The sequence below is a fragment of the Sprattus sprattus genome, assembly GCF_963457725.1.
Source record: "Sprattus sprattus genome assembly, chromosome: 8".
Classification (NCBI taxonomy): Eukaryota; Metazoa; Chordata; class Actinopteri; order Clupeiformes; family Clupeidae; genus Sprattus; species Sprattus sprattus.
The window spans coordinates 19,311,969-19,456,147 of record NC_137927.1 but is presented as its reverse complement, the minus strand read 5'-3'; the positions used below and the strand labels follow the sequence as shown (position 1 = coordinate 19,456,147).

The 144,179-nt window shown below is 42.9% G+C and overlaps 4 protein-coding genes across 4 annotated transcripts in view; 2 read left to right on the top strand and 2 right to left on the bottom strand.

Annotated features, from left to right (window-relative positions):
* Positions 1–56,962: 56,962 nt before the first annotated feature.
* Positions 56,963–58,616, bottom strand: calca (calcitonin/calcitonin-related polypeptide, alpha; the record flags this gene model as incomplete). The annotated part of the gene is made up of 3 exons (XM_080843833.1): positions 56,963–57,152; positions 57,855–57,983; positions 58,531–58,616. 3 exons carry the CDS (start codon positions 58,614–58,616, stop codon positions 56,963–56,965), a joined length of 405 nt encoding a protein of 134 aa, XP_080699959.1.
* Positions 58,617–64,258: 5,642 nt separating this feature from the next.
* Positions 64,259–67,465, top strand: cyp2r1 (cytochrome P450, family 2, subfamily R, polypeptide 1). The gene is made up of 4 exons (XM_080843949.1): positions 64,259–64,364; positions 65,890–66,522; positions 66,621–66,950; positions 67,155–67,465. The coding sequence occupies exons 1-4, from the start codon at positions 64,280–64,282 to the stop codon at positions 67,334–67,336; spliced, it is 1,230 nt and encodes a 409-aa protein (XP_080700075.1). The 5' UTR covers positions 64,259–64,279; the 3' UTR covers positions 67,337–67,465.
* Positions 67,466–69,329: 1,864 nt separating this feature from the next.
* pde3b (phosphodiesterase 3B) lies at positions 69,330–115,848 on the bottom strand. Its single transcript, XM_080843062.1, has 16 exons — positions 114,848–115,848; positions 84,790–84,840; positions 82,372–82,620; positions 81,968–82,110; positions 80,860–80,963; positions 79,859–80,072; positions 78,718–78,803; positions 78,458–78,609; positions 76,776–76,910; positions 75,999–76,110; positions 75,404–75,517; positions 74,226–74,425; positions 73,811–74,014; positions 73,516–73,677; positions 72,862–73,102; positions 69,330–72,565 (listed from the first exon to the last, which is right to left on the bottom strand). Exons 1-16 carry the CDS (start codon positions 115,736–115,738, stop codon positions 72,327–72,329), a joined length of 3,297 nt encoding a protein of 1,098 aa, XP_080699188.1. The 5' UTR covers positions 115,739–115,848; the 3' UTR covers positions 69,330–72,326.
* A 5,784-nt stretch (positions 115,849–121,632) lies between these two features.
* The window catches only part of ap1g1 (adaptor related protein complex 1 subunit gamma 1), a 24,979-nt gene continuing 2,432 nt past the window's right edge, over positions 121,633–144,179 (top strand). Inside the window, exons 1-23 of the mRNA XM_080843701.1 lie at positions 121,633–121,715; positions 131,247–131,450; positions 131,557–131,681; positions 131,979–132,120; positions 132,607–132,703; positions 133,378–133,454; positions 134,700–134,795; positions 135,152–135,232; positions 135,345–135,443; positions 135,556–135,611; positions 135,696–135,809; positions 136,165–136,305; positions 136,784–136,838; positions 137,166–137,288; positions 137,427–137,516; positions 137,673–137,797; positions 138,008–138,112; positions 138,375–138,516; positions 139,169–139,295; positions 139,634–139,735; positions 139,960–140,120; positions 140,595–140,693; positions 141,872–144,179. The exon at positions 141,872–144,179 is cut by the window's right edge and continues 2,432 nt beyond it. Coding sequence (XP_080699827.1) covers positions 131,250–131,450; positions 131,557–131,681; positions 131,979–132,120; positions 132,607–132,703; positions 133,378–133,454; positions 134,700–134,795; positions 135,152–135,232; positions 135,345–135,443; positions 135,556–135,611; positions 135,696–135,809; positions 136,165–136,305; positions 136,784–136,838; positions 137,166–137,288; positions 137,427–137,516; positions 137,673–137,797; positions 138,008–138,112; positions 138,375–138,516; positions 139,169–139,295; positions 139,634–139,735; positions 139,960–140,120; positions 140,595–140,693; positions 141,872–141,973 — 2,460 coding nt within the window. The 5' untranslated portion in view covers positions 121,633–121,715; positions 131,247–131,249 and the 3' untranslated portion in view covers positions 141,974–144,179. The remainder of the gene's footprint in view (positions 121,716–131,246; positions 131,451–131,556; positions 131,682–131,978; positions 132,121–132,606; positions 132,704–133,377; positions 133,455–134,699; positions 134,796–135,151; positions 135,233–135,344; positions 135,444–135,555; positions 135,612–135,695; positions 135,810–136,164; positions 136,306–136,783; positions 136,839–137,165; positions 137,289–137,426; positions 137,517–137,672; positions 137,798–138,007; positions 138,113–138,374; positions 138,517–139,168; positions 139,296–139,633; positions 139,736–139,959; positions 140,121–140,594; positions 140,694–141,871) is intronic.

The following is a 144,179-nucleotide window of genomic DNA, read 5'->3' as shown; positions in this document are numbered from 1 at the left end:
AGGGATATGTTGGCCTGCTCTTGCTTTGTCTCAAGGACACAATTCAGCCCACTCTACCTTACGCTGTAAGCTGAGCCTTTTGCACATTTCACTCTGAACCAATTTCGTTTACAAAAAAAGACATTTACAATCATATTTCCAATGATCTTGTTCTCTACAATAAAAATTACTAGGTCAAGATCAAGGTCAGAATGAAGAAACATACTTGTCCAGAAACATGGGCCTGCTCAACAGGGGAAGGTGTGTATGTTGTCTAGTCGCTGTTTCACTAAAGCCTCCTTCCATTAGTTTCAACCTTTGGTGTTAAGTCATCGAAGAATCCAAATGCTTTTAGCACTGATCAGAAAAGCCCATTGGCAAAAGGCACCTGGACGAGGGCTCTCACAGTCTGTCTTTGTGCCTCTACCACGCAAGGTGGAACATATCTGCCGACACCCTTAAACAAAACGGCTGTGAGAGATAAAGGCTTTTTACCTTCTCTTTAATCAGTGACATGTCAGACTTCAAAGGCTGTTATCTCTTTTATTGTGACGTTTCTTCTATCCCACTTATATCTCCAACAATGAAATAGTGCCATGCACCGGACTCTTCTGAGATTGCACAGCTGGTGTCAGTATTTCAACCAGCTTGCACCATTGCGTTCCTCCCGTACAATTTAGGGTGGCCAGCTGTGGTGATTGCTTTCCTTTCCTTGGCTTTTTTTCCTTTTCTTGTGTATAATTTGAGCTTGGCCTGCAGCGGTGGTGGTACCCAAAGGCATGGGGTGAGACCTGAAATAGACAACTAAAAAGCAACATGTTGACATGCGCATTAAAACGCTCTTGGAGGTCTCTTTTAACAAAGCATATTTTAAGAGAAGCGGTAGGGAGTCTCCCTTTCAGGCCCTCCCTGTGTGTTCGTGTGTGTGTGTTTGAGTGTTTGAGACTGTGTGTATGTGTGCGTGCGTTTTTCTGTGTGTGTGTGTGTGTGTGTATGTGTGTGTGTGTGCGTGCGCACATAACTGCGTGTGAGTTACTGGGAATTGGATCCATACTGTACCTCCAGTACACCACTGACACAAACACATCAGTGAAGAGGCAGCATGTCGTCTTGACAGAAACATGCTGCTAACAGTCAGCTGATTGGCCAGGACCACTGACCTCCAATTTTCCCCATTTTTTCATAGCTTTGTTAAAAGGCACTGAGGGAATGCTGGCTGTCATTGCTTTTTACCCTCCCCTTGGCCTGCTGTCCATCTCGCTGGCTGGAGACTCAGTGAAATTGCTGTACACTATAATGGACTCAGGCATTTGGACCGGCATACAATGAATGTTGTTGTAATTTCCGCTGTCACAGGGCAATGAATGCGCCGTGTTTTTGTGCTTGTTGCCCATGTGCGGAGAGCAATTTACATGGGGACATTAATGTAACTGTCATGTTCCATCCAGGAGCGCTCAGGCAGAACAGCTAAGAGACACTGCTGCTGCAGTATTGATGCTCATGGTGCAGGAGATTGAGCTGCAATACAAAGTTAATGGAATTAAGGCCAGAATTCCCCCTATTTACTGCAGTGGAGAAGGCAGGCAGGGGGGGTGGAGGGGTGGGGGGGGGGGGGGAAGAACATTAAATGAGTGCTGGTTTGGAAATAAATGGCAAAATAAAACATCCTGGAAGACATGCAAAAGTCATTTGTGCTATATATACTGGTGGTGGTGGTGGGATAAGATGGAGATATGTAATGTTGTAATGAAATATCTAAGCTGCAGATTGGCATGACGTCCACATGTGCGCACAGCTATTTAAACCCCAAGACCTCCTTTCACCTCTTTGTGTTTCAGTGCGACTTCAATGTATTCCGTGTCAGCCTCAATTGGAAGAATATGCATCCAAAGTTCATGTGACAGAGTTGTCATCCGTAACACTGAAACCATCCAAAACATTTACCATCAGTTTAAGATTAAGCCTCTAAAACGTTTTATTAATGTCATAACATGCATTTAGTTATGCAACCTCTTACTACCTTACTTAAAAGCAGAATATTGAAACCAGAAAGTTCTCCCTTATTTCAAATATGTTATTATTTCTGTCAGCCTCTGATATCTAATTTTGATTTAATTTTCAACACCCCAAACCCCAGATGTATTGTCGGTGTTATTGTCTGTGCTGCTGTGTGTATCAGACCTAATCAAGCACTTGCTCACACTCTAGATTTGTGGCCACTGATATTTTATGACTCTTCTAGGTTTATCTTCCGGGCATGTAATTTATAACAGGGACATAGTGCTCCCCTGCCATCATTTTGTTTTATGTATGAGACAAAAATTGCTTGATTGATGTTTTCATCAACTATTGTTCCCTCTTGTCACAACAAAATTTACACTGCATTTTGTTCAGCCTTTATATTCAGTCTCAGTGGGAGCGTGTTTCATTTGCCGAAATAGACAATTTCCTCCATTACATGTCCACCTTTCAATACGCTACATAAATATAGAGAAGTATGTGGATACCCTTTGCACTTAGAGCAGATAGCCTACCATTCGGTCCAGTGTTTCATTTGTGTTTTAGCATTTGAAACGTGTGCCTGTGTGGTATGGGTATGATACAGTGCCCTATTTATAGATTGTTAAGAGATGCAGATGTTAGATGTGTTTGTTCAAAGAACATTTAGTGAATGATTCCACAATTTCAAAATCATTTGTCCAGTAATTGCACTCAGTATTGCCACCAGAGGTTTATCACATAGATGTGTTGTGTTATTGCATCCACAGTTGCGCTGTATTGCATACAGAGATATGATGACAATATAAATACAACCTGGATGCTAGAACTTAGGTCCTGAAATTAAGATGGCGAATTTTCATACATGCATGCATGTCCTGATGGCTTTATTTTAACACTAGCACATGTTACATGGTGGCCTGGTGCCACAATGTCAGTTGTGTTCCCTTCCAGCATCTAGCCTTAAGGGTATTGTGTGTCTGTCTGTGCATTAGAGTTGATGTGGGGTAGGGGAATGGGAAGGGGGGGGGGGGGGCGTCGGAAACTATTTTTCTGTCAAGAGATTTGAGAGAAGGGGAAGCAGGACCTTGTATCCTCACATTAAATGTTCAAAGCGTGGCTTGTTTTCAGGAGGGATGTGGAGGGTGGGTGGGGGGGGGTGATGCAGGAGCGGGCGGTAAATGGAACACATGCTGGGGTGGTCTTTTTCATGGTGATTAACTCCGTGGACACACAACCAGGGGACACTGGCTGCCTCACATTAATGCCTTGTAGGAGGAGAGGGTTGGCACCACCGTGTATGAATGTGTGTCCATGGCAGCATGGAGCGAGAGAGAGTGAGAGCGCGAGAGTCGGGGGGGGGGGGGTGGGGGGAGTGGTGGCGGCGGCGGCGGCAGGGAGCGTAGAGTGAAAAAGAAAAAGCGCCTCGTCCATTGAAGAATGCATTTCTGCCCTCCCCGTGTACACTTTAGACGCTCTCCACATTTTTATTTAATAATGGCCTGCCATGTATTCCTTTCTTCATTTCTCAGGGTTGGCGCTCGCTGACGTCTGTCATTATACTCAGCCTTTCTACCCCCCCCCACCCCAAACTCCACTTGCTTGAAGCCTTAAATGGTGTATGTTGCTGAGGCATATGCACAGCTGGTCCACACCATGCTCTCCAGCTAAGAGACTCTTCCACCAAGTCCTGCCACTGCCAAGTCAACAACGGGAGAAAGAAACACACCTCTGTCTCCATCACTTCCTCTCTCCGACGCTCATGGAGGGAAGCACAGTATTTGTCCTTCCATCCCTCTGAGGGGGCTAATTAATCACAAGAGAAAGTGTGACATCTTACTCACACGCGCGTGTGTGCCTTCACACACACACACACACACACCTTCCATCACCCACACACCCCTTCCACCAGCTGTGAAAATAGGAATTATAATAACTTTGTAATGACATGTTCTATTGTGAGTCTAGCCTGACCAAGTATCTCTAAAGTTGGGGTAGCAGTGGAGTAATGTTTAAGTTTTTAGACGTGTCCCCCTGGACAAATGTCCTTACGTAACCTGTTCTCTCTGTTTTGAGTCATCGTGACTTTTGCTGAGTTCTGATGGACTTCCATGTAGGCAGGATGGAACTTCCATGTAGGCAGTTTGCTAATATAATAATTTCCTGATGTATTGAGTTGATACAATATTTCATACGATTATTCCTAGTGAATGTCTATAAGACCCAGTCTGCTCTCTGCAATGTCAGGAAACAAAGTTTATGTTGATTTTTTTTTATGTTTAATTATTTGTTTTATGTTTGTCTTATTCTGTTTGGTGAAATAAGAGATCACGCTATAATGATGTACTGTTTAGGCTCAGCCCTATAAATAATACAACAGACCCATTTTGCTTTGAGCTACCTTGTCTCTGCGATATAGAAGATGTCTTTCACTGTTAGATTCTTACTTCTCTGTTATGTCTGTAATGCTAACTGGTTGATTGGTTTATCTGAAAATGGTAATAAATCTGTTTTTGATATTAACCATTGGATTGGAGATTGTCTGGTAATTTCAACACATCACAGCACCCTCTGCCTGTCTGTGTGTCAGATGTGTTGCCGCTGGTGATGATGGTGTGGAGGAAATCACTTGGTCATGGCTGATCTCATCCTCCGAGCCTCCATCCATCAGCTGGGAGCCTGCCTGCATTGTGTTAAAAAGGCAGGCCCCCGCAATTCATTCATCATTAATGATTCATTAATGCCCCCTTCACTAATTCATAATCGTTTGCAGAGCCTAATCTTAATTGCTTGCTATGATTTCGATTTGGATTGCAGCCAGGCATTAATTAATCTTTTTTTTTTTGTTTATTTTTTTCACCCGCCAACAAGAGCCATTATGATATGACACAGTGTAAACAGTTTGCTCTGAACAAAGATCAGCCGAATAATGAATTGCCTTCTCCCGTTTATAAGGGCCCTCACTCTTGGTTGATGGAGAGCATGTTAGGGGCTTTTCTAGGGAGAGGGATCCTGACAGGGACATTTCCAGTGCGTAATGAACGGCATCAGTCTCAGGAGGAGCAGACAGCACACATGCATCAGGATGACAACACCGAGGCTGTCAAAAGTATACTGAACACTGGTGGAGTTTGACGACAGGGAGAGTTAGATTGATAGATAGAGAAAGAAGGAGTGTATATGTGCGACGGTGTGTATGACTGGCAGCTATTGTATGTTGCAACACATATTAGAGGGCAGAGGTTAACTTGTGTGGGAAAAACATGTCTATATCAATATTGTGCTTTATATCTAAGGCTGTGTGTAGTGTGTGCAGGCATGTGTGTGTGTGTGTGAGAGAGAGAGAGAGATTATGTGTTTGAGGTCAGGGTCATCATGCCCTCCACACTTGTGAATAAGCCCGTAACTGCTTTTGTGTGAGAGCCTTCCGCACTGCCTGTGGGAGCAAAATTTGCGCTTATCTGAAGCAGGGCAACCAAGCGTTACAGTGTTATCAATGTTTAAGGGAGAACCCCATTCTCCATTCATCTCTCTTTTACTCGCCACATTGTCTCTGGTGTTATTGTTAAGACACCACTGAATAAATCATTCAGAGCGTTGCTATTCTCAGTCGGATGAATAAAACAGGAATGCTGAAGATGAAAGCTCAGATAAAAATCCATTGCACTTATTTCACCTCGGTGCCGCCACTGTGCTGGAACAATGTGCTTCCAGAGAGTTCACTGGTGCTGCCTGTGTGACTGAGTTAGCACCGTGAGCAAGGCAAACATGAAAAGGCTGGGGTATTTTTCTCAGATCATACATTGCATATTTTCCACACATAAAAAAAAAACCTCATACAGTGAAGCTTGAAGTCTTAGTGAGCCTGAAGTTATCATCCATGCCCTTTATGTGACCCTCTGTGTCTGTCAGGTGGATGTAATGCTGTTAACCTACACTGCCCCCCCCCCCCCCCAGACACACACACACACTTGTTGTACAATGGGCTTGTTGCCCATGAGTGCAGGGAGTAGGAACACATGTAGTGAGCCCTGGGAGAGATCAGCTGAGGGCTCGGGGCTCGGCCGACATACGCGTTATGGAGAGGGCTCGGCCGACATACACGTTAGGGAGGTGAGCCAGCTTGTGTTGGTGACAGCATCATTGTGCAAGCCCGTTCCATTTACACCAGCCCACTCATGGGTCAAGAAAGCATGTCGGATTCCTGGGGGACTCTCGCACACTTATGTTTAATTAAACCCACATAACCGCTTCAACAAGGCGGATGTTGCAAGTGCGCCTTCTCCTTTTCAGCCTTCTCCAGATCGTTCAAGGATGCGTTTTGATTGCTGATCCTCAGTCACTTCTCTCCCATTAAAGAATTTTTAATTGTCGCCTCTTGTCGTGCAACGCGCTCTCTCTCTCTCCCTCCTTCCATCTACGGCACGGATTCTTCATCTCAATGGTGTAGAGCATCACATTGCCTCTGCAGTCATTTAATAAGTACAAATCTGACTGAAGTTGAGGAACAAATATTAGTAATGATGAAAAGCCCTTCAGGCTCTGGATCCTTACACGAATCTCTTTGCAAAATGTGTGGCTTCAGTTTAGCTGACGAGCGTGTATTAGAATGTATACACCACTAATTACTGATTAGTATCATGGCATGAAACACCCAAGTCATTCAGCGGCCCTATAATTTTTTCTGTGTTTAATAAGCGTCACTGAATCCCATCCGCACAAATCATCCCCCATCGCTCTGATTAATCTGTGCAGTTACCCTGCCCTGTTACCGATAGGACACGCTTAAAAAAGAGAGAGAAGAAAAAAAAAACGTGGAGAAGAAGAAAGGGGGAGAGACACATGCACAACTCTCTTTTAAAGGGAGCGGCTTTGAGCACATCACTTAAATGTAATTTGGTGTTTCATATGAGATTTATTCTGAATTAAGCATAATAAACAAAGCATGCTTTCCCCAGCTAGCACATGTCATATTCCGTCCTTTGACAGCTCCAACTTCAAAAGCACAACCCTGCCGGTGAATAATGAAATGGGTAAGTCGAGAGCATGATTAACCCACCACTACTTACTTCATCTCTTTTTTTTTTGGAGTGAGTGCGTAGTAGGAAGCACCTTGCCACCTAATTAACTCCTTCCCTTCTACACAACAAAGTAGCGCCTGAGCCAAGCCGTTCTGGCACATTGCACTGACACCAGTGTGTGGTGAGCATTTATAATGTAAATTGAATTTGAAGGTGCGATGCAGATTGTTAATAGCTCCCAATTTGAGGGTGTCTGGCTATCTAGCCCTTTTAAGTTTGAAATAAAAGAGGCAGTGGTGATGGGGTGGGTGGGGGCGTGGGCAAGGGAGGTAAACATTGTGTTCCTTTCAGTCTCATTTAACTTTTGTGAAGAGCGCAGGTAATTCAATCAGATTAACTCAATTTTTTAGACCTTATTAGAGTCACTGCAAAGAGCTCCAAGCCTGCTAAACGAGACAAAACAAGGCTTGAAAACAGAGGATTAAAAGAAGAAGTCCAACATAAGAGCAGGAAAAAAAAACATGCTTGTGGGAGCTTTGTTGCCAAGTATTAGGACATTATACTGTCTGGTAGCTGTGGTGAACCCGACAGCAACACGCTGTTTGTTATCAAGTGTTAGCGGCGGAGTCCATGGTCCCCCCTCGAAGGCCATCGATGAGAACAGCCCACATGTCCATCCACTGACCACTCACCTTGTAGTCAAACCAGAGGGGAGTACTGCTAATAAGGGGCGATAGTCTACACACCCTCACATACACACACACACACACACACACAAGCACAGCACACAGGTAGGGATCGTTCTGCTTTGTCTTCAGGCTGTGGTCCAGCAGCAGGTAAAGCTTTGGCAAATTATAGCCTCAGGGCGGACTTTTTTGCCCAGTGTTCAATGCTGTTTGAAGCTGCCTGGGTGGAATTTATGAATTCCCTATATCACAGACGGGGTTTGTTATTGCCATTAACCCATTCACACCACCTGCACTCTGACAGCATTTGCAAGTTAAAGTTGACTCCACCTGACACTTCCCATATGTCAGAGTTTTGGCCTTGCCAAACATTGTTGTAGCACTGCATGCAGACCAGTTAGGCGCCTAAGAATTTTAGAATTCTCCAAACTTTCAAGGCCACCTACTACACTCTTTCGCTTTCTTGGAATAAAATCATCTGACAAACTGAATGTCATGAGTATTTCATGGAGTGTATCAGTGGAGTTCAGTCATTTTTAGATGACACAAGTAGAACATTTATAGAGCAGCTATAACCACCAGTGCCACAGCTTTTTGCTGTAGACTAGCTTTTAATGTGTCTTTGTAACATAAATGATCTTGTCATGTTGCTGTTTTTTTCCACCAGTTGTTCACACATGGCTTGCCATTCCCCTAAAGTCTGTCTTTGCTGAAAACTAAATAAAATGTATAATTCATAAATTTGGCCTAGATTTTATTTTCTTATCAGAACCCCTGACAATTGATGATTAGCGGAAATCCTTGAGTGCACGGTGTTTGTACAAGTGTCAAGGCAGCAGAATTAAGATGACAGGTCATGTAAATCTGATTATTAAAGAATGATTTGCTTAAGTAAATATATATATATATATATAGCATATTACTCAGAATTATCGCAATGTCTTTTTTTCAGTGAAATGAGAGCTGATTTACCACAGGAAAAATAATTCATCTCATCAGGTCGTTGTCAAGAAGCAGACATGCTATACTGTAATGAGGAAATGATTTGGCATCTTGTTTGCATTTGCTGAAGAGCAAAGGGAAAATTTATGTTCCACTGTTTGTGTGAGATCACTGTTTGTTTGTGATTAGTCTGTTTGTGTGTGTTTGGTTGTGTGTGTGTGTGTGTCTTCGGGGGGCTGGGGGGTTGAGGGTTAGGTAGTGGGGCTTGTCTCATGATAACGGGCTGATTTTTGCTCTCTGAGTGCGGGATCTGTTTGACATGCTCAGCATCTCGCCTCTCCCTGCTATAGGCTCTGCTGGCTATAGCTTGTGGCGTTCCCAACGGAGTAGGCTCTTTCCACTAACAAAATGCAAAATACAAAATTAATAAAAACACCCTTTGAAACTGACAAATATGCCTCAGGCAAACTATCGGCCCGCCGCCTGCTTAAAATTTAATCAGTATTATTTATTTATTTATTTATTTTCCACGGCCATGCTGATTTTTTTTAATAACACATTGCAGCCTCTGTCTGTGTACAAAGTTTTCCTCCATCAAGAATTACATGTTTAATAGGTCCTGACAGTTCATGGGCTCCCACTCCCCCGGGGTCTCCCAGCTAATAAAATAAACACAGAGGCTTTATCTCTTAACCTTAGTCCTCGGCCTCCTCACATGTCTGCCAGGTCTGCCCACTGCCTAATGAACTTCCTCTCACCATCCATCTACAAGTCAAACAGAATTAGGCAGGTCAAATACATAGTATTGTCCTGTATTTCAACCATTTTATTTTAGATAAGTGGAGGCTTCTTTGAGTAAGGTGACATGGATATCTTAATATAATATAATTCATGAAAATGATGTGTATTAAATTTCAAGAATCTGTTATGGTGTAGCAGTAATTAATGGCCTTATGCATAATTGAATCACATTAAGGCGGGTTAATTAAATTGAAGTGTGACAGTCAAAATCTTTTAACTGATGTCAATCACCACAATAATATAATACCACAGCCTCAAAGCAGATAAGGTCCAACAGTACACTTAACCTCTCATCCTCTGATCTATCCTTTTGAAAAGCTGCTGTTGCTGGCAAATCCTAGACAGTGTAGTCATGGACTATCTTCAAAGTACAAATTAATGCAGAATACTCTAAAAGGCTATATGGCATAATAGTGTAGCTGCAATAGAACATTAAGATGGCGGTCTCACTACATTGCTTGGGCCTATTTTCGAATGTAATCGCAGCCAGAGAATCATTAGTGCGGGGCCATAGCAAAACTGCTGATGTATTAAAAGAGCCACACAAACATGCAGCACAGCCAGCCTTCAGCGCTGCTGGTGAGGGGCGTCGGCGCTGAGCAGCAGCCTCCTGCCCATCCTCACCACTCACGGCAGCCCACAGCAGCCCACAGCAGCTCGGGCCCTTGTTCTTAACACACAAGTGCATTTCCCCTTGTGATAAATTCCTCATGGCAGAATTCTCTCCTCGATGGCGGAGAGAGAGAAAGAGAGGGAGAGAGATAGGGAAGAAAAAAAGCAGTTTTGTGCTACTTTTTCCCCCCTCTTTCAAGTTTCTCGGTTATTAATTGAGATCATGAGTCAAAGCTTTCAGTGAAAGAGTAGGGCCAAGACAAGAAATACTTGAAGTTCTCCCTCTCATAAATATTCACGCCCAATATATTATGCATATTATTCTTAAAATACCACATAAAATGTGTTTTTTTGTGACTCCGTCTTAATTTTGCATATGCTTTTAAGTAGTGTACATTAAAAAGTAATCGCCATTAAATTGATGGCAGAGGCAGCTTTGGTTTTGTCAATCAAGCCGAAGCAAACCATCTCTGACACTCCTGTCTCCCATCACTTAAGCCCTGCACAGGCATCATTGTTGGCTTGAGCATTTGCAGCGCAGAATCAGCAGAAGCTCACCGTGGCAGCACTTCAGACTGAGTAATGTGCCGTGGGCGAAGGTGAGGAGAACACCGAGGGGAGCAGGGTGTGTGTGTGTGTGTGTGTCTGCATGTGTGTGTGTGTGTGTGTGTGTGTGTGTGTGTGGGGCAGTGCAGTCCTAGTTCATGCTCCCCTGTTACAGTCAAAAGACCAACGATCCTGACGCCCCATCTCCATTTGTTTGACGTGACGATCCTGTTCCGGAGTGTAAAACAAAAAGTAATTGTCATGGTTGTCTTGAAAAGTGGCAGCTGGAAGGAGAGGTAAAGAAAGAGAGAGAGAGAGAAAGAGTCATTTGCCCTGTTTGGGAGCCAGTATTGATTAACGTCTAAGCTCTGATTGTGTGTCTTACTTAGGGCAGACACGGTTAATTTAACAGCATCCTGCTCCTGGGCCTCTCATCCCAGAACAGTGCCATAACACAGCAGCGGCTTGTATACACACACACATAAACACATAAACACACACACACAGATACTTATTGACTTGAACAGGTTTTATAATCAAACAGCATCACAACAAGGCTGGCCCCACGGGCCCGGTGCCTGTACACAATGACAGACACAGAGAATAACATATCATAGCCAGGAGTGTAGGAGCGCTGCTCCAGAGCGCTTCCTGTGTCTCCCTGCATCCTCCGCGCAGCCCGCTCCATGCTCAGAGACCTCCGCGCTAATCTGCGCTAACGTCTCGGAACAGGAGGGGAGCGGGACGCGCGCTCAGCTACGCATTTCCCATGCAGCCCAGGCATGTAAGTCTTTAAGGGGTGGTCGTCTTTGATCTGAGCGATTTACGAGAGCTAATTATACAAACGGGATAATAACAATGGGAAAAAAACAAGGCAACTTGTGTGTGTGAGAGAGCGAGAGTGTCTGTGTGTATACCCTCCCTCTGTTTACAGGCACACAGTCAAGCCCTTAAGCGATTCTGCTCTTCCCTCATTCTCACACACACACACACACACACACACATATATTCATGCCTAATTCTCAGTAGTGCCAAACAGGATTTCCTGCCGAAAAATCCAACAACAACAACAAACAACAATAAAGGCCTTTGGATCGGGGAGGGGAAAATGCATCATTATGCATAGTTATGTGCAAATTCCTTAAAGTTGTTTGATGGAGACGCTGTGTCTCTTTGATTTATTGACTATGCCGATAGTACATCTGTGATTCATGATGGAATTATCATATCTTTTGGCCTGCGGGACACAAAAACTGGTGAATTGAGGATCTTGTAACAATGATGACTGTGATGCGATGTAATACACTATAGGAATTATCTTCTCATTTGCCTCATTTTCTCATTCCTCAAAAGACACATTGCTATCAACTCCCCAAGAAAGTTCTCCCACTTTTAAAAGGTTCACAATTATGAGGCCAGGGATAACTAGCTCCTTTCTTCTCCGTCGGAAGTTCAGAAATCTTGTACAGTTGAAGAATACAAAACCTTAGATGTACGTGGAAAAGTAGGGACAACGGCTGTGAATTTTTCATGTGAAACAAAGCTTTTTTTGTCCAACTGAGACAGAATGGAGATGGAGGGAACCCGCTATTAGGACGGAGTTTCGTCTCATGCATAAGTAGCACATTCATTTTGGAATCACAGTCCTCGTTGAGTTCAAATAATGAGCAGTTAATTATTGACAGCAGATGAATTTTTAACAAAGGCGCTGGGGTTTCACTTGGATGGACACATATGGAGAGGTATTAAAAAAGACATGCTGTGCTCCTGACCTAGAATACCCTCCCTCTCCGATCTCTGCTGCCTTCTGAAATGGACGCCCATGTTCCCCTTGCAGCCACGGAACTACATGTGGCAGGACGCTTGCGTATTCCCCCTGCCATATTGTCCTATTAACAAAACATCTGAGTGAGGCATCACCATTACAACCCACAACACTTCACACAAAATAGTCTCTATTTAATAAATGATGGGTTGATATGCCAGTTTATTTCTTTATTTTTACTGAACTTTTGTGTAGGGGGAAGTCATTGGTCATTTCACAAATGAAAAAGGATGTATCTTTTAGCGTCTCATCACTCCCGATTTTGACGTGATGTCCCAGTTGACTTAAATGTAGTCTATACTTCAGACATCATTATTTGAAATCTGCAGAAGCTCTAACTTGTGGCAGAGTGAGACAAGTGCTGTCTTACCTGATCTGCCTTGATAGGCCAGACAGTCTGACAGCCCTTTGAGAGCATTCATACCATGTACCATTCATAGTCCCTTTTGGTCGTATGAGTGACTACTGCTGCTGGGCATTGTGAAGGCACACTCAGGGGCCAGCTGAAGGCTTGTCTGCAGGACAGCAAGAGAGAATCATCCTGTCATGGCAGGCAGGGGGGCGCAAGCTTCCAGTGTTATCATACCCAAGCACCACCACCCGCAACACCCCACCCGTTGCCCCTCTATCCCCTTGCCATTCCCTTAAGTGCCCCCCGTCTCATGTGTTTCCAAATGCAAAAAGGCCCAGACATTAGGGGCTGACAGCCAGTGAGAAAAGCTGAATCGGGAGAGTGGGCTCTTTTTGTGTGTGTTTGTGTGTGCATGTGTGTGTGTGTGTGTCTTTTGTCATCAGCTGGAATGGAGAGAAGGAGAGGGCAGGGGTCTTTGGTATACTTACTTTTTAAACCAATTTTTGTGTATTGCATGAACTTTTTAGTTAGTCGTTTTTTTTATGAGTTTTAAGAAAAAGTTTTTGTCAGCTTCTGTCCTAGAGTTCTGTTGGTATACAGAAATAGCTGATGCCTCTGTACCAGATGTAAAAGTTTGTGCTCATTTGATAATCTATGCATTTATATTTTGTACACGATCACCCATAAGCCATTCAGAGCTCTTCATAGTTTTCTCCCAGTCATCCTGTGACTATGCACAGTGTTTTTATGGTTTCACCAGCACATGACATGCATCTTCTAACAGTTCAAAAAAGCAGGCAGTGGTTAAAAAGGAGGGGGGAGAAAAAAAGAAAACAATTTCTCTTGTTATTCTCAAAACTTCAAAAGCCTGGATCCTGGAAGTGCCCCAAAGCCAAATGATAATAGCTGTCCCAATCAGCATGATGAGGAGCTTCCTCCAGCTAGGCTGCTCTCACACAAACCTCCTCAGCGCTCGCAAATGGGTTTAAAATGCCAGTGTTTTACAGTGAAGCTCCCCCAGTAAATCAGAGGCCCATGCATTCCTGCACTCCGCTGCCCGTCCCCAGTGCTGCAGCAGGGCCCTTTGTAGTGGCACCGTATATCTTCCACCCGAGATCCTGCACTGTGAGTGACCCACGCCAGCTGACATCTTAATTAAATCTTTAGGATCCCGTTAAACCCTTTTATTGGGCGGGAGAAATATGGGTTTGTTCTGGAGCCAGGAAGGTCACGTCGCCTCCCCGACGGCTTGCCGACGCTAGGCATATTGTATCCATATTTATCGGGGCCCCTGCTTGTTGTCTGTGTGTTTTTGTAATAAACATGCAGCGATTTCAGCATCGACACTCAGAACCCTCGGGGCTCAGGGCTGTGGATGATCGTTTATTCACCCCCAATCCTCACAGGAGACCCCCCGCATGGCCTCTGACAGCAGAGAAATGTCATTACAGAGCATAATGAATAATGAAATCCGCCGCTCTGTGGCCACGTTTTTCAGCCGCGACTTTAATTAACAGCACTGAAGGTCACTTAAGCGGCCCCTAATGAGATATTTTGCAACATTATTTGTGTTTTCCTCGTGTTTGATTGTGAAGCCAACTTCGACCACGTACCTGGTTTCAAAAGGAAACAGGCTTCCCTTGATATGAAAGGGCAACGGCAGCAGAAATCTTTGCCTGTGTTACCATTAAAAGTGTGGTTCCCCCTTGAAGCACAGGCAAAACAAAGACACTGATAAGTCATTGAAATTATAATAATGTTTAGTGAAAAGCCTGCTCGGTCATGCACTGCCATACCTTCACACAATGTACAATCAGGGGCTCATACACTACAATGTGAGACAGAGAGGGAATGTTGCGGATAATTTACTCTTTTCACACACATCCATCTCTGGTTAAAAAAAAATGTGTGAATCAAATCTCGAGAGAAAGATTAAAATGGTTGGCGGGAAAAACAGTCACACAAATGGCTTTCCTTTTTTTCTCGCATTGCGCTGTGATTTTTATTTAAATTGTAAGTGATCACTCTGGCTTTTAGTTACAGCTGTCATCTCTCATTAATGTGCATTACAGAATTGCATCAAAGTGCACGAGGCTGCCTGTGATTAATTTATACAGCACTTCATATACATGGGAGCAAGATTTGCAGGTGCAGCAGTCACTGCATTGCTTAAGCAGAGCCAGTGTTTCAGACGAGGGTACAGCACTCCCCCGCCCTCTCCACTCCTCCTCCATTCTAAGTACACTATCCGTCCCAACAACTTCATTCCCGCACAATCCACAGAAACAAAAGGCACGGGGAATCCGTTGACGTTGCAGTGTTGTTCGTCGACACTTAAGAAATCGGATGTTTCATTTACTGTCAATCACAGTCTGATTAAACCCAAACGACAATTTACTCCATTTTAACCTTGTGTCAACACCAATCAACGTCTGTAACCAAAATAATCAGTGCCCAATAGTCATGCCCATTTTGATTGGATACATCTGCAACTGGTGCCATTTACAGCCTGCTCTTCCCTGTGCTGCAGGCGTAAAAAGGTTTATTATTCAATTGCCTGTGAAGAAGGTAAAAAAGAGTGTAGTCTGTTTTAATATGGCTTGTTTGTAAGTAATGTCACAATTATAGACTGGTATTAAGATAAACAATATCAGGATTATTTCATATGTGAAATATAGTCATAAATGTTTGTATTTCAGTTTTATGACATTTTTTCACCCCTATTACTGAAACATCACAGTCTCAGTGTTTGCAATTGTACTTTACCTGAGCTCTAGGTCACATTATGTAACATCACATAATGCCACATTGTAAACTTGTTGATTAAAGATTCAAACGTTCACATTTTCAAATGTCCGTTTAAGAGGCTAGAATGTCTTTGCTCTGGCTACCTGCCTCAACTGTCCATTGTGTGCATCACTCCTTTCACAGTCATGGCTTGTGAATAGAATTTCAACATTTTCACTTAAGATTCTTTCTCTAGTCATTTTCATTATTCTTTCTCCATTGACCTTTCTGCTCGACTTTTCATTTCAGCACTGGCTTTCAAAAATATATTCAAGTTCAAGTTTTTATGTAACATTTGTTAACATTATATGAAATGGTTTTTTTATGGGTTACCCTTTCTTGTTCTCTTGTTAAACTCTCCTCTCAATATCACTTTACGATGAAAAGTGTTATTCAAGTATTTCACATCTTTCATTTCTTAGCCACCATGTTAACATCAAATGTTGCACCTTTCTCTCTCTCTCTCTCAATTCAATGACCTTTGCTGGCGTGACAATATGTCTTCCAAAATACAGAGTTTAGACATTGATAATATAAATGCAGATAGCATACAGTACAGTATATGCATCTGAGTATTATGTGTCTGTGCAAATGTTTCCATTGACACGTGGATGTTAGTGTGTATGAATATTCCTAAGTGGACATCAGTGGATGTACATGTGTCCTCCATTTGAACTCTCTAGGCACTGTCCTTGACATCATGGCACCCTAGACTGTGTTGTTTAGCTGCTGTTTGTGCCTATACTAAGGAAGCACCTCCAGATGTTTTACATTTTGGGTGGGGAGAGCGTAGCCTTTCGAAATTGGTGTTTTAAAATGTTTGATAATGGCCCCTTGTCCCCTCCCAGAGTAGAGCATTGCTGCCTCTTCTGTGGCTGTTAGCCCTCTCTGTTGAAGGTCAATAAATGTATTTCTTTAAAATGAAAAAAATCCTACAAAAACAACATCAATACATACAAACATGACACAAAGAATCAAGACTTTGTGAAATAATATATTTTCACTTGTTTTAGAAATCATTGTCGTCTGGTAACCTTTTGAATTAGGACAAAAAATGTACATAATGACAACTTACACAGAAGTCCCTTCCAGGTGATGTGTACTGTCCCACACATGCACTGTTGTATTCACTGGACTCTGGACCTTCGTCATAAAGTTTGCATGAGATCACACTCTTGGAAAGTCTTCACACCCTTACACCATGAGGCCCCCCCTCCTGCTTTGGGTGGTCAGCGGATCGGAATAGTTGTTTATTAGGAATTTTTAAGTTAGTTTTAGTAAGTAATTAAGTCATTAACTAATTACGTAGTGCTAAGAGGCCAGACCTGGAAACAGGGGTACCAACACTGTGCAGATTCCCATGTTTACCATGTATGTGAGAAAGCATATAATCCCTACTGCCAATTCACATACAACACCTGCCTTGGTGAAAACCTCAGTGACAGTGGAGGTTCACATGGCCTGAAGCTGCACTGAAGCAGCGCTGAGCCAGACCTGAGTGGGAATCTGTCTTCATGTCTTGAAGTTTGGCATCGCCTGTGATTAAACCCAGGGCCCTAAATCACACCCATTCAAATGGCCTCTGCAAACGGCTTCCAACAAGGCCTTATTCGGCACGTGTGTAATTGGAGTGAACGTGTCAAAACCATCTCTGAACTGAGGCCCAGTTCTGTTGCATTCAGGTACACACACAGGCACACACACACACACACACACACACACACGCACACATACACAAACACACACAGGCTCATGTTCTGGCCAGCCTGGGTCTCTGTCCAAGTCGGTAGAAACAGAGAGGTATTGTGCTTCTCCTTGAAGCCCAGTCTTAGATTCTCTCTGTCGTTCTCTCTTTCTTTCTTTCTCTCTCCCAACCCCCCCTCTCTTCCACTCCCCCTCTTCCCAACCACTGAAATGAAGACCATTCTTGTAACATTAAAGAGGAACCTGTGAATGTGCCTTTTAAGTGCCAAAAGAGTGAGATGTTTTTCAGATAACATCAAGCTGCTAATGATTTTAATAAGAGCTCTTTCTAGATTCATATTTTTTTTTTTTGCACAGAATACATCACACTAAAACAAAATCAATGAGCAAGTTTAATTAGGGGCTTTTTCGACAGCCTCGGCAGCATCTTCCTCTGAGCTCTGCCAGTGCAGGGGATGCTGGGCTGTATTTGAACCAAGTTATTTGACATTTAGATGTAAGGGGGAATAAAAGGCAGGGAAACAGTAACAAACACAGGGACAGTTTGTGACAGTTCTTTGTCACACAGGAGAGAAGAAAGAGGCTGACTGTGAGATGGTACTTTGAAGCCCCGGAAATGTGTAATGAAAAATTTAAGCTACTAGAGAGAGAGAGAGAGATAGATAGATAGATGGAGAGAGAGAGAGAGGAAAAGGGGGGAGAAGTCGAGCTATTCATTTGGCTCTGCATACATTAGCGCTTGTAATTCAAAGGTTTTGCTATGTGTTTTTGTAATTTTGACTCTAATAAATATCTTAGAGAATTGCTTTGATATTCCAAGATTGTCTCTGTGGCTGGCATCCATTAAGAGCGAAGGGGGAAGGGGGAGCATCAGGAGCCGGGCTCTAATGAGAAGGTCATCTCTCTCTAATTATCACGGGCGGCTCAGACTCAGCCCATCAAAGGGCCCCAGGAACGCGCCTGCTGCAGACAATGCTCTTCATTCACACACACACACACACACACACACACATCACCTCTCTCTCATACACACACACAGACATCACCCACCTCTCTTGCGCTCTTTCGCACATACACACAAACACACAAACACACACCTCCCCTTCCCCTGTCTCCCACTCACACACCTCCCTCTTCTGACTCATACACACACTCAATTGCAGTTTTACCTCACAGCGTATTTTCTTACTTTCTTTCATTGCCTTATTACTTACGTGTATCCCTTTCCAAGAACATATAACAAATATTTACTCTTCACAAAAACATCCACATCTAGAAGGGCACTCAGAGAGCGCAGACCTCTGCCAATATCGCAATGTTAACGAAAGTGAAAAATAATTAGTGGATCCACCCTGTGATTCGGATCTGCTCCAAGGTTCTTCCTTGGCCCGTGCTTCACGCCTACAACAAGTTTTATGAAAATCGACCCGATAGTTGTCCCGGAATCCTGCTGACAAACAGACGGCACAGAAAACATAACCTCTTTGGAATCAAAGTAATTGTTTTAAATAGACGATAATGTACAAGTGTATGTTGACATTTTTTCTAACTTATTATGAAATGCTTCCCCCACATTTTGAGGTTAAACTAAGCTCTAACGTGTCTATATGTATTTCCTCTTGACATTAATGGAATTATATAATGTTAATCATTTAGGCCACTTTAGCTGCTTTTGAATGTTGATGAACTGAGTCATAAATAATCTGTAATGTATACTTTGGTGGTCCTTCTAACCAACACACAAAGAACAATTAACATAATTGTGCTTGAAAGAATGTACATTTGTGTACATTTATCCTATGACTAATTAAACATTGATGACATCGTAAATATTTAAACACTAATTAATTATCCAGTAAAGCAACAATCAGCACATTATATAATGCTACACATGGCTGTCACATGAGAGAAACAGAGAAACAGAACGTATTCACACTGATAATGCATAATTATCTTCACACACAAAACAACATGCATCTTTTCATGTGCAGATTTTCTAGCCAGAAAACAGCATTATTATGTATGCATGGACCATGAGGTAGAGCATTCTCTTCAGTATATTCCACATGCTACAAACACACAGACTGCACTGATGAATCCCTCTATTTGTGTGTGTGTTTGTGTCAGTGTGTTCTCTCCGTTAGCATCTTTTCCAGGCCAGAAGTTTGTCATGTTGCTTGAAATAAACATGGCGAGGAAATATGGTTTGGTTGTACATTTTGTATCTGGAAATGTTTCCCATGACAGTGTTTCAATCCTCCGTGTCCTTGCGCTTAGACTGGGCCTTCTGTGTAATCGTCATCGGCATATAGGGGGTTGACTCTGCCGTGGTCACATGTTTGTGTGTACAGCCATTGCTCTGTGTGGTGACAGCTCTATGGTTAGATAGGTGGAGTGTTTGTATTGCAGATGTTTTGGGTGGAAGGTGGTGGGGGGGGGGGGGTTGGGGATGAGTTGGGGGTGGGGTTGGGGAAGTGTGTGGTGGGGTCGAAAATAAACCTCCCTTCGTCACTCCCCTACATTTCTGTGTGAAAGTGAAGAGAGGGAGAGAGAGAGTGAGAGAGGGTGAGAGAGGGAGAGCAAGCCTGATTCTAATTACTGCCTGACAGATTCGTCCCGGGACAGCAGTGCTGTTTACACGTGAGAAAGTGATGTTCCCCCAGATCCGGCGCGCCGTTGAGGGATATACCGTGCAGGAAACTCGAGGGCCCAAATTGTTCCACTTTATCAGCGGGGGTAATTTTACGAATCCGCTGGCGTTAATCCTTCACAGGTCATTGGTTATCTTCACGTTGAAACGCCGGCCCAGTGGCAGAGAGAGCTCATTCTCTGCCTCTCCTCCACCCCGGCAAATGAGAAGAGGAAAGGAGACGACACACTCAATCCATTCATGTTGCATTTATTTCAGAATAATTAAAATTTGTCTGTGTGTGTGTGTATGTGTGAGGAGTCTCAGGTCTTTGTGCAACGATGCCGAGAAACAAATGATAATTTATTTATAAGGAGAAAACAGGATTGGGAAAATAGCGCACACGTTTCATTATTAATGACATTTTTCAGGCAGTCTTAATTTATACAGTCCTGTGATTTTTTTTTTTCTCCAAGTGAGGCAGAGAATGAGGGGAGGGGGTGTCGGGGTGGAAATGTTTGCGTTGCTTTTTTTTTGGCATTGTGTTGATTTGTCAAAAGGATGGAATCCGCAGATCCACCCACACAAAGCCGAAGCGACTCACAATGAGACGCATGGGAAATGAGTCTCATATGGACGGGCTGTCTGCCTCCACGTGGCGTCCCGAGTAAATTACTGCCTCCGAATTAATCTCGTTAAGAAGGGTCAGCCCTGGAATGCCATGGAGGCGCAGTCATTTGAGCAGAGGGGTCGGGGGGAGGGTTGGAGGCGACACCACCCTTGCGGCTGAGGCTGCACATGCAGTTAATGTGCACACGCAGAACACATGTGCGCCGCTGCTCTGGAGACCCTCGGTGAACTCTGAGGCGTGCTGCGGGGAGCCCCACCACTGTCATTGTTGTGCTGGATTCAGTGGTGGATGAGTCAAGGCGATGACGCACGGAACGCTGTGTTGCCTATGCTGGGGAGAGAGAGGAAGAGAGAGAGAGAGAGTAAGAGAGAGCTCGGCGTTGGTTTTGGAAGAAGCCACCATCAAAAGGGAGAAAGGGCCTTGTCTTGGGTTTTTCGTTGAAGTCTTTTTTTAAGCGTGTCCGTGGTTGAAACGGAGATGAAAACATATTTACACACATGTGTGTAAGCAGACACAGACATAGTCTTTAACAGCACACTCTCATCCTCCACAGGGCTTTGACCTCCATAATCGTTGCTGTAGATGACAGTAATTCCCCTTTTACACAGAACTTCAAAAATATTGCCTTTCTTTCTCACTCGCACAATGCAAGATACTATTCTGACAATTTTCCACTCTAGTTCAGATGTAATAAAGAGGGCCTGAGATAAAGCCAGAGAGATCTGTGTTGTGTGTTGTTGCCCCCCCTTGTAGAATAGTCATATTTCCGCCTCACTTCCCTAACAGACTTATCAATCGACCGCCCCATCCTCTGTGAGTCGGCGACCTCTAATGGATTTCACATGACATCAGCGTCCAATGGCATGCGTGTTGAACCCCGGATACAACATGGCAGCCATTAGCCTCCTAGCAGCCCCAGCTGCTGCACACTGATGGAGAGGTCAGGACCACTGCGGGCCCAGGGCTGGCAGAGTGACTAGAATGTCGCGCATTGGCCGGTCCCCTGGGCTGCCCCCTCTGAGTGTATCCACTCTGACAACCGCCATTGCCTGAGCCACCCCCTCCAACAACACCCCCCCCCCCACCCCCACCCCCCCATCCCGACGCGCCTATTATCATGAGGTCCTGTGAATACCGTGCATTCTGGAAAGTGGCACATAAAAGAATGATCAGGCAAAGCTTTCAGACAGAAGTCGTCCCCGTGATGGCTGGCTCTTTGTTGAACAAAATGGAAATGCTCCGGCGAGGGGTCGTACCTGTTGAAAGCCCCCGGCAGCATCGGCACAGCTCACAGATGGCATTATGTGCCTTATTATTTATACGGGCCTGTCAGCTAATATTGTATGTGTGTCTCGCCGGAGCACTTTCTGTCATCCTTGAAAGTCACAGCGCAGGGCACCCAAAAGTTACCCAGACGGGCCACTCACCGGGGACCTCCCTTTCTGAAGAATTCATACGCCGCCGCTATTGACATAATGCATGTGTGCCGGGTCCGATAGGCATTCTTTTTCATCTCATGCTCCTTTTCCTCGCTCTCATTCGATTTTATTACGTTTCCATCTCGGGACCCCAGTGCTGCATTTTTAAAGAGCACATTTGAACCAGTCACTTCACATTCTTGCACGATCCAAATTGTTTTTGTACTGTATGCGTGCGAATGTCGGCAGGGCTTTTGCGTGCAAGCGCGTGCCGCTGAGAGTTTATTTTCAGCCGACTGCATGTCCCTCTAAATATGAAGTAAATTGTGAGCAAATGCAGTCATCTAAAGGATGATTGTGATTGCATTGAAAGCATCCATTCCCGTGCTGAGCATTTCTTTTTGTCCACCATCATTTGGCCTGCGAGTGATTGAATGTTTAATTGCTGTATCTAATATCACCCGAATGCATAGCTTTCTGCCACAAAAATCCAACCTGCACAAATCCCTCCCCACGTGGAGAAAAAAAATAGATAACTGCTAGGGAGAGGACTGGGTGTGAAAGGGTTAACAGCATTGTTCAGTCATCTGGAGCCAGCGACATTCTTTATGCAAGAGCGACCCCTGATTAGAGGGTGAGCTTTAATGGCAACTAATTAGCCAACCTCTTTAGCCCAGGCATAATGATCAAACGAGCTGTCACCCACTACCTGATACAATGATCCGCTCTGCTCTTGATATGATATTTTATTCCTCTGCAATTATGCTCTCTCCCCCCCCCCCCCCCCCCCCAGCTGTGGCACGTGTGTTTATTGCCTGGAGCACACATGTCAAATTAAAGAGCAGCTTATGCACCTGATATTTAATTATTGCCTGCTGCACTACTGTGCACAATTGAAAAATGTCAAAGCAGGCAATCTGCACTGAGCGCCAATCCATGCACCACTACACTACTGCACACATGCACCAACCCATGCACCACTACACTACTGCACACATGCACCAATGAAATATGCACGAGTGCATGAAACCACACCATTTTCTCCTGAATATTAACTCACTCAGGTCTCACTTTGGCTTCCTCTTTTTTTCGGTCATCTCCCCATCAGACCTTTTGTTATTTCTGCATGCAAGGATCGGGAGGGTTTGCATCACCCACACAGGCCCACACCACGCAAGCTGTGCAAACTGCTGAAGTTACAGATATAAGTATTTGGGTATAGAAAGTTCTCTAGATGTCTTTCAAATCATTATGAATAAACATCTGTATAGAATATTGTCAAGTCTTAAAACACCTTGTGTACGTGTTCTTGTGCATTTTGTATTTTTCGTGATGAAGAACTGCCAGCTGTTACATATTCTCACTTATCTACAACATTGCTAAAAAATAATTATTGGTAATTCAGCTAAATTGTTAACACTATGCCCCCCATTATGTAAAAAGGAAATCATTGCCTGGTTGAACCCTTTTGAAATAATATCATCCAAGGCTAAGAGGGAAAAAGCTTAGCATATGTTTTTAATGGTTCATGGTGGCAAGCCTTCACTGCAAGGCAAAGCTATAATTCAGATGATAATTCATTTATTTTTTCTAACCATGAAAGTTTTATTCTTCTTCAACCAGTATTTCAGATTCCCAAGCCGGCTGTACGTCCTCTCATGTTCTCAGTGTTATTTACGACTGTGTAAAATGTGATTCTGATTATAATTATGTCTATAACATACTGTTTGTCCTCTCCTTAAGGACCTAAATAGCTCCTTTTTAATTGACTTATTCTTCCCATTTATTAAAACTGTATGTGGCGGTCAGAATGTTCAATTCCTCCCTTTCCTTTTTTGGATGAACCAACGGTGTTTCACAGAAATGTGTCGGTTTACTAATTACACACTTCTCTCAAGAAGTTTCGCATTTGGATCAGTCTCTGAGAATCTTCCTTTTTTTAAACCTTTTCACCAGTGAAAGTAATGCGACAGATGACTTTCATATGCACAGAAATGGCTCCATGAAACGTTCTTTTTTACCTTACACACACGCACCACAATGTTTTTATCTTCTCCTCTTCCCTCTGGAACTGCAGATAAAATTCAGAGATGGCAAGTATCTTTGTACAGAAAGGTACACAGAGGCCTCCCGGTTCTCCCCCCACTGGAGCGGCTCCTCTTTGAACATCATACCCCCTGTGTTTTAACTGCCATTGTCAGGGCATGTTGGAGTTGTGTTTCTCCATCTTCAGAGACGTGATCACCCTGACAGCTCGACCACAGAGGCAGTAAACTCTTGTTGATTAGTGCTTATAGCACCCCGGTCCTTAAACAACTTCATTCATTGGCTCCCCTTACCGCTTTATGAATGTACAGGATTAATACATTAGTTGCTACAGCTGTTACACATCAGTGGGGAGTGGGTGGCATCTCTGTGTTGATTGACTTAAAGGCCCTCACCACGTGTTCTTCCAACAAGTGACAGCGCTTACAGTGTGTTTGTGTGTGTGTGTCTGTCTGTCTGTGTGTGTGTGTGTGTGTGTGTTTGTGTTTGTGTGTGTGTGTGTGTGTGTTACTCTGTGTATTTCGAGTAAGGTGTTTCTCCCTCAAGTAGAGTGGAGAAGAGTGAGGGGTTCAGGGGTGCCTCAGGGACAGAAGGCTTCTCCTCTGGGGCACGACCCACACACATGGTCCTCTTGTCAGAGGGGCACCTCCTGGACTCTGCGCCTCCCCTGGGGCAAGCCTAGGGGCATAAGGGCTTGTGAATGTCTTTCCAAATGCTCGACAGTCCAAATGAGTGCTGAGTTGAGTTGGAAGATGCGCATGTGCTGGAGTCACAGCGATGTGGCGTTTCTGTATTGTTATGATCCCCTGTGGGCACTTACTAATTTCCCACATATAAATGAAGTGAACACTACTTGATGTTAGTTTCATCATCATGGTTCTTAGGCTTGGTCAAGTGTTTTTTTTAGTCTTTAGTCGAAGCTGTTCAGTTAGCTTTTGTAAATGAGTTCAAAAGAAATGTGTGATTGTTAGTGTCTAGGACGTCTAGCGTGTCTTGTAGGATACCTTTTTCTCTTTACACCACATTGCTGTGGATTTATGTCTGATGGTCATAGGAGTTCACGCAAGATGAATATGTAATCAGCTTCAATGGAATAAGCACGTCTGTCATACCATCAGCAGTATAAATTAGAGGACTGTTTTAATAAATTAGTATTTGAGAGTTTTAATGTAAGAAATTGAAAAAATAAAAGACACTAATTATATGATCCTTAAAAGTAATGAATACAAATTTTGAAAACCGTTCTAAGGTGAACTTACATCATCTGACGAAAGAATATAATTAATCATCCAGGAACATTTCTGATACATGTTGCCAGGTGCAACATTTTTCACCTCGAGAGGAAAATCACTGGATGTGGTTTAATGATCTGAAATATGGATGGACCTTCCGCAGTCAGGCAATAGTTTTAAATGTGGCTATTTGCGAAGTTTACGCTTTTTACCTGCCAAAAGGTAAAAAAGTACAGTCCTCTTCATCTGAAATGCACAGTTACTTTAAGGTTTGTGTGATGTAGTTAGGCATGTTTTGTTTGGAAATAAATACATGCTCCAATGACTCCACGCTCCATACTGCAGCTAATGAAGCCAAACTTGTGAGATGACTTTGCCTTCACCTTCTTGTCCTTCAGTAGCCAGTGATTCAGTAGCTTGTGAATCATCATTAAGGAAGAGGCTGAGAGCCATGCTCTGTGCTCTGTTCTTGCATTAAGGAGCACCTCCCTCTCCCTCCTCCCAGCACCAGCACACATGAGAGGCTGGCGGGGAGAGCACCTGTTCGGTAGCTGCAGCACCGAGCGCTAGGCAATGGAGGTCTTCTCAGTGTGCCCCAGATGCCAATATAACACAGATGTCACGGTGTTGTTCCAAAACCACAATCACAACATATGGTAATTGCGGTGGAATTATTTTCTGGAAGGCTCCGAGAAGGCTGATAAAATAGAGAAGTCAGCTACCGCTGCCGTCCAGATCGAGGGCCCTGCCAAACCTAACTATATGAAATGTCAGTTACACGAGCGGGAGCCCACCAGGTAAAGCCATCAGCGGCCGTGATAGCCATCGCAATCTTAATGGCGAACGGCGGTGAATTATTCCGCAGATGTGCACTTGGAGATGTTAGTCTCCTTGCGAAAGTAGATTGTTTGCAATTCTCCGAGTGCATGCCCTGGATATCCTCCTGGCCAGCTCGGGCGGTGTGAATTTTAATACGCACTGCACCGCACTCTGATAGATTTACCTGAGACAAAAGATGGCTTGGGAATTCAGACAGAGTGGGGCCGTAGGGGAAACACGATGGAAATGGATCACTTTGTCGAGTTTGTTAAGCAATGTCGTAAACGTTCCCTTTTTAAGAATAACAACGAGAAGAGGGGGACGGGAAGAGAGGGCGGGGGGGGGGATTGTGAGGGATCTATCCTTCTGGGGTTTCTCAGACTTAACCATGACAGAATAGTTTCATATCAGTTCTCACATGATCAAATTATGATTGGAGAGAGCAGTGTGAAGAAGGGGAATGCACCCATGGGCCAGGAATAATAACGAGTTCAAGATTCCTCCACCCTGAGAATTATCAGCATCATTCCACAAATGAAGCATCAGTCCTTGAACAGCCCTTAAAATAAGTCATTGGTGTGTTTTATATGCACATTTGTGTTTTTGTGTGTGTGTGTGTTTGTGTGTTTTATCGGTGGTGTGAAAGCATGCAGCGCTTTTCTTGTCGTGTCATTGCATTGCAAGCAGGACTGTGAAAGCATCAGCACATTTTTCCAGAGACATTTGTTGAGTGTTACAGCATGACATGTGGTCTTAAACGCTTAAGTACTTCTTCAAAAGCATTCACATTTGTGATACTTAGTGCTGAAAAGTCTGCATTTTCTCCAACCTCTTTTATGAAAAGTTTTGTACAGAATATAGATTTTTTTTTTCACGGTTTTTAATCAAACTTTCAGACCAGGGCCATGTCACTACTTCTTATATGAGGGGCTAATCTTGTGTATTTTATTCACTGGATGATGTTGTTCACAGACTGAGTGCTCATCATCATATGTGAAGCAAAGTGTGCAAGAACACTTGGACGAATATTCAGCTATCTGAGAAAATGTAATCTTTGTGTGTGTGTGTGTGTGTGTGTGTGTGTGTGTGTGTGTGTGTGTGTGTGTGTGTGTGTGTGTGTAATACCCTGCACTGCAGTGAATGGAATGATCGTCTGTTTCTGTGCAGCTGAATTTTGGCATTATCCATCTTTCTGGTCTAGGCCTGATGTCTGGAGTTGAAAATGAGCACTGTTCTGCTAGTGGAGACGTATGTTTTTACAGACCAAAGACTACACATAAAAACACGCACGTCTGACCAAACGTACACACAAACACACACACACACTCACATATATATACACTCCCACATGCACATACATACATACATACAAACATACATACATACACACACACACACACACACACACACACACACATACATACATACATACAAACATACATACAGTACATGCACACACATACACACACACACACACACACGAGTTCTGCCCAAAAATATTCACACATACTTCCCTGAGCTCATACGGGTTGAGGATTTGTGCTTCTCTTCCACGGTTCACCTTTCAGGGCCCTACACTGCACTGCTAATAACTTTGATTTTCTGGCACCACCATCTGTTCATTTGTATAATGCAGCCATTTAAATATGAAAAGAGACGAACATGATTGTTTTATTTTTTAAATCATAATTTCCAATCAGTGATTCCATGGGATGTACTGTATGCATTTACAGGATACAACATATTTTAGAGTGGTATATTGTGATATTGTTACAAAAAACAGATACTCATACTGGAGAAAATAAATAAGTCAACTTCTAAATGGTCTAAACACGGTTTTAAACAATTCTATGTCTTCTATATTTCAATTTCGTGTCAAATATTTGCTGAACATATTTACCTAAATGAGAGTTTATATTGCAGATTATGAATTACTATCTGAGGAGATATTACTCTGTAGATAATGCAGAAAGTAGTTGAAGTTGCCATCGTGTTCTAACAAGAATTACACATCTTCAAGAGCCCTGATCTTAACCCAAACAAAAGTAAAAATGATAATCTCTAACCGATTAGTGGAACTCCCTGGTATTCATGACATGGCTGATCCTATTTAATCAGTCGGTAGTATGATTGCTTAATTAAACAAGTATTTAGCCGTATCAAAGCAGTTGTTAACCTCCCTATCTACCCATATCATATCATGCAGGGTCTGCTTGCCTTGCGGATAGTGGCTTGGGAGTAATTGGCTCAATGGTGGTATTGATCAGAGGGGTATGAAAATGCCATGAAAATGTCAATTGTTAAGTTCATTGATTAAGCAGTAAAGTTGAGGCAGCATGGGGGTGGGGGGTCCTCGGGAGGATTTGCTTTTGCCGTTGCAACATTGCGGAGTTAATAAAAAAAGAAAAGGAGTCTAATGACGGCAAACGTAAATAAACATGTGATGCGATGGTGGGTGAGGGGGCGGGAGTGGAGCAGTGTTGGTGTGTGAGCAAGGGAGAGAGACGGAGTGTGTGCATGCTTGAGCACGTGTGTGTGTGTGTGTGTGTGTGTGTGTGTGTGTGTGTGTGTGTGTGTGTGTGTGTGTGTGTGTGTGTGTGTGATGGTGACGGTGTATAGATGGCTCTCTTCATAAGGCCTGGGCGTATTGATCTGTGGAAATGAGGCTGCCGAAAAGAGGTGTTTGCCCATCAGGGAGTTTGCTGCTGGAGGCAGGAGGTCGTCTCACTTAAAAGGAACTCAGGTTATCAAGGCCCTTATCAAGACTCTTCATTTGCCTTTTAAAGCAGGCTAGAGGGATTAGGCCTGGCAGGCAGAAAGAGACCTGTTGTTTCTCTGAGGCTTACTTTACTCAGCACCAACCCTGCTGGTCACTCTCTCTCTCTCTCTCTCTCTCTCTCTCTCTCTCTCTCTCTCTCTCTCTCTCTCTCTCTCTCTCTCTCTTTCTCTCTCTCTGTCTCTGTTGTGAGTTGTAGAAGCAGTAAGAGAGAGAGAGAGATAAGACTATAAAAGAGACTGAAGCAGGGTATTTAAGAGCGAGACTGATCGATTCCGTTCTCTTTGTGACCTCCTTGGTTACGGACGGTTGCTGTGTCACAGTGATGGACAAATAGACCGTAGACCTTATGAACTGACTAAAAACACCTGCAGTGGCAGGAATGAAAATGCAATATTTTGCTATGCTTTTATGTATGCCCCTATGACATTTACAATTTCCATTTAGCTTTACATTTTCACATTTATCTCCGCAACTGACTATTTTAACAATTGCATTATTTCTGCATTATGCATTATCTCTAAGTGTACATTCAGGGAATTTATTATGTAAGCCTTTGGTGTGTGTGTGTGTGTCTCTGTGTGTGTGTGTCTCTCTCTGTGTGTGTGTGTGTGTGTGTGTGTGTGTGTGTGTGTGTGTGTGTGTTTGTGTGTGTGCGTGCAAGCACAGGGAAGGGTGTGCATGTGTGTGTGACTCCTCTGAGGTTTGACGGAGTCATGCTGTATATTCTCTTTTGCCACACATCAACACGTAAACGCACATGACACAAACAACATCTGTACAACACCACATCAACAAAGCAGTCACAGGCAATTCAAGCTTCATGTCAGGTTTATCAGAAATGAAAAGTGAGGGAAAAAATGCTTTCTCGCCTTTTCCCCCCCCCCCCCCCTCTCCAGCACGCCATCTCTTTGGCCAACCAACACGCAGAGGTGTTGTTGGGCTTGATCAAACTTCAGCTCGTCGTCAGCCTAAATCGGAGGAGCACGCTGCTCTTTCCTCTGTTTGTGTTAGGCATAATGGGAGCTGACAGTGTTTGTGCTGAGTGTGTTAGGCGCGTGTGGGTACTCTGCCTTTGTGTGTGTTTGACAGAGAAGGAGATCTGAGCTACGGTGTGAGGAAAAGGGGGAATGATATCAAGCTTTGTGGGGTGGGGGGGGGGGGGGGTGTAAGTGTGTGTGGGGTGGGGGGTGAGTGCTAAACATCTTTCTAAGCATGAAATGGGAAATTGACTAAAATGTGGGTACAGCCCCCCGTCATCCACCCACCCACCTCAACCCACCCCTCTGCTGCCGCAGCCCCAGTGTTTGCTCAGCGGAGAGTAAGGCCTGTTTGTTTTTAAGAGCATCGGGCGCTTCCTCCGCCACACGCTCACCCCTCGCCCCAACAGCCAGCCCTCGCCCCACTATTAAGGCAGCGTGCAGAATGTGACGGTTTCAAAGAAACTTGTTCTCCTTTTAAATAGATGAGGGTTGAGCACCCCTCCACACACACACACACACACACACACACACACACACACACACACACACCCAACCGACTCTGGTAATTGCTTTCTCGTGACTGAGATGACTGTGGGTCCTAACATAAACTTGCACGGGCAAAGTCCCAAATAGTCGGACCGAAGCCTGCATCAGGGGGATTGGACCCAGGCTGATGATAAATAAACGGGCTCCAATTCATACACATAAAATGTCTTCTCTGTGCCCACTTAAATCCACCCTCTCTCCACTGTCCGTGCGTGGACGAACGGGCGAGAAAATGAAAAAGAAATTTCGCCTTCTAGGAAGCTGCCTTTGATGTGCAATATTCTGTTTGATTTTCTCATTTTAAATTGCATGTGAATTATTCACATGGGCTGTTATGGGGTCCTCAGCAACAGTGTGCATATTGTTTAGTCGGGTTTAAGTCAGAGACCGGTGTGTGCTCCTTAAACTGTGAGTGAAGGAGGCCTAATAGAGAAGAAAATGGAGGTGGAGATGTACACCCCACACGAACAAACACACACACACACACACACACACACACACACACACATAGACAGTAATCTCACAGATGCACACATACCCCACTTATGAAAAATGTAAGCCTGTGCAAATGTACATTTTACGAAAACAGTAACGATAGATAACAAAATATCTTGGTTTACACAGCATCACAAAATAGATGGTTGGTCACTGACAGTTCTGTAACACAAAAGAGATGTTGCACATATAAGTCAGTTTAAAGCCCAGCACTTTAGATATGTTAATGTGGCTTTTTATGTTGGTGGTTTGTTAATGGTAAAATTCTGATCAATTTAAGCCACAAGCTCTTGGTGGGCATTATTGATTTAACAAAGACACAACGTGCGGTCTCTTCTCAGATGTCACCGCTTTCTGGCGGAGGACAACAGACATGAAAGCCTTAAAGAGGAGCACTCCGTGGAGGCAGGCGCGAAGAGACACAGTTAGATTAAATAATTATAGCCACACACCACCACGGGTGTGAAGAGGAAGAGCTGAGATTGTCACCTCCTGCTGTCTCAGCCTTTAATATTCTCACTGCACCACCGCTGACATCCTGTCTTTGGGTGGAGACAGAAAAAATTATAAAACAGAAAGGGAAAAGGCAAAGCTTTTCTACTATCAAAATGTTAAGGCAGTTGTCATAACAGTAGCTACCACATTTTCTTTTTTTTTTCAAATGAGAAAGTTAGTTTCAGATGCAAGGACACAAGTGATAAGGGACTGTCACATACATGATATGTTTAGAGCCATCTAGGAGTGACTGATAATGTGAGAAATGGAATGTTTGCTTTGTTTACACACCCTACACAGGAATACTGTTCAGTGTAGGAGTAGCAGCTAACATAGCAGTTCAAATAGGTCGATGTCCTTTTTGTGTAGAACCAATCAGGAAATTAGCCAACGTGTCATTGTTTGTTTCTACCTTTCAAGTTGAAGCATTTGGTCTGCCAGGTTCCCTGTCCATGAACTACACAGTGTATAGACAACTATAGTATGTCCTTGATATTTGGTTCTTATGTCTAGAAATCGGAAAAAAGCCTTCACAATCATATTGGTGGTATGAATGAAGTCAGTTAATTGAAAGGAAGGGTTATTTATGGTACTAATCCGCTAGCCATCTACAAACCAAGGCCACTTAAAGACAACCCTACTCCCTCATGCTCTGTGTCTCAGTCAGGAAACCCTGGCTTGGAACCATAAAAGTAATTGGTAATTTGTAAGACGTTTAATACCTCACGACTCCCATAAGTTCACAATTACCGCTCTTTTGTCTAATTACTTTACACGATGATGATGATAATGAGGCCAGGGGCTTTGTTCTCTGGGCTTTGTTGTTCCCTGGTGTTAATGGAATGCCTTTAGATGAGAAATTGCCAAGAACTGGCATGTTAATCAGAGGAGGGCGTTTGCATGGGGCGTAGAGAACGATTATCACAATGCCACCCACAATCCAATTTTAGATGTTTTACAACAACAAAGATTGGGAGTGCATATTTTACTATACATAGCCATGGCACAAAACCTTGGGTACAGCGAGCAAGTGGAAATGGGAAGTTTCCATTAAAGTCCTCCATTATTTATGACTCGCCGCATCTCTGGAGAGCCTCCCCAAATGAGTAAATAAATAGCATTGTAGTGTACAACTAGTCTGCCCCACCGTTAAGTAAAATGTAATCCTTTCCATTAAGTGCGAAGTCGGCAAGCCTTTGAAGATAATTAGCGAACATGCTCTGGAATGTTGGCGGGGCTTGGCAGGTGCGTTTGATCAGTGACATCGGGCGAGATGAGCGTTGACAGGGGTGGGGTGTCAGGGGGAGGGGAGAGGGGGAGGGGGCAGGGGAGGAGGGAGTTGGGATGGCAAAGGAAGGAGGAGAGCTGCAAAGAGAGGAGGGGTGGGAGCAGAGTTTGACTCATCCAGTCAATTTTAGCATTTTTAACACAGAGTACAAAGAAAGAGCTCAAAGGCGACAGGAGGCAGCCAATGGATGGAAATCCTGCTGGAACTGTAGCTTTGAATGGTGATCGCTACAGATTTAGATTGGCTGCACAATACAGATGGAGATGTCTCACTGTTCACTTCACTGAACTGCAGAAGTTCAAAAGAAAGCTTTAAGAACACAGCTTATTTTTATACCAAATTCATCTTTCTAGTGCATACAAATAGAATATATGACTCTCCTCTCTGATTTGCATTCTGTTATGAGTATCACAAGTCCCTTGGAAAGCCATTAAACTACTTTTTTTCTCTCTCTCTCCAATTATGAGTGTTGATAATTACTCTGCTTTCCATTCTCTTTGCACAGAGATAAAATGAAGAAAGTATGAAGTAAGCCAAGAAAGAAAAGTAAGATAACCCAGTACCATGGCATGAGGATCATCCAGTGCAAGAAAAGGGCAAACAGCTTTAAATGTATTTGGGCCATTAATAATTGATGCCATTGTGAGAGGACTTCCAGAGGTGACATTAATGCACAATGGAGCCCAATTAAATTAGTAATCTGAGGCCTCATTTGCAGATGCCGGCAGCATAGTTTATATATAAATGCTAATATTTGAAAGCCAAATTTAAGTAGAAAAGGCTTGTAATAACTGTTAATTAACGCTTGTTTTTTTTTCTCCTCCCCTTCGTCGACAAACATGGGCTTCCTGAGCCATTCACAGGGTTCGTCTTTAAGATGTCGGACCACATAGATACATTTCAAAGCTTGGAGTTATGCCTTTGAAGTGGCTGATCTTCGTAGATTACATATTATTTTAAGATCCCTTTGTTTAAAAATTCATTTTTATTATCCCTGCATGAAATGCCTGGCAATTCCCCACTCAGCCAACTATCAGTGCAATTAACATCTTCGATCGAGACCATATTCCTGATAATTAATACGGACTTTGTACCTCCCCTGTGATAGCTTGCAGGGTTTGATTCTTCCCGAGCAACTGTTCATTTGCAGAATCAGTTTCATCCTAATGAAAATGGAATCTGAAACTTTAATGAACAAGCCTTGACAGTCATAATAATAAAGACTTTGAAACAACACCAAGGCCAGTCCAACATGCAGCCTGACTAAACTTGTGTAGCGACATCAAACCAATTAAGCCTGATGATAAATATTAACACCAGTGGGTGTTGAAAGAATAAACAAGTGTTTTTGAAAATACTGTCATTAAAACTGTGTTGCAAAGGGCTGTGCAGGCAATGATAGAGACCCGCTCAAATGTAGCAGAAATTGATCTGCCTCTGCACCCAAACACTTTTAGTCTCTAAAAGTAAATGTATGATATCTTATAGCATATCTTTTTGATGTAAACAAAATCATAAACTTCAATGCCATCATTCATTTTTTAGTGACTGGCATAAATTAACGCCTGATTATAAGATGCTATATCTAAGAGAGTGCCATCACATTTCAACGTATGTTGCATTTATGGTATATTTTTCTCAACCCATGAATGTCAATCTCCTTCCCCCTTTTTTATCTTTTACTGGGTGAAAATAAAGAAAACAAGGGAGTGGTTTTAAAACACCACGTTGTCATGTTGTCTCTTCGTGAATATGTGCACTCAGCTTCCCTGAGGAGATCTAAAGTGTTTTCACAACATCCTTGAATGCAGATCCCCAGAAACAAGAAGACTCAGAAGACCCAGAGCATGAAGCAAGTATCTCCTACCCAAAGACTTAAGGCTTTCTTAGCAGCACACATTTCCCAGACCAAGGTCAAGGCTCCAAGGTCATGGTTGGTGCTTTGTAAGGTTCATTCAGACTCGCAGTCTAGACCTGTGTTATGTGAGAGAGTCAGTCAGCTCAGTGGATCACTTTGTGGTCAGAGAAACCTTTATTCCATTGAAAAGGGGTTTTTGTACCTGTTTCCAATTAATTGCTGCAGGGTTGCACACACAGATTCACCTACCACCATCTTGTTAAGCCTGACAATTTTTTTTGAAACTGTTCACAAAGGAAATACAATAGATTTCAGAAAAGTTATCCATGAATCTGGAATGGACACTGAGAATGACACCTTCCACCCATGAGGGTTTACACTAAGAATATGAGTATGCAACCTCTTCCTCCTATTTAGCTGAGAGACCTCATCAGCTGCACTGAAGTGGACCAACCAAAGGAAGGGCAATGTGACATTTACCAATCTGTTGGCAAACCGGTTGTGCATCAGTGAGAGACTTCACTTATCACAAGTAGAGTAGAGTACTGTACCATCGATGCTTAAAGATTTGACAGTGACACAAAATTTCAGCCATAATTGTATCCCAAGGCCTGTTTTTTTGATAGATACTCATATCATGCTACAGGTTTGCCTCCTTGGCCTGAAGAATCACAAACAAGTACATGTGTCAATGCTGCCTGTTGTCCTTTTGTCCATGTATTCCACAGTAGATAGTTTCCACATAATCTGAGCATCTGTAGATAATCTATAGGGCACCACCTAAATGAAGTGTTACTAAAAGTCATGTGCAAAGTCATGTCATGTTTGTGACTAGATCTTGTACTCAATAGTGAAAGTTAGGGAAAAGATGATGGTGATCCATAGATAATACATCTGCTGATGCACTATATCTAATTTCACAGCGGCTCTCCTGGTCTACATTCCAACGGTAAATATAAAAATATATCCGGGACTTGTTTCTGAGTTAACCCCACTTCCCTCAATTATACAAAGACGCATATTCAAAAGTGTGGGCGTATGACCGCTGCTAATACATTTGAGGCTCAACACAAGGCCTTTACCATGAGTGCTCCTTAATGGGGTCTCCGTGTTGAATTATCTATAGGTCTCTGTGATTCAAAAAGGACCATCAAAACCAAACTTGAGAGCTCTGTCTTGTAATTGAATAATACATTACATGTGGCAATTATTTTTGTCAAAGCCAGACCGAGAAATCAATAACCAGGGGATCAAATCAGCAACTGAGGATCCTCTGTCTCTACCCCCCTTGTGGCCAATTACATCATCACAGTTTAAACACCTGCACTATGCCGGCACACACTGGACTCAGAGAACTGTGAGCATGGTCCTAGGATAAAGGAGAAAAAAAGATGAAATGATGCCTATTACAAGGGATGAAACTTAGCACAGTGTATGTTGCCTGTAAGATTGTGTTTCTGCATTGCTGTATGCATATCTCTTCAGTGATAACCTTGCATAGCATACCATATTTACTATACAGTATTGTACAATGGAATAGATCAAGATATGTTCCTAAATCCAGTGTGATGGGAAAGCAGTGTATCTTTGTTGAGATAATGCGTGCAGCCTGACCTGGAGTTATCAATTATTCAGGCTCTGTTTTGCTCCGGGCTGTATCTCTGCATGAAATGTAAGGGTTTCATACAGAGGAATTTAAGGAATCCTGTGAAATAAACTGTCAGGTTTGGGACAGAGCATTCCACAAAAAAAGAATAGGAAACACCCAAGATACAGTTCTGACAACTGTTCCCTTGGCTTGTTGAATCGTATCACCCAAGCATAGTGGATGACCTGCTTATATTTCGAATGCAGTTTGCTTTTGTCTAAAATATTCACGGCTATTAAAAAGCCAGATATCAAGTCTCATTAAATGTTGATTTAGCTTGTGGGTGAAAAGAACACTGGCTACATCAAAGGCGAGCTCTGTCCAGTGAATACTAATCAGAGAGGCTGCTGCCCATCATCTTCAGAGCGAGGGCCATTTCCTGGCATCCTTAGTGTCATCTCAGTAACGCTTTACGTTACAGCCTGCTTATTACAGAGTAAGTAAAAAGTAGGTAAAGGGTATGATTGAAGAAGTGTGTGGTTATAACTAGGTAATCTACAAAAAAAATTCAAAGGCAAGTGATGTCGAACTATAATATCAAATTCATTGTACATATGAAAGTAATTATAATTACTTTAAGGACATCCGGGTAACAACATGGTCATCTACTTTAATTCAAGGCTATGTAACAGGATTAGTAACTGTAAAGTACAGTGTAAGAAAAAATAAGTACAGGGTGTGACTGTAAAAGTAAATGATTATCACTGGGTATTTTACAAACATTTTACCAATAAGTAAAGTATTTTTATTATTTTTATACGTTTTTTTTATTCCAAAATTCTCAGAAAGTAACTACATGTAACTTATAATTACTTACAAGGGGCATCCTATTTAGAACATGGCCAAATACTTTTTGCTATACTATTTGTATAGCAAGTTACAGCAGCCCCTACCAGGAAATGGCTCCAATGTCCCTGGACCAGACTAATAATTGCAGACTGATAAGATTATATATGTGCTGCCTGCAAAGTGAAATGTAGTTAGTACCCTCTACTTTCCTGTAAGTACCCTCTCCTTTCCTGTGACTGTCTGCTAAGTACAGTGTAAGTTTAGCTTAGTACCCTCTACCTTCCTGTAACTTTCCCCACTGTACAGTGTGGGCTAATATAGGCTGTAACTGTCGTGTATAGCTCCAATAACTTTTCTTAAACACAGTGTAAAAAGGGGCTGTAAACTGAAGTGGAGCGCTCCACCCTCACTTTTATTTGAGTTGCCAAGAACAGTCTAATGTAGAATTTGCATGCTGTAAACTGAGGTTCATCTTCGTACCCTCTATTTATATCTGTCACTGTCCTCAAAGTACAGTCTAAAATGGACAGTGTGGACTGAAAATGAAAGTTTTGCTTAGTACATCGCTAGCCTATAACACGATATTTTCACGATATTCAAGAGTAATCTGGAAATGTGTTGAAATATCAAAGCAAATTCATACATATTTACTGATCAACATAGGCTCATGTCGCGGACCCCCTGCAATACCATTGCAGACAACAAGGGGGCCACGGACCCACAGTTGAAAACCCCTGATCTACATAATAGGGAAGAGACTTAGGCTACTTTTGTAACATGTCAGGTTAAATAGCTAGCTACATAATAGAGTTAGAAAGCTGATCGCACTAGAACGTTAACAATGGAAAATGCATTACAATGACAGTTACACCTGATAGCTACATGAGCTACATGATAGCTAACCTTCACTAAAGACACAGTAACCTTATTTGCCAAACTGTTCTGCAGTACCCCAACACAAGGGGGAAAGACAAGACTGCATATTCCCTGTGCACTCCATATGTTGGTGGCGCTTAAACGGTGCTACAGACAACTGAAAAAACGGAGAAGAAAACAGGAGCACACTAATAAAGTGACAGAAAACAGTTGCAACTAGCAACGTTTAGCCTAGCCGCATAGCCAACATTTAATCTGCACAGTAACACATTATGGTGGTTAATAAAATAAGTGGCCAGAGCAGACTGTAGGTTAAGCAAACATTTATTATATTTTGTATTGATATTAAATAGTTTAGAACAGTGCAACAAAGCAATGTGCAACATGACATGTCTGTGAGTTGTTTAAATGCCTGTGCTTGAGCACGAGAAACCACAATGCAAGTGGTGTGGATCCTTGATGTTTCATGGTTTACAATTACTTCCAATTTCATGGTTTAATACTAACAACAAATGTAGGCTATTGTTGAGGGCTTTGTCCTTAACGTACTGTACCTCTGGAATGACGTTAACGCTTGCTAGTAGGCAACGAAAGCAGCTATCATTGTCTGACAGGACTAGAGCTAATGTAGCATTCATCTTTATTATAGGCCGTTTTGAAACTTCCGTCTATAATACAAAATATTTATACGTCAGATTTGCTCATATAGGCTATTTTTAAAAAAGTGATTTTGTACAATGGTCTGATGGAAATAGATTAAACAGTGATAGTTTGAAGTGTGGCTTGTCAATGTCATCCCTTTCCTAACAACATCGATTTAGGTAGATAGATAGATAAACTTGTAATAATCCCGTTAGCGAAATTCACCTGTAATAGCAGCAAGGTAATAGGAAGAAAATCTTTTTTTTAAGCTGGAGAGCTGCTACACTCCGCTACCTCACTCGCTGCGCCATGGCAACCCATTCAGTTATAAAAAATGCCGGTCATGTCCGTTGTTTTGGCTGGTCTCAAAAATGACGTGGCTGAAGTAAGACCACGAAAAACTATCCACATGTTGGTAGAGCAGCACAGTATCCCAAAAGGAGCCACGTCATACATTTAGTTTATGTTGTTGCTCTTATGAAGTGAAGCATTGGGGTTAATAAGGGTTCAGCCTGAGGTTGCAAGGCGATCACGTGGGACATCATCAGATTAGAAAGGGTTGCGGATAGGCGTGCACACGAACACCAACCCGCGAACAGATTAGAGTTTACTCACTTTGGACCCCCGATTCAAAGGAGTGCGGATATAGTGGGTTTGAGTGCACGATAGGGCTATCCGGAGACATTTCTCCCCGGGTTCAGGCAAACTAGACTTTGTGTGCACAGGGCTTAGGAGTAGTCTACAGTGTGGCACAATGCAGAAGATTGTGAGGTTTCACAAACTGTTGTGCCCTTGTTTTGTTTGTCCTTAACTAACATGTGAAATGACTGGTGCTTTTCCTAACCCCTGAAAGTCAAGTAATGGCAAATCTGGGTTAAAGTTTTACTTTAATCAGGCATACCCAAATGCTTTTCAAGCAGCTCCTGAATGTCCAGTTAGGGCAGTCAGATTGAAAAAGTATCTTGTTAGGCATTCTGACTAAGAGCAAGATACGTCCTTTGAAGCACTGAATAACCACCCAGGATGATTTCATAAACTTTGTCTACTTAACTCAAAGCTAACTTTCACTCTGGAGGTTGAAGTGGGATGTCCTGGACAGGAAACTCAGGAGTAAAACTCAGGAGCCTTGTTTACCCTCTGCTCCAGTAGGCATGGCATCACCACCTAGCTCCCAACCACGGCCACAAATGTCCCACCTGAAGATTAATTATCAACCGTTCTTTAACTGCTGTAGTCTCCATTATGGTTTAAATCCAGCTCTTTTGCTACACATGAATGACCCATCTCACCCTTAGGCTTGTAGACAGAAAAAAGCAAAAAGAAACGTAACTGCGCCTAGCCCACCTGGTTGGAGCTTTGGCTAATGTGATAAAGGCTACAATCGTTTGCTGGAGCCACAACAGAGGCTTTTGGTCGAGCCTCCAATGACATTCCAACCCATGGAGCGACAAAGACAGCGGAGGCTTCCCATCACCAAGGTAGAGGACAGCAGGTCACTTCGGCGTGCCAGGGTGGTGAACCAGGGAGAGGCGAAGCGCAGCGCTCATGAAATAAGCATCCTGAGCAGGGCCGCAGCACAGCGCCATTCTGATGTGGAGAGAGAGCGGGCAGTGCTGGAGAGAGTCTTAGAGAAGGTTAGAACATCCACAGGCTACTTGAATGAAAACATGCACAACCAAAGGACTTAACATCAAAAGAACCTGTAGTTTTCTTCTTCTCTTGTAGCTTTTTCTATGTGGTGTGTTAGCTTTGCATATTTTATGACATCTCCCTCTACATTCCTGCTCCTTTTTTGTTGATTTGGGCTTGGACCTGGCCCCAAAACTCTCTGAACCAAAAGATTTGTTTGTTGTTTTGCTTGTTTTTCTTACTTTGAACCTTGCGCCGGTAGAATTTCAATTGTTTCTAGCACTTTCTAGCAGGTTGTCTGTGCGAACAAGTGGGCATCCCCTTTAGACTGCTCCAGCCTGTGTCTGAGCCGTGCCCAGAAGGGCAAAAGAAGAAAGCAAGTGTAAAAGTCAGGGCTGGTGTCTCCACATAAAAGAATCAAAGTGACCTATAGTCCCGTCCAGCCCTTTAAAGAAATGGATGACAATCAAAAGGACAAATGTGCTGGCCGTCCCATGCGAGGGGTGAACTGAATGTGAAACAGCCCACCAGTTCTGTGATGTCTTTGACCTGCCAGTTCAAAGCCTCCCGTGAACCTTTGGACCTCGCCCTGTGTGCGCCACAAACAAAGGCTTTGTTCATAATAAACTAAAACAGGGAACATTGTTCCTTTGAGCTGGACTGAACCTGAAAAAAGATAAACTCTCAAACAGCATACCTGAGGTAACCTGAGCGCACCCATGCAACAAAAAAAAACATCGCTTTATCAGACCGGATGAGATGCAACATATCATCTCGTATTCGTCCTCTGTTGAATGTGAACCAAATTCACCCTTTTTTTTTCTTTTTTCTGTATACCGATCTCTAGATGTATTTGCTGTCTGGGAGTGCTTTCACTTACAAACAGTGGAGATTTTTCTCTTTTTCTGTGTGTGATTGAACTTCTCTGTCAGGTCCTTCTTTCCAAATCAGAGTCAACGATTTCAGTGTTAGATAAACTTTTCAGCTGGAACGACTGACAGGATGGGTTTGAGAGAGGGAGAGTAAAGAACATAAATCATCCGGATAATCAAGAGATTCATATGCAGAAAAGTAAATCCTTGTTCCTGTTTGATCTCACCGGTGTTGAGCATAAATATCTGAGGCGGCCTCACAACGGTGGACATTCATCAAAATACCTGTCATAACAAAACTGACAGTCTCAGGCCAGTCGGAGATACATCAGAGATTCCCTCTCAGATTGTGGATAATCTTCCAACAACTCGTATCCATGCAAAGGGTGGACATGCCCGAGACATCAAACTTCCATCTGGTTAAATTCCATCCACCCAGGTCTTATAAAAATGTATAAAACTGAGCCCATGGTTGGCTGCCTGTTGCAAACATAACCTATAGCCTTCCCCTGAAGCAACAGACTCTCTCACAAGTGGAGCTTTGTGAGGCGCCACACAAACGCACCTCTGTGTTGCTACAGTGACAGCTTGTGTGGAAACGTACCACGGCACAACACATGAGCATGAATTCTGTGCTCGCCTCGCTTTGGGGTCTGGTGTGGCCGCATGGAGCTGTGGCACGGAGAGGCAGGAGGCGGTGAGCCTCCCGGTGATAGTTAGCCGTGTCAAAGGAGAGCCGAGACCAGGAGAGTCAGCTCATGGAGCCTCCTCTGTTCTTCCAGAGACACTGGGGAAAGGAGAGGGTTTGATGTTAAAAGTGTGGCTGGGAGACAATACGGCTAGCGTGTGATCATCCAAGCTGTTTGGTGTGTGCAGAATACAGTCGGGTTAGGTAGCACACACCCAGCGCTAATGGTGACTTCTGTCAGTGTATGGAGAAGCCCAGTCCCCTAGCACTGTTTGTTGTGCTCACTCTATGTAGTGCAACTCTTCTTCAGAGACAGAAAAGAATCAGGTTACTCAGTGAACATAGTGTTACTGACAGTTGTTCATACCAGCGGTTGCGTGCTGGGAATGAAACAAACACTTCTTCAACTCATTGAAGCCCAGTACATTCCATTAGAGCCACTGAAATACTTAGCCATGAGCACATATTAGGACACTAATATAATAGCTGGACCACACTACTGGGACTGTTCCTTAGGCCCAGCAGCTGTGGTTACTTGATCATGGCAGTGTTTTTTTTCCCCACAACAGGAGAGTCAAAGCATTACAACCCTTTCATGCAGAACTCGAGTCCTAATGAGATCACTGACAGTTAGGCTTGAGAACATCAATATGACCCTTATCAAGCACCCTGTTTGAGCCACCTCCCATCAATTACAGTTAATGCAGAGCAGCGGACTTAAGCATGGCACAGTTGGGACGTATATACATAGTAAAGCAGTCTGCTTTGCACTACAGAGTGTGGAATGCGTTTCAGCGGATGCCCATGGAAGGAGTCTTCAGAGGGCAGCATCAGGGACCCTCACAACGCCGGCCTTCACAAGTCTGTTTAATGTTGCCCTAAGAATATCCAGCCCCTATGATAAATGGCCTCTTATGTTGATTGCTTGTGTGGGTGTGATAGACGTAGCCGCATCTCTCTTTCAGGCTGGTGGAGGGGGTTGCTACCCCACCCCACCCCACCCCACACACACTCACCGCTGTCCACACAGATGCACACTTACATACACACTCACCGCTGTCCACACAGATGCACACTTACACACTCACTCATAGCGGCATTTCAGATGTCTCATACTGTAGCACTCAACACAGCATAAAGCGGCAACTGTTTTCAGTTGCCAGGTAAACACAGTTGTAGAAGTCCATGAAATATAAATATTTCGGTATGTTTGCAATTAATCCGTTTCCAATCCAAGCCAATCTAATTCATAAACGAGATTCAAGAGGAATTCATGCAACATTGATATTTCAACTATAGAGTCTACTGTATGTGAGTTTAATTCCTTATTTAAGAGAGTTTGCATTAAATCACCAGCAGAACTGTTGGTAGGTGTCTGTGAATTGTGAGAAAAAAAATAACTGGAAATATTTGATTATGGCTAAATACTACGAGTATTTTGAAGTAACTTCACAATGGAAAGTGAGACACACCAGAATTTATTTCACAGGCGGAGCTGGAGTAAATGGGTTTCTGAATTAGTTTTTGGCATGAAAAACACAATCTTCCAAATTTTAAGAGCTGTCCTTACCTGTCATAGTTGAGAAATGGGCACAAAAATCCCATTCACTGCACAAAGCACAAAGTATCCCAAATCCTCTTGAGCCACTCAAGAGAAATTCTGAATGAAAGTTTGAAACACAATTAACTAAAAGCCCTTATAAGGCATCAACTATTTCCTACAAATGCATGAAGAAATGAATCCAGTACTCTATAAATTATTACAGATCATAAACAGTGGCAAATATTTTCCAAACGGTATGTTTAATCCTTGGTCAGTTCTAAAAAGCAAACTGCACATTCCAATAGTTCTTTGCTACCATCTTGTGACCACAGATAGAATTGCATGTCTCAAAAAAGCAACTTCTGTGATCTTGAGTGTGGGGGGACCTTGAAATACATTTAAAATGTTTATAATAATTGAATGATTAATGATTTGTCAACAACTAGTATATAATCTGAAATGCATAATTTAAAGGTAGATATAGACTCTACCCAGTAATATCTCCACTTACTGTTGTGTATCATTTTTTCAGAGACTGGGAAATTTTAAGGTATGGATTCAGTTTGAAAGAAAGATATTTATTATTAATTAAGTTTTCTTTTTCACGAGACAAAGATATCTCATAATTATTTCATAAAGCAATCCTATACAATCCATGCATAAGGCAACCACCACCTCTGTATTTTTACTAGGCTTTGAATGAAATCCCCTTTTTATTTCAGCACAATTAAAGGCCACGGGTTATGTACCTTTTAAATTTAATGCCATGCGTACAACTCATCTGAAAATCTTGAAAGTCTTTGGCAAACTTCACTTGGAGGAAATCTAGATCAAATACAAAAGTTCCATTACTACTGGCATGGAGGAAGAGAAATTAGGCACTGGAATTATGTTAAATTAAACCCAGAGGACGTCTGTGAGAGTGTACACCATAGCACATTATGAATATAATATGAATGTGTTCTATAATTGACTAGGCTCCCTCCACTTGAGTAAAGCAGGGAGACTGAGTAGAATGGAATGTGCTCTGCTTGTAGTCGTCAGTATATGGCTAGAACTGAGAATAATAACATACTGTAAAACTCTGATGGAATGAAAGGCCTTCTGACCGACTTTCTTGCCATGAAATGCATGTTTTTAATGGGAGAGAAAGTGAGAGCCCAATGGCCATTGTTTTTCCAATAGTTGTAATAATTGTTGTAATAAGTTGTCAAATGGTAAATGGCAAATAATATAAAACAGAATGACATGCACAGAACTCCTTAGGCTTAATTTAGTTTTTTCAAAATTTGTAAAAATACAGTTTTTATAAATATCCATACTCAAGCATTAAAGTATTCATTTTGGGGCAAAGCTATTCAAAAAGATGAATGGAGATTCATTTTCATCTTAACAGTGACAACACAAATATGTCTGTAAATTCGTGCAGAGAGGTGAAGAATATAAAAAATGAACTAATACTAAACTTAGAGGAGAACACACATAGTAATCTAAAACCTTAACAGACTACAGTTAATTTAATTGAAATAGTTGTATCTGTTTATTTTTATATTCTTATAACAATTTACAGACATACAGTATTTGTGTTGTCACTGTTAAGATGAAAATTAATCTTCATTGATCTTTCTGAATAGCTTTGCCTATTTTGTGTCTCAATTCAGTATACGGTGGAGGTAGCCATCTATGACCAGTGGACTGAGATAGTCATGCTAATCTTCATACAAAAAAATACAGCTTCAATGCATTTTATATATATACTATATAAACAGCCAGTGAAATTCTAGCATTTTTAAATGCCAAATCTTATATGAGCAGCAGTAAAATATTCCAGTAGATTGTCTTCAAGCAAAGGCATGAACATTTACCTCTAACTCCCAGTGCTGGACAGACTCACATCTATATGTATATCAAATCCAATATCAAATACATATAACATTTGTGTAATTCCTTAATTATATTGATACATACGTATAAAGGTTTGAAGGAATCTATGGTCCAAGCTGAAGGTAAGCGTTCTCAAACAACATCAGCAAAGCATAGAGTTTATGATAACAAAAAAAAAAATCCCAGTTTATGTGTACTGTGTTGGCCTGCAGATATGCTGATATTTGAAGATGTGTATTGGATTGCAGTGCTTTTATATTATGTTTTATTATGTATGATTTGATAGGATTGGGTTGTTTGTGTATGTGGTCGATGAAAGGGATAGTTTGGTGACAAAAAGGATGAAGGATGATTCAGGCACAGACACACACATACACACACAAATGCCTCATCTGAACTCTGCCTTTCTGTATATGCCGATAACTATTATTATAACAAATAGGCTATGATGGCCTAGCAAGGGGATATGGTGTGTAGAATACAGAGTGCAGTAGAATTGTTTACTGTGAGAACCATACAGCATCTGACTGCAAAATGACTCTAAACAGCTTTGCCTGTCCTGCACCACATGAGGGCAATGTTGCACAGTCTAGTATTGCTAATCATGTTTGATCATAGTCAACTCAGATGGATAAGGCTAATTCAAGAGGGTATGTTTCTTTGGGCTATGGACATTAACTAACCGCATTAAATTCATTGTTGGAATCACTTATGATGTCCTCCCAACTCTGCAGAACCTCAGGCAGTAGGTGGAGGGAACAAGGTTGGCTAGCACACACAAGACCAGTGGAGATAGGAGTTGGAGGCTTTGTAGCTAAATCAACCACAACACTTCTGACACTCAGAGCTGTAAAGGAGTTGTCTGAGGCTGATAAAAAAAAGGCCAGCTAGTGGTTGTGGCTGAGGCTGAGGCTTGCTGCTTGTGTTCAGGTGTTATATTGGTTAGGTAAGGTTGTTGGGTAGAAGTTGTTGCCTGTGACAGTGAGAGGATTTGCTGCTGTGGGAAGTCCCCAACCAATAGCGCAAGAAATTTAACATCTTTTCCTGTTTATAACTCAAATTACTTCCCAGATTTGTGCAATGTGTGCACTTGTCTTTTTCCACAGTTTTTTTGTAGTGTGATTACCCAATTTGTAAATGTAAAGGCTACTTACTTCAAAAATGTCTGTATAGGGAGTGATACAAATAAATTCAGCGACAAGAAAGCGACTTTACATTTTGATAAATACACTGTAAATAAGTACCTTCATTACCTTGTGTTCTTTCCGTTTTATTTTATTAGGGAGGCTATCTACTTAGTTTGATACATAAAGTTTCACTACACTGAATGGGGCCAATTTCTTAAGTAGCATCAGCGTCAATATAGCGTCACTGAAAACGTCACTGAAACGCCAACATTCACCTAGTCATCGTCAAATGCTGATGCACAGTAAAAATATGAGGTCAGGAGACATTTGTCAGAACAGCTTTGACAGACACAGTGAAGCATCTAAGGCCACAGGAGTGACTAAACTCCCCTCTCTTCTGTCATTTTGACTGGCTATCCAATTCTTCCTTTCATCCCATCAACAAGGATTCTCCACATGCCAATTACACAGGACTAATTGCCCAACCACATGATGAGGTGCTATAAGAGGTTTGATATTTAGTGCCTACTACAGTGAACTTCGCTACTTCAGTCTACATCTGCATCTTAAAACAATGACAAAGGCAACACAGTTGCTTTTCACACAAATTCATTTTCAGATGTGCACACACCAGACAATGCACTGGGTTGGTACCACCTAATGGAAGAGCTCTAACCATCGCAGTTGCCCTAACATGAGGGGGCTATGGCCATTACCTTGATAAGCACCATTATTCATCTGAATGAACACACCCGTCAGTGCCCACAGCCTGTGGATGGAGAATATATAATAGGCCACCTCATCCCCACAGCAATCTCCCCTTAATCTCCCCCACCTCTCACCTTAGAGAGACAAACTGGGCCACTAACGAGTGCACAGTCCCAGACCCTAATCACTGGACAAACAAAAGACTCGTCTCTGGGAATAAGAGTGGGGCTTCTGGTCAATTCCTCTAATGTTTTCAGGGAAACCTCAGCAGCGATGTCCCATAAAAATCATATTGTAAGAATGCAATAATGCATCTGTCTTTGGGTTGAATAAAATATCTGATGGACAGATTTGAGACTGGCTAAAAAAAGTCTTTATAGACATATTTGTGTCTGGAAATATATGTTTCACCAAACCCTTTTGTGCCCTTCAAAGAATGGAACTTCTGACTGGGAATGACCAATGAATATAGATTTGTGTCATGTCAGCCTGTGTTGCAATGCAATTATTTATGTATGAAGATGTCATTTCGTATTAATCCAGCTGAGTGCCATTGAGACATTTTCCGAATGTTTCCAAAACATTTTTAGTATGCTCTGATACAATTTGACAGATCAAATGCAGGGGGATTATCCACTGTATCTGTTGTGTAAAAGTGATTCCATCTTTAAATCTGCCATGATATTTATTTACATCATATTTAATGTCGCTGCCTGTATTTACAAAGAATTACGTTTTTTTTTGGCATTAAATGGTTATATTCCCTTTTTTTATGGCAGATCATAGATCTAAATGGGCATAGATCTAAATGATATTTGTCATTGAGTCCATCACCAAGGTAAATATAGTGTTTCTTGGTAGTTATGAACAAAACAGATAACAAGGTTCCATTCTATACATTTCATTAAGAATTTAACTTTGTTAAGGCATTCCTCGAAAACCCATGTGATTATTGAGAATACATTGGGATTTTGAGACGTGAGCACATTGAGCTGTTAATTATTGGTTCATTATGTAATAATGGAGTAATCCATGACATTACACGATTGAATTTCTCCCCTCAGTAATTTGAGACGGTCTGATATGAATATTGTATTGTTGTATTTATCTTATTGTCTGAGTTTTGTGCTTTCTCCCTTTATCCATGTCTACTGTGAGAGAGCAATCAGAAATGTGACTGCTTCTAGTCTCCAACTGAACAGCCATATCTGATAGGTGGGCTTTCTCTCTCTAATGGAAGTGGTCAGTATTGATCCATGAGATTCATGCATAGGTTCAATAAGAGTGCAGGAAGACTCTCATCAAACTATGGGCTAAAGCGGGGTCTGATACTGGCCCGTGGGAGCACCCACTTGTACAGAATAATTTAATTGTGCAGACTTGGACTAGTCACTCACTGAGAATTGGTTCCTTGGTTGTGGATGTCTGTTATGCGATACCTATTTGGTCACAGTTCCCACACACCTACAATCAAGACTGTTTTTTCTTGCAGAATTGCAATCACGCAATCTAAACGTCTTTTGTCATGTTCTTTATTCCACCCGTTTTTGGTGCCGTTTCTGCTCTTTTCAGTTATTGACACCTCTGCAACTCTAACATGTTATTCCTTAATTGTCCTCTGCATTTTCCCATCCTGGGCTGTCCTTCCTCAACCAGGAGCAGTGGGCAGCCTTTATGGCGCCCGGGGGACCAAGTCAAGTGATCATGTCCGTCTTGGTCAGGGACGGACAGGAGAGTGTTCTGTTCTTCTGCTGGGGTTCCTAGTGGAAGAAACCCCTTGTGAACAGGGAGAACGTGCAAACTCCACACAGAAAGGACCGGGAGATAGACCACCTGAATCAAACCCATCACCTTCTTGCTGTGAGGTGGCAGTGCAAACACCTGGGCCACCGTGTCACCACTGTTTACTCATCCATAGCCTTTTACACACTATAGTACAGCGTGTGCGCACAAGAACTAGGCTACATTCATCTGAGTTCTTCTACTCAAGCTGTGTCAGCCAACAGCTAACGTAAGCTAACTTAGTAAGGGTGTGTATTTCTCCCTTTTAAGACAAACCGATACATATCTAGATACATGGGCTAGGTTATGATCCAGTGATGACACATTTGACACACAATACTGAACGTTTGGGTGAAATACGTTTTGCTGTAATGCCATACAATGAAATGATAATGGTATGATTCAATCCCATACAATTCTTCACATTTGTTTAATGTAGACATTAATTTCCCATTATCAATTAAAATGGCATTGTAGATATTTTCATAAAATACTTTATGGCACAGGGAAAAAAATGGAAGACAAATGTAGCCAATGATTTCATGTATAGGCTACATTATAGGCTAAAAGTCAGTGATATTTTGATATACGACGGGACATCATATAGAGCCACTAATGTCTTTAAGGTGATATTTTGTAACACAAGTTATTATCTTATTAAGAAGTTATTATCTTGTGCGCACAAGATCATTCTAACTTGTGTGCACAAGTTAATAGCTCGTTCCCACAAGATAATCTATGTTATGGCTATCTTTGGTCGCAAGACCATGACAACAGCCTTAAGCCCAGTATAAACTGCAATTTTGGACTGTCCCAAACAAAAGATAACCACCTGAATAAATGTGGTGATATCTTTGGTCGTGGCTCCAAAAATGGTGGTCCTATGTTGCACTGTGAGAGAAGTTCAAAGATGGCTGTTGAAACAGTCTTGCGACCAAAGATAGCCTGGGACTGACAGTGTCAGAAATGTAAGATGATCATCTAACAATGTGACTAACCAACCACACAGAACGCAGCATGAAATGATGCACTGATCAACATAACACTGTGGCACCAAACCCACGATTCAGTGGGTGATATTATCACACAGCGATATGCATACATCAAACTTCATGTCATACCCACGTTTATTAGATCCATGTCGTACATTAAAGCTTGCAATAAACACATTAGATTGCTGAAATTGCAAAGTCTGGAGGTGCTTTTAGGCCTAGTTAGGCTAAAATGAAACATTGACAATACAACTGTTATATAGTCAGTTGCCTACTAGAGAATTACAAAAACTAAGGAGTACAACATTTGTATTTGACTGATCACATTTGACATAAAATCTAGGTATGATATCTAGCCATTTAAATCTAGACTTACTAACCTATGAAACATCCCTGTTTATTTTTGGCTCATAGAATATTTTTGAATATTTTGTAATATCCACATTCAGTAACCTATTGTTTCTTGAAATATAAAATTAGAATATTGTACCAGAGTGGTCTGGTGAAATGTAATCTACAAGTGAAACACAAAGTCATAAACATTTACATTTTTCACACAAATCTGAGTAGAGTCATAAATGTCTGAAGGGCCTTTTGGCACCTTTGCTGATGGAGCACTGGCTACCTTGTGGCACGCAGTTTGTAATGGCACGTTGGCATTGCCAGAGCGATAGTGATGCTATACTACGTCATTTAGGCTATTTAGAAACTTTAAAATGCTCCATTGGTTTTTTTCAGACACCCACATCCTGTCTAGGTGGATTTACAACAACTGATGACCCTTCATTCAAAGCATGGTTTAATTGCTATGTGAAATAAATGTGACAAGGCTAAAACGGATCATTAACTTTCAAATCCTGAATTAGATTTGAATGAGGATTGTGTTTCTGTGCTGAATGATCTGACCCCAGACACACAGGAGACCACAGATAGTACATTTTCCTCTATTTCATGCTTAATTGATGTTTGAAATGTCTTTATGTCTCGAGGAAATTGTTAATCACTCTACTTTAATGAGGGCTGTCTCTTACTCTGCTGATCTGATCAGCATGTTAAAAAGACTAACGATCTGCAGATGAGGTGTATGTTCATTCACACATATAACTATAGGACTAGAAACATCAATGAAATTCAGTCATGAATGAAGAACCTATAGTGACGAACCTTCATTATTACATCAGAAAGCTAAATTTAACAACCGTTGCCAATATCAATGCTTCTGTACGATTTGTCTTACACAAGACTTTGTGCATGTATGTGACAATTTGATCATCATATAAAACACTCCAGAATAGATTGTTTGTGTAACTATCCAATGGATAGCATATAGCATAACTGGCATGCAAGAGGTGTGAGCTAAAGGTATTTCCTGTTCTGAATAATTACTTATAATAAGTAATGGGCTCTCACCCGCTGGAAGTCTCCTACTCTTTTTTCACGATCAGAACTAGAAGATCATGAATTTGTCTCTCCAATTCAATCAGACTTATTTGCTCACTTACTGGCAGGATGCCATACAGTGACCACATGCATTTGAGGGAAAATGCAAGAATGATTCAGCTCAGTGGTTTTAAGTGCCTGCAGCTTTATTCAGCATTCTTTATTGATGCTTTCCATTTGGATCTTTCCATATTTTGTGTCATTCTGCTACAACACTGGGGGTCTGGCTTTCTGTAATCCATTTAGATAATGACATTCGGCTATGGAAGAGAACATAAATGACATTTACTGTAAATTGTCCAATTAGCAGATTCTTGTGTCATTGTATTTTTTATGACCAGGATTAATGGGACAAGTCTTGGCAAAGTATTGAGTAATTATTGAATATCATGGACTTTTATTTCTTTTCACTGCAAACTGCTCAAAAGCATTTTGAAATCTTATTTAGAAGTCAAGTAGAAATTGTGGATTAATCTTCATTCTATGCCTTTTGTGGAATCAGTACTTTTCTTATAATTGTTCATTTTAGATGGTTAAGCAAGTAAGTACAAGTATGATTGATGTAATATCAGAGCATCCCAACGTCTAGATAGTCAATGAGACCTTTCCCAGTAATATTAGGTGAAACAGGGATCAGGAACTTAGAGGTTGAGGCAGTTGAAGTTGGTGAGTAGTAATTCATGTGGTTGATTACTTCTTTTTTTCTCTACCTCTAATTATATTCAGTGTTCAAGTACCACTAGTTTAATCAAGCTAATCTATCATTTTATATTGTCATTTTAGATCTCTAGATGAAAGAGGTTAGAGAGAAAAAAATTATTCTATATTTAAGCAAATTATTTCTCTATTGAGTAATAAAGCATTTATTGGCTTCTTACAGCACAAACAAAATGGCCACTCAGAGCTCTTTTAACTTCTTGTCAGCCTGGTCTGGAGAGGGTCCATGCCTGTGGGGATGTCCTTGTCTGGAGAGGGTCCATGCCTGAGGGGATGTCCTGGTCTGGAGAGGGTCCATGCCTGAGGGGATGTCCTTGTCTGGAGAGGGTCCATGCCTGAGGGGATGTCCTGGTCTGGAGAGGGTCCATGCCTGAGGGGATGTCCTGGTCTGGAGAGGGTCCATGCCTGAGGGGATGTCCTGGTCTGGAGAGGGTCCATGCCTGAGGGGGTGTCCTGGTCTGGAGAGGGTCCATGCCTGAGGGGGTGTCCTGGTCTGGAGAGGGTCCATGCCTGAGGGGATGTCCTGGTCTGGAGAGGGTCCATGCCTGTGGGGGTGTTTTGAAGTGTATGTATTTATGCTACTTCAACACTTTTGGAATGAAACGACCTAGATGAAAACAATCAGATCAACCAGAAGTTCTCCATTAGCTTCTCTGCATAGACCCAGAAACACAGAATATGAATTCTACTGAAGTCTGTTATCTATTGCAGTTTACACTTCTGTCTACTAATGAAGAAACAGTGTGACAGCCAAACATTTCTTAGGAGCACAGCTGTCTCAGAGTAATATACAGGTTTGCAGCATATCCAGATGGTGGACAGGGATTTGGGTTGTGGGGAGGCTCTAAGAGATTTAATATGAATCAGTGCCTGGAGAACAGAGTGGTTAATTACCAAACTGCTGTAGCAGGGTTCTGGAAGACACAGCTTCCACTCGGGCAAGGCACCTAGGACAGAAGTGGACTGGTAATCTGGAAGGTTAATGTACCTTGGGGTGCAGAAGTTGAGGACCAGAATAATTACAAATCTGCAACTAAATGTGCAAAGGTTATATAGAAGTTGGCTGCAGGGGCTGCAGCAGCTTCCACATCTAGAGTAGGCCTACCCCTCATTGGACAGCAACAGGTGGAATTTGAAGGAGGAGAGGAGGCTGGCTATGGCCACTGCCAGGCAGACGAGCAGAGTGAAAGGGAAGTCGAAGAGGGACAGAGTGAGCACGACATGGTGGAGGGACAGAGTGAGCAGGAGGAGAGTGTAGTTCAAGCGCTAAGCATGGAGTAGCTTCATGATTAACAGGGACTGACATAATCATAATGCTATCATGATATCAGAAAGAAAATGGGCAGTTGGAAGCGTTATTCATGGAAATAAATCACTAACCACAGTGGGCTACAGTAGACTATAAAGGCTAGGCTAATGCACCTGGTTTTACACTGAAAGTTTGCGCTAGCTGGCTTAAAGCCTAATTATGCAAGAGTTGGTATTTTGCTACTGTGCTCCCCTCAAAGATGCAAAGTGTAGTTCACTTTTACACCACTGTCATAAATACAAATTGTGCTTTGAGACCCCCTAATGGACAGTGGTACAGTTGTATTTGTTGACAAGCTGAAGGATATAAACCAACAAAGACAACGTCAGAAGCCAAAGAAGCATGTCAACTGTCAAAGTACAATAAGTATTAATAGTAATATTATGGTTTTACACAAATATGACACTGCATAGTTTTTAGACATATGATGTATTACAAGCTAGAAGAGTTAGGTGTTCAAGTTTAAAAACTTCCAAGGCTTTTTTGGCATTAGATTGACACAGACTGATCAGACCTTTTGGCATCAGATTTATTTGGATGCTTGCATGCTCGGTGACTTTGGGCATCTGGAAAAACTACAAATCTCCTGAAATAGGGATGACCGATAAGGTTGCAACCTATATTGCATTCTTTCATAAATAACATTGGCAGGGATGTTTATGTTGAAAGACTAGTAAGTCGACAAATTTCCTTACACAGCCAAACATCAAGCAAGTGCAACACTTAACATAGTAAGACAGCCAATAAGTTATGACTGACTAGTCCAACAGAAAGAGGGCCAGCTCTGTATATGACTTGTATCCTTTTGTTTTTTTTAGCTTTCGCCAATGAGTAAAAGCCAGTCCAAGACTGACTCTTGTTCCATCTCTTGCTCAGTTACTCTCTTTTTTTCACTTCCTTGCTTCCTCCGACAATGTCTTCCATGGTTTCCTCGTCACCTGTGCCATGATGTCCATACAGAAAATAATGCTTTAGCTCCTTCTTATAACTGGCAGAAGGGTCTAATTGTTGTTTAAGTGAGGTGGTGATAAAGCATCACGTAGTTCTCGCGAGTAGTGTCGCACCCTTTGTACTTGTGACATTGTGAAAAGCCATGCATAGATCAAGGCGAGTGGAACCACCAGGGATACAACATAGTTCAGCAGAGGCAGGGATGTAGAGACCAGAGAGGGAGAAATATGCCCCAATGACATCATTGATATTGTAAGTCAATACTCTCAAGAACCACTGTGAGATCATTAGAGTGACTCTATACCTTAAGAATGAAAGCTCACCGTGGTAAGATGCAGAGTACAAAGACATATGAGAAGAGCAGAAACAGCTTTGAAACTGTTGAGTGTCAAGATAGGTGGCAAAATCAATTAGACATGTTGGTTTGTTTAGAAGGGAAACGGTAAGAAATAGGTACATATTAAATAAAAACACAACCCAGAGAATTCTGTGTACAGAATGCAGCAAAGGTTGACTACAAAGAATGCTGCCTGCTAAAGTCCAATTGCAATTTGTAATTAACAAAAACTATACACCTTTTAAAAGCATTGTTTTGTTCCTTTTTGTCAAAAAAAAGACTTATCTTTGACAGTTATTTTTAGATTCTTAAATGTTATAATGCCTTTCAGCTGTGACTGTTACTGTTATAGAACATATCAGACTAACATGAGATGTATAATCTATGTTATGGGCCTATAATTATTCACTGAAGAAATGAGAAGGGCTGTGCACACTGGAAATAATAGCGCTACGCACTGTAGAACCGTTGATGCACAGTATTGAACCAAATGGTTATACTGACATTAAAGTCTATTGGGCCACTTGCTTTATAACCAGACATTGTACAAGGATCAGTTGTTTTATAACAAGAATGCCAATAGCCAATTAGGCCTACAGGCAATATGTGTGACATAACATAATCCCATTCTAATGAATAGATCAGATCTATTTAGACTAGAAACGAACAGTTTAAACCAAATTATAGTTTTGAGTTACATATTGTACTACGTGGTATTCATATTGTATGGAGATATTTGAGGGGCAAAAATATGTGAGCTGCAGTTTTTGTTGTTGCACTGTTTGGTATGCTTGTGTGAAACCATAATATGGCTTTTACAAATACTTACATGCTTCATAATGAATGTTTTTATAATTATATTGTACAATAAATAAATAACAATTTTTGTTGTATATTGTAGTAGTTTTCACAAGTTTCATCATGTGTTAAAATTATCATTTTAGTATGTGTAAGAGGACAAGACCGGTACAAGAAATAATTCATGCTGTATAACTATGTTACAGTGTCCGTCATGTTTTATCATGTTTTATCACATTTAGATGGAGTAGGAGACAAAGCACAAATAATGTTTAGGTGAGTCACCAAATCAGCAGAAGAAAGAACAAATATCCCAACCCTTATGTATCTAAAATACATTTTAATCTTGCTTCAATTCACAATTCTTACAATACGAATTTCTCTGACAGCTCGCAGCTTTTCCGTCTTTTAAACATATTTTACAGTAATGGGTTTTGAATGTAAAGTAGTTTACATCAAGGCACAAGACACAGCCAAGACCAGCCTCTGCAGGTGGAACCGATGGTGTCCCTGAAAGTAATGTGCAGAATGCTGTGAGAAACGGGCACAGCAGCATGGATTACAGTTTACACACCAAATATGTGCTCTAGGCTGGAAGAGAGACAGACCTTCCTCTCCCTCTCCCGCTCGTCTAGGAAAATGAATGGGACTTTCTGATTATCTGTTAATGTATATAACAGAAGTGCTTTATTTTATTGATCATTCATGTTTTTATGTGGGTTTCTTCTTTTGAAAGCAAAAAAATAGTTTGTTTGTTCGTTTTTCAGCATGGATTGGATGCAAAAAAATCAGTGCTGTTGTTTTGGAGGCCATTCTGGTGAGGGTGACGAGTCTTCATTCTCAGGAGTCTTGCGTTCGATCTTCTCACAGTCATTATCTGCAAGAATACAAGGATGGCAACACAGGGATGATAAGCTACTCACAGATGTTTTTACATCATGTTACCACTCGTGTTCTTCTGTTGTCAAAGTCTTATTCCCTCATCTAAATTCCAGCATAGAATATCTGTATTACTTGGTCAGAGAGGGCAAAGATACTCCTTCTCACCAGTGCCTCTAGGCCTGTCTGTACAATCACTGCTGGCTGTCCCTCTTTCTCCGTCCAAACGCCTGGGCACCAACATTGGTGGCGACAAAGTTGCTGTTGCCCATGCCACCTGACCGGCTGAGGAAGTCTGCCAAACGATGGGTGACGCATGTGGCTGTGTTGCACGCCCGCTTCTGTGCTGTGATGCTGAAAGAGAAAAAATAGCATTAAATATTGAAACAGTATTACCCAGATATGCTGTATTTGAATAGTTTATCATTAGATCTATTAAATGTGGACAATTTTTTCTGTTACTTTAATTTTTTTTTTTTTTCTTACCTGTTTATATTCATGGCAGTATTTGTGTATATATCAGACCAACGTGTATGTGTGGGGGGGTTGAGTACCTTAATAAATGTTTTAAAATGATGGACAAACCATTTATTGGCAAAAATATGTTTATTCAATCAGAAAAGTGTGCATACGAAAAGAGATGTTCTGTCTCTGTTGTGAAACTGTCTTTATGCTACCAGTGATCTATACTAAAGCAGAGAAAAATATGTGCCATGACTGAATTATACTTTCAAAAATAATATTCATTCTATACATTTTGATTGCCTTGCATTAATGTGTTACTCTGTCGGGTAAGTCAGGCAGGCAAACAGAATCCACATGCATTGCTATCTTTTGCATCGGGGAAAAACTACTGTAGCATTTGTGGGGTTGGAGATCATCTCAGTTGCGGTTAAACTGCTCCCCAAAGCTTGCAAAGATCTCAGCATCTGATAGACTGCGTCTCTTTCCTGGTGCCCCTGCCCCAACATTGGTACGAGGGTAACTTTGCAACTTGTGCAGCTCCTGAGAGAGCTTGCCGAGGGCACAGGTGCTGAGGTTGGAGCATCGCTTGGTCAAGGGTCTATCAGCACTGTTAGGAGAGACAACATGCACAAACACACTCATAGTAACTCATGCAGACGCATTCACACTACATATCTTATTCATGCCATGTCAGAAATGCACAACACACCATAATGCTATGATGAGATGAACTTTCTCAGGATGGATCCTGTCACTCCATGCGATTATTTGTTGTTAATATAAACTAAAATGAATTACATTGCAATATTTAAGCAAATATCAGTCATGCTTTTGCCAATCAGTCTAATTTCATCTGAATCTCAATGGCTTGCTTATGGTAAGGATGTTTTTTCTGTCATGCAGTCTGCCTGTCTGGGCAGCACCTCATGCATACAGTCCCTCATTCTTAGTCTCATGCAGACTGCAAGCGAAGTCCTTTAGCACATTTTCTTTAACATAAAAATCATCAATCAAGAAAATCAAGGGGTTTCCATGCAATACATGGGCACTGACAGAGAACATTTTCACATCAACAAGGATCTTTTTTTTTCCAATGATCCTCTAGTTTTGCTACACATACCTCTGGACTTTAAACGATCACTGGAGCTGTCATTTTATGAAAGTGGCAGCAACACTTTCTTTGGAATAGATTGAAGAACACCCCTCACAAATGTATAAAGTGCATAAATCCAACTGCAACAACATCGCTTAAGATTTCAAATTGCATTTCCCTAGATTCTATTTCAAATTATTAAAAACAAAAATATACCTATTTTCGTCATTTGACTGCTGTTCCAGGTCCTCCGCAGTCATCTGAACAAATTCTTTGACAATGGCATTCAATAACCTCCGGGCTTCATAGTCGGTCAGCGTCACTCGATTAGAGTCAAAATCAGGCCTGCAAACCAAACCTCAATTATATTTGCTCTGCTATATTATTGCATTATTGTAATTGCACATGATACAAAAATTGTCAGGAGGATCGTGATGGCAGCGCTAATGTTAAAAGCTTCTATCATCTGTCTGAGTGTACAGAAACCCACTATTAAAACAATCCCCTTAAAGTGCTTCAGTTAAGACTTGACTGGGAGCCCAGTTTAAATTTATGACAAAATCAATACTGTTGTAAGGGGGGTCTTGGCAGAGGTTCATCTAATACATCTTTTAATTATTTCATTGAAATTATTGATATTTCATAACATGTAAAGTGTAATGCAATCTGACCGTATCCAAATAGATGATAGAAGGCAATAAAATAACTACATTTAATCAAATATATTGAAATACATTTAAAGAAATAGTGTATATTTTGCTGTATCTCCAACCAAGCCCAAACCAAAACCATATCAACATTAACTTTTAAAAACGGGTTCATCTATGGAATAAACGAGTGACATTTAATATTCTTATAATTCCTGTGTTGAGGTGTTATGAGAAAGTCTCACCTTGCCGGAGCGGCTTGTGAGCTGTACATCTGGCAAATGATCAGGGCATAGGCAAGAAGGAAAGCTGAGATCTTCAACATAACCATGGTCCCTGCATCAAACGCACAGCTATTAGCTTAAAAGGTTTTTCATCCATTCAGAGTTTTAAAAAGAAATACATAACCGTTCAAAATGCAAGATGTTCAATACAATTCACAATTTTTTTTAGGAAAAACGAGCCTCAGTCCACCAGAAATATTCCCTCTCAAAAGTCCACTTGTGTTTTTTTTTTCTCCCTTTCACCCTATTCACATGGTAGCCACAGCTGTAGGCGCTGGACTAGATGCCAACCACATGCACTAAATCCCCTGAAAAAGACCCCTAGCTCAAAAGGCAGTTGTGGAGGTAGACCTGCAAGGCAGGAGAGCTGTTGCTCAGCTGAGCTGCCCAACCTAGCTCCTCAGCGCGGCTCTCTTGCCTGCGCCCCCTGACTGGCCGCTGGTGCCATCCCATCCCAGGAGTGATTTGATGAAGATTAGGAGCTGCTGACAGAGGCTCCTGCGGGACCCTGTGCATTAGTGTAATGAGCTGCGCTCCCCGGCCAGCTCCTCTGGCACTGCTCGACACTAGCACTATGTATCCTTGGGAAGCCGCTCAGACTTAACCCCCACACCACAACCAGAACACAACATAAGAAACGTTTTGACACACTCCTCACAGCTAACCTTTCTTCTCTGCCCGTTACAGTAGGCTGGCTATGCAGTTAAACGTCATGCTGAACTCAAAAGCGCATTGCCAGATTAAGCCTTCAGAGTCCTTACAGAAGAGGGAAGGAAATGGTCCTCACTTACCTTGTGTTAGAGCTCTTTGCAAATGAAAGAAATGGAATAAGTTGGGTTAGTTCGGTTTGTCGACCAACTTGTAAGTCTGTTCCATCTGTCTACTACAGAGGCTCTATATATTCACAGACCAGTAGGTCTATTGACTGTGTAGGTGTTTAATTGTCAAATCTGAACCAATCATGTAGCTCCGCTCCCTCTGTCGACCAATGGCTGGATCGGTTGGTTCAATAAAAAAATGTGCTACTCCAATGACGTCATACCTGTGCTGAAGTGCTCCATTCACAAAAATTTCCAGGCAGCTAATCTGCAGTCACTGAATGAAGATTGTACCTGCGCTGAATTGTTTTTTTATTTTATTGTAAGCTCAAACAACATAAATATTTTAATGCAAAAGTATACATATTTACAGTCTGATAGTTAATTTAATTTGAGAATATTTTACATTGCACTTGCTTTTTAGTGCAATTAACTATGCAGACAACAGTAATGACAATAGTCATTAGGACAATAGGATTAGTGAGATATCAACAGAACACTTTCTTACAAGATTCTTACAATATGGGCTCCTTATTGGAAAATGTTGTGTGGAAATTGATATCCTGCCTATTAATAACTGGATTTTACTCTAGAGGCTTTCTGCTCACGATATTGTTCAAGATGTTTACTGATCTTAGCCCCTAAGCTGCAGTAAATACGATATTTACAAATGTCAGCCGGTGTAGCTAACTGCTATGGAAAAACAAGTCCACTCATGTTATGACCAGCTCAATCAATTGAAGTACTCCCATGCCCCCCTCTCCCCTTACTTGTGCTTCCGCGGTGAAGTGACCCTTAGTGGAAATCAAAGCAGCAGCTGCCATTAATGTGTTTGGTTTTTCAAACCCAATTACAAAACTGTTTGTCTTGAGGCATCATTTGATTCCCCTTACTTTTCATTATTGGGTAAGTCCCCATAAAGCATCTGGAGCAAGACTCCTGTTTTGCGTCACTACGGAGCCCCATTAGCGTGGATGAGCCTTTTAAGGCTATTGAACTGAGCGCGGGGCCGATGACGGCTCCAGTAAATCAGGGGAATTGGAGAGCGTCGGGGTCCCCCTCGTAGCTGAACGCTGCATGAAAACTGCAGTCGTGTACACGAATGCCTCCCGCGCCCATAATGAATTACCACTTCCGGCCAGGAGATCTGCAAAAAGGAAAGAAAAAAAACGGCCCCTTTGTCTATAGATCAGAGAATTGTTTTCAAATATGAGCAATTTCTGCCTCAAGTTTTCATTCCCTTTGAACGGAAAAAAGTTTTCAATCAATACAGTAACCTTTTCAAAGCCAGTCGTGATCCAACATCTCGCATTTTCATTCAACTGTGACTTATACCAAGGAACAGATAATCATTTTTGGGTAAGGTAAGAAACAGGAGACATTTTTTAGGGGCTTCTTGCAATGTGGAATACAAATCAACCATACATGTCATCACCCACAAACACTTCCCGAAAACATTTTGGAAAGAAGTACAGTATCTATATAAGTTAATTTATATTTGTCAATTTTTTCAGATGACAACAGAAGCAATGCAGAGCATCTCTACTTCGATCCTGTGTCCACAGCTGGAGAAGCCTTAGTCACTGTGTGCTCTGCCTTTAGTGCTTTGGCTCATTTGTCTGCCAAACAGACTGTTTAACCACCTGGAAGCTGAAAAGGACAGGGCATTAGTAGACCTTTGTCAGGGCTATGCAAGGAAACATTACTAAACTCTAATCTATGTCCCACTCAGGAACAAGGGCGCACTTCAGATGGACAGAGCAAAGTTTGCAGACAGACTCTACGAACATTAAGGAAATGAAACTGAATTAGCGAGTGTGCTCCATTAATCAGACTTTCACTGCAGGAGCAAACCAAGGCCACCCCCTCGATCCTCTACATCATGGCCTGCTCAGATGATCCCTCACCACTGCACAATTTCCTTAATTGTTTTATAAAAGATACTAAACTAGATGTAATAAAAACTGGATCCTAGAATTGTAATCAAGTTGCCCCACGTATAAATAGTTTTAACCGTGTTCACCAATTTCTCAAACATAATCCTATTTGAAACCACTTGTCCTCATTGCTGGAAGTATTTGCCTTTTACAGACTCTCTCTGAATTAGTCTTCCAGAGGGTAACAAGAGACATTAAGTCAAGCATGGAAGTTTTTAGAAATTCTCTCCAAGAAATGACCGTATGAAATGATTCTATAACCATACATGATTGGCCACAATCCCAGCCCCTGTAGAAAACAATCAGTGGGTGTCTGTCTGGGGGCTCAAATAGGGAAGCACTTTGGTTTGCTCAGCAGCAGGCCTCCTCATTAAGTGCTGGTGACAAACGGTAATCTTTGAGAAGAGTCCCACTGAGGCCTGTTTACAGAGCCGTGTGGGACAAAGTGGCTCTATATCATACTGGAGCGGCGCCGCTAATGAGACCGAAGACACCGGGGAACGGTTGATCCAGAGAGAGAGAGAGGGAGAGAGAGAGAGAGAGAACACGAGTCACCACCGACCACCGGAGACACACATTGCGGAGGCACACCAGCGGGGGCTTAAACCTGACAGTGAAATCCCCCTGCTCACAAAGAGTCGTTTGTTTTGTTTACATCTGTGTACACGTCCGACAGGACGTCTGACACAAATCCAGTGTTCCTGCAGCGTGTTGCTGGCAGCCGTGGAGGGGTCAGCAGCAGGGGTCACAAGCCCGGCGGCTGCACCTCAGTTGACTTAATGCTTGTGTGCCTCTTTATTACTCTGGAACTAACAAACATGTGACAGATGTTGTAGACAATTATTATCATGGGGACACTTGTCTTTCAAGCCAACCATTCTTCCCTTGACTGCCTACACAAACTGCAGGAGGCTTGACAAGCATAACAAGGGTAGAGGTATAAATAGTGTGGCTTTTTTCTACAATGAATTACATATATAAAGTTTACAAATGTGAATTACAATTCCTAGTGTCTAACTAGTAATCACATTGGTATTGCACATCAGCAGATAAACAAAGTGCAATTTATTTAATGAATGCATTTGAAACCATGACGGTTTCAAACCTAGTGCTTACACCAGCAGATAAGCCTCCAACACATTTTAGGAAAACATGTGTAAAGCGTGAGAAATTTGCACATTAACACCTACTGGTTGGGAGAAAGGGCAAAACACTGGGGCAAAAAGCTTCTTATCTGGAGGACTTTTGTGTCTGGCTGAAAAATAGTTCAGAATTGGGGGATGGGGGATGCGACCTGAAATGGTTTTAGCCTCTCAGTCGGTCAAAGTTCAGACACGCAGACACCACAGGGCAAGAAAAAAATGTGGCTGACCAGCCCTGACCTATCTGCTCTCAGGGCTCAGCTGGAAATAAGTAACAGCCATGGTGCTCATATAAGTTCATAACATGCTGCAATTTAAATGCAATTATACACACACTTTGCAGCCTAAAATTACTGAATTGATTATTGAATCTATAAATTAAATAAGTGAACAATTAAAATTGTCTTTGTTTCCCATTCCTGTTGTGGCAACATCAGGCACTATAGTGTCCTAAGTTACTGAAGGATTAGAGCTGTTATGGCAGTAACTCCACTACAGCATCTCTACATTTGAAATCGTATGTTAATGAGAATAATTATCTAACTGTAAGTGGGCGTGTCTATATTGCAAAAACTAAAACAGGTAATTTGTGTAAATCTGATAACTTGTGTCAACAATGTTAGCTCAATGATTGTTCATATGAATGCCTCAGACTGAGGAGGCGTACTTGATCTGAACGGAAAATCAAAGCTGATCAATAATGCTCCCGTCTCATCGCCTGGCCAATCTTAGCTCTGGAGAGGCGGGGGATAGGAACATGTGCAAGGTGATATACTAGTCTTTGTGAGGGGGGAAGAAGTTAGTCTCCTCTGAATGCAAAAGTGTTATTTCATAATGATATCAATCTTTAGTTTGCCATCTCTTTTAACCGTTACCTGCGGTCAGTCGGTTTTGGGTTTATGCACTTTAGTGGTGACTATTGTATTACTGCTTGTGGTCAGGCAGCTTCTCAAACAGCGGAGACCCCGAGGGTTCCCTCCTGGACCCACACCTTTCCCCATGATAGGAAACATTTTATCCCTTGCATCGGAGCCGCACGTTTTTATGAAGAGACAAAGTGAAATCTACGGACAGGTAATAACGGACTCTTCATGCAGCAAAATAAGTGATTGAACAGTTTTACCGTTTAATTTTAAAATACATGAATGCTCAGGCAATTTATCATGTTAACTATTTTCACTAAATGAACTAGCCAATATGACGAGTTAATGCAAACGGGCCGCTGTAAAGTGCGTATTCATATAGTTCATAGCGCTTGTTTAACCGACATGTGTGGGCTTTGCATTCTCAAACTTGCCGCAAGAACTTGCACTCTGCTCACGGACAGCCGAATATGTAATTTTAAAACTGTGTTGAAGGTTATACCTGTGTGGAATCGCAGTTCCGTGGCATCATGCAGACGACTCCAATGAGAACAAAAGAGTGAAACCACATTTTTGGCAGCTTGTGGCGCTTTGCAGAATAGCAAGCATACAGCTGAGTCAGCGCGATTTTCTAACAGGCCAGTTTCAAGTTTATTGTCATAAACACGAAAACTGTGCAACATCATTACCAGTAATGACATTATTAATCTCAGAGCCAACGCAACTTCACACATTAAGTAAAACAGGACATGGCAAAAATAAAACAGTATTAAAGAAGAGCACCTTTTGAGAAAAAAGAAAAAAAAAGAACGTTTTAGCGCTTCATTAGCTCACTTGCAGAATTCAGTTGTAGGAAATATACATGACTAAAGCCATTTCTGTCTTTTTCCCAGATATTCAGCCTCGATCTTGGTGGCATCTCAACGGTAGTCTTAAACGGCTATGATGCCATGAAAGAATGTCTGTCGCATCAGAGCGAAGTGTTTGCAGATCGACCTTCTCTGCCTTTATTTCAGAAAATGACCAAAATGGGAGGTAGGTAGCCTATTATAGCCTATTTATTGTATGATTTATGTGGATTAATTAGGCTATGTGAAATGAATAGTAATTCAGTTGTCTAATTTTATAATCCCCGTAAACCTGTAATGTTTTGTTTTTCTCCCTTATATGAAGTAGCCTAGCATGACTTTACATAAGAAATAGAAAACGACATATTAAGAAAAAAAAGAAGAAGTGCGGGACTGTAACTGATGAAGTGCAAGTTAAGTATTAGTCAAGGTGCCAGTTAGGAAGGGAGGTGCTCAACCTGAACAGTTAAAGCTGAATTACATCCAGTGGCAGCCACCGATTTAAGGCATTATGTGCAATACATTAGTGATTGTTCAGCACAGGATATTTGATCTAATTCTAACTAACTGTATCTTGTCCAAGCCACCTTCGTCCTTTTCAGATCATAAGGATGGATATCTCTCTCCAATTCCTACTCTGATATTGCACCATTAATAGAGCAAGCAATACAATCCAGAGAGCCTACGTGCTTGAAACCTAAATTCACTGATGTACTTTTATTTGCCTCTCATTTCCAACTCAACATAAAAATCTCAAAATAAAATTCAGTAAAAAAAAAAAAGTATTTCACAACAGCCCATTGAGAGCACAAAAATAAAATAAATGAATAAAGAAAGTAAAGGAGTTCACTTGTTAAATGTTAACCTCTAATTTCAACACTTGTCATCTTAGTTTCACATACCAGATGATAGTTTACATTTCGGGTTAGTCAACGACCACTGGGCCAGCTGCTTACTAAACATAGCGGTTGCTGCTACCTTTAACAGTGTTTGGGAACTGGCTGTGAGCTGACCAGCTTCTGGTGAGATGATGTAAGGTGATTCAGCCTGGCAGTACGCATCCCACAGCCACAGTCTCAGGGAAAACTGATTTGATGATAGATGTCTTTAGCCAGACTAAAACTGTCCAAGGCTTTACAATTGCAAAAATGTAAATGTAGGGTGGTAGCCTGCCATATTATTGGACTTGTCTGTTGATACAGCCAGTAAGGCACTGTAGGCCTATTAACTATTGTGCTGGTATTTTTTAGGCCCCAATACATTGGCCATCATTTGGCCATACATACAAGTAATTTCCTTTCCACAAACTGCAGTTATGTGGAGGATTGTATGCTCTGTGTAAAACTTTCATTTCAGTTTCATTTTGGGCGAAAGATTGACCCGAATGAGGCGTCAAGACCTCTATAATAGAAGAGACTTCTGTTAAATCAGCTGGTTTACACTAAGCTCAATAATGTTTACACCTAACACAGAATGGTGTGAAGTGTAGAAACAAAATTTGTGTTTGATGGATTGCAGGTGTGAAAAATACTGGTAACTACAGTAGTATGGTAGTACCACTTGATATTTTCACATCATAACAACAACTTCAATTACAGCCCCCTTGCAGCAGCTGAATTTGTAGTGGATTCAGTACTTAACGGTTGGTGTAACTTCCAGTCAGGTAGTATTTGGAAAGTGTCTAATTTTATATATATACAAACTCGTTTCAGGACTCCTCAACAGCAAGTATGGTCGAGGATGGATCGAGCACCGCAAGTTGGCTGTCAACAGCTTCCGCTACTTTGGCAGTGGCCAGAAGCTGTTTGAAAGAAAGATTGCTGAGGAGTGCATGTTCTTCCTGGACGCCATCGACGAACAGAAGGGCAGGCCCTTAAACCCTAAACATCTGGTGACCAACGCTGTGTCCAACATCACCAACCTCATCATCTTCGGCGAGCGCTTCACATACGACGACAGGGACTTTCAGCACATGATCGAGATCTTCAGTGAGAACGTGGAGCTCGCTGCCAGTGGCTGGGCCTTCCTCTACAACGCCTTCCCCTGGATCGGGTACCTGCCCTTCGGCAAGCACCAGAAGCTCTTCCAGAATGCAGCGGAGGTCTACACCTTCCTCCTGAGGTTAATTGAGCGTTTCGCCCAGGGAAGAGTGCAGCAGTCACCCCGCCACTACATCGACGCCTATCTGGATGAGATAGAGCAGAGCGCAAACGACAAGAGCACCTCATACACCCAAGAGAACCTGATCTTTTCAGTGGGGGAGCTCATCATTGCAGGCACAGAGACCACGACCAACGCTCTGCGCTGGGCCATGCTCTACATGGCCCTTTACCCCAGCATTCAGGGTGAGTTCTTGGTTTATACGCAGAAGAAGGGTTAGTTACTGCATCAACTGTAACATTTTTGAAAATAAGAGTAATCTTCTTAACTCTGGTCTCCACAGAGCGAGTTCATAAGGAGATTGACAGCGTTGTGGTGAACGGCCATCCTCCCACCTTAGACGACAAACAGAGGATGCCTTATGTGGAGGCCGTGTTGCACGAAGTCCTCCGCTTCTGCAATATCGTGCCCCTGGGCATCTTCCGCGCCACAACTCAAGATGCCTTTGTGAATGGGTACACCATCCCCAAGGGCACCACGGTCATCACTAACCTGTACTCTGTGCACTTTGACGAGAAGTACTGGGGAGATCCGGGCACCTTCTCACCAGAGAGGTTCCTGGATAGCAATGGCAACTTCATCAGGAAAGAGGCATTTCTCCCCTTCTCATTAGGCAAGTTTGAATCCTCTGCACTATATTCTTAGGAATATTACCACTCACCTTGAGGAAAATCCACACATACCTCTACTCCTTTCTGTTATTGCCATTACCTTGCATAAACCATGCTGCAGGCATATATCCTCAGTTAATGTCATATCTCTATATCCTCAGTTAATGTCATATCTCTTTATCTCCTATAAAACCACATTTCTTTAGGACGACGGCACTGCCTGGGTGAGCAGCTTGCCAGGATGGAGATGTTTCTGTTCTTCACCACCCTGCTCCAGAGGTTCCACCTGCAGTTTCCTCAGGGATTTGTCCCCAGCCTCACCCCTAAACTGGGCATGACTCTCCAGCCTCTCCCCTATTCCATATGCGCTGTCCGGAGACAGCCATAAACCTTCAGCCATAAAAGACTGTAGTGCTTTCACCTCAGGGGATCTTACTTGGAAAACTCAAACCTGTATAATGTTTTACACAGGGGGATTTTGACCTCTCCTCTGTCTACCATTGAATTTCTCATTCTGAGAAACTACCCTCTGAACTGTTTCAGAGAAGTATGCCGTAGCTGTACTTGACTTGATGATAGATTTTTTTGTATCAGGCAGTTGGGCAATGTAGCAAGTTGCATAAAGCACATTGTAATAATATTTGCACATTATCTGTGGTATAAAGTGTATGGTGCCTCAAAAAGACAAACATGTGACAGTGTTAGAGAGGAGTTATGATGTCAATTATTGACAAGAGTTTACCTTTATGCTTTACAGACCTTCCTTTTCCCTGCATTCCTCGAAATGAGAACATAGGGTTCTGCCTTTTTTTCTACAGCTGGGCCAGCTGTCTTTTCCCAGAAAGTTTGTTCAGGCTGTATGCTGTCTGCTGGTCTGGTGCCATATATCAGAGCTGAACCAACAGCAGCAAACCCCAAAGGATCGTTTGCTCTTTGCATTTATACTTGATTATTAAAACTGAAGGTGCTATGAATTTTGACTGTTATATAGCTTGAATGGTACAGACTTGATCATTTGTTACTGTAGAAAAAGCATTTCTGCATATTGGTTGTCAAACTCTGTATTGCACATTATATATATTTTTTAAATAGAATGCTTTCTTTACTTATTTTAGCAACAGCTTTTGTGTACTTTTTGTGTACAAAACACCACAATAAATGAATGGATATCTCTCATGTGATTAAAGTCAGCAGTGTTTTTAACAAAGGCTTCCCATTAGTTGAAAGTTGAGACGGCAGTCACAGATGTCTCCTCAGATGCCCTTAAGTTTTGGCCTGTAGACCACGCAAGCTGGATTGAATTAATGAGTTACAGTGCGTTTCCCCATAACCGAGCGCGCCCAGATTCACACAAGAATCTCTCTAGGGGGGGCTGTTAGCAGAAATCGTTTGTCAATAAATGGCTGCGATTCCTAAAAAAAAATCCAGCGTGACTACAATTTCTCAGTCACCTTTTTCCTGTAAGTGCACTATGTGACAAGCGGAAATGAAACCCACAACTTTTCTGACTTGTCAAAAACTTAAATTTATATGGCTTGTTAGGTTTTGATGCAGAATTGTAAGTCCACCCCCTCCCCCTTCCCCAGCCCCAAATGCAGCAGATGGTAGATTCAGGCAGAGACTGAGGGATGGCTGATTTCAAATAACTGTCAAAACAAAATCTGCATTCTATATAGACTTGATTGGGCCCGCATAGGGGTTTGTCACACACGCTAAGGGATTCATCACTTCGTGCCTGACATTTGAAACAGGCAGGCCCTGCCTCAGGAGACCAGTGGGTGCCGTCTGCTCTGCTTGGAGCACGTGCAGAGAAAGGAGCCTCTCAGGTGCTCAGGGGCTTCTTCAAAACAGATGCCAATAACTATGGAAAACATGTTGAAAAGGAGAAAGGTGAGACATCGTGTGTTTGAGGTGAGGATCGTCACTCTGAGTCCTCCTAACAGGGCAACGGCATCCCATTTTCACACAACAGAGGGTCAGTAGAACACCTCATTAATGAGCATTGAGTTCCTATGGTGCAAATCATTCCTCTCACTCCCATTAACAAAAAGCTGAATAGGTGTAAGTTCCCCTACCACAAGCATGTACATTTCATACAATCTACTACTTCTGTGTATATATTTTTGCTTTACTGGTAAGTATCACTGCTAAGTAAAACACTGGTATCATGCAACAGAAATAAAGCATCAAAAGAAAAGCTACATCTGAAGTGAGCTCAAAAATCAATCTGCTGCTCTTCCTTGATGGACAGCCCCTGACAAACACCCGACACAAATTGATCTCAAGCAAATAAATAATGAAGAATAAAATAACAAAGATAAATAAACACACCTGAGAGTGTCTCAAGGCATTTCAGGGATGGTGTTTTTATGACAGCTATAAATAACAACAAACGCAATTTTTCCCCCCCCCCACATTTGTCGGAAAAAGCTGAGCGGTTACAGACATTGATAACTACTACTGTATAAATGCTACATAAAGGTGACAGCTGTTCAGTAATGTTTTGATGACATGGGCATTGGAGGACACTGCAACTGGTGCACAGGTCTGCACATTAAGAAGCCAACAAACAATCTGCATTCACAATAAAATGAACAGTGTGTGTGTGTGTGTGTGTGTGTGTGTGTTGTGTGTGTGTGTGTGTTGTGTGTGCTGGGGGCGTGGGGCGTGGGGTGGGGAAGGGTGGCAGTTTGAGGCAACACAAACGCATTTGACAACACAAATGACAGCGTGATCTGGTTGTGTCACAAAAAGTCTAGCTGAGGTTCCTCCAATGGACAGATAGGAAAGAGTGTGCTAAGCTCAGATGAACAGGCAACAGCCTACAGAACTTCACATCCCCTTTCACTTATGCCCATTAGCTGCAGGGCAACTTTATGGCTTAGCGTCGCCAGTCACTGTAGAAGATAGATTTAGATCAGCAGGCTGAGGTTTACACCCACCATCGTACTGCCATTACCTGTAGGTGCCTCTGCCTGTGAATCTGTCAGAGCACACTCTACGGCCCATATACACTTCCAGGACATGGGCTGAAGTGCATCATGGTCCTGTGAGTAAGTACGAGGAGTTTGGCACCTGTGGGAAGGGTACTAATCGACAATGTTGAACCCATGAAAGGATGTTTTTTTGGGGGGGGAGGGGGGCACAGAGTGGTTATGATCAGGAACAGAGAAGAGACAGTGTACTTGAAAGAAAAAGTAAAACACCACACCCTACAATTCCACATCTGTAAATAGTATTAGATAGAAACTCTGGAAACAGATGATAATTACAGGTTCTCAATGTACAATATATGTCAGCCTTATGTAGAAAACAGATGCATTCAGTTGATTAATTAAAAAATATAATATATATGTATCATATATATACATACATACATACATATGTATTATATATATATATATATATGTATAATATATATACATAAATACATAACCATATATGTATATATATGCAGATACTCTTTCTGTGCAGAGGTTAAACACTTGTTTGGTAGTAAAATGTGCACATTTTTTTTGTAATGTACTAGCTTGATTTACACTGCCTACTTGAGAACTTAACTCTTCTGAAAAACAAACTTTTTTTTCTTTTTTTTTAATAATTCCATCGCAGTGAGGGAACCATGGCTTTTAGAATGGCCACATTCTTCACTACTCAATGCTCTGCTTCTAGTGGAATGCCTAGAGTTCTTGCTTCAGTCAAAAAAATATAGAATTATCAGTATTAAACCTGCCTCACGGTGAAGAATAAGAAAATATAAAAACAAGTGTACAGCTTTCGAGGTGAAACCCTGGGTCACATTAAACTCATCCACTGGCCTTGGTGTGTTTGTGTCATTTTTTATCCGTCATTTGATTTTGTGTGAAAAATCAGTGTTAACAGAAAACAGAGTGTGTGTTGTGTATATGAATGTGCGTGTGTGTGTCTGTCTGTTTGTCTGTGAGTTACTATAATGCCAAATGTAACCTATTGCAACAGAAACAAGCAAGGAAATTCTGAGACATCTCCTGTCTACATCCAATTTCTTTTCAGTGGCCTAAGATACAACATAAATAGCGCATTTCATTAGAACTTCAACAGAATTGCATTTTAGAACGCAAATCACTTATCAGAAGGTTAGCCCTCCTATTTGTTTACTGAAATAGTACAAATAGAACAAAAATTATTCAACCACTTCCTTCTTTGATTTCTGAACATACTCTAGATCATTTAGCTAAACTGTGACTAATTAGTAATATTCGTGTAAATCCTGAGTAACCGTGAAAAAAAGCAATAATTCAAACTTAAAAAAGGAAAAAAAAACACATCCCTTCATGAAAACAGCTTTTGTGTCCTTTGAGCTACACTTTGAACAGAGGTGGACTAGGGAACAGCAAGAGGGGGGACAAAATGATCAGTTGGCATTCCTAAAGAGGGAATCCTCACGCACACTCGCACACACACAAACTTTGAAACATACAAAGAGACGAAAGAGAGTCAAACGAAAGGCAGGTGGTACACACATGAATAAAAAGCATCCAAAATGATGCAGGTTTAACGTTCAAATTTTCAGTCAAAATGTCAGTGTGTCCCCGTGACTGATAGAGTCTGATACAGTGTTTTGTGTCGCCAGCATGAGGAGGGAGACTGCACACAATAAGTGCAGAATACAGCAATCCATCTCTTGGACCACTAAAGACAATAAAGGTTCAGACAGGCACATTTGATTTATGTTTTCTAGAATATTCCTGACTCGGAGCCTGATAAAAGTCTCAGTCTCAAGTCCTTTTTCCATGTTTGAACTGGTTGCTTTGGTAACATATGTCTATCATTTGTGTTCTTTTTTTTTCCTAATGTTTTTTTTTTCTTTTTAAATAGATCTATATTTCTTTTAAGTACCTACGGGAGAGTTTCGAGTTTCGAGTTCAAGGCAGCATCACAGCCAATTGTACCATGTAGGCAACATCTCTGCACCTCTGGGTACGTCCCGCTGCGGAGGGGACGGGGGGCGACGGGCGCTGTGTTCCTTCTCTTTCAATTCTCCATGGGGTGAAAGTGCATAGGAGTGGGGTTCCCACCGTTGCAGCAAGGATCCTCTCACAGTAGTAAGGCCTTCTTTATCAATAGAACGTGAACTGCATCAGTGTCTGAGTGTCGGCACAGTGACTATTTCAGCGTGCGAGCGGAGGGAGGGGGGGGCGGTGTCATCCTGTGTTTTGAGCACGTCATTTGTGTTTGTGAGCGCGCGCTTGTGTATGTGTGTATGTGTGTGTGTGTGTGTGTGTGTGTGTGTGTGTCAGTTCATGTAGTTCGGAGGAAAAGGGGGCAAGGGGTTCGCTCGCCCTCTACCCTGCACCTCCCTGAGCTTCCAGGCCCCACGGTGTGTTTTCTTCCTCGTGCTACTGCCGCTCCTCTTCCTCGGCCTCCTCTTGAATGACCTGGATGTCGTCGGAGGGAGATGGGGGCAAGCTGGGGCTCTCTGCCTGCTGCTGCTGCTGCTGCTGCTCCTGCTGTTGCTGCTGCTTGCTCTGCTCCTTGCCCTTCTCCTCCTCCTCGATGGTTTTCTTCCACACTTTGTGGTTCTCGGTAAGATGCTGCATGATGTTGCAGAAGAGCCGACGTCTGCTTTTTCTCCTTTCTGTTGGGGAGAGGAATGGAGGGGATGCACTGTCATAAGAGGCCTTTTAAAACTACATAGACCCTACACTCACCTAACAAAGACTGACAAACTCTGAACATACGCTTTCTATTCTGAATTATACATTTCATATATTTTATAATATTAATAATACGTATTATAAAGTTGTGTTTATGTTCTTCAGCTTGCATACTAGACTGTGACGGTTTCCACTTTAGACGATATGGGGATTAGCAAGATGTTGTCAAAGAGTTGAGAGTTTAGGGGATTTGGGTCAATTCAACCCAGATGCATACTTGGTTCAATCTCCTCGTCCAGCTCATCTTCATCCGTTTCCGTTTCTTCTTCCACATCATCCTCATCCTCCGAGCCCTCTTCGTCGATCCAGTAGCCCGGCAGAAGGCCGGCAGCATCGTACGAGTTGCAGAGCGGCCCCACAATGTGCGTGATGAAGGACTCCTGCAGCTTAGCCAGCTGAGGTGAGGAGCGGTCCATGAAAGGGCTGACGGGTAATCCCAGACTGGCCTCCTCATCACCCTGAGGATAGGACAGGTAGGTAGTCACCATCACAAAAAATAAAGCATCTGGCAAAAAGTATATACATGACGGAATATAAACTTGGAGAGATCCAGACCCTTAAGGATTTTTACTTAGAAATCCAAGTGCTCAAGTGTTTACTGCATACTGGCTGTTAACACACTTTTTCACCGAAATATTTTCCACTTTTAACAGAAACACACTTTCGGAGAACAGTATTTCAAGTATGTCATTGCTTTGGCACAGCACAGACACTGTAGTCTCAAAGTGATGTTGCAAAGTTTCTAATCAGAAGCAGATGGCAGGAAATCAGAGTCAAGTGTAACTAGTCTGTCTGCAGCCACCACTGGGGTTGGGGTGGGGTGGGGGGAGGGAAGGAGCGGTTATTCTAAAAGCTGGGTGCAGTTCCGTACTTGCTCATAAAACTCGTTGACTATGCCTTCTGTCCACTTGAGGTGAATGTCCCGGCCCTTGGCTGGCCCGTTGATATCTGCCAGCTTAATGCACACTTGGCACACCAGCAGCCGGTCGTTCTCATTAGTCCAATCAATTCCTGGACTGTTCACATCATTCACCTATTTTTAGCAGAGAAGTGGTAAAAAGTAGTCAAATTTCATTTCAGCTAACGAGAGTGACGTCATTAAAAACCTTGCAAAAAATGCTTTCTTTTTTTTTGTGCTTATTATTTGAACTAATCTCATTACCGACCTTGGTGTTGAACTCGGCCAGGAAGTCAAAGTGCTTCTTCAGGTCGGTGGCGAGGATGGCCTCGATGACGAGGAAGCGAAAGCGCTTGAACTCCACATGGTCCAGGTTGGACAGGAAGTTGAACTCCGGCTGGGACAGGAAGAGACTCCACGCTGCCGCGGCGTGGTGGTTCTCCAGGACCGAGCGGTCGTTATACAGCACAGCCTGTGGGGGAAGGAGGGAAGGAACCGGTCTCACAAAGAGACTACAGAACCTGTTTCCAAAGTATCCTGGCATTTTGTGTCTACTCTCACTTTTGTGTCCCTCCAGCAACGTGATAAGCCAGCAATGAGATGATAAACCAGCCTATGCAAAGTGGATGGATGGATAATAGTTATGTGAAGTAGGACCTGGTGATGGTGATGGGTGACCTTACCTGAGGGGCATTAGTGGCTACAAGGAATGCATTTGTGCGCCCAGGATGGTCGTAGTCGTGCATGGCGGCTGCTACATACAGAGCCATAATCTCCAGGGCAGGGACGTTCCACGCCAGGCAGCCATAGCTGTGGTCTGAGATGGAGCTGCTTCTGGAGCTGGCGTAGGGCACCCGGCCTGGAGAGATCCCACTGTCTGAGTCTGTGGAGGGGCAGAGTACATCAGAACGAGATATCACACCCCACTACACCACTGCCTCGGTTTCATCTTCAGGGGGAATAATATGATGTTTTTCACAAACAATTAGTTGTCTTAAGAATGGCTATTAAAAAAACAACAACACTGTGATGCTGAATACCAAAAAGACAGAAAAAGACGATGCAGCCAAACGGTCAAGACTCAAACCTTGAATGAAAATCTGGCTAGACGGGGAGGAGGCCCATCCAGTTCTGGGCGGCATAGAGATGCTGTGCCCAGATGCCTACGTGAGGTATGCTACAGGAACATAAACTACATCACGTACCCATACCACATGACATAAGGGCATATAGGCATAGATATATGCATTGGCTAAGCAGTGAGGCTAGTGTAGGCTAGTGTACGCTAGTGCACCAGTGTTGACTGTGATTTCTCTGCTGTGGTGACTCACAGCTTTAATGCCAGAGCTCCGTGGTGCCCAGAGACGGCGCAGGGTTGGTGAGACGAGCGAGCGACTGACTCAGACTGGGCTCCATTTGAAAAATTAAAATGGCCATCAGCAGAGTTAAAATAAGCCGTAAACCTGCTGATCTCAGCAGCCGCGGCATCAGCATCACGGCTCAATCACAATGCATGCTCTCACTCTCTCTCCATCTCTCCCTTTCTCTATCTCTCTCTCTTTCTCAAACACTCCAAGACTGCTCCCCTGCCAGAGAGAGGAGAGAAGGGCACCAGATCTTACTCATCTCCCTCTGTTGCGGTGCGGTTGTGGTTTAGAGGGAGGAAAGGACTGCTGTGAAATATGACTAACCGAAACAGAGCCCAGAGCAAGATTCATGTTAAGTAAAACATCTGGTGTGCCAAGAGATGTGCTATGGTCTGTGATAATATATGGAGGTAATTAGGAGCACAAATGCCTTTGTTAACACAGTGTTGAGGTGGTGGTGGTGGGGGGGGGGGGGGGGGGGGGGGTCTGCTGACCTGTGTCACTTCCTGTCACATGTTCATTGTGGATCTGCTGAAAGCCCGGGATGGGTCTGGTGGTGAGGTACCACACGGCATGGAGCACGTCAGTAGCGTGGACACGGTTATGATCTATCAGGGGAGGAGGCAGTCATACATGTTAACAAAGAAAGAGTAGACCCCAAAAGCAGGCTCACTGACATTTGTCATTACCAAGGATACAGTATAACTCAGGTGAACTCTCAGCTGCAGAACAAGCAAGTGGCACTAGCCTAGCTCTGTGTTGGCAAAGACTTTCCTTTGCTCTTCTGTCCTCCACTTGAAACTTTTAGTCACAAGGCTAAATCTTGCCCTGCTAGCTACCATCGTAAATTTGTGGTTACTTATTTTGTCACATAAAAATGCACTAAATACATGCAGATAGATTGAGATTATGGTTTATGTGGGCCCTATTTACAGTCTATTATAGTGAGGGCAATATGTGCCACAGATTAGGCTGAAAAACTCTCGAGTGACATTCCACCAACTCATTATAAAGAGAGACAATGTTGCAGCACAAAAGGTTCTATTAACTGTAATGCACTTGAGTGAGAGAACATTTATGAGCACTCACAGGGAATATCCCGATAGCCATTCTCCAAAGCACAGAAGAACGTCATGAATTCCCGCACAGGGATTTTAAAGATTTCCAACAGTCCTGTGTCCTGGAACAAAGTGTAGGCCACCTGAGGAAATCAAAACAACAACAACAAGCCCTTCATTACAAGAAACACAAGAGGAACATCCATGAGACACTCATTCCCCATGGTGGCAGCAGCCAACAGAGCACAGCGGCAGATGGCGCCATGGGTCAAGAGCCTCGCTACCAAAACAACACGAGTCGCCCCAGACCCACGGCACTCATCAGCTGCCCACTGAGCTTGGTAGCACTGTCACTTTAAAACTCGTCTCCAAGTATCAGATATTTGGACATAGATCTTTCTGTTGCCTGTTTCTATATGGTACATGCAACTGAATCTCTCCAAGCCAGCCCGCTTTGTCGTTTTATTTTCCTCTTGTTCATTTTCTGAGAGCTACCATGCCCCTGTTCGTGGTGTGATTCAGTGCATGCTGATGAGATACACTATTGATTAAAGGTTTGGGGTCACTAAATAATGGTCAGTAATGATTTTGAATTGAAATAGTAACTGTGTCCTTCAAACTTTGCTTTCGTCAAAGAATCCTTTTCTATCAAAGACAAGGACATTTCGGTAGTATACGTACTTCCAGAGAGAGACTGGTAACAATATGGTACATTATTACTAAAACAGGAGTTGGAAGGCTGCCCCAATGATAGTAGTAGTAGCTATAGTAGTAGCAGTAGTAGTAGTAGCAGCAGCAGAGTACGTACGTAGCTGAGGATCCTGCCCGTCTTCCCTCCTGTTCTGTCCATCAGGTCAAATATCTGAAAGTTCCAGGTGTTGACCTTCTCCATGAGCCCCTCGTGCTCCTCCAGTAAGGGGTCCAGCTTGAAGTCCTGTTCACTCTGAAGGGAGATCATCGGAGTCAGTGTAACTGGGCCCAAGCCCAACTAAGATCAGTAATGGTGATGAGCTAAGTGATGCCGGCAGAACTTACAAAGTAGCACATACGTGAAGGAACCATGGCCATACAAGGTTCATGCTTTTCACATTTACTGAATGCATGGACAATGTATGTCTAGTGCATTCTACGCATTTCAAGCGTGAATAATGAAGCTGCAGGGTACATTTTCACTCAGAACACACTCACAAAGCACACACACGCGCCCCCACGCGCACACACACGCGCACGCACGCACACGCACGCACGCACGCACATTTGTAATCAGCGGTGCACACACTAGAGGGAAAAAAAATATCACATTAATTTTAACCGTTCCAAGAACCCTGAAAAGCATTTGAAATCCGGAGTACTGTCATAGTCAGAGTGGGGGAGTTTCGCTGGAGAACTGAGAAATTACCCCCAGAGAGAGTTGTGTTCCTCAACAGCTGGCTCTTTTTACCACAGCATGAAGTATCCAATAAAACTGGGAGTGAACAAAGCATCAGCAATAATCGGAGCATTTCAGGTCACGCACAGACTGACACAGTGCTGGAGGAAAAGAAAATAGTCTCCGTCTCTTAAATATGTGAGTAAACAGACCAACCGAGCAGATGAAGAATGTACTGGGCACGCCAGTCAATGAGATCAATGATATGCCAATGACAGCTCAAAAAGCCAATTAGCAAGAAAGTGCTAAGAAGTACTTGCTATGTGTGATTTTAAGGCTGTGACGTCAATTTGTAGCAGCTCTCATGATCATGTGAAGTTAATACGGGGGGTTCTCCATATAGTTTGAATGTGAAACATCACAGATCTTTATTTTCAGGTCGAGCCTAAGCGTTTCTTGTAACATAACAGTTATTCAGTCAGGAAACTCTCAGAGTATGTTTATAAGCTTTACTTTATGTAAATGACCTGGCAGTATGTTTGGTCTTGGCGGACTAGATCTGCTGCTCCTGCTGTTAGATGCAGCTGGCGGCAACCTTGTGGCGACTGCTGCTGCTGTTGCTGCTGCTGCTGGTTAAGAACACAACGGAGTAGAAGACAACATAGGGACAATATGAAGCCATGAGAGCAGGAGCCCACCCCTAGCCTAAGCAGATGCAGACAGGTGGAGCTGGGGAGGAGGAGGAGCAGGGAAAACGAAAAAGCAGCATGGCGTCTACCTAGCGGTACGGAATTAATTGCTTGGGGGTGTAAGAAGATGATTGGTCTCCTTGGCTTTTGAGACAATCAGCAGCGTCGCTTACAGTTTCCTGACTGATCTAATTAATTAAGTAGTTGCAGGGCAGGAGGCAGCCATGTTATGTTGTAGCACTGCATGCACTGCAGTAAATACAGGTAGGTGTTGCTGGATAAAGCTGCATACCATTGTGCCATTGTAATCTGTGCTGTACTGCCATGAACAATGTATCATGGTGTTAAGGTGGTAAGATGTGTATCTGTGTTGACTGTGTCTGTTCTCAGGTATTGATGGTGCCACAGCTGTGTAGGGGCAGTGTTGAGCACCTCAGGATCCTGAGTCTGAGCCTCTTCAGCAGGACGCGGCTCCTCCTCTGACTGGCCGTCTCTCCCAGCGTCTGGACCTTTCTCTCCTTGCGGCTCGGACTCCACGCTCTCTTCTCTGATTGGGCCCTCGCCGGCGTAGCCAAGCCCTTCGCCTGCAGAGACACACACACACACAGAGGCCTCCTGCTCAACATCCTCTACTCTAAAGGAATGTGATGGTGCAGGGCTGGCAGTAGCTGAGGGGTGACAGAGTGCCTGACCTGAGCGTCTGCGCTGGACCTCGACAGGTGAGGGGGTCTGGCTCTCCCCGGCCTCTGCCGCACTCTTCAGCACCTGACGGCCGCAGCTGAGGGGACGACAGATGAGAATTAACCACATGTGATCAGCTCGGGGTTTCCAGTAGGAGTTTTTCTTACCAGCCCAGAAAGAATTTCTTGAAACTTACCAGTCTCGTTCTACAAGTGCACATATAATTGGTTGGTGAAAGAATGAGGGTGACCTCAAATCAGTTTGACTATTTACTGAACTATTTACAATTAAGCAAAATGATTAGTAACGATTGAAGAAAACACCAACATTACCCACTAAAATGTAGGCTATAACGAAACATCTGTAACCTATTTTCAAAAAAATGTCATTGCGGTAAAGTCCTCTGCTGCCCAATTTAAATGAAACGTGCCCAATGTCTCTTTGCAGCTTACAATGCCGATAAGCCATGTAATTTCTCCTCCTTCTCTTCCAGTAGGGGTGTAGCTCGCTAAACTCATACGTAAATAAGCACTTTCTATGATTTTGCAAAAGTTAAACCCCTATTCTCCTCACTGCCACTACATCTGGTCATGTGCGCTTCAATGAGAGGTGAGGCTGCTGATTCGGTCATCACCTCAGGGAAGGTTTCACCCATTTGTGGAAAAAAAAATACTGTAGGCTATTTCGCTGTCAGAACACAAATGTTCTGTCTTGAACGTTTCTGATCGGCAAGTGTTTCATTTATAGTTTTTTTTTAATGAATTTTACGAAAAACAGTAATTACCAACTAATGGAAACCCTACACCAGCTGTGGCTCACATACAGACACTGTGGTGTCTTTATCCTAGCCCTGATAGCATTGAATAAAACACTGAAGCGTCAGCAAAAGGGTAGAAGGGTTCGAAACAAGACCCTTGAGGAAACTGAAGGAAATACAAATTGTTTTGGCAGGAGAGAAAAGAGTTTCCTTCACCAAAATGAATGACCATTTTCTCAGCTTCGCCGGTCTTTTGCAATGATAGTAGGTGAACGTTATTCATCTTCCAGGTCAGTGCATGCTGTGGGTGCAGCTGTTAGGGTGCAGCTGTGGGGGTGCAGCTGTGGGGGTGCAGTTGTGGGGGTGTGTGCTGCTGTGGCGCTGTAGAGCCGTACCTGGTGCAGACTGGGGCGGCAGGCAGGCGGAACTGCTGCTGGAAGTCGGGGGAGCTGAGCGTGTAGCCCAGGGGCTTGTGCAGGTTGACGCTGGGCTTGGTGAGGAAGTCGGCCGTGTCTGGGAACTCCACTGGGGAGCGCGTCACCAGAGAGGAACCCGCCATGGCAGGACTGTGACTGGGCGAGCTTAATGGACTCAGACTGGGAGAGGTACCTACAGGGGGAATACACAGAATCAACTATACCGACCATACATCCATATACCAGTAAGTACAATGACTGATACACACAATCAACTATACACATCCATACATCCATATACCAGTACGCACAATGACTGATACACACAATCAACTATACACATCCATACATCTATATACCAATACGCACAATAACTGGTACCGTACAAAGATCTGTAGTCTACAATTTCAGATAGCTCTGCAGAATAAACTAAAGGTTCTGCAAAGGAACGTATCTCCCCAAAATATGCCATGTATAAACGTTTTCATACTGAGATATAGGGGTTCAACAGTGCAGCCAGAATGTAAAGTGGACCCAGATAATGAAAAGCAAAAGCACATTTGTCTTTCCAACCCTCCCGGCGCGCTTGGTTATCTGCTTGAGACATTGCTAAACTCTGCCCTTCCCTGGGCCTATCAAATGCCTCACTAGAGGGAACAACATAAAACATCAGTGTTCAGAAAACCTCCAAATGTTCCACGAAAATCCTTATCCTTCCCCTGTCTAACCTTTTAGCATTATATTTAAGGGCACTCTGGGTAACGTTCACCAAAAACCCAATAAAACATGTACGTCTGACGGAGCTGAGTTTCTAGGGAACATCGTCCTGGCGCAGGCCTGCAGGGAGGAAACAGCTGGGGGGGTCATAAATATCTTCCAGAGTTTCCAAGAGAGGGTTAGGGGGATTCTATCGCAAGCAGTTGGAACAACAGCAGCACACCCCTCCGTGGCAGCAGCTGAAGTGTGTGTGGCGCACTGACCTGCTCTCCGGGGGACGGTGTGGTACGTGAGGGTCACAGAGGAGGACCTCTGCTTGGGGATGGTCAGCAGGTTACTGTTGGGGCCGTTGGGGAGCGACCCTTGGCTGTAGAAAGACACAATGGACACAAAAAGTCAACGTCAGTCAACAAACTTATGTCAAACCAGGCTTTTTAAACAGGCATTGGCCATTTGGCCATTTTCCGATTTTGATTTATTTGTGACGTTCGTCGTTCTAACATAAAGGAAGGATGGTGAGTTCCTCAGGGAACAGGTGGTGTTCCGGTGGAAGCGTGTGCCGTTGGCGGTGCTCGTCATTTGGCCTGATAATCAATAGGGCCTGAGACATCAGCCCACTGCGTGATGACATGAGTCATCTGAAGCTGAACAATAGGAACGGGAAAGCTTGATCAGAATTCATAAGTGCATTTACCTTGTGTCCTCTTCTGTTCAACAGTGCCACCCAGTGGATTCTGAAGTGAACTACAATTCCCAGAGCATGGAAAGTTTAACGAGTTGGAAATGGAAATGGAAATGGAGCCCTAGTGACTAGTGACTGTTTTAACCGCAGAGATAGTGACACACACACACTCTGAATTTAGTCTCTGCATTTTACCCATCCAGGGTAGTGAAGCACACAGTGAGGCACACAGTGAAGCACACTAACCCGGAGCAGTGAGCTGCCTTCACGGTGCCCGGGGAGCAGTGATCGGGGTTAGGTGCCTTGCTCAAGGGTACCTCAGCCGTGGATGTGGGCATGGGAGAACAGTGCTCTACCACTTCCCCCGCCCACATTTTTCCTACTGGTCGGGGATCGAACCGGCCACCCTCCGGTTACCAGCCCAAAACCCAAACCAGTAGGCCACAGCTGCCCCTAGTTCACATCCAAAGTATCCCCCAAATTAGATGGAAGCAGGGTGGAGTGTAAAATGTAGACCTATGTTTACTGGAAGATCCTCTGGAGTGAAATCATGGGAGAGGAGACTATGCCTATGGTCTTCCCCTGTTTGATCTGTGTGTGAACGTGCGTGTGTGTGTGTGTGTGTGTGTGTGTGTGCATGTGTATGTGTGAACGTGTGTGTGTGTGTACGTGTGTGTGTGTGTTCTGACCCGCTGCTGGTGAAGTCTGGGTGGCTTCTCTTGCTGTTGTTGCGCTCCCAGCGAGAGACGGATGACTCCAGCTGAGGTGGGAGGGTGGAGGTAGAGCTGCGTCTGAGCTGTGGGGTGGGGAGGCTGTTCCTGCTGCTCAGGCCCTGAGAGGGGGAGCAAGGGTCACCCAAGAGTTACACTCAAACACGATCACCTGGACCAAAAGCTTGTTCATTGGTTTTCTTTGGTTCATAGAGTTTTATTGCTAGCTATACAGTGTAGAGTGCAAAGTTGCCCTTTATTCCCAAGTGTTGCTAATGCTAGGACCTAGAGTCAAAATAAGGCAAATGTCTTATTTAAACATTTCAAACTTGCAAGTCTGATGCAGCATTTTTATCTAGCAGGGTTTCCTTGAACCTCCTTACCTTGGGGGGCTTTCTCTCTCCCCGCTCGCTGGGGTCCTCAATCTCGGTGCAGGTGTAGAAGCCGGGGAAGGGGTTGAAGGGGTTGACGCGCGGGCGGCACGACCCTGAGAAAGTGCCCATAAGGCTGCTGACGCTGCGCAGCGACGAGACCATGTGCGGCGACAGTGACGAGTCCATCAGTAGCTCCGCCACCAGATTGCGCGCCTCGTTGATGACCGACAGGTCCACGCCATTTCCACTCACAGCCCCCTGCGGAACACGAGACACTCACGTCTTTCAACATGTCGTAGCAATGGCACAAAGATACTCATTTAAACGTCTGTACTTGTCAGTACTGAAACAAGTTCTTAATAGGGCAGTATTTCTACCATAAAAATGCAATAGATATTTTCATCAGATGTGCTCTGGTTGATACAAAACAATAATATAAATATAAAATAAAATGTGTAACAATGGGCTGTTTCCAAACAAAATTAAACAATACCTTCTGTGTAAACAAAACAGGGGGTTTGGTATGATACCAGTATACGAGCACAGTATTGGCATGATATCAGATAGTGTTAACTTCAGGATGGTCTTTACAAACCAGCTTAAAGGGTTGTTCAGAAATCTGTGACCTGGGGGTCAGGAGAAGTCAGGCCAAACTGAGATGTGCAATCTTTACCATGACCCTTACAAACATTAAGATGAGAGGTGTAGGAATTTGTGAAATATTTTAGCCTGAACGCCAGTGGAATTCTTTGTGGTGTGCATTTTGATCTGCAGCCATCAGATAAGAAGGGTTGAGGGTACAGACAGAGAAAAAGCGATAGCCACTTTTCAGCCAGCACGAAGAAGAATGTGAAGATGGTATGAAGTAGGCCGGTTGTGGGGTCACGTTTTTCACACAACACAGCGAGGGAAAGCACACTCCCGTGACGTGCAAATGGCAAAAAACTACCAGATTAAATGTCAGAGAGAAGATTTGGGAGATTAAATGCGACTGTTTAAAACAAGAGAATCAATATTATATATAACATGTGGGCTGTTATAAATTTCAAAACCTCTCCTTGCTGCTCTCCACACAAGACAGGATGTGGCTGTAGAGCTTGACAGAGCTGTGCTGCCCCCTTGTGGCTGATTCAGGAAACTGCTCATCAGCTTTTGATGAGCTTTTTGCTCTTCAGTTCATGCCTCCTGCATGCTGTGTAACAATAAACAAACTTTAAGGGGTGAAAGAACACAAGCCGCCTGAGAGACAAGGGGACTGGAGGGCCTTCATTTGGAGCAAGTCTCCCAACACCCAAAGAAAAGTGAGAAAAGGCTTTTACTTTTAAAAGCCTACATTGAGAAAAGTGGATAATTGCATTATTAAGAAAGTTGGAGTAAGTCTGGAAAGCCACGGCCTGTGGTTAATCCATTTTCCACATTCTTACGCACATGCTGAGCTCATTGTATCGATTGCATATCATTTAGAAGCGCCATTTTTGGGAACTGGTATGCAAGTAATAAAGTAGAGTGGTGGTATGGCTCTGTCCTACGCAGGAAGAGGGGGTGGGGGGAGAAAAAAAAGTGCCCGATGAGCACTTCCTCTGAGCTGTGACGTCAGCTGGCACAGTCAGGCGTGTGCGTGTGTGTGTGTGTGTGTGTGTGTGTGTGTGTGTGTGTGAGCGGGCCCAGACAGGCGGGCAGGGAGGCAGAGGCAGGCAGGCAGGCAGGCAGGCAGGCCTTATGTAACGCTTGATGATGGTGGCTGAGTGGCCTGCTGTACCCCCCGCGCCTGGCAGAGCTGATTTATCAGCAGCGGGCAGATGGGAGGGCTAACTGGCACATGGCTAGGGTGGGCCCGTCACTAAGAGTGAGTGTGTGTGTGTGTGTGTGTGTGTGTGTGTGTGTGTGTGTGTTTGTGTGTGTGTGTGGCAGTGGGATGGACGAGACGCAAACAGCAGGCAAGGCACAGGGGCCCTGAGAGGAGTGTGGTCGCAACTTGAAAGAACTGTGTGTGTGTGTGTGTGTGTGTGTGTGACTCAGTGGAACAGAGTGTGCCGTTCCACCTGATAACTACAATGTGGTGTGGATCTCTGCGAGAGTGACAGAATGTAAGCACACACACACACACACACACACACACACACACACACACACTTACAGACATCCTGAAGAACACATACACTATCACATTGTATACAAGGCATTTCTAAAAGATGACACAGTCAGGGACATCCAGCCCATTCTTGTAAACATATCTCAGACGTCAGCATACTAAATGTGGCACATTAGCAGACAAATCTATCAGTGATGCATACATTGTAGCAATAAAAAAAGTCCAACTGGACCGTGTCAGAGCAAGACAGGAAACTACAGTGTGTTCAACAGTTTAAAAAAATACACTGAACAAATATACAGAATCTGGAGACAATGGCCAGACTGAGGACCAACCTGATACTGGGGCTTGTACCATTGCTTCAGATCCCAGTCCCACAGGATCATCTGAAAGAGAGCACAGGCACAGTGTCAGAGGGATACAAGGGCCACACAATGGCCCCTGACAGATTCCCAACGCATTATTATTACGGGTTTCAACAGCTATTCTATACGGTGTTGTAAGAGACCCCCCACCCCACACAAACACAAACACACACGCTAAATCTGAAGGTTCCATCTGTTGTGCGATGCCAGGGCTCCCACAGACACAATAGCAGACTGTAGACAACAGCGGGAGGGTAGCTCTTCCTCTGCGGGCATAACTAAATGTGGGGCGCGATGCAGAACAACTAAGTGGCACACAACTAGAAGTCTTGGTGTCATAGCTGTTGCTCTGCACACTGCACTACGGGAAGCAGGCGAGCACACTTGCAAAAGTAGTAAACCGACTTGCTCGCAACTCGGGCCTCTCGCAGAAAGGAAAACAACATGAGACAAAAAAAAAGGAGGGGGGGGGGGGGGGGGGCAAACCACCACAACCACAATGAAACGTCAACAATGGGCCTTTCAGATCTTATCTTGGCCAAACTACGTCAGCACTCTGCATTTCCACGTTATCTGTTAGACAAAAAAAAAAGCCACCCAACAGGACCAGAGTCCCACACAGTTCACACCACTGCGATGGGCTAAAGATAGTTGAACTGTTGCCATTTCATGGGACAGTGCTTTCTGATAAAATGCACATGCCCTCTGGTTAAACACAGCTATTTCTCCACATTCCTTTACTTCTTTAGGGTTGTAGTGCTTGTGAATAACTTTCTGGATATATGACACTCGAGTTCACACATATCACACTTGAGTTTCGCGCAGGGAAAATTGCACAAAAAAAGTTACTGCTGTTCGAAGGTCAACCTACAACATGCAATGACCTACAAGGAGGTGTTTGTTTTTGCAGTGAAATGACTTCTCACACTGATAAGTCAAGCCGGTCGCCATGTTGAACCCAAGGGGTGAAATGCTGTGCTCTTTTTAGCCACAGGGTGGAGTGGAGGTTTCTGACAGGCTTCCGAGAGTGCCAGCCTCTCCCTAATTCTCTCCCTATGGAGACCGCCTCTTCACTGGGAAGGACCAGTCATCTGTACCTGGGCTAGGAGTCCGCTTTACAACCACAATGCATGAAGCACTGGAAAACTTGTGGCTTGTGCTCTAATTAGTGAAATGACTTGTTCAGAGCATACCTAGGAGAATTGTCATGAAGGCTAGTGGGTCTTACTCAATCCAGTCTATCCACTGATCAGAGCCAGTCGGCCTGTTTGTCATCTGTTAAATGCAGCCAGACATTTAGAACGGCAAATAAGCACTGCCATGGCAACACGACAGAGAGCAAGCAAACAATGATACAAAAGCCATGGCAACGTGATGGCGGGAGAGGGGCCTGAGTGATCCACTGGAAGTGGACTTGTTTAGGTGGAGGACATAGGGAAGGAAGAGAAGGAAAGACAAAAGAGGAAAATGGAGAAAGGAAGAACGAAATGAGGGAGAGAGAGGCGCCAGGAGGGCATAGCCATCAGCAACTCTGACCGGCTAGGGACCACACAGTAGATGGCCAATCACGTGTGCCACCCCACCCCACAAAAGGAGGCCAGAGCACAGCCGCTATGGCACTGCTGTCTGTGTGAGGAACTCAGCGGCTGTGTGTGTGCGTGTGTGTGTGTGTGTGTGTGTGTCTGTGCGTGTGTGTGTGTGTGTGTGTGTGTGTGTAAAAATAAGGGCAGCGCCTGATGCCCACATAAACAGTGCTCATGACTGTACCCATAATCTTGAGTCTCTATGCATGGCCAAACACTCCAGTGAGTCTCGGGGCATACACAACCCTCCGGACCAAACCAAACTTGCAAAACACACGTGGAAGACAATGGCAGCAAATATATATTATAGTATATTCAACTGTACATGTAGTTTGCATCTGTATTTAGTCGGCTCAGTATTTTAGAAAAAAGTGGATTCTGACAATAAATTGACAGCAGGTGACATTAGTTTTACCTTGCAAACCTTGACTGAGGTTCTATGCATATAAGGCCAGCCTGCGATAAGGAGGATATCTATAGTGGGCTATACCACAACACACATATACACTGCCTGACCTCGCCGTGCACCGAACACAGACCCAACCTGAAGCCAACACATTCTCTCTCCCCCAACACTGCAGCATGAGCTTAACCGCGCCGCCACCGTCTCTTTCCGTGAAGGATTACCACGCAAAGAGCTGTGGGAAAAGCATTTAGAACAAACACACTCATTCACTCACGGATGACACACATGCAAACACACATAATATGAACACAAAGAGCTTAAATAGTGAGTGTGGAGCTATGGTAAAGAAATATGAAATAATCTTTTCCTCTTCTCTTCCATACGTCAGGAGAGTATGACGTGGAGCTCAATATCTACCCTTTAACGGTTTATTGTCAATGACTATGGTGCTTACATAAGAGAAGGAGCTTATCAGCATTATAAGGTAATTCTGCTATATATCAGCTTGATAAGGCCTTTACTGCACAGGTGAAGTAATGGAGCGATACAGAGGTTGAACAGTTGACATAAAAGCAGTTAAAGATAAGGGGCCCTATTTTTGGTAATCCAAACACACGGCACTATTGTATTTCACTGTACTGCTTTAAATAAACGGCACTTGGGTCAAAAGCTGCCAGAGCCTCTCAATGCAAAGGAATGTATTGATTCCTGGGAAAGTGGTAGCTAAAGAGTGCCCTAGCGCCCCATACAGACCAAGTCAGTCAATGTACACATCATACAGATTACATACAGATTGAATTTGAACTTGATGTAGCCCGTGAAACACATGAGGTGAAAATGTTCCAGACAGTGAACGGAAGTCACACTGCTGTCAAAACAATTGGTGTCATTATCTTATCTTAATAAAAGTTTATTGTCGCCTATCTGGGGCTGGCCAACCTCCCTCTTGAACGCTCTGCTCCTCAAAGGACACAACGCCCCAATGGGTCCAGACTCTAGGAGACTATGGCATGATTAATCAGCTAGGCTTGATAAAGAGGGAAGCAAACACGGCCACATTCATCTCAACTCCAGGAGAAGAGATGGTCACCAATGACTTCATGGGTGACGTGCACAGTTGTTTCAAAGGCCACTTCCAAAGGCACAGACTTTGTTGTGACTACTCTACAGGCGAAGCGCAGAGCGTTGGAGAGTCACTGAAGAGCTGCACTGAAGAACCATTGAACACAACCAAACTAAACTGTGAAGGGCAAAACCTGAAATGTCCATAGTACTACAAAAGGTCAAATGCCATGACTGCTGATTTAAGAAAGTTAGTCAGGGTACAGTTGGCATCTAGTGAAGAGTAATAAAAACACTTTTGAACAGCCTTCTTGATCTTGAATAAGCAACTGACCCATCCCATTTTAAAAAAGGACCCTTTACCATGGACCTTCTCTGCAGAGCAACACAAGGGGTCATGGTTTGTGTGGTAATGGAGATAAATGAAACATTTAATACCCATCCGTCACACTAACACACTCAATAGGCCACAACATAACCCTGGTGTTCATTCATTACAAACCCCTGTTTATGAGTTCCTGAGGTTAATGGTGCTCAAAGTGCACCTTTCGCTATATTGATCATGACCTCTGCCCCAGTCCTCATTAATTAAAGACCCATTACAATAATTTGAACAGATTTCATCTGAAGATCATGTGAAGTTACAGTTGGAACGAGTGTTAAGATAGTAAGGGGAATTTCTAAGGACAAAACCTCAAGCTACAGACAAAGTCCTCAGACTACAAATGCAATCCTGAGCCAAAAGTGTGTTATGGGTCCTTACTAAGGAGGACTCCTTAGTGGACTGCCTGTGGTGCGTCTATACACTGGACCACACCTCTGTTACAGAACATGAAATAATTCAGCCTTCCTCCTCCAAAGTCACCCAGCGTTCATAGCTGAGCAGGGAGCTATTGATTGGAGCAGAGAAGGGGTGGGGGGGGGCATGGTGGATGGGTGATGGCGGTGTCATCAAGGGTAGCTGACAGGGCCATGGAAAATTCTTGGGACGGGGGGGCTCGAGAGCGCACAGGGAGGCAACAGCATCATCCAGCGCTTTTCACAGCCAGCTGTCACTTCTCACTGCAGGTGTTGTTCTGGGATGGCTCTGTGATTGCCCAAAACAGCCAGGGTCCTCACAGACTCAGTCACTCAGCACTCAGTGCTATCGCCAAACAGAAAATAGCCCCTCAATAAGCCATGCCGAGTGATGCTAGGCACAATACGCGAAATAAAAAGTTGTTGTGCGCAACTGCTATAACAGAGCTAGCATTTTTACAGGTTAATCAGAGCTAGTATTATTTCATGTTTGTCAATGAACTGCTCCGGTAGCTGAGGCACCACAAACATTTGTTATGGAGATGGCCATTGGGTCCTGAATGCTATCCCAGAGTGAAGCCTTTGCTAATATGACACTCATTCTGACTTGATGTCAGGTTTTGATATCCACAGAGCCCCTCAGGAAACTGGGCTTGCATATTTATATGTTGTTTTTGAAACCGTACTGATCAAGAACGTTTTAGAAAAGGAACTTATTTATAGAGGTTCTGAATACTATTTAGACTAGGGCTGGAACACACTCACGTGTAATGTAGGGGCTTGACAAGGTATTTAATATTGTCCCAATAAATACAGAGTTGTTTCACAATTTTACATTGTTTTCTATATTCCATAAAATGTAATAGATTTTGAATGTCATTGGGGATGCATTACAAAATACAAATTGATTATTCAGATCAAGGTGCCCAAAATTAAACAAACACAAAACAAAAAGTGTAATGAAACAATCCATAAATCTTGATATATAGCTATATTTAAAACTAGAGTTCCGTGTGCATCTATGCTTATTGTTCATGGGTCTCATACATAAATGTCCAATAAAACACATCTAACAATGTACAACAAATGCTGTCTGAAAGGATATACTACACATACACAGCTAAAAATGGCCGCACATTTAAAGCTCAAATGGTGTCTGAAAGCATATACCACACGTACACACCTAAAACATGGCTGCACATCAAAAGCTCACATCCTCTGGGTCTCCCTGTAAAGATGCTATTTACTGTGTTTTGACTACACATCTGCCTTTTCTGAACCTTGAACTAATAATCCCAGTCTGTGACATATTTCCTGGATATTAGGACACCTCCTTTTTTATGATACTAAAATGTAACGGACTGTACAAAATCCCTAATCTAAATACACTGACCGTAATTTGTTAAGAAGTGATAAGCTACTGAAATTCAGCAGCTTGTGTGCGTTCCCTGACGCACAGCGAGCCACGGCTCTGACATTGAGCCACGGCTTTGTAATTCACGTCCATCACATACACACACAGATCTTGTCAAACACACACACAACACACACACACACACACACACACACACACACACACACACACACACACACACACACACACACACACACACACACACACACACACACTGCTGCTGTCGCCTCAGTTAGGAGCATTCAGCATCTGGTTTAGCCATCGCGGTTGGTGTTTGGATATCAGTAAGGGGTTACTGAACGGTCAGTGACAGTATGTATGATTCACCATACTGAGAGGAGGGACTGCTGCTCTGCATCATAGCTCAGTGTGTTGATATGACGGCCAGCTGTGCTTCCTCACTGGGACAACGGAGGTAGGGCCATGTGAGGAACGGAGGGGAAAACGAAGGGGTTTGGCGGGTGGGGATTGTTTGGCAGGGGTGTTGAATCAGTATAAATTTAAGGGAAGTCCCTAAATGCCGGAAAACATAAGTGGCCAAGTGCTAATGCTAGCCCTGAGGACTGGGAGTCACTTGTGCCAGGTGTGACTGTGCTGGGAAGATCGACGGGCTAGGCCGTGGCTGCCCTCGGTCTCTCCGCCTGCTCTCCAAGAGCAGTTGGCTCCCTCAACATCTCTCTCCCCACAGCGCTTGGCACACACCAGAGAGAGAGCACAGCCATCGGGAGAAGGCGAGCGAGAGAAGGGGAGCCGCTTCCCTGTGCAATTCAATTAATACTTTTACATCTGCACCGTGGCTCCCAGCTACACAATGTCTGGCTAAATATGTGTGACATTTCCAAGCAGGCTTACTCACGCGAGGGGGAGAGGGGAGAAGGAATTTATGATTGCAAGTTTATGGTTGGGTATATATGTGAGAGAGCGAGCGTGTCAATGCATGCACGACCAGAGCGCGTCTTGTGTGTACATGCGCACACATGACGGTAACTGACTGTCTGCCTCTGTCTATCTGTGTTTGTGTGTGTGTGTGTGTGTGTGTGTGTGTGTGTGTGTGTGTGTGTGTGTGTGTGTGTGTGTGTGTGTGTGTGTTTGTCTGAAAGAGACAGCTTAAAGCTCTGTCTGGTTAGCAGGCAGCTGCGGGGTGGTTGTGCGATTTACAGCGAGCCTCCCTGAGGCCACCTGCCTCCAACTCAAACAGATGCAGCATGACGCAGGTCTGGAAAACTGGCGCTGCGCTGGCCGCTCGTTAACACACACCGCAGAGACTCCCAAAACTGCATGGGCTTCTCCCAGACCCCGGGGTCGCGACCCCGCACACAGAGCCAAGTACAGCGCCGCCGGCACATTTTCGAGAGCCTTTGCCAGGGCCAACCTCAATGACACACACACACACACACACACACACACACACACACACACACACACACACACACACACACGCCGGACGCACGCACGCACGCACGCACTGCCCCGGAGTTGGGTTTGGGACCGCAGGAGGCCAGGCTAGGACAGGCCAGCTGAGGCTAGCCAGGCTGCTGCAGCTCCGACAGGAGATGCACGCGAGCGAGTGTGCAGCTGCTGGCGAGCACAGGGCTGCCCAGTCAAGCAGTAAATCTGAGCTGAAAGTGTTGTGAAGCCCCCGCTCTGAACCCTTCCCCCGGTGCTGCTTTATTTTCCTTACCCGCCATTATTTGACTCCTCAAAGCCGTCGGCCTCGTGGGTTACAGCTGCACGCACTGGGTTATCATGGCAGTGGAACGTGCAGAGAAAGGACGGTGGCACTTTTTACCCCTGCTCTTTAACTTCACCTGCTTCTAATCTCACACTCCATTATATCAAATCTGCAGAACTGGTGGTACTCTACACTGTGTCAATAAGATGTTTGTCATTTCCCCCATGCAGGGAGGTCTACTGTAGGGTTGCTTTTCCTGGGTTCAGCTTTGCCTCACTTAACAACTGACACAATAGTGCTCTTTCACTTTTTTATGACACGTATATGAAAACAAAATCACCGGCATCATTCACACGCTGTCGAGATTTTCATTACATACATTTCATTACATAATAAATTAGCCCTCTAATTAAAATGAGGAGGACGCTTAAGTAAAAGTAGATGAACATACAACTCCTATCTTGTGAGCTGGGTTACACCGCCATCACAACTTGTAGCTATAGTTCCGTTATGAAACCTCAAGTCTACAAAACTTTTCAGAATGAACAAACACCTTAAGGCAGTCAAGTCAAGAGAGAGACTTCAACGACTCAAGAGCAGAGATTCTTGAACTCCCATTCCAAACACTAACATAGCTAACATGATGTAGTGTAACTACAGATGCCCACAGAGACCAAACCTAATGACTGTGATTGTTTTGATCTTTGCCAATATGGCCGTTTCAAGTGCGAAAATAATCCAATATTTTCTTATAACAGGACACATAGGCGGCCGTTATCCCTTATGTCTAGGCACCATACAGCCATAAGCGACTTGCCACTTAGGCTACATCCACACTTTGCCGGGTATATCTGAAAGTGCAGATTTTCCACATCAAATCGCTGAAATGCCATAAAAGTGTTTGTAGTGGTATCTGGAGCACAAACTTTTGTCAGTGTCATGGCAATCATATGCTATTGTTTCTGACATTTTCCCTGTCCACATTATAACGCAAACCCCGGCTTTTTCAAAACGTTTCCCCTCAGACAGCATTTTCGTAAACAGAGAAATCAAAATGACCCAGGTCAGTGTGGCAGGCCTAAGTAACCTACAGCATTAGCCTACCTGATTATGAACAAGTTACACAAATGGTGTGAGCAAGACCATAAGATTAGAAAGCATCAGATTACATTTATTCAGTGGTTTTAATTTACATGAAGCTCGACCCTCTCTGTTTTGAACACAAAGGCATCATCTGATTTTCCATTTTCCATATTTAACTACACAACACACACAACCTATACCCCCAAAGCCCCTGCAGTCCATGCCGGCCCCCGCTCCCATCTGTCAAACTAACATTTGAGGGATAAAAGAAAGATAAAAGAAACTGTGATAAAGTCCAAATTGGTGAAATGACACTAGCAAACCTGGCTAACAATCTTCTAGTTAATTATGTGTAGCATACATTTACTGAAATAACAGAGGACTTTCATTGGATCTCATAAAGGTTAAGATAAACTATATCTTTTTTCTGTGTTTGGTTGGTCACTGGTGTAGTGTGCATAGCAAGGTAGTTACAGAGAAGGTTGTTGAACATATACAGCACTTAGGGTATTTTATTGGTAGGCTCATATATGTCTGGGAGTAACATCATGAAACTAGAGTCTCTGCTGTGAAGTGCACAAGACTTGATGTTTGGGCATCATCCATGGACATACAATTTGGCAAAGTATGCACAGGTTTTAAGTGCGATGCTCGCTATGCCATTCTATATAAATGTACATTGTCTCGCACTGGACCTCAACCCACACCCTGACACCACAGGTGAGGGTGCTAAAAATTACACAACAACTCCTGGTCTGCATTTGCTGCCCATGATACATACCACTTGAACATATTTAAATGTTTTACTTTTAAAGCCCTACACACAATTCCAGTAACCTATGCAAATTGGTGCATTTGTATTCAGATTACACTCATCGCAATAGCAAAGGCAGGTCGGGTTATGTAAAGTCCTATCTATGGGACATATCTCCAGCACTTTTCAAACCAAAACAACACCCATAAGAAAGGGCAGACTCAGGGTAAACTGCAGGGCTCAAATGTTTGCATTACTGCAGTGACAACATAGCATTACTTGCTGACATGTTTGTCAACCACTGTTCTTAAAACCAATATTACAATGCTCACAATCACACATGAATGAGGGTGGGATTTGCATGAGGGGAAGTGTCGCAATAAAGTGTCACTAGTTCATTGTTTAAGTTCCTCAAGTGCATGGATTTAGGTTCATGCCTCTGAGCACATAGGCCAACGACTGCCGACCTTGAGGGGAGAGAGGCAGAAGAAAAGAAAACGATACAAAAACAAAAACAGTAATCTGTGGTTCTTGCGTGAAATGAACAATGTCAAATTACCACGAAAGAAATCTGCCTGGAGACAGGAATGTGGAGCTTACTTAGAGCAAATCTCCAGCTCGCCCTGTCAGTCTCCCTCTCATTCTTGAAGTTTCTTGAGCTGGCTGCGTGCCCGACCGAGAAGAGCTTGCATAATGACAAACACGTGTTTGCAGGAACAACAAAAATGCCACAAGCAGAGGAAGGTCAACACTATTGCGTCAATGATGAACTTCTTCCCACAATGGCATGTTTCAGACTCAAACGGGCCATTTCCACTCTGCAGCGTTTCGCCTCACTGTGCTCACAAACAGCCTGTGTTGCAGACAGAAAACAAAGTGTAGTACTAGAGCCTGGGAAGGTGCAAATACTGTTGAAACATTCCGACCTCTGGGTTAAAACTATAACCTTGACTGTTGGATTTTTAATTATTATTTTTTAATACATATTTAAGTATTTGTGGATAATAATTTAGGCTTTTTCCTTTTCCAGGTCGTCTGTGTTGAGCAGAAAATCTACCAGACACTCTAACACGTCAGTGTGACATAATGACTCACTTTTACAAACAGTCTCCACATTACAGAAGAACTTCTAAAAGCCTAAAAAGGAGGCTCCAAAACAACATTTAATTCTTTCCACCATTCAAATGTAGAACTGAGTGCCGATTCAACTCACAACGCTACTTAGTTTGGTTACAAGCATGACCCCACACTCTAAAGCTAACTGTAATTATTATGACTTTTAAGAACACATGGGCACATTAAAACACTTAAAATCCTAAAAATCCTTTGGCCCACTTTTTTTAAGTTATACACCGGAAAAGCTTTTAAAATTCCTTGTGCTATTGGTTGGGGATTTCCCACAGCGGCCAATCCTCTCACAGTCACATGCAAGTACTCATGCCCAATAACATAACGAATATAACAACTGCCCTACCATAGATCCTGAGCAGCACGATACAACAACAACGCAAAGGGCAATAATGGCTGTACCTTCATGCTTATTTCTGAGTGGTAACCACTTCAACATAAATGTGTTTGAGAAAACACGTGTGCTTAAGAAAGCTTCATGATTATCAAAACAACCTGACTTTTAAAATAAATAATTTCCTGCTAAATTTGAGTTACACTATAACAATAGTGTTTTGTTAGTGTCACATAAAATCCTTTAGTCAATGCATTAACTTATTTCATTACTTAGTGCACAGCAAGTGGGTTCTCCTGCCTAGTGCTAAAGCCCATCTCTATAGCCAGAGCTAACCCATGCCTTGAAACAATGCCAAAGAAAGGGATTTTCAAGCAGCCACGGCTAGCTACCACACATATGGAAAGAAGGCCCCCTTTGTTTTGACCACATGGAAACGCTTTAAGTGAACTGAATTGATCATTATTTTGCATGCTTAAATCCATTGACCGCGGTTATGCTGCATAGTTGCTAGCTGTATTTATAAAAGACTGAAATGTCAAGCTGTACATTTCCTCAAGCTGATGAATTTTCACACGAGCAATCATCAAGGGTCTTTCCATCAAAGTCAATATTAATCAGTAACAAACAGTCAGAGGGAGATAAGTCATGCTTTTTTTAAATGGGAAAGGGGAGGGATTTTGCGAAGAGGAGTTTGATCTAGAGTTTATTGCAATCTACTTAGTAAACCATGCTCCCATAAATAGTTCCAAGCCTGGTGCATTTAGCGCAGGTTCATTTTTTTCCCCTTGTCCTCTATATCCCTTGTTGACCTGGACCTCAGTACTGCTCAGCTGAATCTGGGAACAAATAGGCCTCCATGATCTGCGCACAGGATCGGCCAGGTGCTATAACAACACAAAATACCTTCAATCGTCCTTGTTAGTAAGCTCCCAGGCCTTGCCTTCATCTGCCTGTCTGCTGGCTGTGAATGGATCCTGACAACTTTACAGTAATTACATAACTAATCATACTGTGAGGTCCATGACCAGAGAGCGCATAGTGTAGACAGAATATTGATGTATGTATTAGAGAGATAGGAATACAATTCAAGTGGAGTAAAAGTGTCAATGGTGCCACTGACAAATAACTTCTCTTCATGACGCAAGCTAGGCTGTCTTTACACATTTCAAATTCCTTTTTGAATTTTTTAAGTTTTTGAAAATTTCATTAAGAGCCTTAATTGACATGATCTCGGAATTGAAAAACGTATTACCAGGCCAAGCTAAGGTGATCAGTGTCCTCGGTAGGTCGAAACATCTAGCCTATCAGACTGCCCTCTTGCCCCCTATCAGGAAGTAGTTATATATTTTGCTGGTGTCTTTCCAAGGGAAGCACAATAAATTGTCTTCCCCCACAGACTGACGTTTATGCTGCAATTACTGTGTGAAAGATGTTCTGAGGTTCGAAGATGTGTTCCTTTCCAACTTCTGTTAGGCTGCTAAAATGCCACATACAATCTCAGATGTTATTTTTGATATTTGAACACATGACCATATGCTTGCACAAAACACACTGCTGGATCACAAAAGCATTTTAACATAAGTCTCTATTGCAGTTTGTAAATAAAAAATGGCCTCGCTTCGATCCCCATAGCCTTGGCTGGATGAGATGAAGATAAATGAGTGGAGATTTCATGAAGACAGGTCAAACAGCAGAGACGGCTGCTGCTGCTGCGGGGGCCTCCTCTCTGACAGCCCGGCCGAGGAAGAGTGGGGGGCAGGAGGGGTAGTAAGGGAGGGTGGCGGCACACAACAGGAAGGCTACCTGATATGGACATGGCAGCCAGATCGCGAGGGCTGGAGGCCTTGTAAGGGAACATCTGGCTTTATCGTGGAATCAGTGCGTACTGTTCGCATAAACAGAGCCGCCCCGCGCCGGAGCCCTGGAACACCGACCAATAACAAGCATGTGAACGGTGCTGCCGTGCGAGTGGGGGCTGCCATCTATCACGCCGGCACCCCCTGAGAAATCGCCTGTTGACAAGTGAATCATTTACAAACAAGTGCCCGACTCTGGCCCCAGGCACGTTCCCTTACACAGTTAGCGAAGCTGTCACTTGCTGCAAACGGCACCGTGCGTTGCACTTTGCAAGCCCCTGCATGAATTGCACTTCGTTCAGGTTGGCTTTTAAACGCAAACTGGAGCCGAAACAAGCTCCAATTAAGGTATCTCCATTAGGTTTTTTGATCAATTTACCCTTCTAACAAGCAGAAGCTTGTGTCATAAAAAAATCCTCATGTCGTGAAACAACCACCCAATGTCGAGTAGTGAACACCATAGAACAGGGGTCTCAAACTCAGGCCCGCGGGCTAATTTCGGCCCCCAAAGCGATTTTATCTAGCCCGCAAAGTTCCATTGATAAAAAAAAAGTTCAGTGGATTTAAATGGGCCACCCCAATGTTTACCGGAAAATCTGGCCCCCCAATGACCAGACTGGTCGTCATCGGCCCCCGGGTAATTTGAGTTTGAGACCCCTGTCATAGAAGCTCTAGGACTGGTGCTCGAATGGGAGGGCTCCTTCTTCCACATGTTCGTGGACCATGAATGGTGGCCTTGATGAACATGTGAGGTGACCACAGCACAGGAGTGGGGGACACAGCTCAATACTCTTGCAGGAACTGAGAGAGTTCTTAAGGATCATAACATGAAAGATTGTCGGACACAACGTGGCCGGAGAACATTAGTGCATCACTGCCAATACAGAGCCCTGGTGTTCCAGCGTTTCAGCAGGACCTGGCACAGGACGGGAGCCGACACACATCATACAACGCTACTCTGAGCTCAGCTTCACTCATCCCTGACTCTCAAAACACACACGTTTGTTGCAGCCTACTTCTCAAGACGACAGAGGATCCAGCGATAGTCTAGCCCACTGAAGGCTATGGCAATCTAAGGGATGGTAACAGTGATAACCTAAAAGCAACATGCAAATTGTCAAGTTCCCAGGCCAGAGGCCAGACTGCTGCAGTGGCTTACACCTAGAAAAACATGAATGTGCACACAATCTCTCTACACAACTATGGAAGCATAGAGGAAATTAAGCCTTACTGCAGAACAGAGGCCTTGGTCGGTCTACAAGTGGCTGAGAGGCACGGAGAGAAGTGTCTGGGTTGCCAGAGAACAGTCAAAACCTGTCCAAATCACATCTCCATCACAAAGGGGAACAGAGGGCAGCAGCCAGCACCCACACAGAGAAGCCTGGGAATTCAGGGTGAGTCACAGCTACAAGAGGGCCTGATACCTACTCACATGTAATGGGGAACCTCTCCCATTGACAGGCTCATGGGAGCAGATTATTAAATTGCCATGCAACCTGATATTATCAGATTTCACTCGCAATCTGCCATTTTAACTCAATCTGCCATTCTGATGTCCCATCTCGTCCAAGTACATTTGAGACCAACATAGATTCAGCAATTCTGTTGTACACTCCCTACAAAGGGACATTTATGTACATCTTGAGACAGCGTACATCTTCTTTCAAAACAAGACTATCAATATGACAGACTTGCACGGGCCTCTTAAAGGGCAAAGTATGAAGAAGCAAGTCTAATTAAACAATGCTGGACCCAACTGCGTGTATTAGCCTATGTAGCGGCTCTGAGAGAGAGGCATGTGTTTTGCACTCATTCGCACTCTGACATGGCCACAATCTTTTGCTGCCGCTCCACATCCAACTTGTGGCTGAAGAAATGGTCACACTCCAAACCCACTTCGCAACATGTTTACTGGAATATATTTTGGAATGCATTTGACATTCAAACTGTATAGAATACATCCAGCATGCACAGACGACTGATAAAAGAGTCATGGAAATATCAATTAAACACAGGGCCTATGCAATTCAGTGAAAGAAAAACAGCGTAAAAGCATAAGGCTATTTACAGACTATGCCTAAATTACTCAGACTTCTCGGCAGAAAAACAGGAGGGAAACAAAGTTACCCACAAACACACACTATACAAAAATGCCTTTTTCAGCATGACTATACACACACACAGTCCCACAGCACTCACTGGTCCTGAGCCACAGAGGGAAATCCCTATCGAAGGTTGCGATAGCAAAAACTGTAATCAGGAAAACACAATTAAGAGTGACATTTAGGTCCCAGTCACGTCAGCCATTTAAGCTGACATTTCCTTCTCTACGCGCACCGCTCGATCCCTCTGACCATATAGAGCGACCACAGTGAATCTGAGCCAGTCGGCACGGCAACAATGGCTGGCCAAAGTCACTGACATTTTGGTCAGCAAAATAAAGATAAAACACTTCATTAGTCCATACAAATAGAGGGAAAGCAAGCTTAATTCTTTCAGAAAGCGTCAATCTGACAGGATGTCCATCCATGGGTAAACCTTTAAATTGAGCAGAGAAAAAAAAGCAAAAACTGATATGTGTTTTGCAATGCGCCATAGTAGAAACGGCTGCGTTTTTCTTTGACCAGAAAGCACCGACATTTCATTGTTCGCAGAGATTAGGAACGCTTCAGAAAGAGAGGAAAGAAAAGAAAGAAAAAAAGACAGAAACTTAACACACGGGTGTGTGTGTGTGTGTGTGTGCGTCGAGCAGTGATTAAGGGGAAAATACCTTGGGTGGAGATGCCAAAGTCACATCTCAGGAATGTGATGGCAACAAGAGATTCCATTACTGATGGTGGAGAAATCCAGCACTCTGGCAAGGCCGGGATCGAGCGCAGTTAAAAGCAGCAGCATCCACAGCCTTGCCTGAACATCTCCTCGGAGACTAAATCAAATCAATCGCTGGAGCATGGACACAAGGCCATTAGGTTCAGCCTGCTCTCTGGCTACAGCAGGTCTCCTACACAGACATGGGTTCTCTATTGTTATTGATCCTCGTCATGGTAACAAAAGCATTTACTATTCCAACTCAGGAAAACATGAAACAGGGAGCAAGTGCTAAACTAATTCCAAACATCTATAAATCCAGTCAAAAATGTTTCTTTTATATGCTTTTGTGAGTGACTACATGGGTTCAAGTCATTTGCTGACTACAAACTATGAACATCATCTTTTGTATTGTCCCTCCATCAACCTTTTAGAGGAGTACAAATTATCCTCTGTAGATGGGGGGTGGGGTGTTCAACATATGGAGTCAATCTGCACCAGACCAACATCTCCTCCTAAGGGGGCGGCATTTAAAGAATGCAAAGGAATGCTCTGTACTTGGTCCCAAAGGTTCTTTGAAACTGTTATCACTGAGCAGTTTTGAAAATCACGTTTAATTCGAGTAACACGGCGAGGACACGGCATCCTGACGTCTAATGAGTGACGAGCAGAAAGCACAGAGGCAGTGCATGTCATCAAGGCTAGTAATAAATCAAAACATTTTAAGTGGCACCAGTCTTATCGCAGGCTCTGACAGAGACTTAAAATACAGATATGGGTATGATTGTGGAAAAAGCCTGGGGGTTTCTAGAGAGAGAGAGAGAGAGAGAGAGAGAGAGAGAGAGAGAGAGGAGACATTGTGGTGTACGAAAACAGGTAGTATTTCTGATAGGCTTGTGTGTCGAGAGGGTCAAAAGAAGAGCACATGACAGCATGTGGGTAGGTCAGCCATGTGGCCTTAGTGTGACATGCCTTGTGGGCTGACATACACAGTGTTCCTGGGTGACAACACTGATGAGGCTTCAAACTGTCCATTCCGCCCGCATCGGTGCTGGAGGTGTTTTGGATATGTCTGAGGAGGACTGTGTGGTTCCGATCACATGAGGGACCAAAAACAGCCACCATGACTCCATGACAAAGACCCTATGTGTCAGTGCGATACAGTTAGCAAAGGCCAAGGCCAAATGGGAGGTAAGGTCTGGCAAACAGTAGCACCTCTCCCGAACCCCCCCGCACACTCTCACACATGCACACGCACACAGAGAACAGCTGTCATCATTCTCCATGTGCTACTACAAACAAAGGAAAACAAAACACGTCCAGCCTTTCTTCGTCAGCCAACCTAACACTTGGTTAAGACTAAGAGGGGGAGTTTCTATAGTGTTGAGTTTCTATGGTGTTTTCAGACCAAAACAAACACCAACCCTCATTCACTCCAAATGTTTTTAGCACATTCTCCCAGGTGCCCTTCACCTCCGCACACCACCACTAATTACAGGACCTGCGCACTTCAGTAAAGCGGACCAGGGCTGCGAGTGACTGGTCCAGGAATCGGAGCAGAGCAGTCCCTGGTCAAGGCCGGGGGGGGGGGGGGGGGGGGTGTGTGTATCTCTCTATACGTGTGTGTGTGTGTGTGTGTGTGGGTGGGCCACGCGTTCTGATTTCCATCTAGAACACAGTGAGCAGTGACTGAGTGGGTGAGCTGCGCTGGGGGAGCGTGGGGGTGGCTCTTTGAGTGAGAGTGGGGTGGTGTAGGGGGGGGGGGGGTGAAGGGCGTAGCATGTGACTCCAGTGGCTGCCTATCTCTGCCCTCATTAAGGCGCTGGGAGGCTGAAGAGGGCCACTTGTTATCTTTAATGACACAACATGTCATTCTTAACTTTTCTGCGCACACACCCTGGCTACGCAAAAAAAAAACACCAAGAACCGAAACTAAAAAAAAACAACCACACACATTTGCTACGCAAGAAGAGCCACAAACACACACACACATGTGCACATGGTGGAAGCAAACTCTGCTGAGCCTAACAGTTGGTTTTGCTGCTGTGTCTTTTTTTGAATCCCCTTTTATTTGCAAAAGGCCAGATGCTTCTGTCTCTTTTTCTGTGATAGCCTGTGTCTGATCTGCAGACAGAGACTGGGGGGACAGTGCAGTAAACAGACAGAAGAGCCCAAGACTAAACCATAACTACCTACCAAATAAATCAAACAGGCTGTGCCTCTTAAGCCTGGAGTGAGTGCTGTCCCCCCCTCTCTGGTATGTCCTGCTCTACAAGTACAGCGAGTCAGACAGAGAGATAAAAGGGGAAAATAACACGTAAATATCTTGAAAATCAATCAACAAACAATCGATCAAACTCACAACCACATTCTGTACAGGAATTAGAGATAGCTAGGGATTAAGGGCACAGAAGAAAAACTATTTGCTGGTAAAGTATTTAAATTTGTATCATTCAGACTTTTTCACAGTCAAAAGAAACAAACAAATACACAAACCTTTGAAATAACATAATGCATTTGTTACGTAGGATAGGATAACATAACATGATATTTTCACTTCCAATAGCATCTGTAAATGTCTAAAGCATATAAAAAAATAGGTAAGAGAAAGGACACGCACAGAGCGTGAGGAACAGAGGGAGTAAGGGAGGGGTGAAAGAGAGCAAGAAAGGCAGGTTCCAGTGGATTAAACTAGTCGACAGACGGTGGATGGAAGTCTAATGCAACCTCAGTCAGACGGGATACCACTTTGGCCGACACAGGAACCTTCCTCAGACGCCAGAGATTGATTCCACCTCCACCTCGGGCAAAATCTCACTTATGTCATCAGGACCCAGGTTTCATTTAGGAGCAGGGGGCAGAGAAAGAGGGAGGAAGGGACGGGAGGCTGGTGGTGCATGGTGCAGTTGGCGAGGTTGATGGGGAGAGAAGTTCAGAGAAATTTTAAAGCTTTTGTCTGCGTTCTCCAGTGGTGAGCAAGAGAGTGAACAAGGGTGTGTGCTTTCTGAAAAAATGGTTCACCGTTACCTCAAGAGCCAGCTATCCTTGGACACTGGAGTCTAGCTTTTCACAGCAGTGACTAACAGCGCTTCATAGTTTTGCCCTTTTCAGCTGGGTTTGCCCTCAGCAGCTAAACACACAAACCTTCCTCTGTAGCCACCACTGACGTCAGCAGTCACCTAGCAACGGTCTTTTGGTGTAAGAGCGGCAGTGCTGACACTGTTTTCAGAGAGAGAGAGAGAGAGAGAGAGAGAGAGAGAGAGAAAGAGAGAAAGAGAGAGCGAGCGAGAGAGAGAGAGACAGAGAGGGAGAAAGAAAGAAATAGACAGAGAGAGAGAAAGAAAGAAAGAAAGAAAGAAACAGAAACAGAGAAAGAGAAACAAAGAAAGTATATCGAAGAGTCTTAACATTTTCTCTGTAAGTTCTGAACATATTTTCAAAAGGAACTGCAGGATGCCTATGAAAAAACAAACCACTACAATTTGACAAATACAAATTCTCTTTCCCTCTCTCACTTTGATAACCCTTACAAGAGCTTGACAACAAGAAACTGCTTTTGAAACGGAATACACACACTCAGCAGTCATTTTAGCATAAACGATTATCCAATCTTAGCTGAATGAACAAATGAGCATCTAAGGCTACGAGTGCATGCAACATGCACGTGCCAGTGTAAATAAAGGATGTAGACAGCCTTCCTAGCCATCCCCTGGTGCGGTAACTCACCCCTGACCTCCCACCGAAGTCGCACGCAGCTCTCGTTCCCACTCACTCCACCAAGTACCCCCCAGCCCCCTCTCTCACCCTCCCCACAAACCAACCAACCAGTCCCTGTGCTGAACAAACAACTTTTTTCCCTCTTGCTGTGTGTGTGTGTGTGTGTGTGTGGTAGTGGACACATACAAGGTTCAATGACCCCCTCATGGACTTAAAAGCTACTAGGCCACCTTAAATGTTTGAACTGGAGGGTGCCTTATGGTGCAATAAAGCTTTCGGGATAAACCATGCAGAAAATCCCAGATCCACTTACACGAATGAGAAAGGAGTGGCGACTGTGACACTCATATGAGACAGGGGGCTGGGGATGTGCAGCTGTTCAGAGGCAAAACTGCTTTTGTCCTTTATTGAAGATTAAACTCTCTCTTTTTTCTCTCCCTCTGTCCCTCATGATCTCCCAGGCCTAGTGCAATAAGGTAATTCTCAGCTAGCACATGGTTGCAGCAGAGTGCTAAAAGTCATAACTTATACAAGTATACGGTAATTCTCACAGGCATAGCACACACCACATATATGAACGCAGGCAGAGTTGAATAGGGAAAGAGAAGGGATATGGCCGGAGACTATGATGAGGGCAGTTCACTTTCGCAGTCCAGCTGATATGTCCTACATAAAAAATAGGACATATTACCAATGCATGCTATGTAAAGAAAATAAGGATTCTATTTTTGGGCATGTTCTTTAAGCACAATAATGTAACAATTTTTTCTTTGCCAAGAACAAGCACAAACATGCAGGACACAACAAATTGTATTTATACTGAAAAATAATTTTGTGTATTGGATGACATTATGGAATACTCAATGTACTGACTCGAGACGGACGAAAAGTGAACATGAATGGTAAGACAGCTCTGTCCGACACGGTACAGTGTCTCTCTTTGCTGTCAGCAACAGCCATTAGGTTTACCCGAGGCAGAGCTACCCTGAGCCCTACACAGAGCAAGCTAATTGCCGGCGATCATGACGCAAGCGGTTTCCAAGGCGACAGAGTTTTGGAGTACCCGTTCTCCTGCATTTTCTCATCTGTTTGCACTCACAGCGGCAGGCTCACAATACAGCCACTGCATCCTGTTTCAGCGCACACACACACACACTCACACACACACTCACACACACACACACACACACTAGCACACACACACACACACACACACACACGCACACGCACACGCACACACACACAGACAGGCAGGCCGACACGCTGCACAGAAGGCTTAACCCTTTCCCTTCCCTAGCGCAGCTAAATAAGACCATGAAGGAGAGGCACACAGACCTGTAAACACACTCAAATGACCTAAAAAGGAAATGCAATGGCTCCTATGGACTAGTCTTATTTATGAATTGCTGCAAAAGGTACTTTATTTGCAAATGTATGGAGAGTGATGATGTTCAAACAGTTTCACTCATTAAGAAGTAACAAACAATAAACCCTGAGGCCTAAGAAAACTAAAGCTTATAATAGTGTGTTAATATAAGCCAGTGTGGAATATTCCCCAATTAAAACATTCTGATGATGATACAGAAAATGATGGGCTACATCATAATTCATAGCCTGTATCCACATCCATTGCTGGATTAAGAGAATTTCATATAATGAGTTTTGGGAATGCACACAATTTAAAAGCTAGCTGTAATTATACATTATTATTACATAAATTATTGAAAGATAATATTTTCCTAAAATGAATGCCCATTGAATGTGAAACCCACAAGGAATTTATGACATTTCAAACGAGGTACCAAATGTAAGGTGTGCAAAACATGACGGCAATGCTTACTAAAACAGGGGATTTGCATACATAAAGTACTGACTCAAACTATTAACACTAAACCCAACCCCCCTCGAAGAAGAGTGTGTTGTCACGAGGGCAATCAGTTTAAAAATGATCTCAATTCCACATTTCCTGGCAAATGCACACATTCAAAATGTGAATTAATTTTAGATATACAATGTTCACAATAACTACACCAGAGAGTTTCTATTTCTGTTAACAAATGTCACTCTTTAAATGTGGAACCATTATTTTCTAAATTATGACTTGAAATAAGTTTTCTCTTGTATAAATGTCTTATAATAGATTCACACACATAGAAACACACACACACATTCATCTCTTCAAAAACTGATGTAAGGAATCCCTGGTTAAATACACTTGCACATCTTAACAACAAACAGTATTTAACAGTACAGTATTTGTTGTTTACCTCTAGGGCAATAATTTAAATAGAACTAAAAAGTCACTATTTTATTGATATTTTTAATAAGTTCTAAAATGTTTGCAAAAAGCATTTTTTTTTGTGTGCAAAATAACTGATTCCAGGCTAAAGCGATGTGAGCGTCTTTTCAATACAGGAGATTTTCTTTTGCCTTCCGACCCCCCAGTGTGGTATGAGGCTCACTACATTCTACAAGGCAATAAGTAAAACTAGGCTCATTTTTTCTCTCCACAGTCACACTCTCGTACGTCAGCGCTCAGTGACGTCAATGTTATATCATTCCACATGGCTTCAGAGCGGGAGAACGTGACAGCAGTGAGAGGCGCTGCACTCTGCTGCTCCACCGCCTCGCGCTTATTCTCTCACCCACCTACCCCCTACCCCCCAACCTCAGCCCCAGCCCCCAGCCCCCACCCGCAGGCCAGCTCAGCTCTGCAGCTCTCCTCCCTTAACCAGCCCCCCACACACACTTTCTCACACACACACACACACACACACACACTGACTGCACCTCTCGCCGTCACACAACCCAGACTTAGTTAAGAGCCTTATACACCCCATGCCTGAATCACCTGCCAAAAAATGCTACCAGAATCAAAATCTTTCTTTGACTCTCCCCCATTGCAACAGGAGGATCGCTGGGGCTACATTGACACACACAACATAAAGCACACATGTTTTGAAGTGGTGAGAGGGTGCAGTCCTGTCACTCGCCAAACTACAGGAGGAGTAAAGATGTTTTAACTAAGATTCTATGTCTTGTCAAAATACAGAATACCCAAAATGATACAAAGGCAAATACCAGGCCTGAGAAAACACTACAACTGTGTACTCCATATCACAGTTTTACTGTTGCAATACGGCACAGAGTCTGAGAACCTTTGAGATTTTAAAATGCAAGAGTGGTGGTGCTAAACACAATCTATGCTAAGTTACAGGATCATTTAACTTATAACATAAGTATGAAAAGGCTAGCATTTTGCTAGCTGTTCCATCGTTAGAAGCATATAGCAAAAGTGTGTTGAACAAACTACACTTAAAAAGAAAATCCTTTGTTCATTTCACACGCGGACCCCTACGCATCCTGTTGTGTTTGTCATTCCTGATAACAGGCTGAGTGCATTTGCTGAACAATATGTTTTTAAGGGAAGTTTACAGTGTTTCTTAAAAGAATCAGTGAATTTCCACCCAGCAGTCCCAGCTCATCTCGATGACTCATCAGTTCATTCTTCTCATTCCTCAACATTGACGTGCAGAGATCAATCGATGATGTCCGTCACCAAAAGTGAAATGCCACAAAACAAAAACAAAAAATCATGGCAGAGTTTATCAGCTAAGATATGAGCAGACAGGCCGCCCAGTTGCACCACAACCCACTAAGCATGCTCAAAGTATACACACTTTCATGAAAGCCCCAAGGAGTAACAGAACAACCTTTAAAACCAGAGTGTCTTGTGAAGATTAAGCAGAGTGCATACATGTGGTGTAGGCAGCATGGACTCATAGGGGCTCTAAGTTGCAAATTAGCCAAGATCAGCATGGGCCCTTGCGAAATCAAGATCCAACCAATAGGATAGATGCAATTGTTCATCAACCAATAGGATAGATGCAATAGTTCATCAACCAATAGGATAGATGCGATAGTGCATCAACCAATAGGATGGATGTGATAGTGCATCAACCAATGGAGATCTGCTAAAGTGGGCTTAGAGCCACATGCTGCTTATAATGCAGAGATTCTGTTTACATATAGTAGCATAATACATTATTTCAACCAATTCATCCGATAATAATTCATTTTAGATGATGAAAATGGATTGCATTGTAAAAGATCAGATTTCATAAGAGAACTGAAATAGTGAATCCGGTGCTAAAATACACTAAAACTAACTTCATACGGTCTTACATGTTCACCAAGAGCAGTTCTCAAATAGGAAGGCTGATATCCTTGCTCACTAGGTACAGTCTGAATTATAAGATTTGCAACCAAGAAACAGAGGGGATAACAAAAAAAACTAAAACAACTCGGTAGATGGTACAGACAACTTTCTGATTAATAACATGCAAATATTTTCGTTTGGACAAAACCCCAGAGGTTAATGTATTACACTGCTGAATTGTTCTACTCTGCCATAAGATGCATGTCAAACCTTCTACCATTACACCACACTACTGCCATGAAAGACAACTTCTAGACTACATAATGAACGTCGTACGCAAACGTTATAATTGCCGTTAACTAACATCCAGAAACCACAGGTGACAAAGATGGCTCTCTGGGGTCTTCAAGAATCTTTCAGTTGTAAGATGGGATACATCAGAAAATATTGTGCAGAAGTGCAAAATGATTATATAATGAAAAAAGAAAGTGATGCGTATTTTAGGGATATAAAAAATATATTTTAAGGATAATTACATAGAAATAGTTTCACTAGATCTTATCCTGGTTCCAAAACAGTTTCCCATTATCCATTGTTTGTTGTTGTAGAGACATTCTACCTTGTCCCATGACTTTTTGACTGACACCTCTGCTGTGAAAACAAAAACACAAATCCCAACCATCAGGCCTGATAAATTATGAATGGTGCGTCTCGCCAATGCTTCATTAATATGTTATGGCTACATGGTTAGGAACGGCAGCACCACAAAGTGCTATTCCCTAGCATAGCCAGTCAAAACCAGGAATAATTCCACACCTCGACACACACAAAAAAAACAGATGTCTTCCCTGTGACAGAAACACTTGTTCTTTGTTGCGTCTCTCCAAAAACTCTCAACTCTTGTTACTGAACAGTACTGACCTCTTGTCTCCTGAATAAGCTCAGCTATAAAATGACCAAATCCTGCCAGAGGTGAGCACATGCACAGTACAAACCCATGACACCACTTCACCTACACGGTCATGAAACACGGATGTGCATTATATAAATACTAGTGCTGTCAGTTTAACGCTTTATTAACGCCGTTAACGCAAACCCATTTTAACGCTGTCAATTTTTGTATCGTGCGATTAACGTTGTTTAAAAAAAACGTTCTTTTTGGCCTCGCAAACTGTGTATTAGGCTAACGAATGGTGAGTGCGATACGGCAACATTGATGATAAAAAGCTTCTGAATAGAAAGTTTACTTTTAAAAGTTGTGTTGTGCAAAAGAAGCGAGCTTCACTGTTGTCTGAAAATGTCAACAGGCAGCTGGCTGAAAGCAAAGAAGTAGTAGGCTTAGCTTTTAATGGTAACCTAACTGTTACGTCTCTTTGTTTTTGAAATAAGAGGCCTGACTTCTATGTTCCCAGCAAACTTGAAAAAAAGAAGATATTAAGCCATGGTTTAACTGCACTATAGGCTGAGTCCTTGTGCACTTTATCATTTTATTTTGTACCGCACTGTTTGGCAATGTTGTGTTTCAACAAAATAAAACATTTGCATAAAGCAAGCCAATCCACTTTTCCATGTTGATAAGAGCATTAAAATTAAATAAAAATTATGAAAAAAAAAAAACAATTGAAGGGACATTTAGAATAAATCAAAAATTGCGATTAATTCTGAGTTAACTATGACAAAAATACGATAAATCGCGATAAAATATTTTAATCGTTTGACAGCACTAATAAATACTGCTTATTAAGGTGAGTACTTGACCAATGAGCCGTTGGAATGCTACCAATTCTTGCCAATATCCTATTCATGGTGACTTTATGCAAAATAACTGGTCGGACAATTAAAGATTTCCTGATTGTATTACAAAGCAAGGTGAGTTTTGTTGTTGTGGGTGCTGAACACTGATCACAGGGCCCAAAGAAGCCTAGAAGGCAGATATTCTGTCTCAGAACATGATGCACATGCGAGTATAGAGCAAGCTGGATGAAGTCATCTAGGGAGGCTCTTTGCCCTAACACTGAAACATTTTCTGTAAAAACACTTAAAGTGAAAATGAAGAAAAAGATGCAGAGAATGCATTCATTCATGAATTAGAGCTGTGCTACAAAGTCTATAGACGATAAAAATAACTAAAACTAACCTTGTAATATACTTATTTAAATTACATAACGAATAAGATGTGAACAGTGACAACAGCAATAATAATAGGTTATGGTTAGGGTAATTGGCTATAGAAAATATTAAGAAATTATTATTAATATTAGAAATATAAAATACACCAGTAGCAACTGAGCAGTATACTGAAGGCTTTGGTTACAGGTTTTGGCTGCATTTTGAGCACAGGTCATTTTAATGGTCCAACATAGCAGACCACCCCTCGTGATCACCACATGATATCTGATATATCTCTCAAGATTTGAACAGAAGCGATATCCCCATACCACAAGCCATATGCTTCTCCCAAATCTACATTTTTGCTTATGCTATCGGTTGTCAATCTCACTACGATAACATGCCCCGTGTTATCAGAACCCCAAACCTCATTAAAGGTTCTGAAGGGAACAAAACATTTCCCATAAAATATGAATACTAACATCATCCCTCAAAGTAAAAAGGGTGACTAATGTGGAGTCCAGGTTTAAATCTTGAAAGTAACCACACATAGTTTGGCTGTTCTCAAGCCGGTCAGACTTGGTCTGATTATGATCTACAGACTCACATCTTCAAAATGGCTAAGCCAACTAAGAGATATGGCAGTAAACCGATGTCACCCTGAATGAATGTAATTCCCGGCCAAGCCATGGCAAATGTTAACTCGAGTCCAGAAGATAACTTAGCTGTTAGCAGGCAAGAGGAACAAATTATCTTAGTCGCAAAGAGAACATGTGCACGTTGCAGCAATCTGATCAGGAGGGACATGGCGATGACTGAGGCAGTTCAGGTGTCTTACACTAACCTTACCTGGCTTTTACACAACTTTCAATTTCTCACGTCTCCAGATATGCCATAATGGTTATCATTCGGTGACACAGGATGTCAGACATCACAAATGTCCTTTTTCATGACAGGCATGCCAAACATGTCAAACAATAGACAGAAATAGCCGGTGGACTGCTTCCAGTGGCCACAGCGTGGCCTGCTTTCCCTCACGTCACACTCACCAACACTGTGACTCCTTAAATCACTGATATTAAAGGCTCTCGAGCAGGCTGTCAATTACCACACTGGAAACCCCACACTTAACTTTGTTTGCTTCCCTAAATATTCCGCCAAGAGTATTTCTTATGTGATGAAAAACATGTAAACATTTTTAGTGGTATCTTTAAGTTCCAAAGCAGGCATTCTGAGCAAGAGGGTGGCGAGTGTATTTTTTCCTAAATTCATTTAACCTGAATCAGGGTAGGCTATTTGAGGGGCACTCAAGCTGTCAACCCTCACACTCCTCACTCAATTTCAATACGTTTATCTTCCATGGTTTACCTTCTATCTATTAGTAGACCACCCACCGTGTGCAATGGGATTCATCTTCCTGTTCTCTACACAGTTACAAGAAAATATAGGCTTGCTGGTTTTGTTACTTAAAACAAAAGACATTTATGAGAACAGTTAATAATACTAGCAGACTATCTCTTTATTGCCAGCACCAAGGTCACTGGACTTTTTTTTTGGTTTAGGTACATAAACATTTCAAACGCTGTGCCTGTTGTATGGAAGGCTAAACTGTCAGAACCATAATCCTGCCACAGCAGGTTTTAAACATGGATGAGTTGGTCGTGAACTTGGGACAGTCATTCACCAAGAATGCTATTAGTCACAGGTGTCAGGGAGAGCACCTGGCAGTTGTATTCATGGTACCAAAACAAAAGACCGGAGGGCATATGCACACGACACTAATCTCTCAAGTCTAGTCTGTGAAACAATAGCAAACCAGTTTTTTTTAACAATCCTGACGCCTGGGTGTGGATGAAATAGGCCAAGTTGTATTTTGTGAGATTCGGAAATAATTCTAGATTGCAATATAGATTGAATCATGCCACGGGCCTACACATTTTTAAGTAAACACAATCCAAAACTGGCCATTTAAGTATCTGCTGATTCTTTTTATTGAAATAAAATATGGCACTGTGGTAGATTTTAAGCTGAAATCAGACATTAATTTCAGACATGAAAATCTTGAAGAAACTCAATATAAACAAATCAGACTAGAAGAGCATTTCATTTTTCCATATAATCAAGGAGGTAAACGGCAGCAACAAAAGCCGAAGACAGAACACATTCAGCAGGATCCAAAAATAAAGAGTTCACTTTTTAAATCAACAATGACCTCTGACAATATGACGACACAAGAATTATCCTACCTCCATTAACTGCTGTTTAAGGGTTTGGTATTTAAAATGTATAACTGCAACAGTCTCTTAAAAAATCTTGTGCGTCTCATTTGTCATTGTTGGTTTCGGGTAAGCTAGGTCATCTGACAGTAAAACGTATCATTATGAATCATGAATTAGTCTTGAGTATGAGGTTTGCACTGTTGTACAAGTCTAATTAGACATGGAGGTGGGGTAGGATAAACAGAATTCCTCCAACCATGTTGGGCAAATATTGGCTTCCATTACTATTGCACTTTGACAACATTGGTAAATCAACGCGTCTGAAAGATTAGTCAGACGCGTCATTTGATGATCAGCTCACAAAAAAAGGCATGACTGGGTCACAACAGAAAATACTTTTTTCACATTTTCTCCCAGTTGACAACTATTTACTGGTGTCTTGTTCCTGTCAGTATACAGCCCACGTCTACTTGAGCTAAGTACTAAAATGACTTGTAAATATCACTGTAATGTCAATGTGCAATAGTGTCCTGGTTGTTTACTTTGATGATCACTCGGGTGAATACCTGGTTCATATGGGGACAGAGTGCTGGGACTTTTAAAGAAGGGCAGCTAAAACAGCATGAACATGAAACTAAATGTTTCAACAAGGTCATTACATTACATCAGGCCTTGGTCCTCATATTGTTATGATTTGCACTTACCTATTTGATTTGCAAACATTTGCTATACCTGTGTTAACTTTGCACTTGACTATTTCTCTAGACAGGCAAACATCAACAGGGGACTATGCTATACCTCTGTTAACTTTGCATCACAGCTTACAAAAGGCAAGCAGAGAAAACCGAGTAACAATGCACACTTGTGTCATCTGACCCAACGCCTTACAGTAGTTTCACAATGGATGTGCAGTGAATGAGGTGTGCTAGACATGTAAAATATATGCAAAAGCTCCAGCTGAATCTCCTAGGCAACCAGGTATCAAACACACAGTCGGACTTATTTATGCTATTTAAATCCAGCTACAAATACCTTAGATTTAAACTGAACAGATCCAAAGTACGTGGAGTTCAAATGCAGTACAGACCTACACAGTCCACATAAATTGATCTCCATTGTCTACTTACGTGCAACTTCTCCTTCTTACTCATTTAATACAAATAGTTGACGTTCACCTGGCTATGTAGATGACAATCAAATTCAGTGTGAGACTGTGGGTAATATTTGTCTATATTGCACCCCTAAATCACTCAAAATGCTTCTGTGGAGATCTTTCTTATAAATTAAGTATTTTATTCGTGTTGAATAAAATATGTTGTTCGTAAAATTACATTTAGAATTAAGACATGGCAGACAAGACCCTAAGACAGCAGAGCTATGGACAAGGGGCCTAAAATGTATGCTTACAACACTGTCCTTGGGGAGAGCTTACAGATATTTAAACATCTACCAAGCCCTTAACCTGTGGCAGTTTGTGTTGCTTGTGGTCTATCTGCATACTCCAGGTAAATCAAAACAGTCATGCCAGGCTTTTCAATCAATAGGCCTGCTGAAGAACCTCAATGAGGATTTTTGCCATGGTTAATGTAGGGAGCTGAGTATGTGTGCACAATATCCGTAATAAATGATCACAACTCTGGCTCTGCAAGCAGAGGCTGTAGGGTGTATATATGTAGGCTGTGCCCAATAAAGACATGCACAGTTTATCTTGTCTGACGACAATGAAACTATAAACCAACAATTGTAAAGGGATGTGTTGACCTGAATGTGGCTTCATGTTACACAAATGAAACCCAACAAATACTTGCAGATTCCCCCCAGTTTGAAGTTGACAAACCAGTAGTCAAGTCAGCAGGGCAAAAAAAAACACTTAATCCGCATTCATGTTAAGTCAAGCATATTATCTAGACCTAAATTATACTAAACTTTCCATTACTGTAAGATGACAAAAGGTAAACTACTACCAAATAAAGTTTTTATTTACTTCACACTATATGTAACACTAACAGCTATTTATTCAATATTTTCAATCACTCCTTTGAAAAGGAAAAAGCCATCCAACCCATTTGGGCATAACCAGACCCTGTACTGTGCATGAGGCATCACTAGAATATTTACAATCAGGGCAACTGTGCGGCAAAAACTGAGATCAGCGCAAAAAGGCCATAGGCCATCTCCAAAACCTTGTTGACATATAGCTCACTGAATGTTGAGAAATTAATGAGGGTTCATTCACAAAACCAGTCACAGCATAAATACAATACCTGAGAAAGCTTACTGTTTAGTGTTTGGATTAAACCCTAGAATTTATGGCTGTGATGACATTTATCAGATTCAGGTATTTAGTCAAAGTCGAGAATCACCATTACACTGAAAGAGGCACAGTTATGCCGTTCAAGAAAACTACCTGGGGCGCATCAATGACAAATGGTGAGTCCCAGTGTTATTATAGGTGATCAAAACTGGACACTACAGCATCGGCAATAAAGTAGGCATAATAAGGAATATGTTCTAAATGTTCTGGATAAAGTTACTGTTAGTTGATACTAGGCCTTAACGTGTGGGTTTTCTCCATTACTGGCAGGACATTCGATATCTTTTTAATTATCCCCCTAATTGATAATACTGAATTCATGTTACTTAATTTAAGATCTAATATCAAAAAGGTTAATCTTGATTTACGCGCACACACAAGCTGCACACTAGCGGTCTTATTTTGCTTGTCAACACCAGAGCTTTGAAGTAGAGGGGCCTACTCCATGTAGCCCCAACAAAAGTCTTGAGCAGCAGTAAGTTATATAGGAAACTTTTCTAACCACCTTGCCCCTGTAATGAAGGGTTTCTATGTAGATATATGTAATAATATATCTACATTTTAGACGGAGACAGGCCCTTAACCGCACAGGGTTGTGATAATACCTACCTGTTCTCTGGAAATGCAAGGCAGTGACGGTCTTCGGGGCATCTTACAACTGCCATAATAGCTTGTTGACGTTTCTCCCAGAGAAACACAGCTGGACCTCCTCCTCGGTCTAATCACAGGCACCTTTTCCTCGGCGTTGGAGATCCTACTCGGCGCTTCCCTTGGGGGGGCGTAATGGTCGAAACAGAGCGCTAGAAGAGACCCAGAAACCCCTGCCAAGCACGCCAAGACTGGCCTCAGACACAGCGGCAGGCAGCTGAGACTCGTGAATGAGACCAGCCACACCAAACTGGCGAACACCAAGATCAGAATACTATGTTTGAGTTTCAAAGTGGGGATGAGAGTCAGTAAACCCACACAGCCCAGTACAAATAACAACCTGCCCACCATTTGCATCTGATGTTGCTCCTCTCCCCACTGTAAAAACCGCAAAACCAAGAAATCTCCAAAGTAGCATGATGCTGGAAGTGCCAAAAGCCAACATCTACTACTTTCTCTCTTTTTTCTTCTCAGATAAAAGGTCAAAAAGAAGTACGCACAACCTATGCTAAATAGAGGACTGATGGACTGCGAGAAGCGAGACAGGAAAGTCCGCAGATCCAAGACGCCGTGTTCACTTGGTAAGCTCCTGGTTATCAAAAAAGACACCGCAAAAACTACAAATGCACCCGCATAGAGAGCAGACACCCGGAATAGTCTGGAGTTTAAAATATCCTCATTGCAAAATCTACAAAGGTTGAATAAAAATCCCCTTTGATGGTCTTGTTTCAACGGGGTGACGCAGCTCTTCACATAGCCGTTCCTGAAGCTCTCTGTGCTGTTTGCGTTGCCAACCCCATCGTGGTGCCTGATTTTACTGTGCAAAATCTCTCCTTCCTCTCGTACAGCCATGTTTTCGGCAGACGCTCTTTGGATTGTCTTTAAAGTTTCATCTCCCCGGTTTTTCCGTGAACTATCGGTTCAGTACATGACAAACGCACTCCATAATCACTTAAACGTGCTCAAGCATTTTGGCTAGGAGGAAAAGAAGGTGAAATGTTGTTGTTTTTTAGCATCGGCGGACTCTATGTCGTCGCCTATAGGTGACAAATGGTAAAACAACCAAGGCTCCAACACAAGCACGCGCTCTGCAGCGTGGCTCGCGCTCACTTCAATTTTATATCTTTGACCACTTAAAACTTTTTCGTCGTGGTAAACAGACAGACTAAAACCGTTACAGTGCTATTTTGCATGAATTTGAGCGTTAATAATAATAATAGTAAATAAATCGTGATGATAGAGTCTGTGCCGACCAAATACCTATTTTTTTATTTAATTTAAAAGACATTTTCAAGAATGTAAATAGAAAAGGGGTTTTCAATATGTTAAAATACCATAACATATGTTTCATAAAATAATATTTTCCCTCAGTTATGAAATGTTGTAACCTTTATTGATAAAGTTGATGAGACCTAGGAACTATTACAGCAAGCATGCATGAATTTTGTACAGGGCATTGTCTAAAGGTGTCTCCTGTCATTCTCTCCATCTTGTGTCTAACATTACTACATTACCTTTGCAGTGACAAAATATGGACAAAGTGCAAAGTGTAAGGAAAGCATGAAATTGTAGCATGAATTGTAAAAGAAAACAATAGGGTATTGATGCAATTGGACAATAATTGTTTTCTTAGTGTAATAATAATAAACATAAACGAACAAACTGGGTGTTGAATTGTTTTCAAGGATATTTCTTAAACAACACTATCAATTCTGACCTAAGCCCCTTGATCAGATCCATAAACTGTAGGTCAGGTCAAGTAATAGATCAAGCTATATATCCAGTGGTAATGATGTGTGAAAGGCTGCTTTTTATATGGACAGGTGTCATTCATATTCCATCATTGTGCTTTGATATGAATTTAGTAGATTTTTTTGCTAAATATAAAACTGAACAAACCTTATACCACAGCTTGGTTCGTTACATCTTTCTTTCTGTGTGATCATTTTCCCCTTTCAAAGTCACAATTACTTGAAAACCAAGTTGTGATGAGGGAGTATACTAAGAAATATGTTTGTGTAGCCTCTGTGGAACTATTCCTCACATGCACTGAATGCTTCTTCGGTTTCCAGGAAAAGGACATATGCAGTAAACTGGAAACTAACCCGTGGCTGAACCTGGCCTTTATAGCTGTTGTAACATCAGTCTACTCATTTGTCAATCTTTTACAGCTGTAAATTAAGAGGAAGGCAGTAGACTGATGAATGTAGTAGAATGTAAAAAAAAAAAAACCACCATGATGAGCTCTCTGTCATTCTTTGATACACGCACAAATACATACTGAAATAAAGAACCTTCAGTGAAGTAGACTAACACCTGGCACACTAGTTGGTCATAGGATTGGCGACAACCCTAACATTTATGGGGCCACGAGCACAGCAACAAGCAAAATCTGTTGCACATGAACTTAAGCTTCCGTGTTGCGTGTGGGAGCTTTGAGCTGACCCACGGTTTGTGCTTAGGATCTTTTTCATGGTATTAAATTAGCAAAATCATTTTGCCAAGTTATTAAATTAGCGTTAGTTCATGCTCTGCAGACTTTCTTGTTGCTTCGCTCGATGCCCGTCAATGAAATTAGGGCCCGTGGTTTGAGCCCTCAGGTGGGTCAGTCACTGCAGCAAAAGCACATTTCACCATCACTCATGTCAAAGAAATAACCAGGGCTCATCAGGTAAGCCACATATAAACATGTCAAACAGAGGTCAACACAATACCACAATAATTGCACTATTAGTCATGCCATCGATCCCTTTCAGATTTGACTATTCAAGTGCAATATCAACATTCTAAGCTAAATAATGCAAGCAAATTGTATTTGATTTTATATGTTTCAAACATGATTTCAAACTATTTTATAAATTTTAAAGGATCGATCTCACATGTCAAAGTAGAAATACAAATGATCTGGGCCTATTTGTGCACATCCTTGGTAAGTAAAATGCCTTTACCCTTTCTTGTGCAATTTATAGGATACATGAATTCCAATAGATAGTAGACATTGAAGTTCAATAGAGACTGAGGGCTTGGGATTTTTAAATACTAGAAACGCTAAATAATAACCTTTGCAGACATTCATGACATTTGAATCAATGTGTAGTGCCACCTTTGGGCTGCACACGTTAAGAATTCTTTGGGCATGTTCTTTTCGGCATGTTAAGGAGATTTTCTGTGCATTCATAAATTAAAGGCACAGTCCGCAATTCCAAATTCAATGAATAGCTCCTCTCAGTCCACTAGCTATCCGTTCTGTAAACCTCTGGTGTTAATACACAGTCCTAGCTCTGTAAAAGAGAAACAAAGTGGTTTGGACAGAGCAATACACTGTTTGAGGCAATCGGCTGATTTTGGTGGCAGAACTGCAGACTGTACCTTTAAATAAGAGAAGAACTGCACCATCAATTTTCAAGACTCATCAGTCACTCATCTTGACGACCAACAACAGCGTAATTCCACTTCAGTTTTTACATTCCTTCAAGTTTACAATTTTCTGCAGTTTCGCAATCAGCCTTTTTCTCAATTTTCCTGGTGTCTTTTCTTCTCTCCATACGACATCTATGATACCCTTGACTTAAGAGCATAATGCCAGCTTTAAGCAGCTCTTGTCGATATCGGGCGCTTTTCCATTCTTCAGGTGTCTTGTTGCCTTCCTCACTTTGGCTCTGCTGGGCTCAGAAGAATTCATTTTTTTCTACTTTATCTGGCAGTTCTATCTCTGTTGTGCGTACTGGATTGCTAGGGTTCTCTTCTCTCTATTAAGTACTTAGGTCAAGTGCTCTAAGCCCTGTCTGGTTTGACTTTTGTTTCATTAAGGATCTCGCTGTGTTTATCCATTATTGCAGCACTCTGCCTTGGCCTTTCATTGCTAATATCTTGGTCAGGGTGTCAGTGTCTTCATGTGTTGTTTCCTGGCTGCATTTACAGCTTCCTTTACCATCTCTGCAGTCAATTGTCTTTTATCCGCTCTAACCTGTCTTTTAAATTCCCTATATTTCGATCTGTTTTCTATCTGTTGACATCTTTGATTTAGTCTCCCTAATCTTGTGGCAGTTAACTTCTGCTTGATGGCTTTCCTTTGATCTATAAGGGTCCAAGCTTTCTGACTTATCCATAGCTTGTGTTTCTTTATCTTGTACCCTAGCACCGCTTCTGCCAAAGGCTTTTTCCATGATCTCACTTTTCCTCTCCACTTCTTCTTCTTCACTCATTCATGGAATTAGCTGCATGCTGAACCGTTATCTCTCCCTTAGTATAGTGCTGCTTTACCTGAGCTCAGTTTCATTATACGTGCTCCTACCCATCGGCACTCACTAATCCCCATCATTTAGATTTTCATCTTGTTAATCACTCTTGCAACTTGTGCAACTTTTCCTGCAGTATGCATTATTCTTAAATTCCAGTTCCCGATTCTACGCTGAGTTTTCGGTAGCACTAGTGGTTTGGCTGGGTCCTGAGCAAGGTTATCATGCTTTGCCTACTTTTGCAGGGTGGCCCTGTGAGAAGGTGAATTCTCCCCCTCCTCACCATGGCAAAAAGGGATGGTGCCCTTTAAGACTTTTGGACTCCTCCCCCATAATGGTTGGGGATGGCGCACCTGATTCCAGCGTTTGAACTAATGAAACTAACGTGGCTGTGTCTTATTTAAAGGGTGCCTCATTCTCAAGAAGGAGAGAGGTGAGAGAGACACGACAGAGTGGAGAGGAATGACGAGAGGTATTAGGGTAAAGCACTTCCCTGTTTTTAGAAGGTGTATGTGTTCTGTCTAGATGTGTGGACAGCGTTTGCCCTGTTTTATGCCTGTTCCTTTGTGCTTGTTCTGTGTGCCTTGTTTCTGTGCCTTGTCTTTGTGCCTTTTGATGTGTTTAGTTCATGTGTTTTATGTTTGAGTGGCTAGCTATGTACTTAGCTTTGGGCTAGGTGCCTGGGCCTAGTTTGGGGCCTGGCTTGGGCCTTGAGCAGGTGCCGGTAATTGGGCCTAATCGGCCAAGCAGGTGCCCAGGGTGCCATGCACTTCAGTGCCGGGCGGTACGGCCTGAATGTTTTTGTTTGTTTATTTTGGGGCACTGTGTTGGGGTTTATAGCCCTTGTAAATAAATATAAATATATATATATATATATATATATATATACATATATACAACTACCATCTCCTGCACTGTTCTTCAACCCTTCACCACCCCGTCCAGTCGACACATTCCCAAACAACGTGGGGTGACCGCCCCGGTCCCTCACAGGCCCCAATGCTGACTGTTTCTGTTTCTGCTTGGTTTTAAGGGGGCAGGTGATTGCTTGGCCCACCGCCCAACCCCTATAAGCTGGGGCTGTTCTCTGCTTGGTCCCTATCACTCAATCAATTCCGCATGGTAAGACCTGCCAGGGACCAGTTGGCAGGTGGCTCTTAAGGTCATTGAGTCGCACAAGCCTCACCACCACCACAAGGTGCCAGCCTAAGATGAAGTTTCCCTCTTACCACTTAAATGAAACAGTAATGTTTTCCACTCACACTCTTCTTAAAGGTACTTAAATCAACCCCACACAGGAAAGACTGTTGTTATAGATATGACATTTTAGCTGGCATATTCACAATAAAAAGTACAATGTAAAACTGAATTTATAACTTAATTCCACACACGTCAGAAACAGTTTGGCCATGTTTGATAAATATTGAGTAACAACATTGAAAAGAGAATCTCTTTTATTTGTATGCTGTTTCATCATAATGTTGAGCTGAATAGACTAGCCTACATGTTGGACACTGACACGTATTGTTGTGTTGGAGGACTAGCTTGAGGGCTCAGCAATAATGATGAACAATTTCCAAGTGAAGTTGGTGATGTTCAGAGTTCGTCTTAGGAAGCTCACATAAAGGGAATAGCCAAAACAATAGTCTACCTTGCCTACTGGTTGTGGCATTTCATCATGATCCATGATTCTACGAATAAGAACGAGAGCAGTAATGAATGGGCTTTACATATTTAAAAAAAAAAAAAAAAAAACACAGAGGGCACTTGGGCCCTTTTTACGTCCTCACACTGAGAGATTTACTCTTGTAAATAGGGGCTGTTAAGCCTTGCATGGTGATATAACGGACACGTATCAGTAGAGGGCAGCATGCGTCTTTCTTTGCGAGCCCTTCAGCAATATTGCGTCTTCTACATACGGCGCACGTTCAGTGTACGTTCAGTGTAACGTCATCACTGACTGCCACGAGGTGAGGCGCAGACCGTACCACACCTACAGAAGCGAATCGTCCGCCGAAATGACACGTCGCTGAATATCAAGGAATATTCACCAAAGAGCTTCAGTTTTTATACTTACAGTAAATCTTTATCAAAATACTTAACATGATCAAACAATTCTCAATAACAGTCTTATGTATTTAGTAATAATCTTATTTTGGCATTCATTGGAACGAGATAGATCGACAGTATCAACATCCCACCCAAATTCACATTACCGCTCAGCTGTCAATACTATATTAACTTATTGTAGAAGTGAACATTATAAAACGACAAGGCAGTGCATCAAGTGTTAGAAATATCGATAATTTGATCATACATTAATCAAAATACACTAGTACCATGTCCGTTCATGGTCACTTTGATAGAAAATATCCAGACAATAGTAGCCTACCCTATGAAGTTACGTCGCTGTTAAAGAAATGCAATGGATTCAGGTCCCCAATCCTTGAAATGTAGATTAGTCAGTGTAACCCTCCGCCTGCAGCAGAAGTGCTGAGGCCAGAAGAGCCGCCATTTTGAATGTCTGGTCTGTTCCTCCCTCCGTCGCATATAGAAAAGATTCCAGTCATTACCTGGTATCATTACGGCTGGTGAGTGTTATGTCGTCGAATTATACCGGCAACATGTTACTTTATACGGGCGTGTATGGGTTACGCAAATGGAACAGTTCTGTGATCTAGATAGAAGGATGTGTTCGCTAACGCTGCTTAGGAAGTAGCAAGCTAGCCATAGTGCACCGGGGATTGTCTTGACATACAGCAAGTTTTAGCTTGCTAGCTAGTAATCTAAATGGATTTCTTGCTTTGCTACCTTACGTTAGCTAGCAAGCGAAGTGTTCGGTCTGTCACTGTGGGTGTCAGCTACCGTTAATTGAAACCCCCCTCAAATAACGTTCGGCTGTCAATAGTGAAATGTTATTATTTTTTCAGACGAAATGTTATTCTTTGCTTCAGACTAAATGTTATTCTTTACTTCATATCTGAGATGTGCTTAACACTGAAATAACATTCCGCTGTTCTACAAAGTTAGCTGGCAAGCTACCCAGATAGCAGGTCAGATACAACATTGTCCGCTAGCAGTCCTGTTCATAGTAACGTATGATGGCTCGCTAGCTACATAGCTATGCTACTGGCTTAGTTGCAATGTTAACAACTGCGACGGGTAAGATGTCTTTCTAGGTAACGTTAACATCACATGATTTTTTAGTGCTGTATTTGTGAATGGATAACTTACGTGTTGGTTGACTTAGTTAGCTAGCTAGTTAGTTATGTTATGTTTAGGGTGTTCTCTGCTGAAATGACTAACGTCAGGCAGTCAGTTAGCTATCTAGCTAGTCGGCTAACGTTATGGTGCCTCACGCTTAGGTCCGGAAGAAACCATTAACGCATTGCTTAGCTAGCTAGCTAGGTGACGAACTGGTCTGAGGTCCAGGTCGCCGAATATCTAAAGTGATGTTGGGTGAGGCTTATTTGTATTCTTGAATCCTTATGCGATTTTTTGGAATTCATATTATGTCAGACTGTTAACGTTAGATGTAGAGAAACAATTGCCGTCTATAAGTCAGGGAATTATTTTGGGGAAGGTTAGCTAGCCAACGTTAGCTGAGTTAATGTCACCGTAGTGTTGAGCAACTGACTAACTATAGTTAGATGGTTAAGATAGGCCAGATATTTGAAAGTCACAGTCTGAAAAGATTGCACAACAACTGGAAACGCCATTACTCATGATTTTGTTTGGCTAACGTAGTACTCTCCACGGTTCGCTGCTGATATTGGTGGCTTGAACTAACTTGGATTGTTTGGGTAGCCTTGGCTATCCAGTGGCAGCTAGCTGGTTGACGGAAAGGAAAGGCCCGACAGGTGATCTCCCGGCGATAGATACTTTACACCGTTGTTATTTCTAGCTACTTTGCTTTTTACCTAGATAGCCAACGTTTACTCTTACATAGTGTTACACTGGCAATGGGATTAACTTAACTTGTTAGACAGAGATAATCATCGACATGTTACTGTAAATGTCTTGACAGCTCTTCTTGATGTGTTTTAGGCGCAGGGCTAAAACGAAAGAAAGTGAAGCAGGGTTTAGTTTTTAAATGGACTTGCTTGCTAGCAGCCAACCGGCTGTATCATTTTGCCAACTCAGTTGCTTACCTAGGCTGCTTAGTGGAGGTGACGGGGAGCTTGGAAAGGGGCCAGCTCTGGTCACGTCACATCGTTTTTTCTACTGCGTTTGCTAATAAAGTGCACCTTCGAGACAGTATTGAAGGTGCAAAGCTCATGACTTAAAGTGGGCCTGTATGGTGCCGCAATCAACTTCATTCATCGTGAAGTGTAGTATATTTGAATGGAAACTCGAATAACTGGTTTAGGAGTTTAGTGAGACTGCCACGTATGGGTTGAAGATTATGACTATCCGTAGTCGACGTTACAAATATTTATTCATTTGAGATGGATTTATTTTAGCCCTAGGTAGTCTTAGAAACCACTCTTTCAGTCACGATCATATTGTGAGTTGGAAATATTTGGCTGCATTTACACAGTTCAATTGCTATGGTAATATGCTGTGCACACCAGGAACAGGAAATGGTACTCTGTGCAGACTGATGTAGGCTACCAGACAAATTTGATATAACCATCAGCACTTGTTTTGGGGGTAAATAGTCAACTTCAAAAATGAAGGGGTGTATAAATGTATAGGTGTACCATGTTGCCAAAAATGTCTCGCTGTTCCCGTAACTTACAAAGTGTTGTGTGTGCTTGGAAATATTGCAGGCTCTTATATTGGGTTCTGTGCGTTTTGCAAAAATGTTCATGTTAAACTAGAAGTGGACTAGAATAGTTGGATACAAGGTTAATACTCCCACCAAAATGATATGGTGGTTTATTTGACAACAACATTGATTGTCTTTGTAAATCGTGGAAGTATGTGGATGGATTGTTATTTTGTTTAAAAAGGTAGAAAAATCACATTAACTTTGAAAAAGATGACTCAGCACACCATTAATGTATTTGCGCTTTTACTTAACATCAAGTGTTGACAGAAAAGGAAAACTTCCACAGTGGATTGATCAAGTGGTAGTGAGAACACCTGATGGAATGGGATTATTTTGTTGGCTGGAAGTGGTTTGTTCATTTGCCAATGGGCTGTCACTACTATATAACAATGTCATCAATATGCACAGGTGGGAATGTTCCTGTGTTCAGCTTGTGTTTGGTTTCTTGTCTCCTTGTTGCTAGGCTGTGCATGGTGCTTGCATATCTCAAACTCTCTGGGGAAGGTTTGCCGAGAGACCTCTTAAACCCAGCTGGAATTGATGTGTCAACTCAGGAGTGGGACCTTTCCTCTGTTTAGGGCATACCTTACATTATCCAAACTCTGAGTGCAAGTCGAAAATATAGTGCAAATGTAGTCCTCTTGAATGTCCGAGCAGTTGGGCAGTGAGGTGGAGAAGTGTGCCCTTGCTATGTTTGTTGAAGGGGGTGTTGCTGTAGCTTTACTCTGTTCACTGTATTCCCTGTGTGGGGGGAGTTCTGCTTGGATCAACTTTCCTGACCCTGTTGTTAGCTGTGGGCCCCTTTGAGAAATGCTTGTGCCTGGGAACTACAGAGAGAGGAACAATGTTGTTTTTGTCCTGCAGGTGGAAGGTAGGTCCTTGCAATGGCTGACCATGGTTGAAGGGTCTCCAAAGTCATTGCACCCCACCAATTTGCAGAGCACAAACATTAGCCTCCCCCACCTGTGATCACCCTCACTCACCTATTGTACTCCCCATCCGCATGGTTTGCATCCAAGAACGTGCTTGGCCTTGCGCCACCTGTACACCCCCATTTTGAAAAGTACAGATGTGGGGGTCATTTAAGTTTATTTACAATAGTCATTATAGGAAATCTTTAGCTTCGGTTAATCAGGGTAATAGGGTTTTACCTTTTATTAGAAGGGTGTGGACTGGATTCAGGCCTAATGCACAAAGTTTCATTTTCAAAGGGAGTTAAACTGATGAAGCAAATTTGAATCACATTTATTTGGAAATTGTATTTGTTTTATACGATTATTGATACATGTTTTGAAGTAATGTACAATCAACCTGATTGGTTATTAGAAATGGCAACCAGTCTGTAGTGCGCATGCTATACTCATAGTTTGTGTGTATGCTTTCTCAACCTGACCCATGTAGATTTTTCTTAGTTTCTGCTGACTGATGTTTCTCTAACATGGGGAACCTGAAACTGAAGTTTAGGGATTAAGTGGTCATGCCAGTACATGATGTCCCAGGTAATGGGGAAATATCACTCAGCACTGGCCATAGTTTTCTCCACTCTTTAAGGAGTTGTAATTCTGATTCATTCTCTTTTGTGCACATGTTTAATTCCCCAACAGGAGGTTGAGTTGAGCCTCCTGTGAACTGGGCCCCAGCGCTATTCCCTGAGGAAAGATTTGCTTCGTGTTCCTTCATTATGTCTTCAGCGCACAGGCTGGTTTTGAGTGAACCTGGAAGACCAGTGTTGTGGAATGTGGGCTGCCATGAACTCCCCCTTCTTCCACTTTGATCACATTGAATGCTTACATTATTGGCTTGTGCAGCCAGTTCCCTGCAGTCCAGTCCCCCAGCCTCTTCTTTAGGCTACATATGGGCATATAATACAAGCTAAAATATGCCTTTAACTCACTCATCCCAACACCATTTAATTTGCTGGACCTAGGGTATTCATGCTTTTAGTTGTGGTAGGGCTGAGCTAAAGAAGTTGTAGCAAAAGTTTAACATCTTGAATTTGTATATTGTGCAATTTTAGCATTTACCAAAGTCTGTTACTTATAATTGGCAACATTTTAGTGTTGCTTCTGAAGCTAATTAGTTATCATTTGTAAAACAAAACAAAACAATCTTTGTAGTGAAATCCCCTTAGAATCCCCTAGAACTCTTGAACAGCACATCTTCAATGTAATCTTGTTTTTGTCCATGTAAGAGACTTACTGACGGAAAGAGTCCCTGTGGAATTGCAGCTAGGAGACTGTGGCCACTGAGAACAAGTCGTACAATGAACTTAGATACAGTAACTCCATACAAATGCAGGCTAGTGCCTTTGGACTGTATATCGGGGCCTTTTCTGTCCCCTTCTCCTGGATTCTTTCTTGTTTTTTTCTAGCTTGAAGATAGATCTCCATAACTTTTGATTAGGTTTTACACCGTATCCTTAATTTGCAATGTTGGTGCAGTCGGGTGCAGACCACCCCATGTCAACAGAAGTTCAGTCAAATTGGTTATTTGTGGCTTATGTCCAGCGAATGTGCTGCCTGTAGGGAAGATGCAGTTATAAATATATCTGCATGTACTGTAGCCACCATGATTGACCATCTCCTGTCACCTGAATCCTAAAAACTGCACCCCCATTTGCAGAGATGCATCTTACCCGTTTTTTCATGCGTTTTGCATCTTGCTGAATAAATGGGGGTCTGTGCCATTTTAGCGCACTGCGTTGGAAATTTGCATCTCCACATTGAATATTAGATATACAGACACAGCATTGTCATTCTCTAGACATTTTATTCCGAGGGCATACATCAGATCATGTCCTTTTGACACATCCCCTGGCTTCCCCTCTGTCAGCACAAGTTAGGCTTGCAGTGCACATCTTTTCTATTTGATCTATCCTTTTTTAAAGTCTCAGTGGGGGTGGTTGGCTCTGACACTGATACTGCTGCTTCTTAAGGACCTGGGTCTGCTAATGTTGGGTCTCATAACATTTCTTACTGTTGACATTTTAGGGAAAGATCAATAATGGAAGTTAAATGTGAATGGTGCTTTTGTGAACTGAAGCTGTCTAGTTGAAGTGTACCGTTGTTTTGGAATTGGAGAAGTGATCGCTTGAATTAGACTGAACATGACATTGCTTGGACTACTTCTCCTTGTTAGAGTAGATCTGCCTTGGTGAGTTTGAGAATTCACTCTAGGTGTTTTTACACACAGTTTTCAAGGTGGAATTATGGCACCTGTATAGGGGGGGGGTCATTGTTGGTCATACGCCCCTGTGCCGGCAGTGTAGGTAGTCACAGAGCTGTAACGATGTCTGTGTAAAAGGTGTCTGTGACGGTGGAACAGGGGGATGCTGCCAACAGATTATGTTGCTTTCTAAGTTAGCATTAAAATAATTTCTAAGCAAGCAAGATGCTATGTTAAATGTCACGCCTCTGGTTCCGGAGCGGCGCAATGCTTAATTTTAAAAGCACAAACTAGGGCTTATGTCTGGGCCAGTATAAACAAGCCAAGGCACCGTAAAAAGCGTGATTTATTTATTACATGATCATTTAGGATCTCTGGCGGAAAAAGACTACTTAGAATTTAGAGCTAAAACGCAACTTGCAAGTACGCTTCAGTTCTTTGAGTCAGACATCATAATTTCAGAAGATTTGGGTACTGTTGATCTCCAGTTTTGGAAGGTTTTTAAAAGTATTATTCAGATACAGTGGCTTAAAAAATTGTAACTAAATAATTAAAAACAGCTGTGGGTTCACCAGCCCGGCCAAGACTCCTAATTGAACTAGTTAGAAGACACTACAAGATTATGTCAAACATGAAGGTCAAATGGGTGCTATCTTAACTGTCAACTGAACAAACTGACCCCCTCTTACATCGTTCTGCCTATTAGGTAGCTGCGCTGACGTATTCACCATTGAAGGGGACTAGCTACAAAGCCTGTAAAGCATTTGACCTACATTTTAGGCTTCCTCAGAAATCTGCACTTATGAGATGTAGCTCATTTCTTTTGTTGACTTTGTGTTAACAGTCCATTAAGCAGGCAGATTATGCCTTTCTGCTTTGCTTCAAAATTAGCGCCATTCTACTGGGAGGCAAGAGGGAAGTGTCTTTGTTCTGCAAGTATTAACTGAAGTGTCTCTCAGTGTAGCAGGTTCATTATGGAATGCATGTTAACAGATAAAAGAGTAGAGTTTTTATGGAACAAAGGGCAATAAAGCTGCTGCTCTCCTCAGTGGTAATAACTTTTTGGTGGTCTTTTCTTCTTGGCAGGGTATGTGTGCCGGTGTGGTGGATGTGTGTGTGTGTGCGAGTGATTGATCGTTTGGTTTAGTAGTGAGGAACAACGCATACCCCTCTCAGCAGGCTGTTCAGTGCAGTAAACAACGGCCTCTGCACCCATATTGGTGCCAGCACTGCCACCCTGCTCTGCCCTCTATGAGCGGCGGTGGGGCTGTGCTGGCCCCCTCCCTCTCTATCCCACTCTCTCTGTGACAGATCGTCATTAGGAGGAGGCCTCCGCATGAGCGTCAGGCTCCAGGGTGGAAGAAGGACGCTCAGCTCAATGTCAAACGTGTGTTGCAATGTCCCTCTGCGGCAGGCAACAGGAAGTTGCTCAGAAAAGCAGGATGGTGAGAGCCAAGACGGGGCCTGCAATGTTTGGCTGCCGCTGTGTCCTTTGAGCCCGTGCTGCTGGATGTGTGACTCACACATATCCTGCCGCTTTCCCCGTGTGTGTGTACGGGTTTGAGTTCCTGCGGCTTATGATTGGTGCCATTAGTGAGCTAGATGAAGTTTACTTGCCTGCTTTAGCTGGCTCCTTCTGCTTGGGCTTTGTAGTCCTCCACTTCCCTTTATTTGATTCTTCTCTCCAACTTCTCACATTGCTCCATATCTTGTTTTGGCATCCTCCTATAACGCTCTGAGCTCTAATTTTCTTGTGATCTTCCACCTGTTTTGTTTGCCCTCTGGCCCCCTTATCACTGCCAAATGACCTTAGTGAACAGGAGACGTTAGTTCATTATCTGGAGTTCTACAAGCACACATTGTCATTGCTCCCTCATGGCTCGTTAGCTCCCTGTCCTTGGTTTAGCAGGGACATTGTGGGCTGTGTTGCGTGTGGGTCTGAGTGTTCCTACAGGTAGCCTAAAGGAGATGCAGGGATAGGTCTGAGTCTGTGCGTGATTGATGATTCCAGTTAGCCAGTCTGGTAGAAAGCAGACATGTTCTTTTCTGTCCTGTTCATGGTGACAAGTGTCATATCCACTTGTACTCCAGGGTTTCCCATAGAAGTACTCAACTGTGCTGCATTGTCAGTATACTAGTGATGAACCAGAACTCAGGATATTAACGTGGTTCGTTATTTTTCGTCAGGTGACAGAGGTATTTTGCCTTGGTGGAGGTCTGTGCTTTGAGTGTCCTTGTATGTATATTCACAATTGGTTGTAGGAAGGTGTACGGAAGGTTTCAACAACATACCATGTACCGCTTCATCACTATCCTGAACGCAGACATAGTAGGTTCATCTTGTGTACAGTTGTGTGGTGCAGAGTTCACACCGAGAGCAAGCCTGTAGAAGCAGGGTTGTGTCTGTCTTACTGTGCGCACACACAGTTTGGTCGAACTCAATGTAAACCGGCGACAAATTTAATCTTGCCAGCATGTGTGTGTTCCTTTAAATTTTTAATCAGGCTCCAGTGGTCTGATACCCTAGTGCCTGCCACCTTGGAAGGCTCGACGGGAGGAATGGAATTTCACATTCTTCCCTTTTCACTCATCCTAGCCTAGGTTTAGACCCACACACCTGACTAATCTAGAACAATTATAGCGCTTTCTGACAATCCCACGCTCCAAGCTCTCTGCTTCTCCCCAAAATGAAAAGGAAGCTCATAGGCTCTAGATGTAAACTTCCTGATAGTTAGGAGTGACCTTTGGGGTTTTCTATTGAAGGACAAAACTGACATGGTAACTTGTGGTGTTATGACTAAGTCTCCAGTTCCATTGTGATTATATGTGATTTTATTGACGTTCGCTTGTTTCAGTGCAGAAGAGAGAGACTACTTAGACGGGGCACATTTAACCTTGTATAGCCTATTTTCCCCAATATTTGTACTTACAATACTTTGTGTAATGTAGTAACATTTTATTTTAATAGCATTTGCGTAATCTTGACTTGGAGATGGTAGCAATTTTTTGCATTGCCGGTAACTGCTAGCACATAGAATAGGGTAGAATAAGTGCATGACCCTGTGGTGGGGATGGGTATTATATTAGCAGTGTACCATTCATCAGTCTAGGCCAACACGATAACGTAGGCCAACAGTACTGAATATGAAAAAAAAGGTCTGCATTGTACTCAGTAGAGACGCACAAGCCTCAAAATCCACTTGCCACCTACTATCTGTCCACATTCTAACCCGTTTATTACACTTTATATGTTTTAGTAGACATGTTGGTTGCATCATTAAAACAATGTACATTAATGGAAAGGTGTCCATCCCTGGTGTAACATGCCTGTGTGGTGCTATTAGATACCCAAAAGATGATTCCTACAGTTGAATGATGACAAGAAAGAGTGATCCATCAGAACTTGACTATGTTGATGCCCTTTTTCTATCTGACAACCTCACATGTGATAAGGATAAGCATGCCATCATAAATGTGGTAAACATACACAATACATAGAAACATAATATTGTATGTACATGATGCATAAACAAATGGTAGTGGATAAGGTGGGGGGGTGCATTCAAGTATTGTAGAACACCTTGGGTATACAGTGTGCTCGTAAGGTCACTTTTACAAGGGAAAGTAGAGTAATGGGACAGAATTATGTCGATGGTGGCAATTATTTGCATTGCAAATAAATCCAAGCAGAGAGAATAGGGTAGAATAAGTGCATGACCCAGTGGTGGGGCTGGGTAGGTGTAGGCCAAGGGGTTTCTGCAAGTAGATCAGGTAGAGACAGCAGTATCCCACAGTGGAAATTGTCTCTCTTCCCCTCCTAGTATTATATATATATATATATATATATATATATATAGACTAAGTGAGTGAGTAAAGTTTGGATATGTATTTGGATAATGGATATGGTGATCAGGAACAATGTTAGCACACCAATGGCATTTGGGAGCAAAGGTCACGCTAAAAGAGAGAGAAAATATGTATAGTAAGCAACAATTTGATAAATGGATAAAAAACGCTAGGTAATATCGCCGTTTAAGGTGTTATGTACTTAAATTAGCATCAACATGAAAACAAAGCAGCTACCTCAACAACCGACCTTAACAGAAGCCTAACTGATGTGCAAGACCTGTTACAAATGTCAGTTCGGTCACTGATGTGCACCTGGTCTGGTTTTTTTCCGCAGAGGATGCCAGCTCCGATCAGACTCCGGGAGCTGATCCGGACCATCCGGACAGCCCGAACCCAGGCAGAGGAGCGAGAGATGATCCAGAAAGAATGCGCTGCCATCCGCTCGTCCTTCAGGGAAGAGGACAACACCTACCGCTGCCGAAACGTAGCCAAGCTGCTATACATGCATATGCTGGGTTATCCGGCGCACTTTGGGCAGGTGAGCACAAAATACTGTGTCGGATCACCATACTTCCATGGGAACTTTGTATTGTTTCTTCCTCATAATAGAAATAAACTGAATGATATTGAATTCCCTCCTCCAGTTGGAGTGCCTGAAGCTGATTGCGTCCCAGAAGTTCACTGACAAGCGGATAGGGTACTTGGGGGCCATGTTGCTGTTGGATGAGAGGCAGGATGTCCATCTACTAATGACAAACTGCATCAAGAAGTGAGTGCCACATATCAGCTAAATGACCTGCTGTCCAGCGCAGCTGCCTGCTGCATGGTGATGGGATTGTGTGTGCGTGTGCGCAAAGAGCTGCTGCCAGAAAACCTCAGCGCAATTGCCCAGCATGTGCTGATGCAGTGTTATATTGGCTCTGCCCAAAAAACATGCCTGACCAGCTGTCTTTGCTTCGGTCCTCCGTCTCCGTTTCTCTTTTGTATCCCTGTCTAGTATGGCGTATACTTAGATGTCCTCTTCTCTGTTATAGTTTTCATGTCTGTATTCTGTGTCCTTTTCCAGTGACCTGAACCACAGCACACAGTATGTGCAGGGCTTGGCCTTGTGCACTCTTGGCTGCATGGGCTCATCAGAGATGTGTCGTGACTTGGCTGGAGAAGTGGAGAAGCTGCTGAAAACATCAAACTCCTACCTGAGGAAAAAGGTAATACTTGGTCTGGGTTGATACAAAAAAAAAATGGGCTTTCCAGTATCGCATTCACATGCCCACATGAAAATGTAACATATCCTGTAACTTCAATCAGCAGATATTTTATTATATTAACAGTGCACTATCTACTATCTGTCCACATTCCAACATGTTTATTACACTTGCACTGATTTAGAAGACATGTTGTGTGCATCATTAAAACAATATACTTTTATGGAAAGGTGTCCATCCCTGGTGTATCATGCCTGTGTGGTGCCATCAGATACCTAAAGGATGAGTCCTACAGTTGAATGATGAGAAGAAAGAGTGATCCATCGTCAGAATTTACCACTGTTGATGCTCTTTTCTTTATCTGACAACCTTACACGTAATGACAGTCCTGTACGATTTGCTTGCCTTCTAAATGAAGATTTCGGATGATGATGATCTGCATGCTTTGTTTGTGGACTGAGCTCTATATCCTGTTTTAATGCTCAACAGGCAGCTCTGTGTGCTGTCCACGTTATCAGGAAGGTCCCAGAGCTGATGGAGATGTTCCTCCCAGCAACGAAAAACTTGCTCAGCGAGAAGAACCACGGTGAGACACTTGGCTCTCACTCATAAACCTTTCAGGAGAGCTGTGAGTGAGCTGTAAACCAAGATTAGTAAACTACTTACTCCATATGGACACTACCAGCTTATTTTCACTGGTATTGTTCCATTTCTTTTACAGTATTAACTGTACTCCCAGCTCTGAGCCTAGCTGCATAAGGGGCTCAGAGCTATACATTTAAGTGTTTTATACCTCTTTTCATTGGCTCTTCTATGAATATGTGTTTGCTGCTGGATGCCCTTCAACCATCACAGTACTGTAGCATTTTCCATTTTTGCCATGATGTGGCTTTCTGCAAGTCATGTATGTAAAAGGAAGGAAATGCACAATATTGCCCAACCCTGCCGTTTGCATAGTTTGCTTTAGGGGACGTTATCTGCATGACTAGATCTACTACACTGCCTTAGTGTCTTCCTTCAATGTTTCTCCCAAAAGTTCAAAGATTTCTGGGTTGATAGGGGACGGTTTGTTAACACTATGCATTTATGCAGCAAAATACTGTATGTTTTTTGGTATTTGTGCCGTTTCCTTGTGGTTTTCAGCTGAACTTCAAACAGGTCCTCTCGTTAGAAAAATCTTTCTGTGGCACTAGAAGCTCTTATTTTAGACGTGGATTGTGTGTCTGTCTGTGTCTCTGTCTGACTTATTGTGCTTTTCAGGTGTTCTCCACACATCTGTGGTTCTGCTCACTGAAATGTGCGAGAGAAGTCCAGATATGCTTTCACACTTCAGAAAGGTAAGACACAATTCTGATCTCATCACCTGTATAGTATTATAAGAGTAAATCACTACTACGTTAAAACTGTGATTGCCCAGAGACAAGTAGTGAGCCACCAATGGTAGAAATCCACATTTTCAAACTCACTTAGCTGTTATAGAAACGTATTTGACTGTAGGAGAAGTTTGAGCTTTCAATTGGAAGTGCAGAATGTTTGCTGTTTAGCTACTCTTCCTCTTTCCTCTTCTCTGTTGATCTCCCTGTAGCTTCCTACCCCCTCCCCCACTTCAGTCTAAACTTCTATGCCGCCCTGCCCACCCCTCATGTTCATGACCGTAACATTATTTTTGAAGCGCTCTGAAAGTGACTCTCTTCTCCAGTTTCCCCCCCTAACATCTACCTCATATTTTTTCTGTCATTTGTCCTTGTTACAATTCCTGCATTGTGTTAGAATGAGAAGGTAAGAGGACATTCTGGTTTCATAGCTGGTGCATGCTATCCACAACAATAACAACAAAAACAAACAATCAATCACTTCACGTGGTCACTGTCGTCATAGTCAGATTCTTTGAAAGTCATGTTGTAATTTATGTTTGTCCTGGTCCATGTTTATTTTGCCTTTGTTTTCTCTTAATGCCGTGTCTGCATTTGTGTATTAGTTAATCGAATTATTCACCCATGTCCAACTCTCACCATTAGACTAATTTTGGTGTCTTAGACCACATTCATTTATCACCATAGCTTGACGTATAATATAGTGGTGTTAATAGTATCAAATCACATGCGGTGTTAGCAAACACAGAGGAATATCTAAGGTTATATTTCGACATGTGAAATTGATGAAGCACATACAAATGTGACTGTTGATTGAAACTTTGGTTGATATTCACTATCCAAAAAAGAAACGTGGAGTGAAATGGCACTCTTAAATGGTGTGATCATGTTATACAATCATGCAGACTTGCTAACCAAATGACAGAGGGGGAGAAACACATTAACCCAATCACTCTGATTCAGAAAACAAGAGAAAATGTTTACTATAGCTAAACATTTGGATGTTTTTCCCCCTCTTCCTAGTTCTTTACTTTGACATGTTTGTATCCTCCTCGTCCTTCTGTCGTGCGTGTATGTGTGGGGGTGTGTATGTGTGAGTGTGTGTGAGACACTAGTTGTGAGTGGCGCTGCTGGATGAGCGGAGCCTCTCTTCCCCAATCTTCCCTTCGCTGACTCCTCTGCTCTCTTCTTTCATTGGCTGTCTTCCAGCTGGTCCCACAACTGGTGAGAATCCTGAAGAACCTGATCATGTCTGGGTACTCGCCCGAGCACGATGTGTCCGGCATCAGCGACCCTTTCCTGCAGGTGAGAACCTGGGCCTCAGAACTCAGCCTGTTGCCACCTACTATCTGTCCACATTCCAACCCGTTTATTACACTTTATACGATTTAGTAGACATGTTGTTTGCATCCCTGGTGTATCATGCCTGTGTGGTGCCATCAGATACCTAAAGGATGAGTCCTACAGTTGAATGATGAGAAGAAAGAGTGATCCATCGTCAGAACTTGCCACTGTTGATGCTCTTTTATTCATCTGACAACCTCACATGTAATGACTCTGGCCTGTTCGATTTGCTGGCTTTCTAAATGAAGATTTCAGGAATGCAAACGAAGATTATCTGCATGCTTTGTTTGTGGACTGAGCTTTATATTCTGTTTCAGGTGCGGATTTTGCGGCTACTGAGAATTCTAGGCAAAGGTGATGATGACTCCAGTGAAGCTATGAATGACATTCTTGCACAGGTGAGACTCTCAGACCCCATTTGACTGATTGCTTTGCAACGGCAACAGTTTGGTTTCCTCTCTCACCCCTTAGGGTTTGTGTGTAATTTATTATTTATTGTTCCATTTGTAGGTTGCGACCAACACGGAAACAAGTAAAAATGTAGGCAATGCAATTCTCTATGAGACTGTTCTAACCATTATGGACATCAAATCGGAAAGTGGATTAAGGGTATGTGTGCCTTGAAAAGTTTTAGTAGTATTAGTTTCTCACTGGAGGACTGACTTATCTCTCTAATAACTAATCCAACAATAACAAATAATACACTGTTGTTTGCTGCCAGGTGTTGGCCATTAACATCCTTGGACGCTTTCTTCTCAACAATGACAAAAATATCAGGTTGGTAACACTTTTAATGCTGAAAAATGGCCAGAAAAAAACCCTCTGACCCAAGACACTAACCATGACTACCTCCATGCACAGATACGTGGCACTGACGTCCCTGCTGAAGACTGTGCAGACGGACCACAATGCTGTGCAGAGGCATCGGAGCACCATCGTGGACTGCTTGAAAGATTTAGACGTGTCGATCAAGCGGTGAGCAGCACCTCCATACGAGCTGACCCCTCGTCATTTCTGGGGGTAGTTTTGTGATTTTTTGGGGGGGGTGGACTTTTATAAAGTTCATGTTGTAGTTGGGGCTCTCTGGCAGTTGCGTGATGATATTTGAGTGATCCATCGACTGAAAGATTAAAAATGATGACCTCGAATTCTGACAGCATTATCCTTAATTGCCAAAAGCACATCTCTGTTTTGGAACATGTCAAGCATATGTTACCGATATAGTCACTGTCTGACACCGCACCAGTCTGTTGATGATGTGACTGTTTGAGTTTCTCCCTTTAACATCCTCCCCTTCTCCTTTTCCTTCTCCTCCTCCTCCTCCCCCAAGACGGGCGATGGAGCTCAGTTTTGCACTGGTCAACGGCAACAACATCCGAGGCATGATGAAGGAGCTGCTCTACTTCCTGGACTCGTGTGACCCGGATTTCAAAGCGGACTGCGCGTCTGGAGTGTTCCTGGCCGCTGAGAAGTAAGTCTGTGTATCTGTCTGCTCGACACTAAGCTCTGTTCCTCCTGGTGGGAAGCGTGTGTGTGTTACCAGGAGGGCAGATTGTTACCACTAGGAAGGAGAACCGAGGAGCAGCATGTAGTTTGTTAAACTGTGATGGCCAGACTTGAGGAAGTTCTTTAAAACTCTTTCCAAGCCAGTAAGCCTCATTGGCCCACACACTTCAGTCCCAAAGCAAAAGGATTGAAGTAGCACTACAGCAGAGCCGTCTTTACAACGCCCTGTAGGAGCACTACTGTAGAGACATGGGGGAGTAGCTAAATGAGTGACCTATTAAAGTGCTGTGTGAGGATAAAATGAGTGATCCATCGTCAGAGCTTGGCGCTGTTGACATTCTTTCTGTCTGACAGCCTGACCCTTAATTCCTTAGTGAGCGGAGCTCTACTGTTGCGCTTGTGTACTGTTCCGTCATCGGGCTGTCTCCTCTTTCTCTGCACAGGTACGCTCCCTCCAAGAGATGGCATATTGACACCATCATGAGGGTCCTGACAACGGTAAATGCAGTCCAGTCATTTCTGGGGGTAGTTTTGTGATATTTTTTATTTATTTATTTTTTTTTTTGGGGAGGGGGGGGGGGCGGGGGGTTTATAAAGTTCATGTTGTAGTTGGCGCTCTCTGGCAGTTGCGTGATGATATTTGAGTGATCCATCGACTGAAAGATTGAAAATGATGACCTCGAATTCTGACAGCATTATCCTTAATTGCCAAAAGCACATCTCTGTTATGGAACTATGTCAAGCATATGCTACCGATATAGCCAGTGTCAGGGGCAATGCCACTTGCACAAAGGCCCTAAGCAGCACATATTTCTTTTTTCACAGGCGGGCAGCTACGTCCGGGACGACTCTGTCCCCAACCTTATCCAACTGATCACAAACAGCGTGGAGATGCATGCTTACACTGTGCAGAGACTCTACAAAGCACTGCTGGATGATATCTCACAGGTACACAGCCCCCTCGCCCTGTGCAATTAACCATGAACGTCTGGTATTTTCATTTTCATTATTGTACAGGTGGTCATCTTAACTTTGTGATGGTGGACATTTTGTACTGACTCTTCCTATTGACTTGGTCTCCCACAGCAACCTCTAGTGCAGGTGTCTTCCTGGTGCATAGGAGAGTATGGAGATCTCCTGGTGTCAGGACAATGTGAAGAGGAGGAGCCCATCCAGGTATTAGCCGTTAAGTGATTGGATTAGGGCCTCCCCCAGGGTCGTCCCCCACGCACGGAAACATGTTGTGCTGTGCAACTAATTAAAGAGGAGTAGGCACTAGACATTTCTGGTCCAAATAGACCTTGTTCTCAATATTTGTTGTGTTCATCGCAGGTTTCAGAGGATGAGGTTTTGGATGTGTTGGAAGGCCTCCTTGTCTCCAACCTGTCCGCCCCTGTTACCCGCGGTTACTCCCTGACTGCCATCATGAAGCTCTCCACTCGTTTCAGCAGTGTAAAGTAAGCACACCTCCTGCAGGTCTTATGCAGATGCCAGATGTTTAGGGCCTGTACATTAACCTTGAATACCACGCTAATTCTAAAGTACTTAAGGCCAAGACGGAGTCACGTGTCCTGTACATGTTCTGCCATATAACTTAATGAGGGCATTATAATCGTAAGTGTGTGTACGTATATTTACGCCGTCTGTTTTGGCTTTCTAACCTGCAGCCGCATCAAGAAGGTTGTGTCTATATACGGGAGCAGTATAGATGTGGAGCTGCAGCAGAGAGCTGTGGAATATAATGCACTTTTCAAGAAATATGATCACATGAGGTAAGCGGCAAGCTCAACCAGCCTGGTTACACATCAGACATTTGATCCGACAGACTGGGCTTCCATTCCATTGGTGGACTACTTCTTCATTTTGTACTCTTGGTTTATTACCTTTTTTCAATTAACTGGTGTCTTTCTGTGTGAATCATAGCTGATTTGATCACTTTGTCCAAACCATTTTGTTGTTGTAGGTTATGCTGTGTTGCGTTTTGTTCTAAATGTGTGAATGAATGAACTTTCTTTTTCCTGTTTGACATTGAAGGCCAGCCTTACTAGAGCGCATGCCTATCATGGAGAAGACCTCGGCCAATGGCCCCTCAGAGATCGTGCAGACCAATGGGGAGACAGAGTCCACTGTACTGGACACAAAACACGCACCTGCTGTCCCTCAACCAGCCACTCAGGTAAGACGGAGCACACCAACCACCCTCTCTGTTGACCCAATCAGGTGGGAACACCTCAAAGCTCCTCCCTTTTACTGTCCAGCTCATTACTAGTTGTTTCATGATGCTGACAAAAAGATTTCTGATTTATTCTTTAAGGGCTTGGTATATATGTTACAATGTTTGTAGATTTCAATACGATTTTTGATTTCTGCACTGGCAAAATGCTTTGTAACAGGCCTACCAAAGGAATTAGTTTAAATCCTCTTCCAACATGATCAAAGTGAGACCCCTGCTGGTAACTAAATTGCAGAGAAGCAGAGCTTTCATTAGAAAGATTAGCCTGTAGAAGTCAGTGTGATGAAGAAATGTGTTTGGCTGAAATACTACAACTTTGAAGCTTGTTTCAACTTAAGCTCCTTTTCATAACAGGACTTTATTAAGTTTACGGATTAAGTCTGATCATCATTAAGGCTTTCACAGATGTGGTTTCCTGCCAATCCGTTTCCACCCCAAACATCTCTTGTGTTGAATTTTTGGACACATTTTGAATTTGAAAAGCAATAGTGTACAGCTGCTTACCTTCAGTTTATTTAAGCAGAGTTGTTGTCTGATAAAACATGAAAGCAGTTAACCTGTTGGCACTCAGTGTGAGACTCTCCTCTCCTTGCAGGCTAATGATCTGTTGGACCTGCTGGGTGGTAACGACGTGGTTCCTGTGATCCAGACCTCTGTACCTACCAAGCCTGCCTCTGCTGGGGGTGAACTGCTGGACCTGCTGGGGGATCTCTCTATGACAGGTTAGCTCTCCCTATCTGTTCGCTGTTGTGCTCGTTCTCTTTATTCGCCTTCCCTCACACACTTACTCATTTTCTTATACTGTTCCCTGTTTTCCCTCAAACTCCAGTCTTAGTTTGTCATTGGCCCTCTTACTCATGCATCCCTCTTTTGCACATGTCCGCTTCCTCTCCTCTAGATCTCACCAACATTCTCCATGTCTTCTATTTACAGCCATACATGTTTTATTTATTTTGTATTTAATGGTCATAGTGCCCTTTAGGCTGTGTTATAATCTCTGCCCTCCCTTCCTTCCTTCCTTCTCTTCCCCGTTCCCTGTGCCCTCTGCCCCCCCTCCCAGGTGGTCCCACCCCTGCCCCTGCTCCCTCTGTTCCCATCTCCCAGCCCTCCTTCCTCCTGGACGGCCTGTCCTCACAACCCCTGTTTAACGACACTGCGGCAGGTAGGAGCACCGTGCTTCTCATTAGTCCCATGCCTTCACCCCCATGAGGCCCCCAAGCCTGTGTTGATGTGCATTTAACTCACATGCTCAGTCTTAAGTGGTTCCCCCTCCCAACCCATTCATTTTCCACTGGTGTAGTCGGCGTGATGTTTTGATTTAATTTCGTGTTCGACTCGTGTCGATGCTCACCTGTTCTCTTACCACTCCCCAATCGCGCCATGCAGGTATTCCTCCCATGACGGCTTACAATAAAAATGGCCTGAAAATCGACTGCACCTTCGAGAGGTCGAACCAAAATCCGAACATCGCAGTCATCACCATCCACGCCACCAATTTGACCGAGGTGGAAATGACTGAGTTTGTTTTCCAAGCTGCAGTACCAAAGGTGAGGCCCTGAGGAACACACGACACCAGCAGCCATTCATTGTGTTGATGCAGATGCAGTCCAGTCATTTCTGGGACTAGTTTTGTGATTTTTGGGAGGGTTTTACAAAGTTCATGTTGTTGAGGCTCTTTGGCTGTTTCGTGATGATATTTGAGTGATCCATCGACTGAAAGATTGAAAATGATGACCTCAATTTCTGACAACAGAGAATCCTTAACTGCCAAATTCTCATCTCTCTTGTTTACTGACCAAGTATTAGAAATGGCAAAGTTAGTATTTATGTGATTGAGCGTTGTTAATGTCATACCACTATCACTTTTGAAACCAAAGTCCAGTTTTTTTACTGCTCCTTGTCACTCTTTTCCCCTCTCTAACCACCCTGGCTGTGTCACTCTCGCACTCTCACTCTCTCTCGCCCTCTCTCTCTCTCGCCCTCTCGCCCTCTCACCCTCTCTCTCTCTGTCTCTCTCTCAGACATTCCAGCTGCAGCTGCTGTCCCCTAGCAGTAATATAGTCCCAGCACTTAACCAGGGAAATGTCACGCAGGTCATCAGAGTACTGAACCCGCAGAAGGTGAGGCCAACACACTCTTTCAGACCCTTCATGTATGTGCTGGTAGGGTGTCTGTTGCTAACAATTCATCTACAGGGTTTGAACAAGTTTGTCATTGTCTGAAATGCCATTTTGTCAAATGTCTGAAATGTCATTCTAAGGCAAGCATCCAGCTTATTTGTGAGGCCAATCTATTACTTAAAAGGTTCTACTGTATAAGTAATAGCCATATGCGTTATTCAATGAAATGAGATAGTTGGATGTGTGACTTAACCTTGGGATTGCGTTAACTAGACCTGTCCAATGAACTAGCGTATCATGCATGTTTCCAGCATGTCCTGACGTTACCTTTAATCAATCGGTGGTGGATTGCTGTTGTCTGTATGTGACTGAAGGTCGATCAATGCTAAATATCTCACCTTTACCTTGTGAGAAAGGTTCGTCTCCATGCTGTGGTATACAATTACACTTTTTAAGATGTTTATGTAAAGAACCTAGAGACAATTTAATTGTTTTGGTACAATTTAAATTGAATTGAATCATTTGCCAAGTGGCAGTTTAGGAATGGCAATGGTGTGCCTGTGGTGCCAGTTGCTTTTTGAAGCTGCAGTGCAATGCTTTCCAGTTGATTTAGGTGAAGATTGCAGGATGGACTAATTTGAGTTCTACAATTCTTTTAACCGCTTTGTAATTGTTAAACGTTTTGACAATTTTTGTTCAGTTATGTCTCTTGAAACCCTGTTTACTTCCCCTTTGTCTATTATCTAAATAAGTCTAATCCTGGTAATTAAACATGGTCAAATCAGTTGAACCTGTAATCTCGGGTGTTGTTTGCCATGGAGCACCAGCTGTTCAGTGTGCCAGAAACCCCAGATCATTAACATATGATGGGCACCCTTTGTGGACATAACAAGTGTGAGCTACGTGATGGAGCCCTTTGAGAAGGTCAACAGAACACAGCACATTTGCAAAACCTCTTTGCCGTTTGCAGTTGGCATCCACGATGGTCTCAGCAATACTCCTGTGCATCTCCTCAGTACAAGCCAGACGAGCCTGAGGTGTTGCCATAGTAGCAGGCCAAATCTCGTTTCTGCGGCGATCTGCTTGTTTACTGTTGTAGAATGTGTGTTTGCTGATGCCGTTTGCAGACATACATTTTCCTTTTGACTCCTCAACATTGTGTATTTTTGTGTTTTCAGCAACAACTGCGGATGAGGATCAAGTTGACGTACACCCACAAAGGCACTCCTGTGCAAGACTTGGCCGAGGTCAACAATTTCCCCCCGCAGTCCTGGCAGTGATATGCTGCCCGCTCTCCCTCTTAAAAGACCCCCACCAAGGGAACTATGGGAAAGAGTCTCCCCCTCCCTGCCCCCATCCAGGCCCCCCTTGTGACATCGCCCGCAGACCGACTGCTGCCCCCGGGGTTACATGGGAGCCAGTGGTACCTTCTTGACCCACAGAAAACCAACCAGACGATGATGGTATGAAGACCATGACGACGACTGTGACAATGATGATGCATTATCTGAAATATCAGAGCAAAACATATCTGGATACTAATTACTGTCTTTTTTTTAATTATTATTATTTGGTCTATCACCCCACCCACCCCCGTCCACCTTCATTCAGCACTAAAGCCTCTACTTCCTCTCTCACACACACACACACATACTTGCACGCACTCACATGCCATTTTCATGGCCGCTTTGGCAACTTCCTGGCATCCTAGCCAGGATTTCACCTTTCCACTCTCAAGGAGTCATTTGGTATGAGCACTTGTGTAACCCCTCTGGTTTTGTGATTTCATGTTTTTAACCCTTGGGCCCGAGTGTCTCTTTTTCTTTTCTGCAACGGCTAGAAGAATAAGTCAAATGTACACCTTATTCTGTGTCCATTGGAATTAGGAAAAAGCCTCTTGGTATGGAAAATTATTTTTCAATTCCTCTCTCTAATTTATCCATTAAGGTGTCATTTAAAAAAATCCCCAATATGGATCCAGACACATTATACAATCATGAAAAAAAAAGGTTGCCCTTTCAGATGATCCCCATTTATTTCACCTCCAAGTGCTCGTTTTGACCTGCCAATTGAGCGAGACATGGCCCCAGCCAGAGCTCAGAGCGCAGGTGTAAGGCCCCCCAGATAGCATGAGATGACTGGGGTCTATGACTGACCTGTGCATCTCTGCAGAGCACACCACCTACACCTAAGTGTTGGTGAGCAGCCCACACAACTACTGAAAAGCTTTCTGACCACTCTGCAAGTGTTTGCCTTTGTTTGGTTTCCCAGGGTGATGCATTACCTCCACCAGAGGGCTCTTTGGAGGGTTTCAGAGACGCAGTCTCATAGTCTTTAATTTAAAAGATAGCTTAGGTGATAACTTTTATTACTATTATTAATAAAGCATCTTGATACACAGCCTGTCAGAACGCTTATCCAAATGCATCAAACACGGAATAGATTGCCCTGAGGTTTGCTGGTTTGTGTACATAACGGGTCAGTACAACTTGGCATAAAATTTGATTCATCGCTTTGGATACTCACGCCAGTCTCACAGACATTTGCAGTTGTTTTACTCTGGTTTAGACATTGTACACATATACGTTGCGAATGTAGTTACATGCACTGAATGCAGTTTTGTTTCTTAAGGAGTTGTAGGCATGTTATTTTTGTAGTTGATTATGTCATGAGCAGCACTTTTTTCTGGTGTTACTTTCTATTGGACTTTTTTGTTCTTTTTCTCTTTGTTCTCTTTTTAGGTAGATTGTTTCAAATGATGCCTGCTTCTTTTTTTTTTTTCCATCAATGTGCCTTTTTGCCGTAACTGGTAGACATGAAGCTCTCATAAGTCTTGTTATTGTCTGAAATATCAGGCTGTGGGTTCACATCCCATCAAAGGTGAAGGTGTGGTTTTTTTAACCTCTGACCTTTCATTTCACTGTCCTTTTCACTCGCATCTGTTTTGTTTTCTCAGAGGCGCTCTAAGAGAAATTATTTCAGTGAACTACTCCTAGGTTTGAAAGCCTCAGGCTGGAGTTAAACCCTGGCCGGAGCTGGCCTTTCTCTTACTGGCTGTGGTGTTTGGAAACATTAACCTGCATACCTCACAATGTGTCACAATTTTTGTTGTTAATACTCAAACTGCGGCATGACGGTCACGTGTAATCACTCGCATACCTTTGGGATTTCAACAGGGCAACTGCTCTGCACAGTCTTTGCTTCCATCACTAACTAACTCGACTGCCTACCATCTTTTGCTTTCGTGGGAGTGTTTCAATCCAGTTGGATTATTGATTCACCTATGCCACAGTGTCTAACATTTGTGACCAAATCAGTTTTTTTTCTTTTGCTTTTTTGGGAAATATTTTTGACAATGCTATGTGTATATGGAGAAAAAAAACACTTCCTTCTATTAGTTAGAGTATTCTCTTTTCTTTTTCTTTTGATTTGGCTACCTTGGCTTTTTCTGTACATATTGAGGGCTTTTTAAGATGCATACACTTG

Coding starts and splice junctions, on each gene's coding strand:
- cyp2r1 (XM_080843949.1), top strand. CDS start 64,280: ATGAAAGAATGTCTGTCGCATCAGAGCGAAGTGTTTGCAGATCGACCT. Junction 66,523..66,620: donor CCTTTACCCCAGCATTCAGG/GTGAGTTCTTGG, acceptor TGGTCTCCACAG/AGCGAGTTCATAAGGAGATT. Junction 66,951..67,154: donor ATTTCTCCCCTTCTCATTAG/GCAAGTTTGAAT, acceptor ACATTTCTTTAG/GACGACGGCACTGCCTGGGT.
- pde3b (XM_080843062.1), bottom strand. CDS start 115,738: ATGGCTGTACGAGAGGAAGGAGAGATTTTGCACAGTAAAATCAGGCAC. Junction 82,111..82,371: donor GAGAGAGAAAGCCCCCCAAG/GTAAGGAGGTTC, acceptor TCCCCCTCTCAG/GGCCTGAGCAGCAGGAACAG. Junction 78,610..78,717: donor GGTCCAGCGCAGACGCTCAG/GTCAGGCACTCT, acceptor GTGTCTCTGCAG/GCGAAGGGCTTGGCTACGCC.